Source organism: Rhinolophus sinicus, linkage group LG12 (genome assembly GCF_036562045.2).
Source record: "Rhinolophus sinicus isolate RSC01 linkage group LG12, ASM3656204v1, whole genome shotgun sequence".
NCBI lineage: Eukaryota > Metazoa > Chordata > Mammalia > Chiroptera > Rhinolophidae > Rhinolophus > Rhinolophus sinicus.
Genome location: NC_133761.1, coordinates 1857728 through 1998660, shown reverse-complemented (window position 1 = coordinate 1998660; position 140933 = coordinate 1857728). Strand labels below are relative to the sequence as shown.

Sequence of the window (140933 nt, the reverse complement as noted above, 5' to 3'; positions counted from 1 at the left end):
GTTTCCTCACTGTTGTGCTGCAGACGCCTACGTGCCCACCGGTAAATGTCTTCTCCTTGGGGCATGTGGGCTGGGGCAGGAAGGACGCCCATGTCAGGAGAGCTTCAGCTCTGCCTGGGCTGTGGACTCCGGCAAGTGTTGGCTCTCTCCTCTCTGTAAAATGGGCAATTATCCCCACCTCACAAAGCTCCTGTGGGAATGACGGAGCCCATGTGCGTGGAGCCCCCAGCCTGCAGACTCGTCCAGCACAGATGCTTTACAGTGTTTCTGTAACATGGAGGTAAGGCGTGTCCCTTCTGCAGCCATTCGGGTTAGATTAGGCAACATACGGCAGAAAACCGCCGATAACAGTGGCTGAAGCAAGGGAAACGTTTGTTTCTCTTTTAAAAATCTGGAACGACACAGTCCAGGGCTGGGACACCACACTCCTCAGAGACCTTTCTGTTCTGCCATTCTTATCACCTGTGGTACAAAATGGCTACTTGAGATCCAGCCATCACGTCCTAGTTTCGGGGAACAGGAAGGAGGAAGAAGACAGAGTCATGCATGAGAACGTTCCTAGAAGCCTCCTGCAGTGGCTCCTCACTCACTCCTATTTCAAGGAAGACTGGGAAACGTCATGTTTTTCAGCTGGGCACGTTGTCATCCTCAGTGATATAAACCTGTTAATGAGAAAAGAGGGGAACGTGGATATCAGACAGGAGACCAGCAGTGTTTTACACGCCCTCCTCAGTGCAGTTCTGAAAATCGAGAGTATCATGGTTTTGATCATTCATCAAATATTAAAAAACTGTTATCTGAATATTGGAAAAAATACAATTAAAATAGGGTTTTTAAATGACCCCCCTTTATACAAAGATGTTACAAAAAGAAAAGAAGGAAGCCTTGCCCCCAAACGAAGCAAGGTCATTGAAGATTAAGGAGGCAGGCTGAAAGGCCACAGAGCCACAAAGAAAAGAAAGACCCACATGTCACCCACCTTTTGTGACCGTAGTGTCCCCTAGAGAGCACCCACAGGAACAAGCGGGAGCAGAGGGCCTCATTGTCCCCTGCCACAGAGTCAGCCATGAGGAAGACACATGGTGTTCACAGCAGATGCCAAGGCCATCGACGCCAGGTCACAGGCCAGGAAGGCACTCTGTGCCATCCCATGGCCAAGGCCAACACGCTGACGGGACAGAAGGCACAGACCCTGACTGTGAGGTTTGACTGCTGACAACAAAATTGGGCTCATCTCCACCGAGTCCAGCTGCTAATTCTAAATACATATTTGTGCACCTTAAAACAATGACCCTAAGACAACAGTTTGCAGGTGGCCCAGTGTCTGGCTAGGCGAGGGATAGAGGGCAGTCTCAGTGCCAGCCTGTCACCTCTCACAGTCCCATCTGTTCTGTGGAGACCATGATGTTGGCAGAAACATCAGTTGGTTCTGATGGCCACCCATGTGCCCCTCTGCCAGCATATGGCTGTCCAGCTACTAGGGGACCGGGCCAGCTCCCCGTGTCTACAATGGGAGGGTAGGTCAATGCCCCAGCTGAGTGGAAAGGGGGCTCCACCAGGCCAGGCTTGGGACATAGGTGCCAGGAGGTTGTGGAAGGCAGCCTGGGGGTGGTCACTAGTAGCCGTAAACAGGAGGCAGCTGGGTGACCTGCCAGAGGCCAGTGTAACAGAGACACTCTGAGCTAAGGCAGCGGCAACTGGTGGGGACCAGGTTTAGGTGGCAGAGGATCAACGCTTCATTCCACTACACTCAGAGGGCTCACTGGGCCCCTCGGGACAAGTGGACACGTGGGCTTGACTCCTAGCTCCAGGCCTGCCACGGGACCCCTGCAGGCCTGAGCATTGTGAGGCAGGACTAATGGAGTCCAGCTCAGAGCGTGTGTGTGGGGACAAGGGGACAAGCATGGCCACAGATGCTCGAATGATGTGGGCACCCAGTAAAACTTCACGGCCACAATCAGCAGCTGTAAGACGCTGGCCAGCCCTGCGCCCAAATTTTCTCTGGTGTAAAATGGGATACTGGTTCTTACGAAGTGTGGTGAGGATTAGGTAACAGATGAAGTCTGTAGATACTTGTCACTCTGCAAATCTCTCTTCAAACACCAGTATTCTAAAAACCAGCTCTGCTAAGTTTTGCAAGTTGTGAAGAAGCCAAGTGCTTCCCAGCATATCTTGTTTACATGTTTCTGGGTTTGTTTGTTTGTTTGTTTGTTTGTTTCCAGCTAGAATCAGCAATGGAGCTTTTGTCAAATACGTCAAGTGTGGATGAGCCAGGGGTTTAGACCAGAGCGCTGGTGCAGTGACAGCAGGTGTGCAGCTGTTGTGATAATGTGGCAAAAATCAGGGTAAGCGTGACAGGCTTTTGGGAAGCCTGAACCTCGGAACACAGTACCTCTCACCAGATTGCTGTGAAGTTACAGCACAGCCTTTCCAAACAGTCTGGGGCTTAACAAGCCCTGCGGTGAGATCCGGGCATCAGATGAACTTGGTCTGTTCAAGGACAGCTCATTCTACAGAAATGAATGTAAATCGAAAGAAACAGTTCACGGCAAGGCAGAGAGCAGAAAAGCAGGTGACTTGGCACGCCTCTCATTTCTGTTTCCTGCCTGTTCTGCTGGAATCTGTCTGGTGTTCGAGTTTGGGGGGACCTCGGGCTCATCCTGGGGTGGAAGACCGATAGGCCAGCAGTGTCCGGAAGGGAACGTGCAGGGCCAAGATTGGTGACTGAGTCGGTGAGCAGGTGAGAGGTGCCAGTGGAGCCCAGGTGTCTGCTTGCTCAGTGAGTGGGGGACGTGCGGTCACTGATGTGGGACCTTGTGGGGTCTGGAGGGAGGGGCTGTGTCCAGGCTTCGGATGCTGAGTGTGCACAAGGAGATGTCCTAGGCCGCAGGGGGCATTGTGGGAGGCTGGGCTGGCCCAACCTCCTTGGTCCCCAATCTAGTGCCAGGATGGGGACAGCATGAGGCAGCGGGGGCTCTGAAGACACACAGGGACGGCCCCAGCTTGAGGGCAGGGCTCATTCATGTCTGTGCTCCCAGTTGCAAACCGAAGGCTAGGTCAGGGCCGAGGTCCAGGTCAGAACCAGGAATGGCCAGTCCAGTGCGGGCTGCGGGCAGGAGAGGAACAGAGAGGGGTGAGGGCCAGTGGGGGGTGTCCAGAGGTGAAGGCTGGGGGCAGGTTTTAGGGGGAGAGCGGCAAGGCCATCGTAGGTTCCTGTGACCCTTATCCTGGGACAAGGTTTGGCCAGTGAAAGATGTTGTTGGGGGGGGCAGACAGACTCTGCGCTGCCCACAGCACCCCTGCCTGCAGGGCAGCGGGGCCCCAGCTGGGGCCCGTGGCGGGCGAGGAGCGTGGCACACAGGTCGCAGTGGCCGCAGCACCCCTCCATTCTCCAGGTCGATCTCAGTGCATATGGCAAGGATCTCCCGAAACAGAAACCCACTGGCGGGCGAGGGCTGTGTTTCAGGTACTGAAAATGTCTGGGGCCCAAAGCCTGTGTTGTTTTTAAACAAATCCACCCTTGGCTGACTCTCCACCAGGCCCTTCCAGATCATTTGATTGCACTCCTCTGAGGCTGATGTCACCGTCCCCAGTTCTGCCGTGTGGGACTGGACTCTCCCACCCGCCCCCCTGCTCAGGGCCCGAAGCCTCCACCCTCGAGGGAGAGTTCCTAGAGACACAGGGGGGAAGTGGGAGCGGCTCTTCCTTCCATGATCTGCAAGTAGTTCTTGGAAGGACTCCAGTGCTTGAAAAGGAATCTCAGAGTGTTAAGGATGAAGGGGGGCCCAGGAGAACCCATGTCCCAGGGACCACACTCACCCAGGCCCACCCTCCACCGGATGGCTCCCAATCACCCCCGCCCCATGCTCACGCTCACTCACATGCACAGGCACGCACACGGACACGTGCACACGTACATGCACGCACCTGCAAATGGATGTTGTGGCTCCATTGGTGGCAGTTAGACAAGCAGCAATGGGGCTCGGCAGCAGCTGGGCCTCCAGACCTCTGCCGTCCGTAACCCTGGAGTCAGCCAGGCACTGGGTTTGGAGGTAAAGAGGGACAGAGATGGGACCAGAGAACCCAGCTGCCGTGCTGACCTTAGCTGGCTTGAGGGACTAAGTCGTTTGTGGTAGAGGCCAGAGCTGCCCAGGCTGGCCTCCCAGACCCTCTTCTCTGCTGGAGCCAGGCAAGCGGGCACCTCTGTGAGGCTGTGCACTTCTCCACAGGTGGGTGCAGGACCACCCTCCTGGGCTGCTCAGGACTGGCCTCCCCCGGCTCCTTTGAGGGCCCACCTTTATCCTCATGCCAGCCTCTTGGGTCTGCATGGCTACCTAACCCCCTTCGCAACTGGTGAAGTGTGGGGCTTGGGCAGATTGTGGGTCTTTCTGCCTTCAGCGCTGGTGCCCGTTCCACTGGGTGGGGTGCAGGGCAGGACCCTGTCTCCTGGGAAGTGTCTGTGTGAGATGGGGCTAGGCTGAGGCTTTGGAGCCAGGAACAAGTGAGGGGTCAGGCCAGCTATTAGGTCAGGACCCAAGGGCAGGCACAGAGAATACGAGCCTCCCCATGGAGCATTCATGAGTAAAGAGGCATGATGAGGGCCTAAGAGGAGTGATAGGGTGGGCAGGGCTGGCCACCTTAGCTTGGGTGGGGAAAAAACAGGGAGGCAGGTAAGGGAGGGCTTCCTGGAGGAGGTGGCATCTGAGCCAATGAAAGGTAAGTCAGTTATCCAGGCAGGAAAGGGGAGAGGGCACGCCAGGGCAGTGGGAACAACAGGTGCAAAGGCAAATAACCTTCAATAACCTTGGGCTTGCCTCTTGGGCCCTCCCTTCTCAAGGCGGTTTGGTACCTGACTTCCCCTTTCCCACCCATTTACTGTCAGTGATCTATTTTTGTCTTGATTCCCAACCCGGATGGGTTAAGATGGTTCTCACATCTGTCTGCTTCCTCCCCACCAGGCACACAGCAGCAGCTGAACCACAGCTTCCTGTCTTTTTTCATACAGCTGTCCCACCATGCGGGCTGACCCGGGCCCGGCGGCTGCAGCCCCACAGGCCACAGGCTCCTGCAGCTCGGGCTGCCAGGCACCAAAGGTTCCCGGGTCTCCCTCGTCCTCTCCCGTCGATCACCCTTCCCTTCCTAGAATTTTCTTTAAGCGAGACCCTTCGTAGGGGCAGTCCCGTTTCAGAGCAGGCATCTACTGAGAGTGGGACACAGCGCTGGTACCAGGCACCTCCTGGGCCGCCCGCCTGTGGGGGTCTGGGGGCAGCCCCCTGCAATCGCCTTGTTTTGAACACAATAGGATTCCAGGAATGGACCAGACGTGGATATTCTCTTTTTTTCTGACAAAGTTCTTCGCATTTACAAAGCACATGTCTAACCATTACAACATAGACACCCCCACCCCACCTGCTGAAGCACCGGAAGGCCACTGAGACCACTCCCGTCCTGCACCTGCGGACCACCCCTTTCTCTCCTTAATAGTTTCCTAGGTACGTGTGTTTTCTCCATGCTTGGACTTGGTTAAATCGCGTGACAGTGTGTGTGTTTCCTGTGACTATTCTTTTACTCAGTATTAGTTTGGTGCATGACTGTTGAATGGCATCCCACTGCACAGACGGGCCCTAATCAGTGGGCAGTGGAAATTTATTCGTTTATTCATCAAGTATTTTTTGTGAACCTAGTGCTTTGTGCCAGACGTAGGGCTGGGTGCAGGGAATTGGCATGCACAGAGCGGGTCACCTAGCCTGTTGGTGCTGGGCTGGGCCCATGTGGGGTGGATTCTAATTCACCCCACTATGTGCCACAACTGTCAGGCGCAACAGTGGCCAGCGCACAGTAGGCGCTCAGTGTTCGCTGAGCAGAATTGAATGTTTAACTTGGGGGAAGGAAGTACCATTACTTCCGTTTTACAACTGACTAAATATAGGTTGAGAACAGTGGTTTTGAAGCCTGGCTGCCCCTTCGAATGCCCTGGGGTGCCTGTAGGAGAACAGCTTTCGGGCCAGCCCAGCACGGGTCCTGCACGGCTCAGGGCAGATCCACCTCAGGGGTTTCTTGCACCGTCCCGGGGGATTCTTACTTGTGGCAGGGTTACGAGCCACGAGCCACCGTTTGCACGCTTCACGATGCTGTGGGATACTGAGCTCAGAGGCTGCAGTTTCCACGTGAGCCTGGGCAGGGAGCATTCACCAACACATGACATCCTCCTCTTTATTCATTTTTAAAAGAGAGAACAACTTTTCTCAGTGGGGTTACAGCTGGTTAGGGCAGGAGCAGGCTGTCTGGGCAAGCCAGGGGCGTTTGGCAAGGTGGCCCCTTTTCGCAGCATGGTTACTGGGTGTCCAGCGGCACCGTTTGCTGTGACACTGTCATGTCTATCCCACGCCCAGAGTTTATGGCTCATCCTATTAGGTTGGTGAAAAAGTAATTGCGGTTTTTGCAATTATTTTTTAACCTTTTAAGCCGCAATTACCTTTATGCCAACCTCATATTATGACGGTCCTCTGGCTCTCTTATGATTCTCACATCCTTTCCCACTATAGGAGAGGGAAGAAAGAAGCCGGACCTAAACGTGACAGTAGGTAAGTTGGTAAACACACACCCGTGCACACAGACACAGCCTGTCCCACTTAGGTGTCCACAGACCTGTCAAGGGCATCTGTCTTTCTGAAGCTCCTCTTTCCCCCACCGCCTGGTCCTCATGGGATCTTTCTATACGAGTGAGTGTCGGCTCTGTGCTGGGCTGTGCCAGGGCCAGGAATACAGGCCATAAGCCTCTAGAGTGTGGCATCATCCACACTGGGCAGGTGGTATGGGGGCCCGGTCTTGTCTGTGGGGCCAGGGAGGAGAAATCTGGGGTCACGCTTGCCCCTCCCCAACCAGCCTTGGTGACCCTGCCTCCTGGGTGGTTGTCACTCTGCACTGCCCACTCTGCACCTGCCGCCCCCTCACCCCTGTCCCTCTCCTGCCTGATGACTGCAGAACTCACATTTGCTCTCCTGCCTCTGCGCTACAGCCTCAGGCAGCTTTCTCAAATACCAAACTGGCCCCATTTCTTTCCTGGTCGAAGTCCTCAGCCATTTGCCATGATCCCCAGGGCAGATGCCAGCTTCTGAGTGTGGGGCCCGCACCGTCCCCATCTGGCCCTACCCCCTCTCCAGCTGTCTTCATTCCTCCCCAAGGGTGCATGGAGCCCCACCATGCACTGGGAGCTGTTCCAGGTGCCAGGGCACAGCAGTGGGCATGAGACACATCTCCCACAGCTCAGGACCCGAGCGCTTACTCCTGGGTCTCTGCACTCACCATGCTGTTCCCTCTGTCTCACCTGCTGTGCTCTCTGGGCCTTGTCTCCTGAAAAATGCCTCTTCACCCTTTGTGGCTGGTTTCAGGGGGTTCTCCTCTTTCCTGAATCTCGTGCTGGGTCACTTCTCTGATTCCACAGCGCCCTCGTCTTCCTTCTCTCCACTGAATACACATTTAGTGGGAGCTCCTGGGGGGGGGGCAGGAGAGTCCGGTATTTGTGTTTTATTTTCCTGTCCCTGTTATCACAGGACCGGGAATCCAGCAGGAGCTCAATAAATACCCAACCGCTATGAGGGAACCGAGGCTCAGGATGAGGACAGCTGGTCTGTCCAGACAGTTAAAGTACTTACGCTGGCCCATGTCCACTCTCTGCACGCGGTTGGTCCCCACCCATTGGCATATTTGACTTTTCCAGCAGCTTGTGAGGTGGGCATTGCCCTGCTTTACAGATAAGGAAACTGAGGCTCAGGGAGGTGTGGTGAGTTGCCCAGGAGTACGCCCTCTGGTTCCAAGCCTGGTACTTCCGTTCCGGCGTAGGCCCGATAGAGGCAACTAGGCAGGCTGGCCTGGGCTCTGGGCTGCCGTGTGCCACATGCTGTTAGATAAACTCATCACCAGCCCTTTCTCTAGAGCAGAACACTGAACGACCCCACATTCATCCCCTATTTTTGTTGTTGTTGTTGCTGTGGGGTTTTTTAATTGGAGAAATAAGACCTTTTCACTTTCCCATGGCACATCGAGTCCTCGATGAACTGGTTACATTTCATTTAGACATTTGTCTGTTTAGCTACATACAAAGATAGCACGTCACGTCACGTCATGTCACATCACACGGGGACCTGAAGCAGCACAGGGCAGAGGTGAGGAAGCCATACACTGATGTGGTTAGGGGAGACGTGTGAAACCGGGTTGTGGGGTGGTTTTTACTGAAAGTAAGGTAATAGCCATTCATCCATTCATTTGTTGGGTCGTTTCCATCTTTTTGATATTGTGAGTAACACGGGGAGCAGAATACGTGACCCCAAAACATGCCACTTGGGCATGTGGATCATTTTGAGCTAAAGGCAAGACTCTGTTTACCTCTCCCTGAACTTCCTAAAAGAATTTAGATCGGGGGCCTGGCTTAGAGAGAGAGAGCTATTACCAGAGAGAACTTTTATCTGAATGGCCTACCTGTGTGACAGGACAAACATCTAGTGACCAAACACCTCCTCTTCTTATCCTGTGAGTCACCGTCCTCCCCTTTGAAGCCCCAGGCCCCCCAGGATGGCATACAAGCCTCAACTGCCTGACTTGCCCTTGGGGTCTCATATTCTTTTGGGGCTCCTATACGCAATTAAATGTTTTTCCTGTTAATCTGTCTTGGCAGTTTAATTAGTAGACCTGCCAAAGGAGCTAGAAGGGAAACGTTTTCGTCTCCAACACTGGTTACCTCCATTTCTGTCTCATCTCTCACCAGCACTTTCTCAAGGATGGGGCCATGCTTTCTGTGGGCACTTTGGAAGTCCTTGCAGCATGAGGGCTGGGGACTTAGTAAACAGCATGGATAGAGGAGCTGGGAGCCCCATGGAGGTCACCTGGCCCCTGTCTGGTGTGAAGGATGAGAAAGGAAGGCCTAGAAAAACAGAATCATGCAGCCCCACACACAGCTGGAACCAGCACAGACTGGCCACTCCAACCGGAACTCCCTTCCTTAAAGCTTTCCACCCCTCAGAGAAAAAGGGACACCTGTTCCTGCTTGAGCCTGACGGGGTCCCCAGCTCAATAGCTGCCAACTGTTTACCTCCAGAATCCTGACCCCCAAAGCTGAGGCTTAAGGCTGTTGAGCAGCCTGGCTGTCACACAGCGCACCTGGGAGCCAGAGTCCAGGCTAGGTCCCTGCAAGACCCAGGCTGTGCGGCCTCCCTGGGAAAGGCTCATGCCTCCAGCTGGTAACTTCCAGCCTCTCTCCCGGGCACTGGGTATTCCCAGGTGCCAGACTCTGCCCTGTCCTCTGCTGAGGCACCACTAACGAGAACACCGTGGAGAGAGCCAGACGAGTCAGAGCAAAATCCACTCTCCTTTTGAAGTCAGTGGCTGCAGCTACGCATCAGCTGAGCCATGAGAGCCATGGATGCCTGGCTGCCTCCAGATCTGAGTAGGAACCAGCAGTGACTCATGATCGTTAGGTGACTTCATAAGTGAAACACAAATTCCGAAGCCTCACCGGAGGGAAAAGATGAAGGAATCCTTACCCTCCAGATCCAGGCCGGCTCCGCCCCCTTGTGCTTTCCAAACTTCCTTGGGGTTATTTTTTCCTTTTCTTAGGGGCTGGAGGATAGTTGACGTTATTATTAAGCACTGCTGGTTAAAAAAATCAGATTAGAACCAAAAAAATTCCTTTGGCATTTCCCTTTCGGTTATATAGATGCATATGCCAGGGTCCAGATGGGGAAGGGATCTGCCCAAGGTCAGCTGGGACCTGGGTCCCCTCCCCGTCCTGTGTTCACTGACCAGGCACCAAAGCCAGCCTCCTAGGTAGCAGACAGCCCCCCTCACGGGGCTCAGCCTGGGGCTGGGGGAGGCCACCGTCGAAAGGCGCCAGGCCAGGCCTGGGACTGGCTGGGGAAGGGCCCTGTCTGACTTCAGACACTCATCAGTCCTGCGGCGCCCATCCCGCCCCTTTTCCTGCTGAAGTTTACTCCACCTTAGTGAACTTCGCCAGCCTTCGGTTAACCGAGCAGTTATTAACCAGGAAGGGGTCTTTCCACCCGCTTCCCGCCGGCCCTTCCTGCTGGCTACGCCCGGCTAAGTCCCAGGCCCTGAGCGCCAGACGGTTTCCTGGAGGCGGCGACCGCGGGGGGCGCGCCTGGACTTAGTCCCTCCACGTCCTCCAAGGTGGGCCCGAGGACTTGTTGAAGCACGGGACGCATTCGCCCTCGACTCCGGGGACTGGGTATGGTCACCGGCCACCTGGGAACCGCGCCCATTCCTTCCTTGGTTCTCCCGGAAGGGGGCTGCGCGCATAGGCGTAACGCACACACCGAGACCCGCCAGGCGGGTTCGGAAATGACATCCTCGCGCTGGGCCCTGCGCCCGCCCCCCGCAGGCCCCGCCCCCAAGGAATGCCCCGCCCCCCGATCAGGCCCGCCCCTCAGGTCCCGCCTTTCCTCAGGCCCCGCCCCACGGGCTGCAACCTTGGCAAACTCCACCGGCTACTCATCCGGAGCGCGGGGCCGGCGGCCGGAGAAGCCCGAGCTGGGTGAGCCCAGCGGGCCGCGGCCGCCGAGCAGCCATGGCGGAGGCCGCGCCGCAGCACCTGGCGCTGCCCTCAGGGCTGTTGGAGCTCTGCGCGCTGCTGGGGGCCCCACGGGACAGCCTCCGCGGCCCCGACCAGGTAAGGACCCCACGGGGAAACTGAGGCGGGCGACGATCGGTGAGCGGGGTCAGGGTCTGGCGCACCCCAAGTCGGTTCCAGAAGGACCCCCGCAGCCTCTACCCTTACCCGGGGCGTCTCCCGGCGCGGCTGCTCCCGGTGCAGACAGTGCCCCCGACGTCCGGCCGGGCCCGGCGGCCTCGGACCTGCCCGGTACGCAGAACAGCGGGTGTTCGTCCAGCAGTGTAGTCGGGAGTGGCTGCCACTGGTGCACTCCCTGGGGTGGGGGCCCGCCGGAGCCATGCCGGCGATTACCGGGGCGAGGGCGCCGGCATCCCTCGGGTGCTTGTCCCAGGGGTCCCCTCCTTGGCTGCTCGCATGGCCTTGAGCACTCCCATCGGGACGACGTCAAGACCTGTGGGCGCGACAAACGCGGCCTCCTGCACCGAGCCCTGCTCGCTACCCGTGGAGTAATTTAATTCATTGCACAGGTTCCCGGTGCCGTGGCGGGCGGGTGAGCTTCTGGGCGCAGCGTAAGGAGAGGGGAGGGTTTCCACGCAAGGGCCGCCTTTACCCAGCCTGCGTGGGGTTGGTTTGCGGTGAAACCTCGCTGTTTCTCTCACCTGAAGCAGAGGCTGCCCCTCACCCCGCCCCCTTTTCTCTGTCTCAACTCCCAAGCAGCCAAAGTGACTAACGCACGTCCTTTTTCCTGGGAAAGCATCAGTTTGGGACATTCTCATTCGCCTTGTTTCTTTCCTGTGTTCTCACTTTTTCTTAGCTCTGGAAGCTGGCTTTCTTTTGAATGGGTCCGAGGCCCTCCTTTACTCTCGGCCACATTTCAGTGATGCTGTCATTTCCCTCTGGTTGGGGGTGATGCCCAGCGTGCAGAGACTCCTCAACTCGACTGCCCCGTTTTCTGAGCAAGTCAATGAAGGGCAGAGAAAGGCATTTGCATATGTAAGATTGCAGGTTGAATGGATGTCACCCAGAGAAGCTCAGTGTTGCTAAAATTCACCAGATAAATGTCTGCTTACGCTTTGCAGGTCTCTACTCCTTGGCCAATTTCTATTTCTGCATCTCCCTTCCCCTTTCTCACTTCCTGAACCCCTATAATGTCTGTGTCCCCTTTTTGATGTCTGCCTCCTCTCACCCGTGTCAGTTTACTTGCGTGGTCTCCCTGCCTCTAACTTTTCAAACGGCATTTCCTCCTTTGCCTTCTAATACTAGGAAACAGCCCGGTTTCAGCAGGTCATTTCGCAGGTCTTCTCTGCAGTCAGGCGTCTTTGCTTCTTGCGCGATTACAACATGCCTCTCAGTTGCCTCTATATGAGACATGTCTTTTGAGAGCAGGATGAATCAACGGAATGTTTCCAGTGGTACTTCCCTGAACCAAACAGACTGCCATGTTTTCCCAGGTCAAGTGGGCAGTTTGCTACGCTGCCTTTTAACTTTTTCCTCTTTACTCTATAATCCGATTCCCTTAGGGGTTTGGCAAAGGGCAGAGAAAAAAGTAGCTGAAGGAGTCCGGGGGGAAAGGCACGTTAAGACATGAGTTAAGCTTCCTGGAGTGGTCCTACGTGGAAGGCCTACTTTAATGGTACAATTAACCCAACATGATTTTATTGAGTTTTATTTTTATAGCAGTTCTGAATATTTTGATTGCCCAAGGCTTTTGAATAACTTTTAATTTTGCTCTTTTAAATCACCATTTCTCTGTGAGTCAGGCGTGCCTATTTGGTGAGACATAAAAATTGAGCCCAGAGATATGAGAACTATCCAGCTTCATCCTAGGACAGTGTAGTATCCTCCTTCGGTGTTTTATTATTTCTAGATGAAGTGGTGTTTGTTTTGTTGAGGATCGTGACAAAGAATTCGAGAATACAGTTCAATCCCCATGTGAGTTTTGTGGTTAGTGACGTTTCCCTCCACCCCTTGTTTGCGATAGAGACTAGGCATCAGATCCATCACACAGTCGTGCAAAAGTGCTCAGAGCACCTCTCCTACTCATTTGCAGGTCGCTCAATTCTTGTGTGCAAAGGCACGTTTACGGTTTTCACTGGAGAGTGTCCTGGCTTTCCATTTCTAGACCAGTGCCACCCAACAGCACTCTCTGGATGATAACCAGTGTTATCTGTCATCTCCAATATGGTAGCCACCAGCCACAGATGGCCACTGGGTGCTTGTGCTTAGTGCCACTGAGGAACTGGATTTTATATTTCATTTACATTTACTTAAAGTTAAACAGCTACATGTGGCTCCTGACAACTGTGCACAGTTGTAGAGCATTTTTTTAAAAATCTATTCATTTCTGTTCTCTTTCACAAAGGAGGCCAATCCTATAGAGAAGAGCAGTGCCACTGTGTTGTCAACGGAAAATCTGTGACTCCACTGATAGGGTGTTACGGTTTTTACTTTTTTTTTTATTGGGGGAGGGGAACAGGACTTTATTGGGGAACAGTGTGTACTTCCAGGCCTTTTATCCAAGTCAAGTTGTTGTCGTTTCAATCTTAGTTGTGGAGGGTGCCGTTCAGCTTCAAGTTGTTGTCCTTTCAGTCTTAGTTGTGGAGGGCGCAGCTCAGCTCCAGGTCCAGTTCCCATTTCTAGTTGCAGGGGGCAGAGCCCACCATCCCCTGCGGGACTCGAGGAATTGAACCGGCAACCTTGTGGTTGAGAGCCCACTGGCCCATGTGGGAATCGAACCGGCAGCCTTCGGAGTTAGGAGCATGGAGCGCTAACCGCCAGGGCTGGCCTGGTTTTCACTTTTTAATTAGCTTTTTTTTTTTTAAACTAAAATGATGCTTTTTGGGGAGGGGCTTCATATACCCACATCTGGAAGAGAAGAGCAGAAAACCACTTGGGCAGAGTCTGTGGAAATGGAACTGGTCTCTTCAGGGTGAGCGGGCAGCCACACATGTGTCACAAAGTAACACTGGAACAAATCTAGGATGACACGTTCAGGAATTGCTTCTAATTAAAGAGTCGCACATGGGCAAGTATGTACGGGTGAGATTCATTGTTCAGCTGGCCCTCGGGAGGGGACTGGGCCAACGCACGACTGACTCGTCCCACACTGTGACACTACGCAGTGAGAACAGGGAAGTCAGCCACAGTGTGTCCTTAAGTGGGAAAAACCCCACAGCCACTGGAACCATTTAAATGAGATGATTGTATTTACGAAAAAAAGGATGCTTTACATATACATAAAAAGTGGGAAGAATGTGTGTCACATTTGACTCATGGGACCATGGGGAGGCCTTCCTTTTCTATTGTTTTATTATTTCTGCGTCGTTATTTTGTAAAATCTATCTAGAGTGCTTATCTAATCAGAAAAGGCAACAACGGAAAAGACTCCACTATGGAAAAAAACAGATGTGTGATGACTTACTGAATGCCGTAAGGGACTGGAGATAAAAAGAGGGAACGACAGAGTTTTATTGGCTTCAGTGTGATGACGAGTGTTCACATCAAATGAGCCTGCCTCTCAGGGACCACCAAGTGCTGGAGTATGGATGGATGAATGACAGCCACTAAGCCACCTTCTGTGCTAGATGTGGGGGCACAGAAAGGAAAACAATATGGTACCTGTCTCACCTCACCCTCAGCTCCGAAGGTGCTATGGTACCACTGCACCGGGCAGCCACGCTCTGGGAGGGGGTTGAGGGGGAGTCTGGAAGGAGGTGCTCTAGGAGGAGATGGGGCGGGGGAGTCTGGGAGACGTCTGTGTCCTGTCTGTAGGGTGAGAAAGGCCCACTCCCGTGAGTGTGAAGGGGAGAGGGCTGCTGGTAATAAGGAAGTGGGTGTTGGCTGGGCCCGTGCCAGGCAGAGGTGTGAGCAGGGAGAAGCACAGCTTGTGACAGGCCCGTGTGTTTGGAGAATGACTGAGGGGTTCAGTCGTGTGGGGCTTTGAGGGCACCCGGGTCTCGGAAGCAGGCTGGCCTGCTGCTCAGTGCATAGCCACCCCAGGTGGTCAGCCTGCCCTGTGACACAGGCACACATATGATACATACATGGGATGTATACTAATGGTAGCAATGTAGAGAAACAGTTTTCGGTCTGTGGAAGGACAGACATGGCTCTGCGGGGCTATTCTGGGCCCACGGAAAGGCTGGTCTGCGGGGTGACCAGCAGGGAAGAGCCCGGCCCCAGGTGGCAGGAGCCAGGGCCAGTTGGGGCAGGTGAGTGATCCCTGTGTGCTCTTCAGACAGGGGCGTCCCCTTTGGGAGAGGGGGCACAGGTGCAGGTGGGGATCCTTGGGACAGGTACAGGAGGCCATGGCATTTCCTCGGCAGAGACCTTGAAGGATTGGTCCCTGGGGGGTGTACTGACTGGGCCATGCGCCTTGCAGTGCCCGGTGTGCTACACATGGGACAGCGGGGGCTGTGTTTAGAGACCTTTCTTAGGCCCCTGGTCCTGGGTGTGGGTTTGCAGATGGGGGTGAGAGGACAGAGCCTGCAGCCTTGGAGTCCCAGCGCTGAAGACCCTGTGGGTGCCGCCTTCATGGCTGAGGAGTGGAGAGCTGGGAACCGAGCAGGAGCTTAATTTTTGAAAATGAAAGTTTTGGGGACTCACCCGGGTATGTGGGAGGCAGTTGGGTATAGTCAGGCTGGAAAGAGGCCTGAGGAGGGACTGGGACCAAGGGCTCAGCCCTGGGGGGGTACAGCTGGAAAGAAGGGGTCTGCAGGGGGCTGCTGAGGAGCAGGAGGGCAGAGGAAGAAGAGCAAAGGGAGGCAGAGTGGGGAAGGTTCAGGAAAGGGGCCGGCGGCCTCGGACGTCTGGTGTGTTGCCTGGAGCACACTCATTTGCTTCTCTGACTATAGTCTCCAACGAGAGTGTTCACAGGCTGGTGTTCTGCCCAGTGTCTGTGGATATGGCTTCTTGTGTGAGGAAGAAATAGAATGTATAGGTGCACAGCTAATTAAGTCCGAACCGCCAGCTTTTGAAAGTAAAATATTAGAAACGGTTTCCTGTAACTGAAGACGTGGATTCCTTTCATGCGTGATACACCAAAGGTCCTTAAGTTATACAGTAATCTGGATTTCCCATGGTTGGTCTTGGGCCCTACTGGTATTAAAATTTTTTTCCAAATATAAAGAAATTATTGGCTGAATTTAAATTATGTAGCCTAAAAATAAGTGTGCTGACTTTGGAGTGTATTTAGTGACTGAAAATGCTATCATTGTATAAATCCTTTTAAATGCAAAAGTTCCCTGTTGGCACTGCCATTTCTAACTGAGATGTTGGTATTGGCTGTTCCTTTTCTGCTGGTCAAGGTCACATTTCTCCTGGGGACTGGATGTCCTTCCTGAGGCCCTTTCTAGAGTCCCTCAGAGACCCTCACTCCCTACTCCCCACCCTGTCCCAAGGGCCTCTTCCCTTCCTGTATCTCTATACCCTGAGCGTCCTGCTCTAGACTTTTCTATTTCCAGCTGACTTGGCACCTGTGTCACTTCCTTCTCTCTCACAGACTGCATTTCCTACACGTTGAAAGATCAAAAAGCTGTCTGGCAGCAAAGTGGGTTTTGTCGTAACTGTAGTAAAAACCCCACCAGACACAGTAGTCAGAAAAGAGAGAGAACAGAGAGCCCACGTGCCTTGTGTTATTTGGGGCAAGACTGCAAAGAAGAGGCTTAAAAGAAATCTTGTACCAAGTTAAAGTGAGAAGAATTCAGGTGAACGACCCCCTTTTATCGATCTCAAGGGACCATTTGGTCAGCTGAGGAAGGACATGTGTCTTCTCTGTGTCCCCACTCGTCTCGCCACCTCCCCAGGTCAGTGGTGACAGAAGTAATATATGTGACAACCCCGCTGGCGTGTAGGGCGCAGGGTCGGAAACACGTTTGCATGGGGTCTGACAATTTACAGAGCCTTTCACTGCCCTCCCCACCAGCCTGGAGGGAAAGCGGGGACTTCCTGGGGACCCAAAGGGGCTGGGCTCCCCGGTGTCCCCTTTATATTTCCTGCACTTGCCCCTTGAAAGCGAAGCTCAAGGCCTCGGAGGAAGTGATTTCCTGCCGTAGCTGGAGACAGAGCCACGATCTGAACTCATTACACTACGGGGCTTTGTTCAGAAGGGACATGTCACCCTGTCCAGGGTAACGGCGCAGAACCAGATTCCCAGTGGGCATGCGACTTGCCTGAACATTGGTTGGGCCTGAGAAGTTCCTAAAAGCAACTTCCAAGGCTGCCCTTCCTGTTGGGCCACTGGTGGGAGAAGCCATGCGCTGGACAATGCTCGTGTGGCTCGAGGGGAGACAAAGAAAACAGTGGCTGCTTCGATGGAAGGAACAGCAGGACAAGGCCCGACGCCAGGCGCTAACTCGTATTTCCGCTTGTTTTAGGTTGCTCAGAAAAGGGGAGGCATGCATCTTCCTTCTCTCGATCCGGAGGTTCTGTCTGTGTTTGTCCCTCCCTTTGTCAGTAAAGAGGACAGCCAGACGGCTGGTGCGAACTGTGTGGCTCTGAACAAAACCAAGAGGCGCTCCTTCAGGAAGAAGAGAGAGAAGCCCAGAGCAGAGCCCGGGAACGGCCTCCCGGAGGGTCCTCGCGGGCCGGACTCTGAGGACGTTTGTATCCCCAACGGTGTGGACCTGCTCGCCCTGCCCCAGCTGTGCTTCCCAGGTACCTTGTGCCCGGGACCCGGGCCTTAGGGCCACACCAGTGACCTGGTATGGAAGCCAGCACACTCAGGAAAGCAGGACTGGAGGCCCCAGCCCCCCAGGCCCCTGCATCCTGTCGCGGGACTGAGCTGTCTTGGTCTTTGGTGTTTCACAGCTAAAAGGCCGCTTAGATTGCTTAGCGCAGCCCCCATTTCTTGGAACACTGAGGCCTAGGAGATGAGCTGTAGCATTGCCGGCGTGCACAGTTTGTGTATGGTGCTTCCGGGCCTGGCAGGTGGGTTAAATGACGTCTGGTTAGCCAGTGCCACCCCCTCCTACCCCGTTTTCTGAGTCCCTAGGACCAGAAGCACAGGTTGCGTTTTTCCCCCAAACTGGCCCATTCCTGGAAGCATCAAGCTTTTCACTGGTCTTAGAGAAATGTGACAGTGGCCGGTATAGGAAGCTCAGATGGAGGACTTGACATAAGTACCTGTCTGGTCGTTTCCCCGAGAAATTGATGCCGTTCCTTGGTCTCAGGGATTATAACCCGGGACCAGCTGGGACCCCTCCGCCCCTGCTGTGCCCAGGAAGCAGCCGTCTCCCCAGGCCTCACAAACTGTTCTCTCTCCATGTACAGGAGGCTTGTGTGTGGCCTCTGAACCCAAGGAGGATGGTGTCCACTTCCTGGTGCTGACCGACGTCTGTGGGACTAGAACGTATGGCGTGGTTGCCCAGTTCTACCGGCCGCTGCACGTAGGTGACCCCCCAGGTGGGGGTTGAGGTGTATGTCTACTGTGGTGAAACACACAGAACGTAACAGTCCCTACTCGTCGTTCATTTACTTTCTGCCTCAGTGGATTTGCCCGTCCTGGACATGTAACATTCTAACCAAGGCCGTCCCCCGGGCTCTACTCTGACTTTGACAGTCATAATAACACCAGCAGCCCATGCGTGTGAGCAGCTCAGCACCAGGCATGACCCAAACGCATAGCAATTCATCTAATCCTTACCGCAATGAATGAGGTTGGGTGATGAGTGCCATCCCCATTTTCCAGATGAGAACATGGGGGCACAGAGAGGTTAAGTGACTTGCTTGAGGTCACACAGCAATCAGGATTTGAACTGAAGCAGACTGACTCCAGAGTGGTGCGTGTTCATTCAATATTGGTGGGTAGACAGATGGCATAGCTGACTGTCTCCTGGGCTTCTGCCTTTACCTGGCTATCTTACTAGTACCTCAAGTCCCAAAGTCCCAAACTGAAGAGATCATGCCCCTCCAGCCCTACCCAAATAGCCCCAACCCCCGGGCCCAGGATGTAGGCCCCAAATATTATGCCACTTGGAAGCTCTCCAGTGAGCTGTGCCTTATGGAACCGGGGGCTGTGCTGTTTCTCCGGCTGAGATCCCTTGTCATGAACAAGATCCCTCCGGCTCCCTCTTCCTGCCCGAGACACCCACCTCGTTCCCAGGCACCCACGAATACTGCTGCATGTCTTCCTTTTTAATCCGAGCCCTGTGGCCCCTTCTGTGTCCCGCTGTGTTGTAACTGCATTCCTTCTCGTTCAAACCTGCCAGCTTCTCCAGGGCAGGGGCGCACCTTGCCCCTTTGTAACCTCTGCTCCTCTATGGAGCAGGCACCCAGTGGGGCCGGCAAAATGGGTTGAAAGGCCAGTGCTCACTCCGGCTTGGCGGTGAAAGCTGAGCATGGCCCCTGTCTTGGAGAGGGTCGACTCTGTCCTGCCTCTGAAGCCCCGTTTCCGTCTGGAAATGCTGATGCTCTTGAACACAGGTAGGGTGCTCTTCCAGGTGGGTCAGGAGGTGACAGGTCTCTGTTGCTGTTTCTCTAGGGTGAGCACTGTTTCTACAACGGCCAGGCACACTGGGAGCCATCCCGGCTGAGCGGGAGCATGGCTGGCGGCTTCTTGCCCTACGCGGTGTGCGTGGTGTCCAGGTTCCCCTATTACAACGCTTTCAGGGACTGCCTTTCCTGGTGAGTGTCACGCTGGGCGCTCTGGACCACGGCCACCACTGCACATGGGCCATCAGGGGCAGGCTCAGGTTTGGCCACCTCGCTCCTTCTGGAAATGATAACACGGGGCTGGGATGACAGGAAAGACAAGACCAAAGTTAATGTGCAAGATGTGGATTTCCTTGGGTTTTTAAAAAAGAGGCACAAATCAGGAAAAACTTCTCCTGAGAAAACCAGCAGGCTGCTGTTAGTGCTGATGAGTTGTATTTGCATTTTAAAAATTACCTTTTTTGGTAGAATCTTTAACTGTCTAAACATCGACACTGACTTGAAAGCTGCCCCTCCGGAGAGCTGAGCTGTGTCTCTTTGGCTTTCATGGTCACTGACTCGGGGGCCAGCCCAGGGCTTATCACGTGGTGCATCACCCAAAGTCTCTGAGGGAAAGAGTCAAGTGAATGAACAAATGAGTGTGTCTAGTACAACATGCATTGCACTGGCCATTTTTGTAATTTTTAGAAAAGCAGTGTCCCCAGAGTTTATCCATTTTATGGGCGTGAACACTTTAACATCTATGAGTTACGATTAACAGGCACTAAAGCCCACCCATTTTGAGTGTGCAGTTGGCTGAGTTTTGCCAAATGTGTACACCTGTGTAACCACCACAGTGAAACAGGTCATTTTCATCACCCCGGAAGTTCCCTCGTGCCCCTTGCAGTCCTTTCCCAGCCCCGCTGCCCCAGGCACCCATTTTTCCATTATGTTTTTATATCATATACTTCGAACGTCAGGATGCATTTTGGAAACAAACTCTCAAGCACTTTCCTTTGCGAGGTTGTTTATTCCTTACTGAAGTATAACACATACAGAGACCTGCAAACAGTCCAGTAACTTTTCACAAAGGGAACACACTCATGTAACCAGTCCCAGATCAAGAAACAGAAGGCAGCCAGCACCTCCCAGCCCCCTGAAAAAAACCCCAAACTCCCCTGGTACCTCTCCCAGGCACGCCGCCCACTCTGGGTAGCCACCCTCCTATGGATGAAAATCCTGGAATTGCTGACAAGGCCCTTGCAGAGAGTTCTGCTTTGATTACAAATGCTAAGGGGAACAACTGGATTCTCATATGTATTTTGTGGTTTGACTTTTGTTTTTAATTTCAGTTTATTGACTCATCTGAAGTCCTGTAAAGATTTTGAAGTGGACAATCATATAAAAGATTTTGCTGCAAAACTATCTTTAATCCCTAGCCCACCGCCTGGGCCACTCCACTTGGTAATTATCTTACGTTTTTCCTTTGCAAATAGTACAAGTAACAGGATGAAGATGGTTTAAATGTTTTAAATGATTTCTTAAGCGCTAGCTGTGTTTAAATTATGCTTTTTAAGTTCCTTACAGAAGTGTTTTTTTTATTTTTACACCATTTCTAAAGGTCAAAAAACAAATAATGTAAATTAGAAATTTATTTTCTAAAAATTTAGAAATGAAATTTTGTTCTAAAGTCAAATGTGGAGGCTTGAGTTTTGCTGAGTGGCTCATGATAAATAGGTTCTGAGCTAGTAAAAGTCCCCTTTGGTTTGTTGTGAAGAAAACACAGAATTTAGTTACAAATTTCCATTTTGGCTGGAATATTGGGTATTATATTTAGTTTCTTAATGTTTTCTCCTGTCCAAAGTGATTAATGAAAAGTAACTGGTGTATATATGTATATATATTTTGTTATTCACAGTGCCATTATGTTAGTTAAGTAATAGACAAGCATTTCCCAAACTGGGTTCCATGGACCCCTAGTTCTGCGATGTTATTGGCTGTTTCATGACACGAGGGTTCCAGGGTTAAAGACGTTGGAGAAATGCAGGCCACGTTCCCCTTTTGTTGAGTAGCAGGTCACACTGTTAAGCTATGTGATAAAACCTGTTTGAGGCAGCATTTTTCAAACTAGTTTAATGATAGGATGCTTTTTTTTTTTTTAAAGACACCTATTAAATAAACATCTTGAAATGTATAGTAAATAGTGAATCAGTTTCACTCTATTAGTCCCTTGTGGAAGATGATACATATTAATCTTAGTTTACATTTTATTATCGACAGTTGAAAGCATTTATCAGGAGACATGTGACTGAAAATGTATGTTTGTAATAGGACCCTAAACTCAGCAGTCTGCCAGGGAGAAAACCCTGTCAGACTCACGCCAGACCCAGAGTCAGAGCAGCCTGCCTATCTGCCTTCTTCCTGCTTCCAGAAATGTTTGTAGGGAAATTTACTGAGAGCTTGTTCTGTGCAGAGACACTCATCTTTATTACCCGGGTAACTGGTATTTTTTTTTTATTGTGCAGTGAAATCATCAAATTTACGTTCTTGTTCTATAAACTCAGCAAGTTCACTGGGGACCTGCTACAGCAGTGAACAGGATCCCTGAGTTCACAACAGTTTTAGGGTTAACTCGCATTTTTCCTATTCTGCCTTTGAACCTATGAAGGGCATAAATAGTACTTACACCAATTTTCTGTATCTTGGACTCTTGAATTAATTAGTATTTGGTTCTTCATTTCTACCACCCTCAGTGAGAAAGTGTATGTGGGGGTGTCATTATCGACACCTCTTCTCATCACCCCACCTTTGCTCTGCCTGTCACACCTGACCAGTCTGCCTCCGCGTCTGTTTGCACTTTGCCCACATCCACTGCCACCGCCCCATTCTGGGCCCCCGGCTTCTCCCACCTGCATGACTTCGGGAACCAACCACTCATCTCTCCACTTCCATTCTTGACCCGTCATTGACTTCATCCTTTGCATAGTGGCTGGAAAGATGGTTGAAATCCATAAATTAGACTCCTTTTGTGCTTAAAACCCTGCAACGGTTTCTCGTGGTCTGCCTTCACCCAGTCCTGCATCCCTGCCCTGTGTCACTGACCAGCTCTGTCTTGTGTCACTTACCCCCTTGCTCACTGTTCTTCAGCTGCACTGGACTCCGCCAAGCCCTCACAGGTGCTGCCACAGGGCTCTTGCACGTGCTGTTCCCAGGAGTCCCGCCCTCTCCATTTTCTCGTGGCCAGCTCCTCGGAGGTCATGGCTCAGATGTCGGTTAGGCTCCTAGTCTGCAGTTAGGGATTGTAGGTGTGTGTGTGATTTTTATTTAACGTCCATTTTCTCCGTCAGACTCTGAGCATAGGACAGAGGCCACGTTCAGGACTGCGTCCCCAGGGCTGACCTTAACGCCTGGCACATTGCCGCTCCGCAGATAGCTGTTCAGCGAACGAGTGATGGACGGACCTGTGTTTCGTATTAGGTTGTGGTGCTCATTGAATGGGCTCCTCCCTGTGGGGCTCGTGCGCTTGTCTGAGTGCGGGGTTAGTCTGGATCCAGCTTGTCACTGTGATCCCCCCTTAGCAAGTGTCCTTAGCTATTGGGTCCAAGTCGATAGAAGGGCCATAGTGTTTCGGGGAATGTCGTGGAACAGTGGCTATTAACTGTCTTGAGGAAACCCGAGAGGTCAGTTGAGGTCAAGGTTCTCATCTGACACAGGAGCTGATTCAGCAGTATTTTCTGGAACCCCCTGCCAAGGAATGTCAGTTTAGAGGGTGTTGTGAATGTGGTAGCGACATGTAGTTCTTGTGTGTGTCCTGTCACCTCTGTGTCGGGGCATCTGTGGTCTGTGCGGGTGGGACGCGGCGTGAGACCCTGCAGCAGCCTGTTGGGAGGCAGCGCCCAGCCTCTGGCCCCAGGCCAGTGTCCCTTCTCTGACCACCAGCCCGAGGAGAGCAGACATGGGGAGCACCGGCGACCTGGGCCCACTCTGGTTTCTCTCTGCCGACAAGTGGGTCTGATTTCACTAGCTTTTCACATCATGGGTATTACTGGGTGTACACAGGGCACATATTTTTCTTCTTACTGCACCCGAGACACTTTCTGTGTTGCTTTGAATGTGAAGCGTATTCTTTTTCTGGTGTGCCAATCAAGCTGGAATTTGGAAAGCAGTTACTTAAAATAGCTCTCCCTCCTCAGTTTCTTCATCTGTAAAGTGGGCAGAACAACAGAACCCGCCTCAGAGGGCGTGAGTCTTAAGAACCATCAAGCCGCCAGCACAAGCCGTGGGTGTCCCAGGGGTTGAGCAGTATCCCCGCAGAGTGACTTCCGTTTGTGTTTGGTTTTCATCTTTCCATAGGTAGCTGGTTGACCTTTGTCTTTTGAAACACTGAGGAGAATCTTTTGTACACACTTTACAGTCATTAATAATTTGTCACCACTTGGAGCATTTAACTGCTTTACTTTGTTTTGTTTTAAATAAAAAGGATGTTATTGTTCAACTAGGTGAATCTGCTGAATTTTTAATGTGTCTTGTTTCTATAGACAAACGGCTACAAGAAAGCAGGGGAGGCCCCAAGTATAGCTAGGAGGCACTTGTAAATGTCCTCACTGTCAGAAATTAGTCGTTTTTTTTTTTTTTTTTTTGCATGAAAATACACTTAGACAAGTGACTAAGACCACCAGAAGTATGAATTGTGAATATTTTGTTCTGTGACCTGTTTTCTCCACCCAGTACAGTAAGTCCTCACTCAATGTCACCAGCAGGTTCTGCGACTTTAAGTAAAATGACTTTTAAGGAGCCCAGTGGTCCCCTAGGCTGACTGCCATAAACAGGAGTTAAGTTTGACGGCATCGCATCACTGTCAGAACAAAATGACACTGACTGCACGCGTTTCTGGGGGACCTGTGCTACTCTGCTTCCCTCTGCTTCCCTCTGCTTCCCTCTGCTTCCCTCTGCTTCCCTCTGCTTCTCTCAGGCTCTCGACCTCCCAGGCTTCTCCTGGAGGAAGCCTCTCCATCCGTCAGATCTGACTGCTTCTCCCCATGCTTTGCCCCAGTGCTTTGCTCACACATGGATCATTCTATTCTGCTGAATCAGGGGCGCTTCAAGGGGGCGGGGCAGGCACCCAGCGTTTCCTGAGCACCCCCTGTGTGGCTGATACCACGGGAGGTAGAAACCGACTCTTCACGGCCTGTCTCCTTGGCCTGGCTGAACTCCCTAAGCGGAGGGGACCACAGCTTCCGCCTTGGTGCCCCCAGGCCTTTAACACATAGGAGGCGTTCTGTAAATATGGAATTTGAAGTGTTTTTTCTTTTTTAAACTTTTTGTTTTTAATTTTTATTTTAAGTCTGTTTTTCTAGGACCCCTCAGCTCCAAGTCAAGTAGTTGTTTCAATCTAGTTGTGGAGGGTGCAGCTCACAGTGGCCCATGTGGGGATTGAACCGGCAACCTTGTTGTTAAGAGCACCGCGCTCTAACCAACTGAGCTTACCGGCCGCCCCCGAGGTGTTATTTTAAAATAATATTTAGAAAAATAAAGTGTCTTTCTTAAATTTTTTTGAATTATATGTCTTTAAGGAGCTTTGACTATTAAATTGAACATACTCAGAGAATACATACTATGCAGTAACTAAGGACAATGCGGACTAGCTACAATTAATGCGAGCACGCTTGGTTTAAAATTTGTGCCTGGGTGGCAGTGTATCTTTGTTTCGCCCATGAGCAGGTGGCTGATTCATTAGAGTTTAAGGAAGTTTGGCTGCGAAGGGCGTGAAGTACTCAGTTTACGTGTGGACCATTACTGGCGGTCCTGTATATCACTAGACTGTTTTATTGTTCTGTGACATGCAGAGTGACAGCATGAGTCTTCAAAAGGATTTCCTCACTCAGATGCTTTCTGAGCTCAAACAGTGAATTTTCACGCAGTTCAGCCTTCGCCGGGAGCAGCTCTCTGAACTAATTACGGAAATTGGTCTTTGCAGGTTTATAACATGAAACCCCTCCAGGTCGTGTTTCCCTCACGCGCGGACCCCGAGAGCCCAGTCATCGACCTGGACCTCCACCTGCCCTTGCTGTGCTTCAGACCTGAGAAGACGCTGCAGGTGCGTCCCTGTCACACCTGGGAGTCTCGTGCCCATTGGCTGAAATGGGCATCAGCACTGCAGTTGTATCAGAGACGATTCAAACGCAAGCGTCTCCCACAGTGCTGAGGACCCGCAGCCTCGAAGCGTTCATGTTTCCTGCTTCAAGCTGACACTCACTCCGCTGTCTGCAGATAGCACTTTTTGTGGGGGGGGGTCCGAGTGGCTTTCGTTTGCGCAGCTGGAGCAGGGGTGCCCCCACCCCCTGGGTGGAAGCTGTCCCCGTCTGGGTTTGCTGGGTGGCGGTGTGTTTATGAGCGTTGGGAGCTGACCGCGCCCGCCTTCAGCGTGCACATGGTTTGTTGGCCCCCAGATCCTGACGTGCCTCCTGACGGAGCAACGCACCGTGTTCTTTTCCTCCAACTGGGCCCTGCTGACGCTGGTGACCGAGTGCTTCCTGGTCTACCTGCACCCCCTGCAGTGGAAGCACACGTTCGTGCCCATCCTGTCGGGGCAGATGCTGGACTTTGTCATGGCTCCCACGTCCTTCCTCATGGGCTGCCACCTCGACCACTTCGAAGAAGTCAGCAAGGTTAGGTGTCGACCGTGTGAGCGAGAACGTCGAGTTCTTGGGAGCCCACGGCAGGGACTCATGGGAAGCTGCTCTGGAAGTGCCTGAACTGAGGGCTGAGGTCACAGGGTCAGTGAGATCGGGTCACTTCCATCCCTGAGCACGTGTGCGCCAGGCGCCCCCCCCACACACACACGGTGTTCGGCCTCATGTGTCCTCGCACCACCCCCTGCGGTTTCAAGTGTGGCCTCTGCCGCTTACTAGTTTCCCGACCTTGAGTGAGTTACTTTGCTAAGCCTCAGTTTCCTCATCTGTGAAGTGGGGCAAGGACGCATTGTCACGGGCAGGGCTCCGAGCTGAAGGCTGCCCGGCGCCCCCACCCAGCGCCCAGCGTGTGACTGCGGCTTGGTGGACAGTACCTGCCACTGTTGCTGCTCTCTGTTTTCTCTCTTTTCTTTTACGAAGCTTCTGTTGTCCTGTGGACCGTCTTCCTAGGAAATGCCTGTGCATGCAGCACGTTGGTCAGAGCCAGTGGGGTTCGCGGGCCTTGCTGAGTCCTTTGGCCGTTTTCTCACTGTGTGCTTGGCCCGTGACAGCGTGAACTCCTCAGTGTCCTGGTTGTAAAGACCAATAACTGCTCGCCTCATTGTTACGGTGAGGATACACGGAGTCGCTAGGACAGCGGCGGCACACAGTAGGGGCTTAGTATGTGGTAACTGTTTTTACTGTTATGCTGACTGCAGATGGCACACATTTAGATGGTGAGCTGATGTCATGGGTTTGTAACACATACTGTGACACTGCCAGCAGGCAGATCAGGTTGGGTTCTTTAAAACAGCTTCATTCAGATATAATTTATATGCCACAAAGTTTACCTGATCAAAATGTACCATCCAGTGGCTTTCAGTAACGTTGTAGAGTTGGGTCACCTAATTTTGGATGGCTTCATCACCCCACAAAGAAAGCCTCTGTGCATCAGCTGTCACCCCCTTTCTGTCCCCGCCAGACCCCGGCAACGACCATCTCCTCCGTGTCTCTCTGGATCTGCCTGTTCCACACCTGTGGATTGTCAGGGGAGGACCCACTCACTACATGGCCTCTGGGGTCCGGCCGCTTTCGCTCACTATGCTTTGTGAGGTTCACCCACGTTGTAGCAGGTAGCATGACTTGGTTTTTACTGCCGAATGGGGTTTTATTGTATGGTGTACTATTCAGTCTGTCCATTCATCAGTCGATGGACATTTGAGTTGTTTCTACCTTTTGCCTATTGTCAAGAATGCAGCTGTGTGAACTCCATGGGCAGGTTTTTGTGTGGACCTGTGTTTTCACTCACTGAGGAGTGGATTGGCTGGGTCTGATGGTTACTCTGTGTTTGAGACACAGTCAGACTGTTTCCTGAAGCAGCCGCCCTGTTTTCCATTCCCACCAGCCATGGAGGAGAGTTCTGCTGTCTGCGTCCTTGCCAACACTTGTTATTATCAGTCTTTGAGCCTAGCCATCCTGGTGGGTGGGATGTGGGACCACGCTGTGGGTTTGATGTGCGTCTCCCCAGCTACTGCTGGTGTTGAGCGCTTTACCTGTACAGGTGTTCACCGACAGGTAGGTTTTCATTTCCTACCGTGCACTCCTACCTGTCCCCAATAGTCCTCAGGCGTGGCCCCCATGCCCTGTGTTTCCTTTTAGAGCAAATCCCCAGAAAGGCAATAAGTGTGGTGCTGGCCGGCCCTTCCTAGGAAGGAGCTGCGTGTCTTCCTGTGCTTGCCAAAATGAGTGACTCACCAGGGGACAAACACACTTTAAGAAAAGGCCATTCAGACCTTCCTGGAAGGAACGGAAAAGCGTCACCCAGTCCGTCTTGCAAATGAGAATAAAATAGGCCATGCTCTGAAGTTTAGTACTGTGTTTCTTTTTTAGTCATTAGGGGGGAAAAATTGTCTTGCATCAGACCCTTCAGAAGGGAAACATTTTGTGGTGTTTACTTAACAGCTCCAGTCAGCAGTCATGAAGGGATCCCTTGTAATGGTTCACCTGTCCTGGAGGGTTTCAGTACGAGCAGCCGGTTTTAACTGAAAGCCTTTGGGGTTTGGGTGTTTCTGTCTGTGGTGCTGGGAGTCTGGAGGCCACACCGCGGCACCTCTGTGCGGTGACCTGCGAACATTTGGCACTGATGTCTGCGAAGGGCACCGCTGTTCACCCGCTGACTTAGTGCCTCTGTGTGTTCCCAGGGCGGACGTCGTCTGTGCACTTTTCCACTCCCAGCTGGGAGGGGCGATCTTCAGAGAGATTCCAGCGACACATTCCAGGGGACTGTTGAATTGCAGGACTCTAGTGCATAACTCATTATTTGTGTATTTTGCCACAGATAAGACTTTATAAGTAATCCATGTACATATTTCAAAAATGCTGAGTGTGTGAGTGCGTGTGTGTGTGTGGTCAGCGAGTACAGGGCCCTGCCCACTCTCTGGTTCTTGGAGGGCAGAGCTGGCAGGGAGGCTGAACCAACGTGTTAGGTGTTGAATGTCGGTGTTGCTCTCATTGCAGTTCTGGAATGTTCTCTCCAGGCTCCCTGAAGTAGCACCGACAGTGTTTGTACCAGGGTAGGTGAAATCCTGACAACACGTATTGGAATCTTGACTCAGACACAGGCATTTAGCTCTGTAACATAACTCATGGCAGTTGCTGCATTCTTGTGTAGAGATATTATAAAGGCTCTGTGTACATATTAGGAAGGGTAATTTAATTAACAATGACACTGTCTTGGTGAACGCAAAATGTATGTTGGAGTTTCCAAAGTTGTATGTAAATTGAAATTCTCACGTCAGTCTTTACACTTAATTCATAGGAAGCTGATGGTTTAATTCTGATCAATATTGATAACGGGAGCATCACCTACTCGAGTGACAACATGGACGTCCCCGATGTCCCTCTCCTGGCCGCGCAGATGTTCATTCAGAGGTAAAGTCGGAAACTGTGTTTGGAAACATCTCGGTTCAAGTGCTGTACTTGCCGGTTCTGACTACGTTTGCCAGTCTTCCATTGTGGATGCATGTTTTATGTAGTTAGCGTTTGGGAATTATTGGTGATTTTTTAAAAGCAAAAGTCATTTGTCTTCATTCTGATCTTGTTTAAACACGAATCGTGGCCCTGTTGCCAGTCAGGTGGTGGTCACATCCGCCCCGGGAAGCCCCCAGTGAGCCGTGAAGCTACTTCTCCTTCGTTTATTCACCCCCCCACCCCGATATGTCTCTAACACCCACCGTGTGCCTCACACAAGGCAGCGTGTGGAATAGCGAGCAGAACAGATATGGCCCCTGCCCGTGACCCTGTCAGTCCTGGGGACCCTGACAGGTGTGACCCGTCGTCCTGGAGGAAGATGCTGTCTTTCTCTGTTGGCCCCTTGGCGCCCTTTCAGTGCTGTCCTTTTTGCCTGCGTTGCTTCGCAGCTGTGAACGGTTTTCCGCATCACTTCTGCTAAAATTCGTTGGCCTAATCAGGCATCAGCAACCTTCTTCCCAAAAGGGCCAGATAATCAATATTTCAGGCTTTGTGGGCCCTGCGGCCCCTGTCGTGGGGAGAGGCTTGGTGGGGACCCTTACACGTGTTGCTTCTGGGCTGGGGGAAAGGGGTGTGGGGACCGCTGTGTGGGACCGAGGTGCGTCTGGCGCCCCGGGAGGGACATGCGTGCAGCATGGGCAGTGCCAGGGCTCCCACAGGCCGTCCCACTGAGCACGTGTTTCCTTTGGCATCTACTGACACGGTAGCGGGAGATCCTGCGTTTAGTCCTCCCAGCCCGTGGGGTGGACCGCGGTCAGGGAGACTCCAGAGGCATCTGTGGACGTGTGGGGCAGGATGCGCACAGCAAGGAGCCAGGCCGTGCTGCTTGTGGGGAAGTCGGTGGGGACCACGTCCCCCTTTCTTCTGTCTGCTGGGAGAGCAGATGAAGGCAGAGCGGAGGCCCGTGAGCCGCAGGAGAAGCGGGGGGCTACGCCCCGTCTGTGTCTGCTCCCTGGCTTGTCTGTTCTGATTTCTGACCCTTCTCTGTGTGTCAGTCAGCTCGCGCTGTAACAGGTACCACTGAAGCAACTCACATTTCTTGTCTGACTGTCCTGGAGGCCGGAAGTTGGGGACCCAGGTGTGGGCAGGGCTGGTCTCTCCTGAGGCCTCTCTGCTCGGCGTGCAGACGGCCGTGTCCTCCCCACGTCCTCACGTGGTCGTCCCTCTGTGCACGTGTTTCCTCCTCTCCTCCTGTAAGGACACCAGTCAGACTGGATCAGGGCCTGCCCTGACACCCTCATTTTACCTCTTTATAGACCTTATCTCCTGATATAGTCACCTTCTGAGGCCCTGGGAGTTAGGACTGCAACATAGGAACACAATTCAGCCATTGCTCCTTCTACCTGGATAGTTGCTGCAAAACATGTAGGAGTGCCGCCCTTATTAGTGCTCCCTCATCTGAAAACTTCCAAGGCCCACGGCGGAATGTGTGTCCTCCCTGGGCTGGGGGTGTGAGTCCACAGGCTTTTCTTTTGCGGCCCGCCAGGAGCCCGAGCCAGGAGGCCCGGGGAGAGTGCTTTTGCAAAACCTGCCTTCCTCCTCATCTGTGTACTTGCTGATAAGCAAAAGCCACTTTCCCCTGACCTGACTTCTGGAGTGTGACATTCAAGGACTGAGGTTTGCTGGTGTTGGGTGCAGATTCTCAAGTGTGGCTTTGGTCAGGCGTCCCCAGTAAGATGGGATTCTTGCCTCGGTCCATGTGTAATCGTTCGAGTTCTAGAACATACACAGAGGGTCGGATTCCTGGACCCCTCTCCCCGCCAAAGCAATGGTGGGATGTGCTCGTTTATAAATGTGAACTGGCCTGTGTGTGGTCGGTGGCACGTCTGCAAAGGCTCTGCGGCTGTGGCCTGGGCAATGGCGGCCAGTCTCCCCACAGCGTTCTGGAACGTGTGTCCACATGCAGTGTTCAGCTGGGAGGGACAACAGGCTGCCTAGCAATCCTCTGTCCCTCTGCCTAATGGGATCATCAGAAGTGTGTCCTCCCTGTCCCACCCAACCTGGGGGGCAGGGAGAGGGGGCCCCACTCCTCACGGGCAGGCTTTGGCTCAGGGCCATGCTGGCCCAGTGTCTGGGAGGGGGAAGGAGGGCTGGCGGGGGGTGGGCAGCCTCTTTTTGCAGGACTGTCCCGCACAGAGACGGGAAGAGATATTGCTGCAGGCAGCGCTGTGCATCTTCATGCAGAAAGTCAGTGCGGTTTCTGCCTCTGTGGTACCCAAGCAGCCTGGTGCCGCCTCACAGTTGCTCACACCCCTTCCTGGCTGTGGTTGGGGGCACCCGCCCCAGCAGCTTCTCCTCACGTGGGGGTCCAGAGTGCACCCCTGTCCTGCACCGGCCCTTGCTGAGCACTGGGACCTGATCTCACCACCACCCCGCCCCCATGTGGGGCCTTTGGCAGCTGGGTGCCCCCCATTTGTTCACGGCCACGTGTGTCTTACCTTTTACGTCCCAGGTCCGAGGTTCTAGATGAGCTCTTGTCCAGCACCCAGCCTGGCCGATTTCTAGCCGTCGCCGCACTCTGACTCCTGGCCTGGACTCTCCGGTCCTCAGATTTTCTGATGCATTCATCTGTTTCCCTCTCTTCTCACTCGCCTGTAAGCCCCACACAGATAGACTTTGCTGACATCTGCGCCGTCCCACACTCAGCCTGGCATATAGTCAGTGCTCAGGGGATATTGATGGGACAGACACACATCGGGTCATCTATTTTGTGTATTTAAAACCTGGGAATGCTGTTGGTTTCCCAAGATGCATTATCTAAGAGTGCAGCCGTGGCTGGCGCTGGGGAGGCTGGGACATGTCTGCTGCGGGCTCATGGGTTACAGAGACAGCTGCTAGTCCTGTCCCTGGGGACACCCAGATGAGTAAGTGACCGTCCCCTGGCAGGCCAGGATGTTTGGTGCATGCGAGTGTGCCCGGGCAGGGTGTGGGGTGTCCCACACAAGCAGCTCTGACCTGCTAGTCAAGAGGCCTGAGCTGGAAACCCTTTGGCCATGCTGGAAGGGGAGTGTGTGCCCTCGCTGGACAGAGCATGGGGGACAGAATGAAAATGTGGGCAAACTGAAGGCCTCTGTGAGGTCTGCACTACTAAACTATGTTGGGAAGTGAATCAACTCCAGGGATGTCTTTTTAATGCCCCCTAAGTTATTGATGGATATTCTCAGCCTCCTAAATGTGCTAAGGCACCTGCCAGAACTCACCCTCTCCCTGGGAGTTCTCTGCTGCGAGGCACCAGGATCACAGAACCGCTTCTGTCTGCTCCCTCCAGAGTCCAGGGCCTCCAGCTGCACCACGAGCTGGACCGCACTCGCCTCCGGGCCAGCACTGACCTAAATGACGGGCGAGCCTGCAGGCGGGCCTGGCAGCAGAGGCTGAACGCCCAGATACAGCAGCTCACCCTGCACCTGCTCGTCAGCATCTTCAGGTATTTTAAACATCTCCAGTGTCTGTCAGAGGGGCCTGAGCCCACCTGCAGGTCCTTGGTGGCAGCAGCCCCCAGAGCTCAGGAGACTGAAACCCCCCGAGCCCTGCAGGAGAGGAGGCAGCTGCAAGTACCTCCCCACGTGGGGGGCGGTCAGACCAGACTTTGCCCTCTTGCCAGCACGCGGGGTGATTATTTCAAAAGTGACATTTTAATGGCCGAACTCTTTTGATGTATATATTTACATAAAGCAAATTGTTTGCTGGGAGGAAATGGGATGGTGTCTCACAGACAGTCGTATCATCTCTTTGATCCAAGTGGCATAATTTGTGTGGTCATCGCTGTGTTTTCCTTTTGTTCTTTTAAGATGAAATCTTTCATGAACAAGGTTGGGGTGTTTTTTTTAAATACTTTATAACTTGATGAGTTCATAAAAAGCAGAAAATATGATCACAGATTATAAAACTTTACTTCCCCTCAAAATAACTTTGTCCTTCACAATGGAAAGAGACATTGGCCATGCTGCGTACTGAATATCAACTGTAAGATTACTGATTCTATTTGTAGACTTCAGATCTGGGAGATCGTGTGCTCAAGTCCCCACAGATTTATAGATGAGGAAATGGTGCGAAGAGGTGAGGTGGCTTGTGGGGGTCACACTGGCGGCCGACCTGGGTGAACACTCAGCGTCCGGCTGCCCTTCCCGGGTCAACACCCCTGAACTCAGTCTTATTTGTATGAACAATTGTTGCATCTTCATTTGTGTAAGGAATGAGGGTCTTGAAGACAACGGTGACACTGCCTTCTGGCGTGTCATTCCAGTTGGAGGGAAAAGCTGTGCTTGAAGTAACGAAACAGCTGGACCACAAAATACACCCACACTGTGTCCTTCGGGGGTCAGAATAGTCTCTCTAAAGAACGGGGCTTTTCAAAGTGTGTCTATCTGGTCGCCATTCTTTTGCTTCTAATAGCAATATTTTTGTGTGTATTTAGAAATATTTCAACACTTAGGCTCTTTCTCTTTGTCAGGGAAGTGAAGAATCACTTGAATTATGAACACAGAGTATTTAACAGTGAAGAGTTTCTCAAAACACGAGCTGCAGGGGACCAGCAGTTCTATAAACAGGTAGGGCTGTGGGGCTGGTGCACGTGTGTGTTCATTCTTTACCGTTTTACATATTTAAAACTTTCCAAAATGAGTGTTTTCAACATCTGTTCTTATTTTACTAAGTGTGGTAGCGTTTTGAAAGGTTTATTTTAGCTTGGTTCCTTTGGATCCATTGGCCATCTCTTATTTTTAATGGGCTTTTTAGAGTATAGTTTACGTAGAACAAAACGTGCCCATTTTAAGTGTCGAGTGTGATGAAGTTTGACAAATGTGCTGCCCAGCTGGGTAACCAGCTCCCCAGTCTGGATCTATCATCCCAAATCACCCTCGTGCCCTCCAGTCTCCGCCACCTGGCCCCCTCGGGGCTGCTGTCACCATAGATGTTTCGTATTAGGCTGGTGGCCTGTGCCCTCTGCCTCTTCCGTCCTCCCCTAGCAGTGTCTGGTGTTCCGATGTGGCACCCTTTGGTTTTCTGTCCCCAGGTAATGAGCACTTGGGTTGTTTCAGTTCTTGTCTATTATGAAAAGTAACATTTCGGGGCTTTCTCTGGCAGGCCTTCTGACCCTTTCGGGGCACGTTTAGGGGTGCGAGAGCAGCTCTCCTACCAAGCCACGCACACGGATTTCCCGCTGTATGTACCCCTCGGTGCTTGGTGAAGCCTTGGTGCTCCTGCCCCCTCTGGGACTCTGTCCCCACCACAAATTTGTTTCTCCCGGTGGACGGGCCCTCCCCATGAGCGGGCAAGGACCACAGGCATTGCTGACACTGGCCTGCTGGACCAGAGTCACCACAGAGGAGCCAGGAGAAATCGGGCTGGAACTGGGGTCGGAGGAAAGCCCAGACTAGTGCACCACTTATTTTATGATTGTGCCCAGGGGTCCAGCGGCGCTGTGCCAAGCCCCTGCGTGTCCCCCGCCTTTGTGGGTCGGCTCTGTGACCGGTCCTGAGTGTTCTGTCCTGGCTTTTCCTGGTGCTGCTCAGCTCCCACCTCCAATTCCGTGCGAGTGTAGGTCCCAATAAGCCACTGCTGTTCTCTTTCAGGTTTTGGAAACCTACATGTTTCATGCTTTTCTTAAAGACCGACTCAACAGGAGCATGGATGCGTTTGCTCAGATGGACCTTAACACGCAGTCGGAAGAGGACAGGTACTCTTGTCATCACATTGGGTGCACGACTCTTTGGGGGTCCAGAGGCTCACGGAGTGAAGTGTTATTTGGGCAGATACACAATCAATTCAATCGGAAGTCTCACATTTAGCGATCCATGAGTTGGGTCACACAGGCTCCTCTCCGCATATTTCTAGTTTGGGGGGCGGAGGGGCTCTGAACGTGCCTGACCGCAGCATGTCCCTGCGTTTGCTCCTCTGGGACTGTTCATGCTATTCCCTCCCCATCTTCTTTCTCTTCCGACATCGTCACCGTCTCCAAAGCCTGTTTCCCACCTCTTCTGTGATGAGTTTCCTGAAACGGTCACATGCGCCCCCACTGTGGACGACGCTAGTTCTGTGCATTGTGGTCCCTTCTGGGCAATGCAGACGCGCTGTTCCCGCCGTCTGCCTCTTACTTTGTGTGAGATCGGATCCCGGCCACGACGTTGGAGACGCTTCGTGGAGGCCTATGTGTCGACCACTATTGTGTCGATAAAGCGTTGCCTTTTTCTACCCCAGGACAAATGGACTGTTTCTTAGTCCAAAAAGACCAACAATTGAGAAGATGGCCTCACGCAAAACTTCGTCCCAGCACGCCGCCCGCAGGCGCATGGTCGTCAGCTTGCCCAACCTGCAGGACATAGCCTTTCCCGAGCTGCCGCCCAGGAACGCGTCGCTCCGGAAAACGGACCCGGCCGACCGTCAGAGTGGCAGCACAGGTGACGGCGTCACTCCCTGTCCCAGGCGCGTCCTTCTGACCCTTCAAGTCACTGAGAGAAACCAGAGCTTGTCTCAGTGGAAGGGGATGGCTCTTGTTTGGGTGTTGGTAGCAGTTTAATCATTTGAAATATTTTTAGGATGTTCATCTGGCAAACAATGTTCATTGTAGAAAATTATTTCTTGTCTGTACTGCGTTTCCCCGAAAACAAGACCTCGCCAGACCATCAGCTCTAATGCATCTTTTGGAGCAAAAATTAATATAAGACTCGGTCTTATTTTAATATAAGACCAGGTTTTAATATAACAGAATAGAATATATTACATAATATGTAATATAATAATATAATGTATTAATATAATAATTATATTAATATATAATACCGGGTCTTATATTAATTTTTGCTCCGAAAGATGCATTAGAGCTGATGGTCCGGCTGGGTCCTATTTTCGGGGAAACATGTACTTGCCATCACTTGGCTCACTGCTAAGATAACAGCTATGCACGGTGTTTGTCTTTCGCATATGTATGCACGTGTGTGTGTGCATATGACATATGTACGTTACCTGTTTCCACATATCAGTGTCTAATGGGCTACAATGACTATTGGTGAGTGCCAAACCCTTTGTAGATCCTGGGGGTACGAAGGAACGAGGGCCCCAGCCCTCACAGAGCTGACATTCGTGGGGTGAAGGCAGACGGTAAACAGATAAATACATAAGACGGGGGTATTCAGTGTCACGGCACAAAAGCAGCAGGTCAGAGATGGTGACGGGGGATCTGAGTGTGGAAGGGACACTGCAGCAGAGACGCAAGTGAATGGAGCGGCTGTGCCACGCCGCTCGCGGGGGGAGGTACAGGGCCAGCACAGGGCCAGCCGGCGCCCCTCGTAATGTTGTGACACACAGCAGCCACGTCTCTGAATGTCAACGTGGCATTTCCTTGGCACTTAAATTGCTATAAAACATGCCTGGACGTGTGCATGCCTGTCTTATGTCTGTGTAAGCTGCAGCCAAGCATGTCATGGCACGGGTGACAGGTGATTGGACTCAGTGCCGCTTTCTGTGCAGCTCTGGGATGGAATCATGCCTGTCTGCCCCCTGAGCCCTCACCTGCCCCTCCCAGGCCCCCCTCCTCCTCAGGCCATCATGGCTCACACGCATCTTTCTGGGGTGAGCTGCCCACCTGCAGGGCTGGCCTTGTCCTGTCCACTGGAGCTCCTGGGGGCAGGGGGATGCTGGCTACCTGGGAGGCCCTTAGGTGGTATCCACGGAAGGAGTTGGTGGGAGACATAGCTGGTGAAGGGTTGGCTCTGGCACTTTGTCACGATGTACCCGGGGCAAGTGGGAGCCTCAGCGTCCACACCTGCAAGATGGGAATGACAACAGCAGCCGCCTCACAGAGCTGCTGCTAAGGAAATGAAGCAGTGACTTTACAGGGCATAGCCCTGTCTTACAAGGACGACTGGGTTCAGGTTATCAGCTACATCCTCCCATGAAGACTCACTGCCAGATGTTTCCATTTAGCATTAATAGTTTTAGCGAATAAAATTATTCCGTATTCTCGGGGTGCCATGGAAGCAACGTGAGGGGCCCGTCGTTCAGCTGGGGGCTACGTGGAGCTTTCCAGAAGCGGCACACAGGCTCTTGCTTTACGTTGCACCCAAGGCATGGAAACAGTTGACCTGGACAATGGGATGGGATGGGAGCACGTGCTTATTTTTCAGGTCTTTTCTAATTATCTGCTTATTTCCCCCTTAACTCTTTAGTTCTGAATGTGACCCCTCAGCCGACGTATACGTTCAAGATCCCAGAAATCCACTTCCCCCTGGTGGCTCAGTGTGTCCAGGCGTATTACAACGACTGTGTCAACCTGCTGAGCAAAGCTATGAACTGCCTGGCCCCCGACAACTCCGTGCTGCTGGCTCGGTACCTCTACCTGCGCGGGCTTGTTCACCTGATGCAAGGGCAGCTGCTGGGCGCCCTGCTGGACTTCCAGAGTCTGTACAAGACGGACCTCAGGATCTTTCCTGCCGATCTGGTGAAGAGGATGGTGGAGTCCATGTCGGGGCCTGAGTGCGCCCAGGCCGAGCGGACGCCCGAGCTGAGAAGGCTCATCAGCGAGTTCCTGGACCAGCCCGGGGAGGCCCCCAAGGCCGATGACCATGTGAAGAACTTCGAGCTGCCGACGAAGCACATGCAGCTGGACGATTTCGTGCAGAGGGTCCAGGAGTCCGGCATCGTCAAGGACGCCAGCATCATAAGCCGCTTGTTTGAGGCCCTGACTGTAGGTACGAGGACGGATGCTGGGATGGTGGGGACACGTCAGCTGACAGCTCAGTGAGGCGACCCTGTGGTGCAAGGGCTTTGCCAGCTTCCCGGGCACTTAGAGGAACAGGAGCGGTGGCTGCGCCTTCCGTGACAGGACAGAGATAGTCCTGTCGCCGCCGTTTCGGACCAATGCCGCTTGGCTGGTCATTGACCTGAGCTCTTTGAGGGGTGGGAAGAGTCTCAGTAAGTTTGATGGGGGACCAGGAAGCCCCTGCAGGTTCGATCCTGTCCCATGGAGTCTACTCACTGTGTGATGGTCCCTTTCTCACGCCTCGGAACTGTGGCTTCAGCTGGAATACTTGAAGGTCACAGGGACAGCGCAACAGATGCCAGGCCCCCCATCTCCCCAGCGCTGCGTTTCCCACTTTTACTGCACTTGTCTGGTTTAGCACCCTTTCCACCCCTCCCTCCCAAAGGGAGCACGGTCCCCAACTCCAGGCTTTCCTTTGGACGGTCTGCGTACGCATTCACTACAAATGGATGTGTCTATCCAACAGGACACAGGTTTGTGTTTTTCAGTACACGTGGATGGTCATACCATGCGTACCCGTCTGCACTTGCTACTTACTCAACGCTGTTTTCACGATGTATCCGCGAAGATCGTAGTGTGGCTGTGGGTGAGGGTAGTGATAGTTCTCTCTTCACTGTCAGGCGGTGGCCAGCGACTTTGCCTTTTCAAACACCGACACGGGGAGAAGGCTGTACCTGATCCCAGGAGTGCGTGTGGGTTGCTTTCTCCAGCTTGGGGAGTGGGTACCTGTCCTGGGAGCGGGTACCTGTCCTGGGAGCGGGTACCTGTCCTGGGAGCGGGTACCTGTCCTGGGAGCGGGTACCTGTCCTGGGAGCGGGTACCTGTTGCCTCGCTCCCCGGCTGGTAGCAGCACCTGTGAGCTGCGTGTCTCCTGCTCCTGGGGAGCGCGTGGTGTTGCCAGCGAGTGACAAGTGTGAGATGACATCTCACTGTGGTTCTAAGGGAATACCTGCTGGGAGCTGGGAGCCAGTCTGGTTTCTTTCCTCTGAGCTGCCTTTGTGTCATCTTTGCCCATTTTTACGTGAGGATTGGAGCTCCTGTGCACCCTGGGACGGTCGTCCTTTGCTACTAGGCGGGCTGGTGACGTCCGCCCCCTGCTTACCACATGGCTTCCGTTTAGTTTCCGTCTGTGGCCTCGGGGGGACCCAGCAGGGTGTGGCATTTGTGTGTTTCTCTTCTGTTTGGATCCAGTGACTGAAATTTATACAACTAGTTAAGTCTAGTGCCTGTAAACCGCTGGGGTCAGGTGAGCGCCACCTGGTGGACACTCTCCTAAACTGCCCAGCACCTGCACCTTGTGGGACAATGAGGTCTGGCTTTCGGTTCTCAATTCCGACAGTGTCAGTCATTCTTAGTATTGAACACCTCACCTCCTCTCCTGACCTGTCTGTCACAGCACTGTCGCTGGCTGTCCCAGAGATGGCTGCCATGACAGTTGTGGCTACGGCATCCAATCCCCAGATAACTGTCACCCCAGACACTGAAATGGAACCAGAGCAGGGGTGTGACCGTGCAGCCTGGGTGGGGACGGGGAGGCCGACCCACAAACACAGAGCAGGGAGGGAGTCGGCCTGGCCTCGGGGCCCAGCTCTGCACTTACCCGCCTGCCGGCAAGGGCCTTTCTCTTCATGCCTCAGTTTCCTGATTGGGGAAGGAACCTGCTGTTGGGAGAACTACACAGACGTGTGCAGGGTGTGGAGCACAGCAGGTGGTGGTACAGGCAGGGCTGCCCTCAGGGAAGTGCCAGGCCAGGATGACTGATGGTCAGGGAAGGCTGCACATGACATGTTTTCTCTGGGTCTTGAAGGATGGGTAGGAGTTTGCTGGTCCAAGCACTCCACACCAGCACGTACAGAGGCAAGTGCTTGTGTGACCGGAACATGGGGTGTGGAGGGGGGGGGCCTGATCCTGGAGGAACCCGTGGGGCCTGGCGTAGATGAGGAGTCCTAGCGTTTGAACACGAGAACAGCCCCTCCTGCCATCTCAGAAAGGTCATTCTGGCCGCGGCTCTGAAGGCCTTTTAGAAGCTGCCTCCTGTGCAGGACGAGGGGTGCCTGCTGTGTGACAGGGCACAGAGTGGGAGAGACAGGAGGAATGCAGGCGGCAGTGAGCCAAGGCAGGAGCAGGCACGGGGTTGCAACGGCCAGACGTCTTGGTGGTTGTGTGCAGGTCTGTGGGGGGGGGGGTTGTCCCCTCTCCATTTTATAGGAAAGGAAGCAGGTCCCTGTCAAAGCTCACCTCACCTGCTGCTAAACAGTGGGAAGCTGGGCTTCAACGTGGGTCTGACTCCAGAGCTCATGAATATTGGACATTGGAAAGGTTCCTGCATCAATTAAGATCATCTTGGTTACAAATAATACAAGTAATCCATTTACTCACATAACCCAATAATGAGATAGTCTAGCTTCAGACAAGGCTTGATCCAGCAGCACGGACTGTCACCAAGGCTCTGGTCTCTTCTGTTAGTTTCACTCGAGGACTAGCTCCCCTCATGGCCCCAAGGTGGCTGCCACAAGTTCTAGTGGTGACATGGGTCTTTGCAACCATAAGAAGAGTGTCCTGTGTCAGTGTTCTCCCCCTACCCTCCAAGTTTCCTAAGAGTTACTGTGACTATCTGGCTTAGGGCACACATCGATCCCCATCCCTGGGTCACGGGCTGCAGAGGGCATTTAGGTGGGTCTCGGTCCAGTGTCCCAGCCTGGGGTCGTGGGCTGTCTGGGAAGGGCGGGCAGAACTCCCGCCCGGTGTCTTCCGTGGGGTGGACTGGAGCACTGGCGCCACCTGCTGCCTCGTTCGGGTAATGCGCTACTTCTCTAAGCAATGTATTGTAGACGCTTTGGAGGTGGCTGTAACAAATCTCTTTTTTTAAATAAAACTCAGGGCACCAGAAACTGATTGACCCAGAAACATTCAAAGATCTCTACACCTGCTGGAAGAAGATAGAAGCAGAGGCCCAAGAGGTCAGTCTGCCTGCGGCGGTGATGGAGCACCTGGATAGAAACGAGTGTGTTTACAAGCTGTCCAGGTCGGTCAAGACAAGCCGCGGTGTGGGCAAGCTGGCCATGACCCAGAAGCGCCTGTTACTCTTGACCGAAGGCACGCCAGGCTACGTGGAGATCTCCACCTTCAGGAACATAGAGGTGGGGACACAGCCGCCCCATCACAGCTGTGCTCATGCTGCTTGTGCTTCCTGTCGTCTTCCCCGAGGAGGGACTCTGAGCTGACATTGGGACTCGTCTGAGGCCTGATAGTTTCCACACTTATAAGAGGCATGTTTCCTCTTGGGAGACAGGACAGGCAGTAAAACTGTCACCCCGTGGTGACCCCAGCGCTCCCTCAGTTTCCCCCACACCGGCTTTGCCAAAGTTCCTCCTAGAATTCCAAGGAAAGAAATGTTTCAGGTGAAAGAATGAACCAGGTTCAAACACTGGACGAGCCCACGTGTGTGGGTGTTGATGAGCTGCCAACAGACCACACTGACGATCTATCAAGGCGACACTGAGCCCTCAGACGTGCCTGTGACCCGACTGGATTTTACACATTTCTGAGAACAGGGTCACAGGGAGGCTCCTCTCTTGGCACCCCCTTCCCCCCGACCAGGGTCACTGCAGGGCATTCTCTGTCCTGCTGGGGCCGCCCCTCCCACCCCCCACCAGCCCAGCTCTGGCCAGGCCCCAGGGGCTCCGCCTTCCCGTCAGGACAGCAGCCGAGCGCCCAGCAGGTCCCGAGCGCGTGGGGGACAGCAGGGGTCTCAGACGGCCGCCGCGCCTTCATTTCCCATCTGCCATCGCCGCCTTTGGTCCCAGTGCCTCTGAGGCTGTCCCTGTACTTACCTTCCTCTTCTTTCTCTGCATCCACAGGAAGTCAGAAGTACCACAGCAGCGATTCTGTTTCTCAGAGTACCTACTTTAAAAATTAAAATGGTGTCCAAGAAAGAAGTCTTCGAAGCCAACCTCAAAACGGAGTGTGACCTGTGGCACCTGATGGTGAAGGAGATGTGGGCTGGAAAGAAGCTGGCTGACGTGCACAAGGTGCGGGGGGGACGGGGACGGGGACGGGGACGGGTGGGGGTGAGGGGGGTGCCGTTCTAACTCCAGGCTGTCTCATCATGCCCACGTCCCTAGAGTAACGTGCAGCCATTAAGCCTCAGGGGACTCAGCAGACAAGTTGAATTAGACATCTCGATAGAAGGCACTACAGGTGCCATGGTCTGCGTGACCCAGTAGAAGGCATTGTGGGCTTGGGGACGTGTGGTGAGCACAGGGGCTGGCCGGGCGGTGTAGCCCATGGGGGCAGCCACTGCCTTCATTTCCCCCGCGCTGGACATCAGAGCAGAGGGAGGGGCCTGGACGCGGGCAGGTCTGAGATGGGTGCTCTGGCCACACCAGCCAGGATTAGGGTTTAGGCAGGGGGTACGCTGGACCCCTCCCCCAGGGTTAGGCTATGTGCCAGGGACCTTTGTGCCTCCCTTTACTTTGGGCCAGACCGATGGCTTTGATTACACCAAATTAAGACTTCATGGTCACAGAGGGTGCCCTGGACAGAGCTGAAAGACGGAGGACATGGACGGAAGACATGTGTACTGTCTAAATGGCAGAGGAGACGGGCAAACCCACAACGAAATGGGCAGTGTACGAACAGGGAACAGTCTGTCAGGTGCCCGCGGGTTATCAGGGATGCAGGTGAAGGCCAAGTCCGCCGTGGCAAATGAGAAAGACCATGACCAGTGACAGGAGAGCCGGCATTTGGGACGGGAAGTTCCCGTCACGGGGGCTCAGGCCACAAACACTGCGCAGGCGTGTGTTTGGAGAGGGAAGGGGACCTGGTCCTTTCCAAGATTCCAATATGCTGTGACATTTGGACTGGCCATTGCATTTCGTGCCCACAGGGTTATGTGGCAGAAACCAGCAGTCACGCTAAAGCCTGTGGCTGACAGACCACTTCTAAGCAGTGTCACAGGCGCCCATGTGTCCCTGGCTGCTTCCGCTCTACAGGGTGGGGCTGAGTGGCGGCGACGTGAGTGTGTGGCCCACTAGCCTGGACATTTACTACCTGGTCCTTTACAGAAAAGGTTTGCTGACCCCGGTATGAGCTCTCGATCGATGTTTGTCTTCACTAGAGAACAATGTCTACATGACATCACATCCAAATTGAAAGCTCTCCGTGTTGCTTTGGGAAAAGCAGCCAGCTTGCAAAGCACCGTCCATGGACTCGAGCAGTGTCCTGTCCTGTCCCCCTGCAGGACCCTCAGTACATCCAGCAGGCGCTGACACACGTCTTGCTGATGGACGCCGTCGTGAGCACCCTGCAGTCGCCCGGCGCCATTTACGCTGCCTCCAAATTATCGTATTTCGATAAGATGAAGAACGAAAGTAAGATAAGCGTGTCTGACGTCGCATGTGGTTCTTGAATGCGTCTTGATTTTTACCGGGGTGACAATTATCCAGGAGATCCACAATTTCTCCTTTTTTTTTCTTTCTTATGTCTCGACTTCGACTATCACACATTGTTCTGTACCTTTCCACGCAACGTTTGTCCTTTTGAACCTGCTCCCGAGTTCCCGTGTGTAATGAGCACTTGGCTGCTTTCACGGCTGAACGTACCCCATTGTGGGAGGGGGCAGAGCGGTTGATGAGCCTGTGGGCGGCTTGCACTGTCTCGCTGTTGGGAACATGCGTGAATGAGTCTCTGTGTGGACATGTGTTCATTTGTCTGGTGTGTAGCTGGACAGCTCTGCTTTCTAATGTCCAGATGAGGACACACACCCGGCATGCGTTTGTTCCTCTTGGTGCGTTTGTTCCTCTTGGTGCATTTCGCTCTTTGCCATGTCTTACTTCCTGGCCCCAGAATCCCCCTCTCCTGGGAGCAGGCAGGGTGCTCCAGTTGTCACGAGACCTGCTGGACTGGCGTGGGGGCCTCGTCAGCAGCGTCCTAGAACCAGAGGTGGACTGCGTGTCTCTTCTTAGGAATAAAATCAAACACTGCGCTTCAGCTGTTTAGATCCCGCCACACTCAAGCCTTCTCCGTCAAGTCTATAGAAGCGCCTTCTCTGTCCTGTAACAGCATCTGGTCTCCATGGCGGCATCCAGGAAACGACAGCTCTTACCTGTTGTCCGCCTCGTTCCACGGCAGAAGGGGAGCCATCTGAGCTGTCCCTGATCCCTTGTTACAAATCGAGAACTCTTATCCTGTGTGTGAAGTTGAACGAGGCACGGTGCCCCTGGGCTTACGTTAGTTAGTAGCTTGTGATAGAAATTCAGAAAATAAAATTTTCTGAAGTTTTGCACCCCATGCCTGGCGTTTGCAATGCCTGGAGATAGTTGTGGCCGTGTGTGTGTGTGTGTGCGCACATATGTGTGTGTGGGGGTGTTACTGGCATCTACAGGGTGAGGCAGGGATGCTGCTAAATGTCCTACAGTGCCCAGGACGGCCCCTGGCAGCCATATGAGGGCTCACAAGTTCTGCTCGGGCTTGGTCAGTGCTGGTGGTTTTGTCGTGGGCATATTAAGTCACCGAGAAACATTTCAGATCATCCCTTTACCATATACTGTGTAACAGTTGCGTGCAGACGGAGCTCAGGTTGTGGAGTTTACTAGTCAGGAGAGAGGTGGGTTCAAAGAAAAGTGAAGTCACCTGATAAGTGCTCACCTCTGGCCAGTGATTCACACGACAGATGACAGATGATGATGGCGGGAGAAAGGCCCCTTGGATGTGCATGGTTTTACTTTCATATCTGCGTTCAGAGCTTCGTCTCCCAAACGATGACGCTTTAAAGGAAGCAGAGTGTCTGAGGCTGTGGGATGACATCGGTTTTGTCGAGTCTAATAAACTAAAACGCAGTGTTTGCATTTCAGTGCCCATGGCTGTCCCCAAGACAACGGCGGAGACACTGAAGCACAAAATCAACCCTTCAGCGGGAGAGACTTTCCCTCAAGCCGTCGACGTCTTGCTGTACACGCCAGGTACACACAGCTTTTCCTTGTTTGTTGCTGCTGGCTTTTGAACAATCTGATAGGTTCAGACTTGTGTTCGAGGTCAGCCCTGAACTGAAAGGGCCGACGGCACAACGTGGAGTGAATGAGCACCAGGCGGTTTTCTACTCTGAGGGGTGAGGGTGGCCGCTCGTGCACGTGGCCGCGCGGAGGCCAGAGCCACGGGAAGCCCAGAGGGGTCAGAAAATGGGGCAGGCACCTCACGTAAGCCCCGCTCCAGAGTGACTGTCCCACACGTAGGCAGCGGCTCAGCTCACAGAGCACTCACGATCATCTTGCCCTTTGCAGTTAATCTGGTCTGTTGTCATCGTGACAAAATGATGGCATCTCAGAAATTGCAGACACGTGTCCTTTGCTGATCTGAGAGTGACAATACGGTCCTCTTACACTGGGAGTGTTCGGAGTCTTCCTTCCATGTGGAGACCCTCTAGGCTACGTTAGGATGATGACAGGAGAGAAATGGGTGCTGCCCGGTCTAAGTGCAAATAAAGATCACCATTGTGTTACAGGTTTAAAACAGTCAAAATGCTTCTCCCCCACCCCAAGCCATTGTTTCTCAATCTAGTTGTGTTGGAGGCAGTCAGTCGCCAGCTCACAGCCCCTCTCGCCCGGCACACAGCAGCTCACGGCAGCTACTCACAGCAGCCCAGCTCCAGGGAGAGCTGTTGTTCACAATCTTAGCTGTAGAGGGCGCAGCTCACTGGCCCATGTGGGAATCGAACCGGCGACCTCAGTGTTAGGAGCACCGCGCGCCAACCACCTGAGCCCCCGGGTCGGCCCCAAAACGCTTTTGTTTAATCCTGACTTGTACAGAGTTGCAGCAGAGGGGTATTCCTCTGAGAGGAATTTAGAGTGTTGGACACAAAAGAAAGAACTGGGCAGAAAAGAACCTTAAAATCCAGCTGCTGTGTTTTCAGTTCCTTCGTATCTGAATTAACAACTAGCACGTCTCCCTCATGCTTCCTGATCTGTGGCTCCTGCAGCTAATGATTCACAACCAGGGAGCTTACGTTTCAGGTGGTGTCAGACGGGTAAACTGAGGCTCTGTGGCAAAGCAGTGTCCAGAGGCAGTTTTCTCTCTTCACTCACCATCCAGAAGACCTGGTAAAGCAACAGATCACACATGGAAGAGAGTAAAGCCCAGTCAGACCTCGTCCCACCGGACACTCACCCGATTTACCAGGTCCGGGCTCTCTGCTGATCATGCATGATGGCAACGTCGCAGACCAAGACCCTTTCCATCACGGCATCTGAATCAACGAGTATTTTTAGATCTAAGTCAGTTTCCCTTACCTTGAAACTGACTAGACTCTGGGCTTCCCATTGTGATGGGCCAGGTGATTCAGAGCAGCTGTCCCTCTGGAACATCTAGAAAAACCGCACAAGGTGTAACAACAAGCGTGAAGAAGAGTGGGGCTCCTTTCCCTGTGGAGCGGCTGCCGGTCCCGGAAGCGGTAGAAGCTAAGAGCTGAGCAGAGCCTGGCTCGTCCCGTGGGGTTACAGGGACACACACTGGAGTCCAGACCCGTCTCCAAGAACTCAGGAGGTCAGGGCGCGAGCCCTCAGGCGGCTCCGTGGGCAGTGTCTCCCCCAAGGGCCGGCAGAACGAATCCCGGAAGGACTGGCATGTTGATACTCCCTGGACTGATGACAAAGGTGGTGCCACAGCGCAGGGATTGGGGAAGGACGTCCTCACCGTACATTGTGTGGGGACATCGCGCAGCCACATGAAAAAATGAAGCTCAACCGCACTGTGGATCAAAGAGTCTTCAGCTCCGAGTGGACTGAAATCTAAATGCGAAAGGCAGAAACAGACAAAGCCCACAAACTTCCAGAAGACAGGAGAACACACTCATGACCTCACGGTAAGGGAAGACTTCATAAATGGCATAAAATAGACTAGCCCTGAAGGAAGACGGTGAATTTGACTCCACTCAGATGAAGGATTTTAAAAAGACAGTTTCAAGAGCGTGAACCTGGTAGTCACACATGAGGAGAGCATGTTAGCAACACAGTAGGACAGCAAGGGGCTTACACCAAGGATACAGGAAGAACAGCTGCAAATCCAGGAGAGTAAGACACTCCAGCTCAAAACTGGGCAAGACACATAAATGCCTCACACAAAGGATATCCAAATGGCCAATCAGAGCCGTCAGCCTCGTTAGCAATTAGGGAAACGCAAATAAACCACAAGTGAAAAACCAAACTCTTCAAACACCATTAGAATGGCCAAACTGGAAAAGAATGGCACCCCCCAGTGTTGGAGACAATGTAGAGCCTCGCGACTGCTCACTCTGGGTGGCGTGTAGTATACACGGGGCAGGCATAGGGCTCGCTCCTGCCCCAGGCTCCCCACACGGCTCCTTCCACTAGGGGCCTGGTACTGGCTTTCCTCTGCTCCTCTGCCTGTTCTCTAATGAATTCTGTCCCCCTCAGATCCCGGCTCAGCCAAGTCGCCCTGGCTGTGCACCCCGACGCTGTATGTGCTGCTCTGACCGCAGCCGGCTCGCTCCCAGGAGGGAGTGGTGGTGCCGGCGGTGCTCACGTCTGTGTCCTGGGCACCCAGCATGCACCTGGCGCTTGGCAGGCACCCAGGCCGTACCTGAGCAGTGGCACAAGTCACGTGCTGATGCAGCAAAGGATTTTCCCTGAAACATTTCTGGGTTGCTTTTCTCTTTAGGGCATCTAGACCCAGCAGAAAAAGTGGGAGACGCTCACCCCAAGTTATGGTGCGCACTCAGCGAAGGCAAAGTGATTGTGTTCGACGCTTCTTCTTGGACCATCCACCAGCACTGCTTCCGCGTGGGCACGTCCAGGCTGGTGAGTGAGCCGAGCAGGTTAAGTGCGGACGGTTTCAAGCAGGTTCCGGACTGAGCTGAGGTTTTGGAAAAACGGACGTGTCAACCCGTGGACAGCAGGCAGCCAGCTCCAGCGCTCTAGCCTGCGAGCAGGGGGTTATGCCTTTTCGTCTTGTGTTTTTAAGTGAAGTGTAAGCTTGATCCACCCTTTACTTAAATGTTCTTATTTAAGGGAGCAGGTGATGGCTGTAAACACCCTACTCCGAAATCTAAACATGGATTTCAGTCACGTAAAGTGCAGTTTGTATTCTCACACTTACATTTCCAGTCATCTAAAGAGGACTTGGAATTGTTTCAGCATATTTGGGGAAGAAAACTAAGAAAAGTTTAAATCAAATTTGCATATTATAATCATCTCTGGGTTGAGAAACCACAATTCTTTGAGTTTTTAGACTGATTACTCTCAAAATAGAGTAATTCCTACAGCCCCCCCTTCGCCCCCCGATACACACATGCCCAAGAGCTGCTTTCAGACACGTAGTCCTCAGCACTTCAGGAATCAGCCCACTGCTTTCTGGAAACTTCTCAAGGCCTTTGAAGATCATTTCTTACCACACTACGTGGTAAGTTCCCCACCTGGGCCAGACCTTGAAACCAAGCCCCAGCGGGACCGTTTCAGGAGAAGCCTGGTGTTGGCAGGTGAGGAGGGCGATCGGTGGGTCTCCTGGGCCAGAGAAGGGGCGCCTTCACCAGTGGAGCTGCCCAGGTGGGGCCACCTTTTAACTCGGCGACTCCAGGGTGTCTGATCCAACACCATCCTACTTCACAGGGAAAAAACAAACAAACAAAAAAAACCAAGATAATTTTTGAGCTGAACTGACAACATCGTTGGGAAGCAAGAGCCCAACTGCTCCTTGAAGACGCTCACACCTGTTGTCTGGTCGTTGCCCCGTTCAGGGTCTGAGGGGACAAAAGCAGCCCGTCCCAAGGGCCCTGTCAGGGACACACTCGGGCCCTCTCCTTTACCACGCAACTTTCTTACAGGTTTCGTGTAAAAGGAACGCTCTGGTGACCAGAGGTGGGGACCATCCTTCAGTGACTGATGGCAAACGTCACATGTTAGCAAAACAACAGGAAGTTGCTGAATTAGTCCCCCCTGTATCAACTCCTCTGAGAAAGCACAGGAGCCAAGATTCATTCAATTGAAATACCCAAGTCTAATAATGCTTCAGACCAAACAAAAAAGCAAGGAGAAATTAAGGAAATCATTCTCATTCGAAATTTAATTTTTTTCTGTTGATTCTCAGTTACAAGCATTTCAGACTTTTTAATAGAATAACTTTTAAAATCCTAATGAAAGTAAAAATGAAAAGGCTGCATTTTGTAGCACTGTCTGCTCTCCCCTCACCCCGTTAGGTCAGGCAGCATTTAATTAAGCAGAAGGTTATCCCAACTGTGTGAAAATATCTTCCTACTCGTTTCAGAGGTGTTTTGTACCATCTACCGAGAAAGAACGCTGGATCATTATTGCAAGAAAATGCTGCCGCCTCTGAAATTTAAAGTTCAAAGTAGTTTAACTCAGATACCTTTGGGCTAGTAAAGAAAGACGTTTCACTAAAATTATACCGATTCTCAAAAGACGCCTCAAAAGAAAGGGCGTTTTTAAGTGGTTCATTCTGAAATTAGCAAGTTCACATCTTTTTCTAACTTTCATGTTTACTGGTACAATTAAAACTGTCCATTTTTATAAGATCCTCCTTCTGACGTAAAGCTAAGCCACTTAACCACCAAGCATGGGTACTGATTTGTCTGGCATGAGATCTGGCCTCAACCCTTCCAACGTGATACAACTTACTCTTTGAAATGTACTCGTATTGGAAATGTGGGACATGTAGTTTCCAGTCAAACGTTGCACGTGTCAGGGATGAAACAGGCAAGACGATCATGACAGAAATCGAAGCCGCTGGCCAGTCTGTGCAGCAGCAGCGCCGGGAGCTCACGGTCCGGACGTGGGAGGGAGAGGCTTCTGGGTGGCGTGGTGGGAGTGGTGGGCAGGGGCAGGCAGGCTGTGTTTCACATTTACGTGGCTTTTATGACCAGCCTCTGCAACGTCAGGATAACTGGCTGTCGACTGTGAAGCCGGACACCCTGCCACTCTCTCCAGCCGCAGCCTGACTGTCAGTTGGTTGTTGTGAGGGTGCGGCTGTCCTCATTTGCAAATTCCAGACTCGCTGAAATGTATCTGTAACCTCAAACACACACTCGGGCCGCCTTTCCGGTCGTCCACAACATGCTGTGCACGGAGCAGGGATGAGGCGAGTTTCCCGACGTCCTCAGCTGAGGCGACAGGGTGACACCGTCGTCTTGGGTCAACTCCTACTATAGACAAGGAGCCTTCTCACCGCCTATTTGGTGCCATGTTTGGTTTTTCCCATTTTTGTGCCTTTGATTGGTGATTTTACTGTTTAAAACGGTCCCCAGTGCAGAGCTGACGTGCTGTCTAGTGTCCGTAAATGCAGGAGGCTGTGACGTGCCTTCGAGAACACACGTGGTAGGAAAGCTTCGTGCAGGCCTGAGTTACAGCTCTGCTGGTCGTGAGGTCCGTGTTAATTCATGAATCAACAGTTTGGGTAAAACACAATGTCTTTAAACAGAAACACATAAAACGAGTCGTGTGTCGATCGGCTGATGAAAATGGGACCGGAGGCTCGTGGGCACCTGACCATGTCCACTGGGCGTGGCGACCTGAGGCGACAGCGTGAGTAAGGGGAATGACTGAGTTCTGATTTCCTGCACCTGCAGAACTGCATGGCCATGGTGGAGCAGAGCCAGGTGTGGGTCGGCTCGGAGGACTCCGTCATCTATATCATCAACATCCGCAGCATGTCCTGCAACAAGCAGCTCAGCGACCACCGCACCAGCGTCACGGGCCTGGTGCAGGGCAGCACGGCGGCTCCCAGGTACCATGGGGCCTTGGGCAGGCAGCCATGGTGCCCAGAGGGAAGGGCTCAGGATGGCTGCAGGCGATTGGCTGTGGGGCCGGCTGGGCCTGTCGAGAGAAGCGCGTCTGGGAGGAGGCCAGGTGGCCTTCTTGTCTGTTTTGGTCTTGGGCGCAGAGAAGCACAGTCAGTGGCAGCTGGTGCGTGGCCTCTCTTGGCTTCGGGTCGTCTGGCCGTGGTCCTGGCGTACAGACGCTGCACGCAGTGTTCCGTCTTCACATGGTGCGCTCCGTCAGCCCGTCTGTCCAAATGTCCCCTTCTTATCAGGATGCCGGTCTTACCAGATTGGGGTCCACCCTGTTGATACCATTTTAACTTGAACACTTCTGTGAAAGCCCACTTTCCAAACAAGGTCGCGTCCTGAGGTCCTGGGAGTCAGGGCTCCAGCACATCTCTTTCCGGGGACACAGTTCAACCCGAGGTGTATTTACGTCATTGACTCTGACTCACTGTCCTTACAGCAGTAATGTCAGCTTCCCGAAGGCAGGCACCGCGTCCGTTCTGCTCTCTGCTGTGGGTCCCCCGCTTATTAACACAGGACCTGGCACACAGCAGGTGCCCCGGGCAGGCATGAGAGCCAAGTGGGGTCCCCGCTTCCCTCTGTGGAGGAAGTGGAATCTCAGTGAGCATGGACGTGCTGGCGTCACCCACTTGGCACAGTGGCCATGACTGAAGCTTTTCCGCTCTTCTCTCTGTGCCAACCCCCCAACCCCGTCCCCTAACTGGCTTTCAGAGGAGCCACCTGTCCCTAGTCAGGCCCAGTTCAGGTGGATATAAGGGGCCCTGCACTGCGCTGGGTAGCGTCCACCCTCCCCTGTAGCTGCCAATCACCAACACCACGCTTGTTCCTGAACTTGAACTTGGGGAGTGCATATTTCGCCGCTGGCCCCTTGTTTAAGGGCTTAGATTTTAGTTCATAGGCCTGTGGCCGTTCTGCTCACCAACCCCCTGCGGAGCGCCCCGCATCCTCAGAACCCTGCCTTTTCCTGCTGAATCAGTTCCATTTTAACTAAGACTTATTCTCACATTAAAATAGTGCGTTTGCCTGTCACTTACTGTCCAGGTTGCAGGTGCTTTATCTAGTGGCAACTTTGTTCTTTCTAATTAATTAAAATGTACACAGTGTTTTCGGGGCCCAGATGAGATGTGTGTGTGTGCTCATATCTTCAGCCAGGTGTACTCGTGCAGCCTGGACGGGACTGTCCTGGCCTGGGACGTGAGCTCGCTGCAGGTGATCCGCAGGTTCCAGCTGAGCGGCGGGCTGTCGTCCATCAGACTACACGGCGGCTGCCTGTGGTGCTGTAAGTCCTCTGTCCCCCGTCCCCGTCAAAGTGGGAACTCACCCCCTGCTCTAGGAAGAGAAAACAGATGAGCACTAAAGGCCTGTTTCTTCTGCTTTAGGCACTTCCACCTTTTAGTTTAAAAGTTCAGTGTCTTTGAAAGCTCTGGCCCTGCTTTGCACTCCCTCCTGAGTTGGCTGTGTCCCCGGAGCCCACAGCTCCCTGGGCACGTCTCCCCCACAGCCAACAGGACACCTGCTGGCCTCTCTCCTGCTCACAGCGTGAATGCCCCAGACGCCTCCAGGAGTCACCGATGCCCCTTCTGGGAGCGTTCTGCGGCCCTGTCGTGTGTGCAGCCGGAGGGCGAGCCAGACAGGCCTCACTGTGCGCTCGCCCGCCTCCTCTCACAGCACAGACCCGGGCGGATGTCTGCAGGGCTGAGCCGAGCATTTTGCCGGGGGCGTGACAGGGAGGCTCAGACGTACTGGGTGTGGTTTATGGTCTGCGTTTCTGAGCACCTGAGAGAATAATCACTGTCTGCATGTTGACGTCCTCCCTAGAGTTTGCTGGGTAACATGGGTGCTGGTCACCAAGTGTGTGTTTCTAATTGAAGCACATTTTGTGTCAAATGCACAAAGTATCTGCCACATAACTGTCCGGCAATCAAGACATAGAGCACTTCCATCCCACCCAGAAGTTCCTCCCAGCCCCTTCTAGGCAGCCCCACTCAGAGGGTACAGTGTTCTGAACTGTCACTCAGGTTCTGTTTTGCCTGTTCTTGAACTTTCTATAAATGGGCTCTACAGCCTGTGCCCTTTTTATCTGGCTCTGTTCAGACGTGTTTAGGGTTCATCTGTGACGTGGTGAGTGTCCGCAGCCCGCGTTTTACTGCTGAGTAGTGTTCCTGTGTGAGTATTCCGTTCTCCTGGGTAGGACTCGGCCGAACTGCGTCTGCGCGTCAGAGAGGCTGCCAGGTGCCCCCCCAGAGCTGCGGCAGCAGGCGAGAGTTCCAGCTCGGTCGTATCCACACCCACAACTAGTGTTTTTACTGGAACCGCCCTCGAGGGTGTGAGGTGGCATCTCTGTGGGTTTGGTGGCACGTCCTTGGTGGCTAATGAGGTGCAGTGTCGCCATCCGTGGGTCTTTGGAGAGCTGTCTGTCCAGGTCCTTTGCCCATTGCTCTGCTTGCTTTTAACGGGAGTCGACTGTTGCCTTATTTCTTTTCCATTTTCCCCATCTGTGCGTTTCTTCTTTCGGACTAAGTATCTTTTGTACTCAGTATAGTTTTCTTTGTCTTTTCAGCTTCACTCGGACTTTGTGGGGCTGCTCTAAGGATTGCAATGTGCGACCTTCACTGTCATACTGTTTCACGTGTGACGTGAGCCGCTCACAACAGTAAAATTCATTCTATTTACGGCCTCCTGTCTCTGGTGCTGTATTGTTCAATGCAGTATTTTATCTCTACAATTGTGTGACAAGCCTCATAATGCACTTTTTTAAACTTTTGCTTAAGTACCTTGTGGTCAGAGGCCTGCATCGGGCCAGTGGCCAGCGGCCCTGTGCTTCTGGCTGCAGCCTTCGCGTGCATTCGGGTTCCAAGCCAGGCTTTGTCCCTGGATTGAGGGTCACTGGGCAGGTCCCTTAAAAGTCTTAGTGTCTGCGTGTCACTCAGAGTGAAATGCCACCGTGAGGGCTGAGATACTAGAGGCAAAAGCACCCTGGGCCTCAGTGCCGCCAAGTGGAGAGGTGAGAGTCACCCCAAAAGTGGCCCTGACAGGATGGGTGCTGCACCCAGTACTCAGCTGGCTTGGATAGGAGGGGTATGGACTTGGAAAGGGGGCCGCGGAGGGGGGCCATGCCCACAGCTCCTCTCCTGGATGAAGCCTCCCAGGCCCCTCAGTACCCTTCCCCGTGTGCCTGGCCCACTGGGGGCAGCCATCGGTCCTGTCCCCTCTGTCACCCCCGTGCCCGCTCCACACACAGCAGGTGCCCTTACATGCTCACAGCCAGAGCTGCTGTGTGACTGCTGCCAGCTGCCCTTGCCAGCCGGGGCCCCGCAGCAGTAGCACAGGCCGTGTGCACTTAGGGAGAGCCCGGAGCCGCCGGTCAGCACCAAGGAGGAGGCCAGAGGTCCCTGTGTGTCCAGGGAGACAGAAGCTTTCTCTATGTGGCTTCCTGCAGCTTGGCCTTACTCACGAGCAGCAGTATCCCGGGGCCTCTCCATCAGCCAGGTGGAGAACGGCCCACCTGGATAAGACGCTTCCTGTAGGAGGCTCGCTTTTGCTTATCAGGCCTCAGGAAACACCACCTTTAGCCGAGCATAGAAGCAGGACAGATGTGGTGGGCTCTCACTTCCAGTGACTGAAAACCCAGGGACAGAGGGTTACTTCTCGGCGAGGCCGCGTGCCAGGGGACCTGCAGCCGAGTCACTGTCGGCGGTCAGAGCACGCTGGCGTGGGGGCACCTTGTGCCCCCCAGGCTGGTGTTCCTGGGGCGTCTTCCTCCCGTACGCAAGGCAGGGCTGTGTCCCCGTGTCTGTGATGCTGGCACAATGGCTTCAGCACATGGGGATGGGGCACCTGCAGTAACACATACGAAAGGACAGCCGTCCAGCACGTCCCGCTCCATCTCCCTAAAACATGATTTACCTCCACTGACGGCCTGGTTTTGACGGCCTGCAGCTCTCATGACGTGGAAACTTGATTTGCAGAAGACACTTTGCTTGCGTGGTTCAGAGAAACAGACAGAGGAACCCTTAGAGACAAGCTGCACGGAGGCAGGCACTGTCCTCTTTCATTCTAACAATCGCCAGCTGGGGTAGGACTGGCTGTGGCTTCCGGTGGCAGGGAATCCACAACAACCGTGGCAGGGAGACTCCAAAAGCTGCTGCGTCCCCGCCATGTTTCCCAAAGCCTCAGAAGGGGCGCTGGGTTCCAGCAGCTTCCTCAGCAGTGAAAAGGGCTGCCGGTCGCAAGGGGCCGGTGGGGAGTAAGGTGGGTGAGAACATGAAAGCGCCTTGCCTGGGCTGGAGCCAGAACCAGTGCCACGTGGCAGTTACGGTCACAGACGCTGGCTGCTGTCGGCCTGAGAAAGGGACCAGGATCCCCCAGTCCCACTTGCTTCCCAGTGGCTGCATCCTGAGGCTTCGCACACGCTTTGCCTGCCCCTCACCCTGGCTCTGTCCTCCTGCAGGTACAGGCAACAGTATTACAGTTGTGACAACGAATGGCTCTCTCTGTCAAGAACTGCAGATCAAAGAGAACTTCCAGGAGCACAGCACCTCCTTCCTCGGCTTCCAGCTCGTCCCTGAGGTACCCGGCAGCCCCTGTCCCTGCCGCCCACACAGCCCTGGGTGCTGCCACCCGCATCGTGACTTCTGTTTCAGCAGGAGCAGCTCTGGGCGGCATGCGCAGGATACGACGACGTCTACATCTGGGGCCTTAGGGACCTGGCCCGGCCCCCTCACAGGATTCACCTGCCGGACTGCTCCAAGGTCAACTGCATGCTCAGGGTGAAGAGGCAGGTAAGGCAAGGGCCGTGCCCCCCAGGGCTGTCCTACGGGGCTCTGGGGATTGCCTGGCCTCATCCACTCGAGGCTCAGTCCTCTGGGCATGTCCGGGAAGGATGTGGATTGGGGCACACCATCCCACCCAGCACACCCACGAGGCCGGGCTGTGTGTGGCTGATGCCCCTTGGTTTCTCCTGGCAGATCTGGGTGGGCGGCACGGGGCTGTCGCAGGGGAAGTCCAAAGGGAAAATCTACGTGATCAACGCCGAGAGGAAGGAGGTGGAAAAGGAGCTGGTGGCCCACACGGACACTGTGAAGACCTTGTGCTCGGCCGAGGACAGATACGTGCTGAGTGGGTCAGGCAGGGAGGAAGGGAAGATCGCCATCTGGAACGTCGAGTAAACAGGTAAACGAGCTGGTCAGAGCCGGGCTCTGTGAGCGAGGCCCTGCGCCGTTCGCCTGCTTTCCAGAGCTTTCCCAGAGAAGGCGGGTCCAGAGCCAGGCTTCTGGGTGGGGGTGTCCATGGCAGGAGGCTGTGGGCTCTCCGGCCTGTCCTGAGACCCATGCGGACGCTCTCTCGGACTTTCTTGCTTAAACTGCACCAACATTTCAGGCTGGGGTGCTTCTCAAGACAGGCAACTGGATTGACTGTGTGACAACCTCTGCTGCGAAGTTATCCTGTAAGTTAGCTAGAAAGTTCCAGAATCCACAACCAAGAGCCAGCACTGGAGCCAACGGGAAGCAATTTAAGTCAAATCACACCTGACCTACAGACCTCCCAGCTCTGGTTCTGTCTTTCCTCTACTTCATTCATTGATTCATTCAACAAACACTGACTCAGCATCAGCGTATGGGGGCCTCCAGCCTTACACGGATTCCGTTTCCAGCACAGCTTATGAGAAGGGGTGATTTTAAATGACCACTTTGTGCCCACCTTGTTGTCCCCCATCAGAGGTGACTGAAGCTACCCAGAGAGGGGACAACACTGGTAAGGCTGCCCGGGTGGGGGTGGCCGGATGAGGCAAGCTCTCTAATTTTTTTTTCTTTTTAACTAAAGCAAAATTTTTATAATGAAACCCAGAGAGTCTTTTGCACCAAGGAGCACAGATGAAAAACTCCTTCTAAAATGGGACGTATAAAAATTTTTTTAAAATAATAATAAAAAATAAAACAGGACGTGTAATCTGGCTCCCAGTCAAGTTGCTGCCATGTAAACTCCCTCACTGGCTACTGCTGTACATTTCACTCCGTCGAGGTCTGGTGCGAACACCGTATATGTATATGGAGATGGTGCTGTGTTATTTAACTAAAGATGATCTTATTAGCTATAACTAAATGTTTGCAAAAAAAGCCCCGCGCACACTTTTACTATAGCATTAGGATGGTTTCGGCATGGTTACTGGACATGGAGGGGGCAGCGTGTGCAGGTGCCCGCGGCCTGTCCCCCAGGCTCCCCATGAGCTCTGTCTCAGGCTGCTGGACCCTCAGTCTCCACACTAGACCTCTCTCCCCAAGATGTCTCTGAGGGTGCACATCAGGCCCCTGGAATGGCCATGTGTCAGAAGCGTCTGCCGTTTCTCCACAATGAGCTCAGCCTAGGCCTCTGGCTTGGTCTACAGGACCCAGGCATCGACCAAGGTCCAGACCACTGACCGACATTTTGGGGTGTTCTGGGAATGTGGTGCTGAAAACAGCCAGGCGGCCCACTCCCAGAGTCTGCTTACCGAGAGGGTGTGCTCCCCACTTCCAGAAGGACCGCTCGGCCAGCGGCAGAGGGCAGAGGGCAGAATTCCGCTTTTGGAAACACATGAGAAATTCCAGTAAAAGCCTGTCAGAAATAAATGATCTAATGCCACACGTAAACCAGGTATTTTCACCTTGTCAGTAATAAACTTTCATTTACTAAACACTGAATGTCCGGTTTCCTTACTTTATCCCACATTAACTGGCAGGAGAGGGCTTTAAAATACTGCAGGGCCATTTTAGATTTGCTCTTAATTCATCGTAAGCATCCGAGTGATTTTAATGCAGACCCTTCATTTCCTCCCTCTTGTTGATAACTTCCAACATCTTATTTGCCAGTCACTTCATTCGACACAGCTGGTAGATAGAAAGGCTTTTAGGAAGCGGTCGTTTATGTCAAAGAGAAAACAAGGTGACCAGTGGAGTAATGGGACTGTGGGCTGCAGCAGGCGTAGGGTCTGTGTTATGCAGACCCACAGGCTCCTGGGGGTGGGCCTTGTTGAAATGCAAAGGGCACTGTTTTGTGCCTTTGGAGAGATTCCCTCCTGATTTGTCACGGAGGGCCCTACATGAGCCACTCAGCAAACAGAGGCGGTGCCTTCCCTGCCTTGGCTTCAGAAACCTGAATTAAACTGGTACCAAAAAGTGCTTGTCTTGACCTAGAAGCCAGTCTGCTTTAATGTAAGTCCAGCTCTGCAGCCGTTATTTCAGACAACAAAAAAGAAAGCTCGTTTTGGGCGTGAGCGTGGCACCACCACCCCAGTGAAAAGCCTGCTCACCCCTCCACCCGCCGGGACAGCTGCGCACGTTGTAAAGCTGATCACACGGTGAGGCTTTAGGGTTGTTCTCAGAAGACATGAACGCATCATGCGGCTGATCTCAAATGACAACCTGGGGACTGGATTAAAAGTGTAAGACTTTTGTCCATTTCTAGATGCCTTAGCAAGATGGAGAGCCAGGCAGAGACGCTGCATGACCTCTGCTGCCTACGCATGTTTGCATTTCTTGCAGTGATGCCACGGGACCCCCCAGGCGGCAAGGCAGAGGCTCTGGGAAGCTCTGGGTTCCTGTGCCTTGGAACAGACAGGCAGCCTGGGGCTCTGGCCGTGTGACCCGACCCCTGTAGAAGGGGGAAGGTTCCTTCTTACAGGGCGGGTTTGGAGACCGAGAAGGGTACGCCACTGCTGGGCCTGGGGACAGCTCAGAGAGCATGCCATCCCAGGCTGCTGGCTGGGCTCTGTGAAAATCTTAAGAGCAAATGAAAATGTGATAGCTACTGGAGTGGCCCTCAGACAGATGTGTCCATGTCCTAACCCCTGAAATCTGTGAATGAATTTATTCAGAAAAAGCATCCTTGGTATATAATTAAGTTAGAGATCTCGAGATGAAGTCTTTCTGGATTAGGGTGGGCCCTAAACCCAATGACAAGTGTCTTAGAAGAGGGAACACAGAGAGACACACAATGGGGGGAGAGGCCCACCTACGTGTCAGTAACTCAGCTGTATGCACGTTAAAACTTTAGAAATTGCACACTTATACCTGTGCATGTCACTGTATGTAAATTCACCTCAATTAAACACCAAAACAACCCAAAACACACAAAGCCATGCACTATATAGACCCTACAACTGTTGAAAAAGGTTATAATGGAATATTTTTATTTGATGCCAATAAATGTGACAACTTCGATGGAATGCAAAAGTTATTTGAAAGACACAAACAACTAAAGCTCAATTCAAAACGAGACAAACCAAACAGCCTTATTTATAATAATGAAGTTTAACCCATAGTTTAAACCTTCACATGAAGAAAATGATATACAGAATTCACAATGAAGTTTTTCAAACATATAATAAGAGTGACTATGTCCTGTCCTATTTTGGGACCAACACGACCTTGCTACCAAAACCAGACAAGATATTACAAAGAAAAGAAAAAAATCCAGACCAAATCAGATCCGGCAATACATAAAAAGGTGAATCCCTTGTGACAAGTGGAATTCGTCCCAGGAACACAAGGTTGGTATAATAATTCAAGACCAACTGATGGAATTCACCGTCTTCACAAGCTCAAAATGAAATCTCAAGTTCATCTCAATAGATTCAGAAAAGCATTTGACGTAATTCAACATCCATTCATGATAAAAGTGCCCAGCAAACTCGGAACAGAAAGAAATTTCCTCAACTGGATAAAGGGTTGCCATGAAAACCCCACAGCAAACATTATACTCAATGGTGAAAGACTAAATGCTTTTACTCTAAAACCAGGAACAAGGCACACATCTCTCTCCCAGCCTGGGAGAAAACATTCACAAAATATGTATCAGATAAAGGACTTGTATTCTTAAAACTCAACAATAATGAGAAAAACACACCAATTAAGAAACAAGACAAAAACTAGGTTAGACATTTCCCTACAGAAGATACACAGATGGCATATAATCACTGGGAAATATGTTCACCATCTAAGAAAATGCACCTTAAAACCACAATGAGGTCCCATTACAGCCCCAGAGAAGGGCTGAAATGTTTACAACGTGGGAGACGAGGCTGGGGACCATCTAGGACCCTCACTCACTGCTGTGGGAAGGCAAAATGGTACAGCCCCACTGGGAGGTAGTTTGGAGCTTTTTATAAAGTTAAAAATAGACACACTCTATGGCTCAGCAATCCCTTTCCGGTATTTATTGAAGAGAAATGAAAATACACGTTTATATAGTTTCATATTCAAATGTTCATAGCAATTTTCTTGATAACAACTGAAAACCAGGAACAGTCAAAATGTCTATCAACTGTTGAGTGGACAAACAGCTTGCAGAATATTCACTTAACGGGCTACTAATCACCAAAAAAAGGAACTTGTGATACCTGCAATAATAGGGATAGATCAAAAAAATTTATGCTTAATGAAAAACTAGTCACAAAAGACTATACTGTGTGATTCTGTTGATATGAAACTCAAGAAAAGGCAAAAACAATAGTGACAAAAAGCAAATCAGTGGCTGTCACGGATAAGAGGTGGCACAAGGGAACTTTTTTGGGTGACAAATGTGCTGCTGTGAACATGTGCTTTCTATCCTCTCGGGTCTGACCCTCGGAGTAGGGACATATGTGCACTTTTGGAGTAATTCTGTATGGTGGTTGCGGTGGTGGTTACACACTGAGCTCATTGGTCAGAACTTACTGCTTCAAATTTGTCAGTTCTAGTGCATGTAAATTATACCTCTGTAAAGTTCATTTTTAAAGCAAAGCAAAGTTGAAATCTGAAAAAGACCCAAATCGTGATTAATCCTGAATTCTACACTTGAATGATGCACAGTGCTGAAATTCACAAGACGCCATCTCTACTCACTGTGCTGTGTGGACGCAGCCCGGTCCGATGTCTCCCAGGCCTGTCCAGGCGCTGGGCACGTTTCACTCCGCAGCCAGGTGGCACGTGGCGTCAGCTGCCTCCTCGGCCTGCACTTGGCGCCTCTCCAGTCCTCTGCGCATTTCAGACCCGTCTCCCCCCTCGGTCTGCCTGCGCCTGCCCTCCAGCCTGCCAGGGTTCTTGTGCGTGCTCCCCGGGAGACAGCTACTCTCACCTTTGAGTATGTGTTTTCTACCATTTCTTAGGGCCTGGAATAGAACACCATGTGTCCGTCCACCTTCTGGGACCTCTCAGAGCTCTGTTTCCTGATCTAAAAATCACAGTCTTCTCCCCATATTATTGGAAGCACCTAAAGACTTAACGACAGAAGACAGGCAGCAAATAAGAGGCTTAGAATTAAAGCCAGGGAGTCCTGTAGACTGAGTTAAAAGCCAAACGTGAAATTTCTGATTAAGCATTTGACTCTTTTCACTAATAAGTTTGTCTGTCTCCATACGTCCTTCTTGAGGCCTCCCATTCTTCCTAAAAGATCCTACAGGGTTTTTACCTAGAAAGATAAATTAATGAATTTTTAGAATGGCAGAAAGGTACTGAGACAGATGATAAATGTTTACTTTCTAATAAAAACAAAAAATTTTTGATCATACTTTTACAAGAATAGATCTTCATGTGCAAATAAGGAAAGGTGATCAAATACTTTGCTGAACAAAAAAATGTAGATTGTAAACTCTACGTAGCATCGTCAATTTTTGTTTAAAAAGATTGTTTCTGCCTTAGCCTATGTGGGGACAGATGTGAGGGCGTGTGGCTTGGGGCACTGATTTTGTTATCTACTGTCCAAGCCCCGAGAGGGCCACCCCAGCAACAGGCATGGACCAGCTCCTTGGACCAGCCTCTGGAGGGGGGGGCCCCCTGGGCAGGAGGGGCCCCTGTGCCAGGTGGGGCTCCGGCTGGGCAGACAGCAGGGGGCGCTGCATGCTAGTGTTAGCCAGGTGGGGATGTGGCTGGGGTCCTTGCTTCCCTTCCCACGCCTGGAGCCCAAGCTGGAGGTTGTGTATGTGGTGGGGTGTTCTGGCCTCCACCCTGAGGCTCAGGCTGGACCCTGGGACCATGGAGTGACCTCGACACCTCCCCATCCCCCCTTCTTCCCACCTCCATGCCCCCCAGCACCCTGATTCGGCACCTCCACTCCCATCCCACGTGAGCAGAGCCTTTGAACAAATCAGCTGTGTGACCTCGGGCAAGGCCCAACCTCATTCATTTCCTCAGCAGTTAGCTGTCAACTGCGGGGGGGGGGGGGGGGGGGCGGGGCGTGTGTGAGGGTGTGTGTGTGTGTGTGAGTGTGTGTGTGAGTGTGAGTGTGTGTGTACACTCCCTGTCAGCCTGGTTGCTGTGGCGCACACACCCACACACCCACACCTGGTGGCAGCTTGGCCAGTACGTTGGCTGGCAGTAACCAGGGCCTGGTTTCTGAACCCACCTTTCCTCCAATGCTCTCTAACGGCACTCAGGACCACAGCGCCCGCCCCAGGGCTGCCAGGCCTGTGGCCACACCTGGCCTGGGACCTGAAAGGGCCTGTGATGGTAACCAGCACAACCAGTGTGCTGGGCGGGTGGGTGTCATTCCCAGCTGGCTCAGCCTGAGCCACGTGTGGTGGGCAGAGTTGAGATGCCCCCTCACCTCTGGCAGATGTGCTGCCCTGGAGGGGCTGGGGCTGATGCTGGCCTGTGCTGGGGGTTCAGGCATGGGCCCCCTGGGCTGTGAGCTGGGGGGCTTCTGGGGAAACACCAAGCCCATACTTAGTCCTCTCCCACCCGGAGACCCTGGCCACACAGCGTGCTCTGTCCACCCCCAAGGGACCCACCCAGGCTCCAGAGGGCAGAGGGAGGGGCTGTGGAGAAGTGACACAGACACACCCACATGGTCACCTGGCAGGGAAAGGTTTATTAAGATTCAACCGCAGAGTAACAACAGAGGGAAACAGACGCAGGAGGCCTGGTCCACGTCCAGGCTGGCCCATGCACGGAGGGGGCGATGACAGTGTCACACAGACAGCCGTGTGCACAACAGTGTTGCAGCAGCAGCGTGTCACAAGACCGACGTCTCCCTGAGAGGGAACAACACCCAGGGCTCTGCGTCGACACACACACACACACACACACCAGGCCACCTGACCCACCTAATAAAAAATCAAGTAACGTGTGAGATTCCTCTTCTTTATAACCCCTTTTCCTCGTAAAATGTCATGTGTTTAACACACACTGGTATCGTTGCTAAAATCAGCAAGAGCTAGGAGACTGCTCCAACTTAATAAGTTGATAAAAAAGTTGTCCTGCGGCCAGTTCACAATGGAACTAAATAGTTTTGTTCCGAGACGCCCGGGGAGTTTCTCTGGTAACAAGAGGCATTTCCAACAAACAGTCCCTCTGCCACCAAGTGTCTCGGTCTGCAGCACGTGGAGGTGTGGCCCTGGGTCCCGGAGATCCTGAGGTGGGGTCCGGCCGGGGCAGCGGTGGCTGGCTTCCCACAGGAGGTAATGACAACAGCTAGCTTTCAGCTGGGTCCCAGACATGCCACCTGTCCCAGGGCCCTGCTGATCTGACCCACAGCCAGAGGCCCCCAAGGGGCGCTCAGGACGAGGTCCTCACAGCCGCCCCAGGCCCAGGAGCAGCAGGAAGATGGAGGGCATGTCTGTAAAGCAGACGCATGCAGAGGGAACACGAGAAAGACAGGCAGTGACCTTCCCAGGACCCACAGCAGCTGCACTTGCACTCCCGGTTCTGGTGGCCATGGGGGGGACAGGAGCCAAACAGCATGGGAAAAGCCACGTTCCGGTGTATCTTCCGAAGTTGGGTCGTGGCTCGTGTGAATTTGGTGTTTTACCAACCTGGTCTGGGGCAGGTGTCCCCGTCACACTGCTGCATGAACCGTCAGCCACAGAGGAACAGCTGGCACTTTCTCTATTCCCCACACGCCACAAACATCCCAGGCTGCAGAGGCCTGTGGCCCGCCCCCCTCACCCCCCAGCTGGAGAGAAATACGCTGCCCTTTACCACGCCCTACTCTACTGACGACTCCCGCCTCCTGCAGCCCCTCAGAGGCTCCACCTTGGGGGCCTGAGAGGCCAGACCTCCTCCTTCACACACGGGTGCCTTTAAGAAACACCCGAGGACTGTGGACCCTTGACCTTTGCAGGGGCCCCGAGAGGCAGTGGACAGTAAAAGGGTGGGTGCAGAGGCTGGCTGGCTTAACCCCACCGGCCTCTGGTGCCCCTTCCCACCGTGCAGGCTCCCACGTGGCCCAGACTTCTGCCTCAGGTTTGGGGCGTCTCTTTAAGAGAGTTTTTACTTAGTTGACTTTTAGATGGAAAAGGATGTAGATCAGACCACCGTCCCCAGTGTCGGTAACAAGCCTGTTTATACTCCACAGCCACCAACCAAACCCCTGCCAGACACGCTCCAGAGTCCTGCTCTGGCACCAGCCCACTGACCTGGGGCCTCCAGGCTGTCCCAGCACCAGCCGCCCAGCCAGCCGACTCAACGCTCGCTCACAGGGCCTGACCCGACCAGTCCCTTCAGCCAGGGCACCAGATGGAGAGCCTTTCAAGTGACCAGGCCACAGAGGAGCTGCGTCCCCCCACATCCATCTGAGGTACAGCGTTAGAAACACACACACCCACGCCAGCCTGCAATCACACCGCACATACAGCCAGCCCTTCCTCTCTGCTTTCCTTAAGACACAAGGTGACAACACTCTGAGTTTCAAGTTAGTGCAATCTTGAAATGATCTGCCTTGCGGACAAAGGATTCTGCTCCTGTCCTCCCCTGCTCACAGCTGGAGCGAGGGGCCGGGGGGCAGCGCCACCTACCCCTCAACGCCCCCCAGGCATCTCTGTCCCCTGGGTCTGCACGCTGGGCAGACCCACACAGTAAGACAGACTTTGGTCACAAACACCCATAGGCTCCCAACTCTTTACCGATCTACCCAAATGCACCCACTCACGCGTGAGCCAGCCGAGGAGTGTGCGCTGCCCGTGAGTGGCACATGAGCACATTGCTTTTCAGTGTTGTTATTCCTCGAACAGTGATTTCAACAAATTGTCCTTTGATGTCGTTAGTTCAGGTCATGGTCAAGGTTAAGGCTGGGATCTCAAGGCTTGACACCCTTTTTGGGTGGTCGTCCCGCCACAAGCACCTCTTGCTCCTGAGCCCCTGCACGGTGGCTGTGGGCGCGTCATCCAGCCTGTGCGGGCTGTGGAGCCCACGGGGGCAGGGGGAGCGCATGCATCTGATTCATTTCGGATCTTGATTTGGGTCCCTTTCACCCGACCCGTGTCCTCCACGCTCTGCCTCCGTTTTCTCTGTCAGGAGAAACCAGCTACCAGGCTGTGCAGCCTGGACGATGGGAGTGGTCCTGAGAACCAATGCAGAGCAGCCCTGCGATCTTAAAGCTGCTGAGGGGCTCCAAGTGCACCTAAGTGACCCGCCTGGAGCCTGCTGCGGTGAGAGGAGAGGCGGTCGCCCGGGGCCAGCTCAGTGGGGTCGCGGGAATGCCGCAAGCGCTCTCAGTAGTCGGAGGGCCACTTCCTGTCCACGCACAAGTCACAGGGCCGTTCGCAAGGTTAACACACGGAAAACGCTCGTGTCTTGCAGTCGGTTCTCTGCGATCCTGGCCTTCCGAGGGAGGACGCCTGGCCTCCGAGTGCGTCCGATGGGGACAGGCACCCAAAACACAAGCCACCGAGTGCCACTGGCGGCCGAGACGCAGCAAAACAGAGGCCGGTTGAGTACATTAAACACAGTCATTCCTTTAAGTACACAGAAAATTCAAGTAATTTATTTCAAAACTGCTTAGTTTCATCTTGAAATATATATATTTGCTCTAGAATGACCATATTGCAGCATGACTCTCATGCATTTTAAAGTCCTTTATTTTAAAAATAAAGAGAATGTCACCTTGAGGCAGCAAAGTATTGCGACTGTCACTTTATCCAGTGACATGGAGAGGCCTCCCTCTCTCCTGAGATGGACCGTTCCAAAAAAGCACGCCGAAACTGCTCGTTGCAGGGAGAGTGGTCTGAAAACCACGTGCGAATTGCTGCAGCCTGTGACCCTGTTCTTCCCCACGTCCAAGACCGCGCCTCTGAGAGAAGCAAAAACTGCGCCGAGGGGTCCAGCACAGGGCCCTTCCTCCTGCCCCAGACACTTCCTTCCTTCATTGTGCAGCGTTCCCATCCCAGCGCCCAGCGGGGAGCAGGCCATGAGGTCCCCAGAGGTCAGCAGTGTCCAGTATGTCACATGTGCCGGGGCCGCTGTCCCACACATGCGGTGGCCCCGCCTGCAGCTCAGCCCTTGTGATTTCCCCAGCAGATGTTGAAAGACACATCAAAGTGCAATGAAAGACTCCACGACCTCGCCCAGGAGCCTCGGACAAAGGTGCTGGGGCCAGGCAGACACGCACACGCCACGCTGGCAGGGAGGGAATCTACTAGTTCAAACTGTGCCCTGGCGGGGGCCCGGGCAGCCCCTGCAAATCACCCTTTTCTGCCCCAAGAAGCTCCCCTGGACCCCTCCCATCTTTGGTGTGCAGTCGCCACCACTGCCCACAGCCCAGGAATGGGCACCACTGGTGAAACTCGGAGAAGAGGAAATGCTGTTCTAAAAAAAAAAAGAAGAAAAATCCAGTTTGGAAAATAAAATGTTTTCTTCTAAAAGAATCATAAAGAAAAATACTCTCCAGCAGCTGCAGCACCAACAGAACATGGCAAGATCTGTCAGAATGTCGAAATAAATACCTGTTGGCGTCCACAGAGAAACAATTTGGTAAAAATGTTTTAGTCATTGACTACACGACTGTCATCTGAAGTATTCAGATAAGATGCAGCAAAGAACATCGGATAGTTTTTGATTTCAATTATAACTTCAGAAATGCAAACTCTTATTTTTTTCTAAATTACTTATGGTCTATATTGTAAATCTGGTTTACAATTTAAAAACATGCAGAATAATATACCTGCAGACTAAAAGATAAAGTTGAAATTAAAAGATCCTTTTCAATTAAAAAAAAAGATTTCAAATGATTCTTTTAATTGTGGAAAATAATTAGTGTGGTATTTTTGCCTAGTGGCTCAAACCTACCCTACAACTATTGAGTCCCCCGTCCGTGCGGCGAAGGACCTCGGGTTTGCGTTGCCGCCGGAGCAGCAGCAGCCAGCGGTCGGTCCGTCCGTCCGTCCAGCCCGCGCCGCCCCGCCAGCGACCCCGCCCCGCCGGAATGTGCGCACAGCAGCGGCTCACACCATGGACTCGGTCTCCACGGCGCCCTTCGGGCCGCCCTTCCGGGAGAGCCTCAGGACCGTGGGCTTCTCAGGGCCGCCTTCGCCCAAGGGCTGGGAAGACAGGCCTTTCTGCTCTTCCTTGGGCTCTTCTGACACCTCCGGGTAGATCACCAGGAATGTGGCCGTCAGGAAGCCCAGGAAGGAGCCCACGGAGGCCACCATGGGGATGACGCGGACACTCCCCACGGCGTCGACCACGCCCCCGAGGGCGGACGCCACCAGGATCTGGGAGATGTAGACCTGGCAGGACAGGATGGCACAGTCTATGCCGAAGCCACGCTTGGAGCTCCCGGGGCTGTGATGTATGTACTGCAAGAGAAAGGGGCGCGGATGAGGGCCATGGGGGCTCAGCCAGCGGCGCCCATGCCCATGGCTTGCGCGTCAGCTCAGATGTCTGCAAAGGAAACTCGCCTTCCTCTCACCTGAGGGGCGACCGCTCAGCCCGTCTTCCCACCCCTCCCACTTGTAGTCGACATTGTACTGGACATTCTGGCCATGGAAGTAAGACGAGGAGATAAATAACATGCATTAGGGGTTAGAAAGGATGAAATAAAACTCGTTACACACAGACGACGTGCGGATTCTGTAAAGTTCAAAAGAACCTTGACAGACCCTATGAATCTGTAATATAGCACAGCTATGGACAGAGGGGCTCAATACTGTAAGTTTTAACTTTCCCCAAATCCATCTATATAATAACATGTTTCCAACAAAAGCCCAGGACCTGATTCTAACATTTAGGTGAAAAGTAAGTGGCCAAGCCCAGCCTAGATAATCTCAAAGCATCGAGTGGAAGAACTTACACGACCAGGGTTCAGGTCTTATTACAAAGACGCTCAGGACAGTGTGACATCTGCCTAAGGGCAGACAGCCCAATGCAGAGAAGACACCGGCAACACCCCCACGGGACCGCCGGGCTGTGACCAAGATGGCACTCCCGCTGAGTAGCGCCCGGTCAGGTGGCCGTCAAGGGGTGGGAAAGCCACAGTCTCGTCCCTTTGCCTCACACACGCATGGGACACGCATCCCAGGCCAGTGTACGTGTACAGGACGGGGAGGGGCATGGAAGAGCCCCCAGGCCACCAACACAGGATGGGTGGGTAAGCCGGCCGCACGCTGGACTACAGCCAGGAACGAGGAGCTGGGGAAAGCCCGGCAGGAATCACAGACATGCGGGAAGAAGGAGAGACCGCTGCGTTCAAACACCAGCACGACTGGCCCACGGCGTCGGGCTGGGACAATGACCGTCTGCACTGGGTCACACGTCTGTCTCCCCTCCTGGACATACACTAAGCTGCTCACCTACCATTTGTGCACTTTTCTGCAGTCACATTGTACTTCACCTAAAAGGTTTATTTAAAAATAGTGCTATTTAGATTTTCATTAGTTTGATATTTGGTAGGCACCCAATCAGTGAATTTATTTTGCTTTAGTAACTGTAAGAGACTAGAAGATTAAGCATAGCTTAGGTTTAGGAAGAGCAAGATATGAGCTTCCTGTGTCTTCTCCTTTCCCTGTGAAGGGGCGGTGTGTTCAGTCTGAACCACCGTCTGTCTATACCATCTGCACGTCTGCACCTGCACTGGGGCTGCTGGGCACCGGAAAGGCGTCCCCTGAACTGAGAGGACTTGAATTTCACGGGCGTGGTGCGGATGCAAAATTCCTCAATGCTTCGCACCGAGTGTATATTGAAATAATGCCTGGCACGTACTGGGTTAAATAAAATTACAATTGATTTTACCTGTCTTTTCACTTGCTAATGTGGCTACGGGAGGTGTAACCTACCTACCTACCGTGTTTCCCCGAGAATAAGGCCTCGCCGGACCATCAACTCTAATGTGTCTTTTGGAGCAAAAATTAATATAAGATCTAGTTTTATTTTACTATAAGACTGTACTATAACAGACCATAATACCAGATCTTATATTAATTTTGCTCCAAAAGACACAGTAGAACTGATTGTCTGGCGAGGCCTCACTTTCGGGGACGCGCGGTAGGCGGCTTCCACTCTAGTCAATGGAGCAGTGCTGCGCCACAGCTTCCCCTCCATCCTCAGTGGCCTGTGCGCGAGGGGACCTGCGGACACGCAGCCCCCCGTTCCCCCAATAGCAACCCCGGGGAACACACCTGAAGCTTCCAGGCAGGTGCCAGGTGGGCCAGGGGTGCCAGCAGCCAGGTGGCTGAAGGAACAGACCCTGTGCTTTAGACACTGACCCCGGCGAAAGCAGCTCTGCTGGCCCCTTCAGCGGCCGTTTCAGAACCAAAGACCTGGGGGGACCACTTGTGCCCCGAACGTCCCCCTCGAGCAAGGCACAGAGCTCTGCCTAGAAACGAGGGGAGAAGCAGCCCAGCCTCGCAGCCAGACCAGCTGACACGCGCCTTACCTCCTTGATGTCGTGGTACTGCCCGAGCAGCGCGTAGGGACAGTAGGAGATGCTCATGGACACCACGCCCATGGTGCTGATCATCACCATGGCGATGTACACGTTGGCAAACATGGCCATCACGGCCGTGCCAATGGAGAAGCCCAGCGTCCCCAGCACGTAGATGACCCTGATGCTCAGGTCGTAGTTGTCCAAGTACTTCTGCAACAGGGCTGCGGAGAGAGCGCGCCACAGCACGGTGAGCGGCGGGCGTGCTGGCTGCCCGCCAGGGGCTCCCCCGCCCGCTCCGTCACGCAGCCTGGCGCAGGAACGGCCAGCATCCCTCCTGGGTGCCCGCCCTCTCACCACCCCGCTGCCCAGGCTGCACACTCGCCTCTGAACGTGACTGGAGCTCCCTGTGCCCACTTGAGGCCCAGCAGCTCCAGCCCCTCAGAAAGAAGCCGGCCCTCTGGGTCCCAGACCCAGCAATTTGCTGCCGCTCCCCGGGGCCTCCAGCCTGGCCAGCTCCTCCCCAGCTCGCCAGCCCCACACCCAGTCCGGCTGTGGGAACTCGAGTTGCTGCTGGTTTCCTCATGGGTACCCCTCTGGGTCTGGAGAGACAGACCCCTGCTCACCCTTCCTGACCTAGCAGCTTAAATGTCACCTCCTCCAGGAAGGGTCACTGACGCTGTCCTGAGAACTCCTGTCAAAGCACTGACAGCCTTGTGATGGTCACCCTGGCTTTCAGCTGCTTTGTGCCACTTTATCTCAGCCATCCTCAAATCCAGGTCAGGCTGCCAGGCAGCCAGCCACTTCCCCCAGGTTCCGGCAGAGAATGGGCAGGGTGGCCCCTGACTACGATTGTGTACCATTTCCAGAAAGGGTGCCTGGGTGGATTGACGCCTGTCATCCGACGCCCCCGTCTCCGGGGAAAGGCCCCTTCTCCACAGCAGCCTGCCCCTGCAGCCACCCTGACTGCTGGCAGGCCCCAAGCACACCGTGGGCCCTCTTGCAGGATGGGGATAGGATACCCCGGGTCCTGGCCCCACACTAGCTCTCCCTGTCCTCCTGGCTAAGGCGCCCAGGTCCCCGCCCAGATGGGCACAGGGGTACCGCGCCTGCAGTCTTGCCATCACCTGAGCCCATGCCTGGCCAGGACTCCTGTCTGAGGCCTCCCCGGGGGCCAGCGCACAGAGGACTCAGGGCACCCAGGTCCTGGTGTCCGGCTGCAGTGGCTTTTCCCCAAGATCAAGACACACGAGTTTCCGTGTCTCTTTTCCCGAGGGACAGTGGGACTGTTCAGTCAGAGGCAGGACTCCCTCCTGTGGGGAGGCTGCCTCGGCCACAGCTGCAGTCTGCCAGCACTTTCGGGGTGACTCGGGGATCGCGTACCTGAGCAAATGGCACCGGTAGCCGCGTAAATGACCAGGCCCCAGCAGCCCATCTTCACACCGTCGTTGTACGCCTGCCAGGTGGATGAGTTGGAGGGAGCCTGTTGCAGAAATGAGACGGGTTCAGGAGACAGGGATCAGGGGACAGGGACCTCTTGCCATGTCCTCCAGGCACAGGAAGTTATTTTGCGTCTCAATTGCTGTTTGTTTTCAAAAAGGTGGTGAAACATTGCACTGAGAGGAGAATCAGCCACCAGCCAGGCCAGCATCTGAGATGTTTGCACCCCAGCCTCCCTCCTCCCTGGATCCGGCCTGAGCTGCCTGGCAGCTCCCAGCTCTGCCCTCTGAGAGCCCAGCAGCTACGTGGCACGGAGGGGAAGGCGAGAGCCTGTGCTGAGGCCACCCCGGCCCCAGCCAAGGTGACCCAGTCGCAGTTGTGAGCCAGCTTACGCCGTGGGGATAGAAGCAGCTCCCGGCTGAGCCTGGCTACAAGTAATAACAGATCACTACTTAAGCACTGAGTTTGGGGCCGTCTGGTACACGGCGGCGGAGCCAAAGCTATAGGTCAGTTCAGGCTTCTGAAGCGCTCCTGCCCTGTGACAGCCCTGGCATCTGACTGCTGGCCGTGGACCTGGGTGTGACTCACCTCCCAGGCTCGCACGATGCCCTGACCATGTAACGGGCGCACACAGGCCAGCCGCCTGCCGGGGGCCGCCCACGTGCATCACGTGATGCTGGGGCTCCATGAGGCGGCCTTGGGAACGGCCTGGGCGTCGAGGCCGCGTCGAGCTCGTGTGTGGGCCGTCACCACTGCCCAGCTCTCCCCGGCGCCTCTCGTTCCACCCCCATGACCGGCTGTGAGTGCCACCCCTGCCGGTGCCACAAGTGGGGGCCGCAGCGCTCACCTTGGGGTCCCCTTCAAAGATGACCTGGCCCATGAAGTCGGTGTAGAAGACGGCCTCGGCGATGACGGAGAACCAGGTGAGCAGGTGGCACACGCACAGCCGCATCAGCTCCCGGGGCATCTTGAGCATGGACAGCCACAGCAGCCGCACGGTGGTCTCGCCCTCGCCCTCCTCGCTCTCCGTGTCTCCGCTGGAGTTGGTGGCCCCGCTCTGGTTGCGGTGCCGGGCGCGCTGCCGCTGCCGCGCCTGCAGGTCGTACAGGTCGCTCATGCTGCGCGACGGCTTGATGAGCACCACGGCGTTGGCGCGCCGGCAGCGGTAGCGGTGCGAGCCGACCTTGCCGTAGTAGGAGAAGGTGCTGGACGCCTGCCGGCGGAACACGTGCCGGCGCCGACGCAGGGCCCCGGGTGCAGCCAGGGGCCTGCCGTCCACCCTGGGGCAGCCGCTGGGGCTGGCTCTCGGCGGGGAGCCACTGCCGTTGGGGACTTTGGCTTCGTTCAAGTGATTATCGAGCAGCGTGGCGTCCTCTTTGGTGGTTTCCCTGAGCAGTGAGGACAGGCTGGGCCGTGGGGCCTGGGCGAGGTCCTGGCTGGTGCTGTGGGGGGTGCCGGGGTGGGAGGCGTCGTGGAAGATGGAGGGCTCGATGTCGTGCAGGAAGAGCAGCTCGGGCTCCAGGCCCAGCGCGGAGTCCGGCACGTGCAGCACCGAGTCGCTCTTGCTGCGCACCAGCCCCACCCCCAGGAAGTCCAGGGCCAGCTCGTGCTCCGACTGCACCTCGTCGGGAAACAGGGAGCTGCCGCCGGCCAGGGCGGCGGGGGGCGGGGGGGCCTCGGCGCTGCGCTCCTGCTGCGGGCTGTACTGCTCCTCGTCGATGCTCAGCAGGTGCAGGGTCACCGACACCGTGAACACGATGGCCGCGAAGAAGAAGAGCACCTGGTTCTGGGTCCGGAACCAGGTGCCCAAGAAGGTCTGCGTCCAGTCCAGGCCGCCCAGCACGTAGCCGATGGCCCCGCCGAGGCCTGTGGGCGGCGGGGGGGGAGGGGACAGACGCGGCCAGTGAGCGACTCCAGAGGCAGGGGGACAGGACAGGCCTGGAAGGGCTTTCGGCCTCCGTCGGGGGCCAGGCCCTCCACCCCGTTACATGAGTCAGGACACTCATTTTTGGAAGGGAGACCAAGAAAACAGTAGGAAAGGCCCAATGAGAAACTCCAGCTGACCCTGGGTTTGGAATTCTGACCTAACAGATTCCTGCTTTGTAAGAAATGTTGGAGCAGACGACTGCCAGACTAGGAGACAGGGGGCCCCACGTGACGCCCCCAGCACTAACCGACCAAGGCTCGGGAAGGGGGCACTCCCCTTAGATGCGAGAGCTGCCCGCCTACAGGGAGTGGGCAGCACAGAGGCCAGCTGGCCAGCCCGGCACCCACAGCCCTGCCCACAGTCACTGGGCCCCAGCTGCGGGCACCTGAGGTGGAGTGGCAGGCAGGGCGTGGAGGCCCAGCCTGACCTGGGGCGCTGGCCCTGAGCGCAGCCTCGCCAGCCCTGTCGGGGGTGGGGGGCACTCTCACCGGCAGAGAAGGCGTGGATATTAAGGGCCATGTCCTGCTCCTCACTGTCCACGACGTCCAGCAGGTAGGCTCGGATGGGCCCCTCCGTGGCGTCAGCACTGAAATCCAGGACCACCACCCCCAGCACGGTGAGGACGATGCCAATGGGCTGCCGGTTGGGGACATCGCCCAGGGATAGACCTGGTGGGGCACACGGACCGTCAGACCTCCGCTCCCACGTGCACACGGGCGCCCGCAGCCAGGAGGGGTGTTGCCCGCAGGAGTGTTTTCCTCCCCATTCATATTAGCTGTTCAGTGAACCTCAAAGAGCTAACTTACGTTTTCACTTTGTAACTGAAAAGGGGGAAAAGGGTCCTTCCTACACAACCTTCACTGGGGAGCCTGTGTTGGGAGCCCTAAGGGAGCATCAGTGAGAAAGGAGGACGTGTGACACACCCATGTCAGCTCCCCGGGCAGGTCCTCGCAAGGAAGTGAGTGTGTGCACCTGCTCGGCTCAGGGCCTCCAGGGACGTCTGTTGGTCAGTGTTCACTGAATGCACAGGGACAGGAGAGCGGCACCCTGGCCTTCTCATCAGGGGACATCAGGCCGGGGCATGGGGGCCTCCCCGCAGGAGGGGCGAAGTTCAGGGAGGTCGTGGTGTGGTGACAGCACCTTCCTGCCCCCAGCACGTCCCCACAAAGCCTCTGTTCCCACGCCCTGCGAAGTTGCCGGAAGGTTTTCTGGGGCCTCTCCCTGAGCCTGCTGGCAGTGCCGGCATTGGAATGGAGGCAGACCTGGGGCAAGCTCACGTGTGTCAGAACACAGACTGAGCCTCCTCTTAAAAGTGCTGCCAGAAAACAAGGTTTTGTTCTCAGCATTTTTAATGAGTGCCCTCAGGGCAAAAACTATTTTCCCATAGTTGCTCTAATTAAAAACAAAACAAAACAAAAAGGACCAACCGTGAATACATGAAACAAAAAAACAAGTATCGAACTAGGTCTGGACATTTTCAATACCAAGTCTAAGGAGAGAGAAAAAAAAAAGGAAAAGATAATTTCTGAAATAATGCTGGAAACAGGACGTGGTGTCAGATACGCATGAAAAACAAATGGGTCACAACAGGAAGCGCTTCCCTGTGAGCAGGTTCCTAAGGCTTTCCCACGTGGGGCCCGGCTCCAGCGCTGCCAAGTGTGCCCACTGCCAGGCCGCCTCCCGGGCGGCCAAGGGCTCGGCTCGGCTGCCCTGCTCCGGGACCAAGGGGCTGGGCTGGCCCGGGAGGCTCCCTGTCCCACGGCCAGCCACTCTCAATTATTTAACACCGAACATATTTTATTGAGTGAAAGGCTATCCCCAGTCAGGACTCGGCCACTGCTGCAGGGTACCCAGCGTGGCAGAGGAACACTCACCAATGGCAGAGCCGTTCAGGAAAAGGGCCACACCGCAGAGCACGCCCACGCAGAGGGCCAGGATGAAAGGCCGCCGCCGGCCCCAGCTCAGGGTGCAGCGGTCGCTGGCCGAGCCGATGAGGGGCGTGAAGATGAGGCCGAGGACAGGGCTCAGGAACCAGGTGAGGCTGTAGTACTGCTCGGGAAGGCCTGCAACAGACACGCGGCCGTCAGACACGTGGGCGTGCAGAGCCAAGGCCGACTCTGCTGCCGTCTGCTCCAGAAGCATGGGGACAGGGAGCCGCTGGGCGCACCCCCCTCCCCCCACCCTCCCTACACCCCGCCGCCAGAGGCTCGTCAGGGTAGCAGCTCTCCTCTGCGAGACCGGGATATGTGAAGTCAACCAAAGCCCCTGTGCCCATTTTACAGATGGGGAATCTGAGGCTCAGAGTGGTTAGGCAATCTGCCCTGCATCACACAGCGACAAACTGGGAGCCCTGGGACTTAAACCCAGGCTGCCTGATTCCAAAGTCTACGCACCACCAAGCCCCCATGCTGGCGCCTATCACAAACCCAGTGCCGAAACCGGGGACCAGAGAAACGAGTCTCACACATTTGCCTGAAGGAACAAGCCTCACACAACAGTACAGCTGAATCTCACACACGCTGGGCGCAGAAGAACACACACCGCAGGTTCCGTTTCTATGACGAGCAAAGCGGCGAAAGGGGTCTCTGTTGGCAGAAGCCAGGGGCCTTTGGGCTGCTCTGCTCTGTTCCTGACCTGGGTGGGGGTCACTGGTGACAACCCAGCCTGCTGAACACGTCGATCCTGAACCTCCCCGCATGTTCTACTTCAGTGAAAAGTTGACTTGAAAAATAGAAGGTGCGTTGGCATGCTGGCGATTCATTTGGCTGACATTTTATACCGCCAAAGGCACTGAGAAACAGAAGATTATGCTGAACTACTAAGAAAAATAAACTTGTGTCGGCGGAGGAACTCAGTGCAGAGGAGGAGGGAAGCACCTTTCAAAGGCACTAACGTGCCCACTAGGGTATCTGTGTGCTCAGGCCAGATGCACCGGGGCACAGAGCTTTAGGACGTGGGTTCTGTTCTATTTCAAGCCAGTAGAATGGACGACGGCTGCTGCAGGAAATGAGAAGCTTGCTGAGTACTGACGAGCTATGGTTTATCCGCCAGCCAGGTTCCTCACCTCCCATCATCAGTTAGACACAGGGGACAGCGACATCTGCACTGGTTACACCAACACTGCCCACACTCCAAGACACGCTGCCAAGCACCACATTTTCAGAAATGACTCCTTAACAAAACGATTTCATGTGTGCGGCGCAGTCAGAATTTCAGGAGGGATGGAAAGCGTTCTTACCCCAATATCCGTGGACTCTTACCTTTGTTGGGCTTTTTAAACATGTCACAACTTCACTAATAAACAATAAGCAGGCAGGTGACGGGGGCTCCTTGCAGAGTTGCAATGTGTGCAAACAGACACACACACACACACACACACACACACACACACACGCAGTGCCTCCCTGCCACACCTGTCTTCTCTTCTGGGATCCCGGCTTTTCCACTTCAGGCACACAGAATGCTCTGCGTTTCCCCACACAGCCCCTGATGATACCCCAAAGGAGTCACCCACCCAACCTGGGCACACTGCTGCTGCATTTCTGCACCTTCTGAACCACCTGGAAACTCTGCATCCCTGAGGGAGGGACGGGTTTATTCATCGCCTGGTATGGGACCCACAGATTGCCAAACCTCAGCTATCCCATCTCAGCTGGAGAGGCCAGGACTTGACCTAACTGGCCTCAGTCCCGTTCTTGGCTGTGACGGGCCCACCTCGTCTCGGAAGCTCCCTTGTCCCCTAGGCCTGCAGTCTGTCCCGTGTTACCAAAGCTTCCAAGACACCAGGACCCCAACAAACCTACCCTCTCCAGTGAGATGAAAAGTCCCCATCGAACCGAGGGAGCAGACACCTCCACACACACGCACACACCTCCTGGCAGCATGTCACTTTGGCTCCTGCTTCCAGCTACGCTCTCACCACGCAGCCAAGTGCAGGGGGCTTAGCACACACCACACCTCTGACCTGTGGCACTTGCCCTGGGGCTGTGGTAGCCAGACCCAGACCTGGTCCCCGACTTTGTGGGGCTTCCAGTCCTGGGGAGAATTGGCACGAGCAAACCCACAGAGGCAACACGTGTCACGTGGCTAACGATGCAGGAAGACACATGACCCATCTCATGTGGTAAGTGATGGACAGCGGGCGAGTCCAGGTGGGGAGGCTGGTGGACGGGACGGCTCCCGATGTCCTGAGCTCACCAGGCCACCCCACTTTCCAGCTCAATGGCCCATTGCCAGTGACCATCCTGTGACAGCACTGCATTGACCCTCAGCGGTGCGCACCACCGTTACATTACTGAGGAAACGGAGGCTGAGACAGGCCTGCTCATTCAGATGGTGAGTGACACCCCACGGGCTTGAACCTGGCATCTGTTCCCAGAGCCCACCCTCCTGCCCTGGGCCACGTGCTGACTCTGCTCCCGGGCCCATGGCCAACCCAAGGGCTAGCAGCCGCCGCAGCTGGGGCTGAAGACGGGCAACCAGCTGCCCCCTGCAGGGTAGGAGGCACTCAGATAAGAAGGCAGGGTGGGGGGGCAGACGAAGGGCCGGCTGGAGTCAGGATGGTGCAGAGTGCTGGCACACAAGGGCCACGACAGGCACAGCCCACCCTGCCCACTGAAGGCTCCTTACGGACAGATTTACTGCACTCACTGGCGTCAGCTCCAGCCCCACTTCCGCCTTGCTAATAGGCAGAGAGGAAACTGCACGGCCAAAATTGTTCCTTGAAGATGTGGCCTCACCGGGAACGGCATCAATAGTGGCAACGCACTTCCTCCCGGCCACAAGCAGCCATTTACTGCAGTTACGACCAAGCTCTGAGAGGCCGCGGCGTCTGGTCACAAGGGACTGTTTGTCCAAAATCACTGCCTACCTCACCAACATCCCGTACGCATGGAGGAGGCCTGAGGTTCTGCGTCAGAGGGAACAAATGAAGACTGACCACACACGGCCAAGTGCCACCCGCTGTCCCTGGCTGCCTGCCCTATGCCAGCTAATGCCCACTGCCCACCCCCTCCTGACCAAACATGGGACACACCAGGGTCTGGCCAACGCCAAGCCCATGCTCTTCCCCAGGACACAATACAACACGGATGCACATGGACCAGCTGGCTGGCCGTGCAAGGTGACGAGAAGAAAGCCGTCTCCACGGAAGGCACCCCTGGGACACATGGCCTCCCACCCCGTACACTGGGACCACAGTCTGAGCAGAAGCCAGGCCCTGCCCTGGAACAGCCCCCTGTGCAGCACACACCCAGGACACAGTGGTGGCAGCGACTGGGCCCACAGGGGCCTTCACATCGCAGCCCACATTTTGGCCAGCTCGGCCCTCACAGCACCTGACAGGCTGATGTGACAATTCCGCTTCGGGAAGTGGCATTTCTATTCCTGGGATCATACACTTCACCCAAAGAGCTGCTGCTGTTTTACAAGGTTGCGACGCCAGGAAACACAGGTAAAAGCCTGGCTCAGCGCACACGCCCCCAACACGCCGGGTTCTGAGGTTCCAGGGCGGCATCAGAGCCATGTCCTGCTTTACGTCCACCCATCACCTCGCCACAGACTGGAAACGCCTGCCGCCCAACAGTGAGCTGTTCCCTCTCCTAAGTCTGCTGAAGGTGGCCTCTCTGAGCAGAAATGTGGGGGTGGGGGGTACGCATGGGGGCCGCAGGGGAGCCTGTGCTCTGTGGACGGTCCCCTGAGCCGCAGAGAAGTCATCTGGCCGGCACTGACAGTGTGAGGGTGTGGCTTCCAGGCACAGGGTTCACAAACATGAATTGCGAAGCTGTCACTTCTTTCTGAACACCGGTATGTAACCAAAATAACAATGGTCACACTATCTAAACCCAAACCTTAGAAACTCATTAGGAAATTGGTCAAGCTGGGTGCTGGTCAGCGGTTCACCCCAAACCCATGTCCCACTCGCCTGGAAAACCCGTTAGCAGACTGGCCTCAGGAGGAAGTAGAGGGGCTGGATGCAGGGGCCCTCAGGTAGCCTGCTTCGGAGGTTCCCCGGGAACCTGGGCAGCCGTCACCAGCTCAGCAATGCTCTAACCCCGAGGGACAGAGGGAGACGGTGCCACCCGCCCAGGGCTCAGTGCCCTCGGCCCACCTGCCTGCTGGGACGCCCTCGCTCCAGCCTGTACTAACTGACGGCAGCCATGCTTGTGCCTTTCCCGCATTCTTGGTGCCCCCTCCGCTCCCCGCACAAACCTCTCTGGTCCTCATCTGCCGTTCACTCCTCCACCTACAGCAGTCTGGCTGCCCCGCAGCAGCCCTGACCTGCCCTCTTGGGCAGAGGTCACCAGTGCTGCCACAAGCACAGCTCATGTGGCATAGCGCCTGGTCTGCAGTGAGACATTGGGCTGCATGAAGACATCGGGGGCCAGTGGTGCCCAAGCCCCCCCACTCTCCTAGGACCACCCAGCCTGGCCCTCCTCCCGCTCAGCATGCACTGTTACCCCCCACCACCACCAGATGCAGGGAAGGACTCCTGCAGAGGGGGCCACAGAGACCAGAAGACCAGAACAGGTCAGGCCGAGAAAGGTGAGCGAGCCAGGAGGAGTGAACAGGACCAACGGTAGGTAGCTTCTAGACTCCTTTTTTTCTCCCCAGTTATTCTGAAAGCAAATTCTAGGCTGCACAGAAACTGCAAGCCCACCAGGAAGGTGTCTGCACTTGAGCTCCGTGGTCACAGCTACGGGACCAGCGGGGGCAACAGCCCCGGCCCCACAAGGGCACCCGGAGCTGGGAACGGCACAGGGACACTGGGTGATGGCTTCCTTTGTTTAAGCACGTTGGCAAGAAAAATAACCATTTCCCATCACGTCCCCAAAGCCGCCCAGGAGGCGTGAGCGAGGCCCATCCTGGCGCCCCTGTGACAGTGAGAACAGTCCCCACTCCCGGCATTGCTGCCGCTGGGACACCGAGAACGTGGCATTTCCCAGCCAGGCTCGAAACAAACACAGCACGGTCCGTAGTAAATAATTTTTGTTTTCTTCCAGGCAAAGTCTGAACAACAATGGTGGGACCAGGAAGGCTCCCTGCTCACAGGAAATGCTTAGAGTGTCACCGCTTGTGCAAAGACTGTGAGGTCACGGGTGACGGCGGCCACGCTTGGGCACTCGCGATGGCTTCCATTCACTTCGTCTTTTCTCATAAACTGTACTTCTGGCGGGGGTGGGGTGGGGTGGGGCAGGGGACGGCAAAGGTTGCTGCAAATGTTTAACAAAAGACCTGCAATGGACATAGGCACTCACGCTCCTTTTCTCAGCAGACAAAGCCTCCACAGCAACACGTGCTTATGTGCTTAGCTGCGAATTTCATGGTGACATTCAACTCTGAGAGCTGGCTCTTCGTGGGAAATGCTTCAGAGCCTTGAGTAACCCCTGGTGCATTTTCGCCAATGAACCTCGTGGGGAACCCATCAAGAGGGGGTCCCGTTGAGGAGCAGCCGCCCCTGCCCTCCAGGCAGGCACAGGCCCCAGGTCCAGGACCAGGACAGGCAGCCCCCAGCTCAAGTGTGAGGGCCCCCAGGGGACCCTCCAGCAGGGAGGGTCTGTACAAGGCCAGGCGGGGGCAGACACCTCCTCCAGCTGCAGGGAGGGCCACAGCGCTGCAAGGAACATTCCAGAATCCCAGAGCCACAGGAAATAGGGAGGAGGGATGAAAAGAAAGGGCGGTGAGCTCAGGTGCTTTCTTGGGGCTCCACTTGGAACGGCAATACTTGGCCATTTTAAGTGCGAAGGACCCAGGTGTGTGGGTCAGAACTCTCCAGGGGCCTGGGCGGGCCTAGGAGCAGAGGAATGACACACAGGTGTCCCCACACCCGGCTGTGCTCCCCGGAAACTGGCGTTCATCAGGGATGCAGAGCAGGACACATTCCTGGTCCCCAGAACCTCAGCCTGGTGGAGGCAGGTCCTCTTGATGGCAGGGACACGGCGACGACAGTGCTGAGTGGAAAACCATGTGACACAGATGTCACCCAACAGCTGAGTTCACTCATACGTGTTCTCTGTGAGTGGACCACAGCGAAGGGAGCCCAAAAGGTCCCTTATGGATTACTGTGCTGCTGTAGAATGGCTCATGGCCGGTGGACGCAACGTTTAGAAACGGCGCCGTCAAACCGACTGAAGGCTCATGCAGCAAATCCCAGCCGACTCGGGTGGTCTGTCTTCTGGTAAAACGAGTGCTCTTCAGCCACTGCCAGCCCTGCACCCCACGCGGGCTCCCCAACAACTTGGTCATGGGGTCCTGGTCCTTTACACAAGGGGGAGCCTCAAAAGGCCAGTGGGGTGCACTTCCCGCTGGCCAGCTGGAAAGCAGCCTCCTGCTCCTGGGGTGCCCAGCTGGGGGTGCCTTTCCTTCCTGGGGTGCCTGCAGCCCCCTCCGGAGCACGGCTGCTCCCCACCCCAACCACTGAGACAGCCACCCATCTCACAGCTCTTTGAAATGAAGGCTGCAGGAAGCAAACATCTTAATGATGACGCAGCAGGGTTACTATCTAACATGTATAAGCAATTGCATGGCTCTTGGCTTGAGATTCCAGAAGCTTCCTAAGGAGCAGAAAACATGGGGCCTGTGCAGCTGCTCCTGCCTAAACCCAGTTCAAGGTCGATTTCAAGTCCCTGCTGCCTCTCACAGCTACACAGCTCAGTTACTTCCAGAAGCCAATAGCCACCCACAAGGTGGACGGTTTTCCTGACACCCAGGCCTTGGAGGACAACAGTTCTTCAAATTCACCACATCCAGCACCGACTTCCCGATCTGTCACTCCAGATCTAGATCTGTTTTGGGGTCCCCTAACCCAACACCCAATCATGCTGGCAGGAGCTCAGGAGTCACTTCCCAACCCCCTGCCCACCAAAGCCAAACACTGTCACCTTCTACACACCCCACTGTAGACACAAGTGAGGAACCCCTGCTTCCTCGCCTGCAGCCACTCCCCGCGGCCCGGGGTACAGCAAGGGGCCGACTCGGAGACAGACTCCTGTGGACGTCCACCTGCAATGCTGTGTGGGACCCACACCAAGCACAAGGGACTTCCCGCCTGGATGTCTCTCAGTGGCCAGCAGCTCCCCTGTGGGGGAGGGGAGGGCGGGTAGCGTGTGCCACACTCCGAGTGACCTGCATGACCCATGACCTCAGGAGGCAAAGGGGCAATTCCTACCTCTACTTAAAGTCTGAGCTAGTGTTCTCAGCCTCCACCTTCACTCTGCAGACACACCTTCCTGCTTTCCTGAAGAACACCCCTCACTTCCTCATTTCTAGGCTGAAGGCTGCCTGGAAGAGGCCCCCCTAGGCTCACGTGGAACAGTAAGAGGACAGATGGAAGCCATGTTCTAGCACGGAGCCTTGCTGGGGGTCGGGGACAAACCGTGCGAGGTGGCCAAAGAAGTGCCACGGACACGACCAAACAGGAGCAGTGGACACAGGGCAGGCGTGGCCTCGGCTGGGAAAGGCCCAGAGGTCTCTGCCGGGAGTGGGGTGGGGGTGGGGGCAAGTCCAAGAGCAGAGCGGATTGTGCTGACACCTGGACCGAGCACCAGAGACTCCCCCCAAGGTCACACAATAATGGAGCGTGGTCAGGACAGGCTGCCCCACCCACCTGCACAGCCGGCAGGCAGGGTCCCCGATGCCCCAGGCCCGATGACACAGGAAGGCCACATCCCAGCCCGTGGCACTGGACCAGGTCCAGCTCTGGCCCCCCTCCTGGCAGCCGAGAGCGGTTATCCTGCCTGGTGACCATGGAGCTGGCTCAGTGTGTCTCTCCTCTCAGTGCTGGCCAGCCCTCCCTGAGGACAGAAGCTGTCATTGTCTGTGGTGTCCCGATGCAGGATGCCCACCTCCCACGGAAGGTGAAACTCTCGGGCCTGGAGATGCACCAGAGCCACCGAGGAGGCAAGGGCTGGGTGTGTCCCCGGCCTCACACCCAGGAACCTGCTGAACCCCAACTGACAGGAACAGGAAACCAGCAGTGAGAGCCGCCTCCTGTGCTCACATGCCTCCCCCTTCTCCACTTAGCTGAACCGATTAAGAGGCAGAGGCCTGTGGGCCCGGTTCTAAATCCTGAGTGTCAGTTACAGGGGGCCTGACAAGCACCTCAAACCCTGTGTGCTGTGTCTACATGGCCTGCTTCCGATTTGGCTGTGGCTGTCGTGCTCCGACATCACCATCTAACAGGATAACCACGAAGAAGAGGAGGATGGATTCACGGTCGCGACTGTGGGGAGGGAGCCAAGGCCCTGCCCTCGTTCCCCTGCAAGGACGGAAGGGCTGCAGCCCTGCCTCTGCCTCGGGTGGCAGAGGACAGGAAGTGCTGCTCGTCAGGCCCCGGGGGGCCCCGGGCCAGAACACTCATCCCACAGGCAGCCAGGCTCACCGTCAGGATTTACAGTGACAGAGAAATGGACACGGGCGGGGCAGGAGTCTACAAGGAATCCAAAGAAAAACAGGCCTTGCTTGGAACTGACGAAACAATGTAACCCCTCCCCAGACTCCATGCTGCCTCCCCCACACTGCCCGCCTGAGCAGAGGCGCCTGAGCAGAGCCGGCCACCCTGGGTGGCTCTGGGACTTTTCGCCTCCATCTCTCCGACCATGGTCCACCCAACAGACAAGCGTCCGGCGAGTAGCCCTGGGCCTTTCCTCCCGTCCAGCCCTGACCACCTCAAAGGGAAACGCCAAGTTGGAGTTTCCCCCAGTTCCCATTTTGTGATTCGGCTCCATCCAGACTTGTAGATAAAGTATTTCTAACAAAGTCACTTCCATTAGGTTGGGGTTTCTTCAACTTCCTTTCTGTGATGGTCTCAAACCAGTTTACAAGCTGTAAGATACGCCCAGAGCCACGCTTCCTTTAAAAGGCGGGCAAACGGCCTGTCCTGACCCTGAGATGAATCCTATTTACACTTAGATGCACTTGTGTCTGTATAAGACTTAAACAGAGAATGTTTTCACGTCCTGGGGCATGTTCTGTTGTGGACACAATCTACGCTGTTTCCACAGACACAAAGTCTTCTGTCTTCTCTAATCCATGTGTGTACACGGTTCATACTCTGTCACTATAATTCTGAAAATTGTAATGATCTAGTAAGTTTGGAAACTGTAATGATGTGATATAGTGCTTGCTTACTATTAACACACTGTTGATGCTCTACCAGTGGTCTATGTGCAATGTTGAAAAAGGGAAGACCATCTCCCGTTTCTCTGTGAGTCACCTCCTTGGAGTAGCACATAGACCTCCCATGATCGGACCCCCGCCTGCCAGGGCCAGATCTCTCACTGCCCTGCTGCACCAGTCACGGCTTCCCTAACACACCACCCCTTCCTCTACGCCACACGCTTCATGCACTGACTCCCACTTACTCTTTGTACCTACTCGGCCCAGCACCACCTGCTCAATGCAGCCTCCCCACTTCCTGCCCCCTTTTCAGTTGAGTAGCCTCTGTCCTTAGCCGCTGACCCCCATGCTTGCCTTCACTAGAGGAGACAACGCCTGGTACTCTACCTGTCCTTCTCCAGACCACAAACCACGACCTTCACCGCAGGCCAGAAGGAGACCCCGCACAGGCACGCCCCGACAGACAGCCGCCCCCCAGGCCTCCGACCTAGAGCCCTTGCTCCCTGGGCCCAGGGCTCCAGCAGTCGCACGCTCGCCCTCATCACACCCACCCTTTGGCCCCGAGTCTGCGTCCCCTTCTGGGCCCTGGCTGCTCCAGCTCAGCTCCAGCGCCTGGCACGGCACCTGGCGCCATGCAGGTAGGGCTCAGGGTTCAATGAAAGAATACAGTCACATAACTCCTTGGGAAAAATGACTACAGTTGACATTTCATTGTTTCTAAAATACAATGATCTGAAACGCAAGGAAATTCAGACTTCCCAAGCCAAACAAAACAGCCCTGCACAGAAGTTTTCCAGTTACTCTGATCGAAACTCAGGAGGCCGTGACCACGTCCTCCCTGAGTCGTGGCTGCCCCTCTGGTGGCCGCTCGCTTCCCACAGTTGGTTTTGACTGTGTTTGGGAGGCACTGCAGGCCCCCAGGCAGGACGACATGTGTCCTGAATTCTCTCCCACTGGACAAGGGCGGGCAGCCTGCCATCTCCCTGCCCGGGCCATGTGTCACTCTTCAGGTTTCCTTAGTCTCTAAGCAGCAGGAAACGCAGTGTTTAGTTGGATATTATGTAGGGCCCAAATATTGTTTTTACATTTTAAAAATTGTGGTAAAATGTACCTAATGGGCCACTGACCGTTGTGAGCACGTTTAAGTGCACAGTTCTGTGAACTAAGCACATTCCCGTCGGGGTGCAGCTGTCACCCTCATCCACCCACAGAACTCAGTCACCTTCCCAAACGGACACTGCCCCATGGAACACTCAGTCCCCCGCCCCAGCCCCTGGCCCCCACCGTCTACTTTCTGTCCATGGATCTGACTGCTCTGGGGACCTCACACAAGTGGAGCCATGCAGTATTTGTCCTTTGTACCTGCACCGTTTCACTAAGACTGACGCCTTAAGGGCCCCTCCAATTCTGCCCATTTACCATCCCCTCCTTCTCGGCACCTCCAGCCCCGTGGCCCCACCGAGCAGATGGCACTGGGTGCAGCCTCCCCCTCGCTCCAGGTGGCAGCGACGCTGAGCCCAGCGCTCTCTCTACACAGGGAAGGACTGACCGCTGGACAATCGGCCCCTGCATCCCACCTGGGGACAGCCTGTGCACCCCAGCCCTACACCAGGCAGGGGCTCGCTGTGGGGCGTCCACAGCAGGCACAGTACCCAGGGCGCTGTGGGGAGCAGAGGAGACCTGCGCCTGCCCTCAGGGGCTGAGACCCACTGCCAAAGAGAAGCCACGGGCTGAGCCCAGTGCTAGGAAGGGAAAACCATCCCCAGAGAGCCTTCTGCTACAATCCTCCAGGCTAGTACAGCGCCAGTTTCCAGCCATCTGAGAAGAAGCCGCTTAGCGCCTAGTGACACGTTCAATTACGAAAAGAATTATTCTAACCCAGTAGGAAATACAGATGAAGAAAGGGTCACTACTCTTCAGTATGCCACAGAATTACCATGTCAGCCCTCAGAGCCCGGGTCCGGGGTGCTGGCGACAGTGTGAGCTGCGTTGGGTGCGCCCATGGCTGGGGAAAGCCCTAGGGGGTGGCGGCCACCTCCCACGGTGAAGGTGAGGCTCAGCAGACGTGAGACAGCGGCCGGTGGGGAGCTCTGCTGTCCCTTTGCTGGGAACTCCATGGCTCACTCCTCACCTTCCCCGATCCCAGACCACGTGTCCTTCCCTCCTGACTCTGGCCAGTGTTTCACCTACCGCGGAGGTTGCAGAGCTCCCCCCATGTTCACCGACACTGCGCTCACCAGACACTGTGGGTGGAGAACCAGCAGGGGAGGCGACAAGCTCTCCCACCTAACTGGGTTGTTGGGACCACAATAAAAGCTGCTATAGGAATCGAGATGATCACCCCCGGGGCCCCACACACTTAGCCACCTCCTAGTGACCTTTTCTCCTTCCATCCTCCCTGATGGGCGGCTGTGGGCCGGCAGGTACGTCTCCCTGCTCTGTGTCCCCAAACGCCAGCCCTGTATCACTAGGTCCCCCAACGCAGCTGAGCTAGAATGCCAGCTGGAGGGAGGGGCCGAACTCAGTTAGAGACCCCTGTGGAAGGCTCTGCATAGCACACAGCCCACCAGCCACAGCCAACAGAGGACTGTGGCCAACAGAGGACGGAAGGCCTCTACGCAAATAAACGGACGGCTTTAGGACTACAAAGCCAGAAGTACGGTAACAGCAAAACCTACTGCTTGCTTCCACTGTCAGGAAACAGAATAGCTTACCACCAAGTACGCGGAGACCCACACACTGTCAGACACTTCCCGAGAGCGACACACGCATCCCCTTCCCCAGCAGCTCCACTCGGGGGGCTCCAGGAGGTGGGGGCCCCACGCATCCGCAGCCACGAGGGCGTCCACCCTTGGACAAGGAGCTGATGAGCAGCACAGGCTTCTGAAGGCATCTTCCCTGACCAACTGCAGTGCCACTGCGCCTCCTACAAGCGGGCCGAGCCGAGGACGTGCCACACCCGGGGCCGATGCGGAACCCAAGAAGAAATCAGATCTCTGGGCTGTGACAAGAGCATGTGGACGTATCGGGCGTCTAAGAAGTGTCAACCTCCCCTTCACCAACAAGTCATCCATTGATTCATCCCTTCTGCAGACACAAAGTGAGCCTCTCCCAGGAGCCCAGCCGCGAGCGATGGACTTGGCCACAAGGGCACTGCACCGCGTCTGGGGACACTGGGGGCTGGGGGCCAGTCAGGGGCCAGTCGCCGCACGGTAACAACAGAAGCCGACAGACTGACTCACAGCAGTCAGCACTCGCACCATCAGTGGTGCCAGTTTAACACGTCAGTGAACTGGCCAAGACCAACTGTCACGTGCCAACGCTCTGACTTGGCTGATTCTGGCTTAAAAACTTTTCTCCTAATGTCTGTGATGGCAGAGTTCGAACTTACTTCCCCCAGTTTTCAGTTGATTTTCAGCTGATTTTCTAATAACATCCGTTTTCAGCTGATTTTCAGTGGGAAATGTTTCTTTGGGGCATCAACCTTCCCGAAGAGAAACGGCAGACTTCTTATTGTTTGAGGACACAAATTGCAATGTCAGGTGGTTAGAGCAGTTTCTTCTAAAGCATTTCCCCACCGTCTAACATGATGACTACGTAGGTGATGGGGAAAGAGAGGCACTTCAACTACAAAGCGGGAAACAACTACCGACTGCCGTGTGACAAGTCACGTGCCCCATGGTGGTGGCGCAGGCGGGCCCAGCTGTGTGAGGTGGTCTGGCTCGGGTCTCTCCCAGGGCTCAGCCAGGGAAGGCTGCTGCCACGCTCGCCCACCTGAGGGACGAAGGACTCGGTCTCTCGCAGACTCCCAGACGGAGAGCCTCAGGTCCCCACTGCTGCTGGCTGAGGCCCCCCTCAATTTCTAGCCCCATGGGTCTCTCCAAGGTGGCAGCTTGACTATTCAAAGTGTATCAGCCAAGAGGGCAAAAGACAGCCTTCGGCCCAGATGAAGCTGTGCTTTTGTCACCTAGTGATGAAGTGACATCCTCTCACTGGGGACAGTCTGTTGGTTCAAAGAAAATTCTCAAGGAGAGGGGATCCCACAGGCCATGAAAACCAGGTGGTGGGAACACTGGGGACCGTCTCAGAGGCTGCGGCCACAGCAGGTCCCCATGGTCTCCGGGATGCCACTAATCCTCCGCCCTGACCCCTCTGTGTAACAGCCATTTTATTTATTAGAAATGAGAAATCTAAAAAACAGTGTTCTAAGCTGGACTATAAGAAACTAGAAAGAGAGTAAATTAAAATCCAAGTAGGCAGAAGAAAAACATGAACAGCATAAATTAATGAAACAGGAAATGGACAAACAATAGAGAAATCAATGAAATAAAAAATGAGTCTTGGAAAAGATGGATAAAATTGATAAACGTTTACCCAGACTGATAAAGGAATAAAGAGACGATGCAAATGCCCGGTATCACCAAGATCCTACAGACAAAAAAAGCTACTAGAAATAACAAGCAAGTTTAGCAAGACTACTAGCTCAATAGATACAAATATTTTTATATTTCCGTATATAGTGATTTACAATCAGAAATTAAAGTTAAAACAGTATAATAGCATAACACAATTAAACACTTAGAGATAACTTAAAATCTGTGTGAGACCTGTATACTGAAAACCATAAAATATTCCTAGGAGAAATTAAAGACCTAAATGTACAGAGAAAACATACCATGCTTATCGACTGGAGGATTCAATACTGAAATGTCAATTCTCTCAAAATTAATCCATAGATGCAATGCAATCGCAGTAAAAATCTAGCAGGCTTTTTTGGTAGAAATTGATACACTAATTATAAGCTTTCTATGAAAATGCGAAGGACCTAAAATAGCCAAAACAAGTTTTAAAAAGTACAATGAAGTCAGAGACCCTACATTTCCTAATTTTAAGATGAAAAATAAAACTACAGTAATTTGGTGGCTGGTCAGCTCGGTTGGTTAGACTTTGGTGCTGATAATACCAAGGTTGCCGGTTCGATTCCCACATGGGCCACTGTGAGCTGCGCCCTCCTTAAAAAAAAAAATACTACGGTAATTAAGCCATCGCGGTATTGAGGACAGGATGACTAACTAGAACAGTCTAGAAACAGACTCACATATAGGTGGTCAGTTAATCATCAACAAAGGTGCCATGGTTTTCAGTGGGAAAGGATGGTCTTTTTACAAGTGGCATTGGAACAACTGGATTTCTCTATGCCACAGGGAGGGGGGACCTTCAACTCTTACTGTTCACAAAAATTCAAAATGTGTACAGACCGAAATGTGAGAGCTACAACTATAAAACACGTAGAAGAAAACATTAAGAGAAAATTATTATGACCCTGGGTCAGGCAAAGCTTTCTTAGTTAAAACAAAAAAAGAATAAAAGAAAAAAAATGACATGCTAGGTTTCACCTACATTTAAAACTTTTGATTTTAACATACCACTAAGATAATGAAAGAGAAATCACAGACTGGGGTAAAACACTTGCAAACATGTATCTGATAAAGGACTTTTCTCAAGAATATACAAAGAAATCTTGCAACAGTAAGAAAAACAACCTAATCAAAATATCAGCAAAAAATCTGAAACACACCTTCCCTGAGAAGATATCTGATGCCCAGAAAGCACATGACGAGATGCTAACACCAGCACAGGTGTCCCTTGGTACCCATGGGGAATGGTTCCAGGACCCTCACCCCCACCCACCCCCCGCCAGGTACCAAAATCCCAGGATGCTTTTCAAGTCCCTTAGTGGGCCCTCAGTGACATGGAGGGCCCACTGTATTCATTAGGGAAACGCAAGTGTGCTGAGGACGTGAAGACACGGGCTCACAAACTATTGGAGGAAATGAACAGCCTCTTGTTATAAAAGGAAACCTCACTCAGCACATGAGCCAGCAGCCCCACTGCCAGGCCTCTAGCTCAGGAGAAACAGAACTGTCCACACAAAGACCTGTGGGTGACCTGCTCCCAGCTTTATTTACAGCAGCTCCCAAGGCCCATCAGCGGAGCGACGGGTAAACAAAGGGGCGTGTCCGTTCAGAGGACGACGAGGCAGCATTAAACCCGATGAAGGACTGGCTCCTGCAGTGCGCAGGCGGCTCCATCACCAAAGCGCTAGGCCAGCTCAGGGACCAGACCACATACGGGGATTCCACGGATGCAAACTCCCAGAAAGGCCACGGTGACGGGCAGATTAGTGATGGCTGCTGGGGGGGTGGGGGGGGCTGCGTAGACTGATGTGAGAGGCCACTAGGGAGGCTTCTGGGGCGATGAAAATGCACCTGGTCTCGACTGTGGACACACCTGTGGACATGTACCAAGCGGCTCAAACTGTCCATTGAGAGTGGGAAATGTGACTGTTTCAGCTTCAATAATTACTAATATACCAAATCCAACAGCGGACACTGCACCTCTGGGTTCGGCAGACAGCTTCTTAAAGAAACTCCAACTCAATCCGACAAAATTTTGATCACTATGTTGCCCTTTTGAGTGCAAAGACCAACCCTGAAAAATAAATTGGGCTATTGTCTGGACTCCACCAAAGCACAGCTAAGAACAATTTTCATTAAGTGCCATTCCATGAACCTACAAAAAACACCCTCCATTCAGGAGTCCTGCTCTCAGCCTGAACATGACCTGTGTAATGTTTAGGGTCAACAATAATTCCCTTCATCCCCGTCAGGTGAGGCGACCACAGCCACACCTATTTATTACAATGCTCCCATTTTGAGTCATTTCTGGAAGTTTACATGGAACAGACATCCCATAACTTTCAAAAGCTACCTTTAATCTGTAGCATATGTATTACACAGTAAAATACATAATATATGTTATCCCAGATTATGGAAAACCTATGCAAGTCGCAAGTAATACATTAAATACTCAAGACCAAACAATGAAATGTACTGTGCTGTATAGAAACTGAGACGCATAACCCCTGAAGTGTAAACCGCCATGGAGCTGTGGGAGTGCTGGGGTTTTAAGCCGTAATGCACGGAACCCATCACCAAATTTGGGAGTAACAGTGGCCCCGGAGCGCTGGCATACAGTGGGCACTCATGAACGTGAGAATAAACCCGCAGGATAAAGGCAGAGCTGAAAGGACGGGAGGGAGACCTGTACCTCCCCGACTCTCAGAAAAGGTCCTGATCGTCCTCAGGACAACTTTTAAAGGTGAAAAATAAAACACGTGGGATGGATTACAGAGGGAAAAGCATGTTTACACACAGCAACCTCAACACTGAGCGCGCTATGCGTGCTGCTTGACTAAAGTGTTACCTGACGAGATGCACAGCGGGTACAGTAAATATGCAATTAAAATAATCGCGGTACAAGCGGTATTTCTACACACGGGCTACCACGGCAACGGGCGGTCAGTCTGTGCGCTGACAGCCCGGGGCCACTGCCCACTCACAACACTCCAGGTTGCAGACCCTTACACTTACCTAACTGAGCCGCACGGGGGGCTGAGTTAGGGCTCACGGAATAGTTGACTAAGATTGGAGAAAAACATGTTGACCACCAACAAAATAAGCAGGTTTTTAAAATATTTTACCAAGCACCCTGTGAAACTCTAGAATGAAACTAAGCTTTTAAATAGCTTGGCCCCTTCCCCAAGTCTCCGAGAAGTTGGCAAATTACAGGTTTTGAAACTCCTTTAGACAACAAACGAGACACTGACAAAATGCTCCAGGCCGGAGGCACCCGCAGTCTGGAAGGAACGGCAGCAGCTCTTTCGCACGACACCTGTGCTGCTGCCCTCGGTGTGACTGAATCCAGCATCTCTGGAAATGCCCATCAGTCGGCCACCTAAGGGCCACCGTAAACTCAGACATGGGTCAGCAGTGACCATGACAGGAAGAAGGTAACAGACCAGCAGGATTCGTGGCTTCCTACCGCCAGGCACTGCTCCAAGGGCTGGCCTCTGCCTGACAGGCTGGTCTGTGTTGACCCTCACCTTCCAGAGCAGGGACTGGAGCCACAGGCAAGGAGGGTCCCTGGCTCGCGCAGGATGTCACCACTGGTGGCCGCATCCAGGAGGGCTGGGGCAGGGCGATGGGTACCTCAGGAGATGGCACCGCCCAGTGGGAACTGACCCATGTCCACTGCACTCACCCAAACCCCTGATTCTGCATCAATACCCAAGGACCACCCCCGCCACTGCCCCAGTTTAAGACAGGAGGAGAAGCAGTCGGAGCAGGATGAAGGGAGAAAAGCCCAGGACGCACGTCCCCAGGGCGCCCGAGGACACTTGAGCCCATGTGACGGACACACCCTGCGTGCCGGGCTTGCTCAGAGCCGGGGCGGCCGCACTCACCGATCTGCAGCAGGATTGGGGTGACCAGGGCCGTCTCCATGGCGTAACAGAACTCACGGCCAAACATCACGGCCCCATGCATGACCCACAGGCGCACGGGGATCCGGTCGATGGAGCCCTCGCTGACAGTCTCGTCGCGCGGCTCCGGCTCCGAGCTCCCGGGCTTCTGCGGGTCCGGCAGGGGTACAGGCAGCTCCTGAACTTGCATAGATTCCGAGTCGGCATTCTGCGGAGCCATTCTCATCACCACCAAAAATATATGTGTGTGTATATATTTACTCTAACTATATAAATAATACTATCATATATCTTTAAGGATAAATTAAGACGTCTTCTCTCTCTGCTTCCGCTGCTTTCCGCGGCAAGTAATACTTATATTCCTCTTTGTACAAACAGGTGGCTCGCGACTTTTCACAGTCGCATGCGACTCGCAGCAAAACAGAACGATTTTTGGTTGGATTTTAAACATATGGCTTGCTGGTTTACTGTGAATTAGAGTTAAAAATCCATAATTGCCATTCAGTTAATACCAGTTTCATCATTATGACTGAAGAGGTGCTGAAGTTGTTTGTCTTGCTACAGAGAGGCGGGAGGCTGACACAAAAAGGAGGTCCACCGTTGCTCCCCATCGAGCGACTGGCTGGTCTGCAAAAGAGGAAAACCACCCTGCAGTCAGCGGGGCCTGAGGCTGCCACCCGCAGGCCCTGACCACGCAGTCCTCTGGGCACTCTGTGGGGAAACAAACAAAACTGCCCTGACCTCTGGAGAAAACCACCTTTCCTTACACGGAATTTCATCCTTGGGGGAGGACTGAGATGGGGACCACGGGGAAGCCGGATCAGAGGAAGCAGCTGGGCAGAGGAAGAGCTCGGAGCTGCATCTTCACAGGAACAGTCCCCACCCAGCTCAGGGGACCGGGGACCTGGGGTGTGGGAGCCCGGAGCAGGGAAGGCGTGAGGCCGTGGATGACACGTTGTGGACCAAGGTGGAGGGGCTGGGGGACGTGGAGACACTGAAAAACCAAAGGAGATGCTGCCTGGGGGCGGGGGGGCGGAGCCAGCGTGGGGGCGCTCGTCACCCGACTGGGGAGGTGGCGTGGGCTGGCTCGAGGGTGGTCCTTGGCCCTCTGGGTTACACAGCCTTCCGATACTCACGAAAGTTATAGCCCCACCCTGGAAAGACACGTGCACTTGTGCCAAGCTCCGATATCGGGTCTAGGGGCTCAGACGCCCAGACTGCACACAACATGCCCGGGCTTGGGGGGGGAATCTGTCCCCAGTCCTACGTATCCACCGTCCTGCACGAATACACCACAATAAAGCGTCAGCTGCCTGGGCTCTAACTACAATTGTCCCCTTGGACAGGTTTGAGGAAAATGAGGTCCATCTGTCCCGTGCCAAGGGACCTTCTGGCAAGACAGGGACCTTCCGGATGGGCTGCCAGACACGGGGCCCCGTTCAGTCTAAAGTGCATTAAAACAGGTGACCGCAAATGGTGTTTGCGTCCTAAGACCACTAAGGTGGGTCTTTACCAAAAATGTTCAACTGGTTTAAAAAGCAACTACTTCTAGGTAATAGTCACTGAACCCAAGCTGACCTTCTTCAGCCCCTTCTCCCCAGAAGGAACCAGACGGCCTTCGCTCAGCCCACGTGGGCAGCCCTGCAGGTGATGGCAGGACCCCAGCTTGGCTGCTGGGGGCAAAGCTAGAGCTGCTCTGCGCTCGGGGCCCCTGCTCCCCACCTGGGGTTCCTCTCTTGCACTGACACTTCCTTGGGAATCACAGGTCCAAGCAGCCCTACCTGTCTTTGGAAAATCCCCCCAATGTTCCCACCGGTCCCCACTACGGCCCTTACTTGGGGTTCCTCTCAAATGTCCCGTGTCCTTTACCATATAATTACTATCTCAGTTTAAACCAGTGTTTCCAAACAGTCACCCTCCTACAATCTTTTTAAAAAATGTTACTGTGAAACTATTTCTAACATATACTAAGTAATCAGCCCGAGTTAACGTCTCTGCTCCATCCCCACCCTTCAAGGTGATTCCTATCCTGGGACACAGTAACACCACCCCCCTTTCTGTCAAGCTCACACCAAAACTGGGTCAATGATTTGAAATACCTTTTGCCACCAGACAAGATGGATCATTTTTATGGGAAGAAAGTATATCCAGACAGGTTTTTAAAAGCCTAAGTTGGCTTTTGGCAGGAATGCTAGTAATTAGTTTTCTAAGGAATTCTAATGACTTAATTATAACCATGAGCCGCTGCAGTTCTGTCCCACTGCCCGACCCGCGGCTGTATCCATCTGAGGCTCAGGTCTGAAATAAAGCTGTCGTTTCGGCAGCAGCGAAGCACTAGGCAATAACATCCTGTAGCAAGTATGCTCGCGTTGTGCCAGGCAATGGTTCTCCTCCAGGGGCAGTTCTGTACCCCCGGGACACAGGGCAATGTCTGGAGACCTCTGTGGTTGTCACTCTCGGGTGGGGGTGTTACTGCACCCCGTGGGTGGAGGCCAGGGACAGTGCTCAGCGTCCTAAGTGCACGGGACGCCACCCAGCAGAGGAAGACCCAGCCCAAAGGTCACTGTGCCGAAATTGGGAAGCTGTTCTAGGTTACTATTAACGAGAAAGAAGCTTTCTTTAAAAATGCTGAAACCCTCAACTATTACACTTTGAATCAACTAGACCAGACGTTGCAAACTCAACTTCACTAGCACTTGGTTCTACTAACTCAGTCTTTGCTCAAAGCAGAATAGGAAAGCGCAGGGGAGCTCAAGCCACTTGCTGCCCGAGAACGAGGAGGTGGTCTCCAAGGCCTGGTTTATAAGAGGACAAGGGGTCCACATGGTGGCATTTTGGGTGGCTTATTTCCAAAGAGTGAGAAGCGCTGAGAAGGCCCCCAAAGCAGCATGGCCGCCCGCGTCACTCAGACTCGGGCTCGGTTCCACCCAGTGGCAGGTCTGAGTCGTCAGCCCGAGCCGTGAGCAGGACATCACTCTCTTTCCTGGAAAAGCCAAGGAGAGTACAGAATTGGACACGTAGGGAGGGAAGCCACATGTTGACAAAACCATCAGACCCCCTGCAAAACAGACAGCGATGCCTCCGTGTTTGGGGTTCCCTATCAAATGTCTGAAAATGCTCCAAGATTGGCTGTCAAACACAAGGTGGAGAGGAAGAAGACGAGCAGTGGACTTCTCGAGGACCAGAAGTCTCCGATCATGTTGCCTCCCGCACGGTTGGGGGGGAGGAGCAGCTACCGAGCAGGTGGTCAAAGCCACCTAACCGGTGAGCAGGGTCTGCTTCATACGGAGAGTCCTCCCAGGTCAGCTGATGGCCCAGGAAGCTGCGTCCAGACACACACAGCTCCCACACACACGGTCCTCTCAGAGAGGCGTCTGCCAGGGGCTGCGACAGGGCTGCGGTGTGCTGGAGACTCAGTGTGAGGGCTCATTCATGTGCTGACGCTGTTTCTGGGTGGCAGAGAGCAGGACTCACCCTTGAGGGCAGGAGGCCTGCTATCCATCACTAAGTTCTTCAATCTCTCCTCCCTGTCCGTTACCTCTCCCACCTTCACGGCAACCACACTTAGTCCCAGAAGACGCTTCTCAAGGCCGAACCCTCCCTGTTGGACCGACTCCCCCTTGTCAAAGGCTCTCACAGCCCCTGTCCTCGGATGACACAGCCCTGCCCAGCCAGGGGGAAGCTCCGTGGGAGACCCCATCCCCCAGCCACCTTCTGTTCTCACACCCCCACTGAGCCTGGCCACACGGCAGGAGCCCAGGAAGGTGAATGAATGAATGAACGAATGAATGCTGACACCAGGGTCGGGCCTGCCCCAGTTGTCATGAAATGGCGTGAGTGGAGTGTGGGGTTTACCTGTTAGTCAAGAAGTCTAGGCATTAACACAGCTGGCTCCCTCCGTCAAGCAGTGCAAAGGCAGTGGCACAGTGGGCAGGTTTTACACGGGGACTCCACTGTCATCTATATTGATGGAAACGACAGGTGACGTTAGCATCTCCGCTCACGCTGGCTTTACGCGGCAGTGAGTGGGTTCAAAGTTTACCACTTATTCCTATAGTACTCGCAAGCTAGGGTGGGGACACTACACAAGGTAGCAGATTTCCAAGAGCAAGCTGAGCTGTTTGAAAGCGCTGAGGCAACTTTCCGAACAGTACTTTTAAATAAGGCAACTGATTAGCAAACATGGGGTTTCCTGACAGATAGGCGGGCACCTAGCACATCACACACCCCTGCTCGCCAGCAGGCACCGTCTGGCAAAGCCACTGTGACGACACGCTCCTTTCCTGCAAAGCCCTGGGGATTTCATACACATTTTAGGGGTGCCACAAAACCATTAAAAAACCTAGTTTAAGCATCAGACACTTAGAAATAAGGTCACAGCAGCGTAGAGGAGGATGGGCGCTGGGAAGAAGAGAGGAGAGGGCCACCGTCACCTGGCCCAGGCACTGGCCATCCTGAAAGGAGGGCTGGAGCACTAAGGGTCAGTGCCAGGAGAGCCAGCGCAGACATTGCTGTTAGAAAGCCACAGCCGGACGCTAGGTCCTGGGTCCATATCCCAGGGGAAACGGACCAGCAGTTCTGACGTTTGAGAACAGAAGTGCGGTCCATACAGATGCTGGTTGGGCCATGCACACGGGCTGCAGGATGTCCACGCTGGCCCTTCAGTCCCAGCAAAACTCTAGGGGATACGTTTCAGACCCTCGTGTGCGGTGTGAGGCCAGGAGCCACTGGCCTCTTTTCCCCTTGGCCAGCCGCTCTCAGTGTGATTTCTTTATAAGTCCATCCCCAGCACTTTGAGATTCTCCACCATCATAGATCAAACTTCCATCTGTCCTTGGGTCTGTTTCCCAATTTCCTGTTGTTCCGCTAGTGCTGTCAGCCCAGGTCCCACACCTACCGCCGGGAGTAAAAAGGCGGTCAGTGTGCTGGCGTCTCCGTCCAGCAGCAACTCCCACTGCTCCCTTTCCCAGCCCTTCCGACTTCTTGCGTGTTCATTTGTAAGAACTTTATGAGCATATAAACGTTAAGAGCTTGACTAGCTCCGGGTTGGGGGGTGAAAAGCTTTGTTGGTCTTTTTGCTGAGATTCCACTGACTTTATAAATCAGCTGAGCGGGAACTGCCATGGGCTGTGGGCTGTGGGGTCACCCTGTCCTGGGGGGCCGTCTCTCCATGTGTCGGACCCCACCCTGCGCCCTCCCGGTGGCCGTCAAAGTCCTTGTACAGGTTTTGCTCATTTCTTAAGCTTCTCCCGAATTATTTTATCTTTTCGGGCGCCACTGTGGATGAGACGATCTCTTCTTCCCTTGTATCTTCCATCATTAAGGTTAGTAAGTGTTTACTTACTCAGACATCATTTACATGCAGTGAGAACATGGCATTCAATCAGTTTTCACAAATGTATATTAAGACAGCATTTCTAATACCCTGTTAAGTCCTCACGTGTCCCTTCCCACCCAGTTAAGGCTACTGATCTTTCTAATTTAATTTGATGACCTAACTCCTAATTGTCTGAGAAGGGACACAGGACTATAATCCATGTAACACCAAGTCTACTGCCCATCACCAAGTACGACCAGTCCCTCATCTAGCTTCATGGAGGACTATGTTCCATGCCCACAGGTACACAGTTTGGAACTTGACCCTTCACCTCGTCAGAGACTGATCTTGGGGTCCCTCTCAGTCTGAATTTAAACTAAACCACAGTATTTGTTCAGAGATGCACGACAACCCATGGCTGCACCTTTCCTGGGCACAAAGACTCTGAAAAAGAGTTTGAAATCCTTCCCTTTATAGCCCACCCCCCACTTTCTCTAGTTCTAGGTCCCCTTCCCATTTGGGAAGAGAAGGGAGAAGGAGGGGCAGAGGCCGCGGGGCTGCTCTCCCATTAGCCAAGGGCCTGGGTGCAGGCGGCCATGTCATCACATTTAGAGGAACAATCAGACACCATAAAACCAAGTTTACTGCCCATAAAACGATATCCAGGAAGTAATCGTCTTATAGCAAATTGTTTTCTGTAAGGAAATCATGTTATATAAAAGCTAGAGCATTAACCGTAATATCTGAAAACATTAAAATGTTTTCTTCTAAAGTGCCAGATTTAAAATACCCGAGCTCAAGTACAACCACACACTGAAGCAACTTAAGAAAGATCAGACGGCTTCTCCCGGAAGCTCAGGCCATGTTGTATTCCCAAGAGTCTTCTCTGGAGCTGGTGTTGAAAAGAGTGCAGAGGTTGGAGTTGCGACCTATTCCAGTATCTTCTGGTCAAAAGACCAGGGAAACTTTTAGGACAGGCTTCCGCAGGGCAGGGTCTTCCCTCTGCAGCCTGCCCCAGCGACTGACAAGTGACAACTCAGTGACAACAATTTGCTTACGATTTGCAGATGCTCTTAGACAAGTGAAACGACAATTGTTCCAATCAACAACTTCCTCTATTGTCCTGTTTCTAATTTCAGGGTAACGGATGCCAAAACACGTGACTTCCTACAATTCGCTATGTGGAAAAGCAGGCTGTAAGTGGAATGTCATCAAAAAGGTGACTGCAGAGTCCTGTGCGCCATGCGCCCCAAGCTTCAGGGCAAATCTGAGATTCTACCCGAGTCACAATATTCGATGATAATCCGATGACAACACTTAGCGATCAGTGCCTCCTGGAAGGTGGTTAGCGGCATTCTGACATACACGAGGTCTGCGCCTTTCACCCCCCGCCGCGTGTATGCCCACGTGCACGCCAGCGGGGTCCAGGCACCGCCAATGTGTGGGAAATGCTTACCGGTGACTGGTCTGTGGCAATGGAGGCTTATTTTATTTTGCACCCCGACCATTTCAAGCAGGCACCCCCACCCTTGAAAAATCCACTACAACTAGTACCATTTTTCTAAAACATCATCACTGTTAGCTGCTAATACTCACTGCTAAACCTCTAACATTTACTAGCACAGACCTCTCCATTACCAGCGACCTGCTGCTCTCACGTGACCGTGGCAGATGACACAGAAGCCAGGACGCCAGGTAATACACAAGGTCAGCCTCTGGACCAAGACTGTAAAAAGGCGGAACAGAGAATCAAGCAAGTTCAAAGTACCTTTGATAAGAATGAAAACAGCATTCAGGCAAATCTGTTTACAAGGTTATTTCCTGAAAGCAAGTCAGACATCCCTCTGCTGACCCACCTAAAATCATGTGTCAAGACAATGACAGGACGAGCCACACACGGGGAGAAATATGTGAAAAAGACACACCTGATAAAGGACTGTTATCCAAAACAGAATGTAAACAAACAGTAAGAAAATAAACAGCTCAATTTAAAAATGGGCAAAAACTTGGACACCTCACCGAAGATAAACAGATGGTACATAGCATATGAAATGATGTGAAGGGAAATACAAATTACAACAAGAGCCACGACACACCTGTTAGAACGGCTAAAATCTGAACACCGACACCACCAAGTGCTGGCGAGGACGTGGAGCCACAGGGACCCCCATTCACTGCTGGTGGGAATGCAAATGGTGCAGCCACCTTGCAAAGCAGCTTGGCAGTTCCTTACAAAACTAAACGTGGTCTCACCATACGATCAGCAGTCGTGCTCCTTGGTATTTACCCAAAGGAATGAAAACGTATGGTCACACAAAACCTGCACATGGACGCTTAAGCAGCTTTACTCATAACTGAGAAAACTTGAAGCCGTCAAGATGTCCTTCAGGAGGTGAGTGGATAAACTGTGGTGCATCCATCCACACACTGGAATAGTATTCAGCACTAAGATGCGCTGTCAGGCCATGAAACGACAGACGTGGAGGAACCTGAAATGCACCTGACTGAGTGCAAGAAGCCCACGTGAAAAGGCCACACAGTATATAATTCCAACGGGACCCATTCCGGAAGAGGCAACACTACGGACACAGTAACGAGATCGGTCATTGCCAGGAGGGTCTGGGGGGAGAGAGATAAACAGCTGGAGCCCAGAGGGTTTCCAGGGCAGTGAAAATCCTCTGGCATGAAATTATAATGGTGGGTACACGTCATCATACATGTGTCCAAACCCACAGAATGTCCACCACCAAGAGTGAACCCTAATGTAGACCATGGACTTGGGGTGGTTACGCTGTGTCGGTGCAGATCATCGATTGTAGCTCATGTATCACTCCGGTGGGGCATGTTGACAATGGGGTAGGCACTTTGGGGGTGGGGGCGCATATGGGAACTCTCTGTAGCTTCTCAATTTTGCTGGGAACCTAAAGTTATTCTAAAACTTAAAGTTTATTAATTTAAAACAAGTTGTGTTCTTATTAAAAAAAAATAAAACATGATTAAAAACATCCGACAAAAGCAATTAAGAGGCTGTCACACTTGAATGTTACGTACGTCTTACACCTGAAATTACCGAGGCGTGAATCCACCTGCCTGCAGGTGTTGTGTGTGTCACCTGCAGAAACCCAGGCTGGTTTCCTCCAATCACTCAATGTGCTTCTAGCCTAGGACATGTGAGCTAAGGAAATACAAAGTTAACAACATAAATGTAATTAGGTCCGTGGCTTTGTGATATCTCCAAAAGGCACAGCTCCTCAACATCCGTGTGGGTTAGTGTGTGCTGTGGTGTGAGGGTCCCCAAGTTCATGTTGAATCTTACCCCCCAATGTGATGGTATCAGGAGCTGGGGCCCTTGGGGTGATTAGGCCATGTGGGGGGGGGGGGGCCTCGTGAATGGGATCAGTGCCCTTATGAAAGAGACCCCAGAGCTTTCTGGCTCCTTCTGCCATGTGAGGACACAGCAAGGAGACATCTAGGAACTAGGAAGCGGGCCTCCCAAGATTGAAAACTGGTGAATCTGCCGGCCCCTTGATCTCGGACTTGCTAATCTCCAGAAGTGTGAGAAGTAATGCCTCCTGTTTGTAAGTCGGTGGCTTTCTGCTACGGCAGCCAAATGGACTGGGTGTGAACCAGTCTGAAGCAGGACAGCCACGGGAACGTTTAAAAGCGCATGTTCCTGGGCTCCAAGCTGGCCCACGAGCCAGAGCCGTGGGAGGGGCCGGCAGGCTGCCCTACCACTCACTCCCACTCACTGCAGACGCACGTGCTGGTTCCACGTCTGAGTCCCGACTGCAAGGGTTCCCCTGGGTGCCTGTTAACCTGTGGCCCTTTTTCCTCAAGTGTCCCCGTCTGGCCAGGATGCCGCTGCTCTAGACAAAAGGACCCAGAGCTCAACGCTAACTCAGGTCTTTAATAACCCAGCCTTTGTGTGTTTGCGTCACAAGACACGGTCAAGGACACTTCAGAAAGCAAACAGCATCTGTCAGATCGCTGTCCTCCTGATTTGCACTCCTTCTGATCAGTTTGCTGAGAACTTGGTGTCGGGGGGGGTGGGGGAGGGACGTGCCTGTGATTGTGTGTACGCGTGTAAGAGAGCACGTGTGTATCAACTACTCCGAGCATTAACATACTGGGTCAGGAGACGTGGAAAGGGGCCCAGGGGTGAGGGGATGAAACATTGCTCTGCTGTGACGAGTCAGCCTAATTAAAGCATTTCCCCCTGGACTCCTAGCAGGGTAAAAAGCAGGAGCGGCTCCTTCTCCTGACTTCTCTCCTGTTCACGACACAGCCCAGGCCTGCGCCCTGGCCCTCCCCCATGGAAAGACCTCTGGTGGGGTGGGGAGTCTCCTCCTTGGCCCTCCTACACTGGGCCTCATCCAGAGCCAGGCTGCGGCTCCCGTAGGAGGCCCTGGTCACAGCACTCACAGCAGGGCACCCCACACCCACCGTGCGACTCAGCCCCTCACGTACATGCGTCTGCTCCCGTCCTCGTTGCTCCCCCATCCACCAGAGAAACTCAGAGCCAGCTTCTCAAGACCTGGGAGCCTGGAGTTCTCCAAGGTGACCCGGGCTCTGTACTTTCTTTCAGGCCCCATCACCCAACACCAGTGCGTCTGCCTTTTTCTCACCCTGGCAAAGGGAGAAGGTGCTTCCCACAGGAGGCACACAGCAGCTGCCCGTCCTGTCCACTCCACTCGCTGACCACGCGCCGAGGGCGGGAGGTGTTTGGACCACCAGGCATGTCCAGCACGTAGCCAGTGCAGGCGCCCAGATGGCTTTAAACAAACGACTGAATGACGGTGAAACAGGACCGCGCTAACCCATAATCACTGCATTCAAAACGGAAAGCCAGCTTTTAGAGCTCCCTCCCGTTGCGAGAGGAGCAAGGTGATCACAGAGCTCAAAGAAGATCCCTTTTCCTTCTTCTGAGGAGGCAGAAACCAGAGTGTCAATACTAGTGAACAGTGGAGATGATGTTACTCTACTTAAGAACTACTTTTAAAGTCACCACACCCTCCAGCAGCTCACAATTTCATACCCATGTGGGATTTTTCAGGAATTACTACATTTTAATAGAAACTGAGCCTGAAGTCCAGTGGCTCTCAGGGTATGACCTGGGCTCCTGCGGCACGAAACACCGCCCAGCCAGGCTTCCAGGTGCTTTGCTCCAAACCATCACCTGCCTGCCTGCCTGTGGGGTCTCGCTGCCTGGGCCCTGACACCAGCACAGTCCAGTGAACTTGTCCTGGCAGCTGGGAGACCTTGGAGGGGCCGGTTTTCTCTGTGGTGAATCGGGGATCCCAAAGGCCTCCCGCCAGCCCGGGGCTTCCTGTCCCCTCACCCCACAGCAGGGGAGGACCACCTCCGGTTCCCACTGCCCCTCCAGAGGCCACCGTGGCTGTACTTGTCCTCCCCGGCCCTGCAAGACCATGACCCCCAGGGCAGGCAGAGAGCATGATGGGATGCACCTAGAAGGTCGGGTGAAGTCATCTCCGGTGCTGCACTCACTCAGCTGGAGGCCCCGCAAAGGGTCCACCTGGCAGGACAAACCCAGGCGCCCACTCGGGCTGTGCCCAGCACACTGCACTAGCCATGCACCCTGGGCAGGAGACGCATCGGGGAGCACAGCCCCCAGAGCAGTACCGAGAGGCGTCCAGGACACCGCCCTTCCAGTTGCTGAGGCAACCGGCCAAGTACAAGATGCAGGCTGCCCACGCACAGGGCCTAGTCTGCCTTGGCCAGCGCACCCAGTTCCAGAAGCCACCTTTCTATCTGCAAAGGAAAACACCCGAATTGCCAACACAGGCACGGGACCGACCCAGGAATCCCTTGGGCCATCAGGACAGGGCTCGGCTGCAGGTTCCCACGCTGGCAGACCTGCGCAGCCGCTGAGAACATCTCGTAGAACGGTAACATACAGCGAGACAGTGGGGTGAATTACATGGGAGCAGACAGCCAGACCACTCCCGAAGGAGCCGGGGAAGGCCCGGCGCCCCTGCACCAGACAGCACCACCTGGGCTGTGTGTGAGCCCCAGCACTCTTCCTACCCCTCCTGCACAGACACCAACACCAACGGACAGTTTCGCATGCCACACCAACACCTGCCCTCCTCCCCGGGGCCGCGGCCACTCTGCACCGTCCAAAAAGCACGATGCCAGACCAAAATAAGTAGAGTGGTGTATTGAGGCCAAATCGGCAAACTGGTGACAGCTGGTACAACAGTAAATATTTTTAACACTGGATCGTACAAAGTACTTCCTAAAATGTGGGGGGCAAGGCATTTGGACTGAAGTCACGCTCCTTTTTAAACAGAGTCCTTCATCTTCTCCTAAAAGTTACCAAAATAGGAAGGAGAACAGCAGAGAACCAACACTCAGAAAGCACCTAACAGGAGCTCATTTAGGAGGAAATGACGCTGAAACAGGACAAACTGCCCCCGAAGGAAATATCCTCTGCTACCTGCATTCTGTTCAAACACAGAAAAACTTGCTCACTTCACTTTTTACCTCTGACCTTTGTGTGGTTTTCCTTGATTCGCATAATCAGCTGAGCAGGAAGGCGGTTTTGTTTTTTAATTAAAAAGCAATGAGGCTTATTTTTTTCCTCCCCTCCTTCTAAATGTTCCAGCGCTGATTGCTAGCTGAAGCCACTCGAGGCCGAACGAAGCTGGGGCTGCCATGGAAACCAGAAGAACGCAAGTACACTGCGCAGCTCCTGAACGCCGGCCGCCAGGGAAACTAGGCTTCAGGATAGACCTGGAAAGCCAAACGAGCGACCACTGCCAACGTTCCAGGCTAAACTAGCGCTTCTCGGAACGTCTAATTACTCCATCTAGGCGCAAGGCCAGGTACCAATACACGCAGTCTGTCACCCATGATGTGGGGGAGAAAGAGGGAGGTCAGGTCGTAAGCTGCCTAAAGATACTCGTCACAACCAAATCGCACTAAAAAATAAAAATTCCTCATGCTGCGCTACTTAAATACAATCAAGAAAGACAGGGGAAGGCTTAAGGAATGCCACTCAAGACTGCCAAGACGTAATGACACCTTTCGATGTATTTACGTGTAAAATCAAAGCGAAACACATTCCAGATTCTGAATTTATCCTAAGGCAAAAAGGATCCAGTGCAAAAGGAAAACGGGAAACTACTGCCTAACGATATGGAATTGTCCAAATTATGGTCACGTGTCAGGTAAACAAAACACCGATGTTTTTAAAGAGGGGAAACATGAAATATATTTGAGAAATGACAAAATAAAAACTGTTTTTAAAAAAATTTTGGTGAGGGGCAGCCTGTTAGCCCAGTTGGTTAGAGGGCGGTGCTCTTAACAACAAGGTTGCTGGTTTGATCCCCACATGGGCCACTGTGAGCTGCGCCCTCCACAACTAGATTGAAACAACTACTTGACTTGGAGATGATGGGTCCTGGACAAACACACTTAAAATAAAGTTTAAAAAAAAAATGTGTTTTTTTTTGGTGAACGAAGAGAACTTACATGTGGCTTTGGCCTGGGGTTAAATTTATTCTTACTTTCTAAGACCACAAAAACAACAACAAAAGCCAGTGTCCATTCACCTCCTCACACACCTGAAGCTCAGGTGGCAGGTCAGCCATGCAGAGGTGGGATGTGTCACACGTGCAGCGTGGCCTCGCTGAGCACAAAAACGGGGTCTCAGGCCCCAGGGCAGCGGCCGGTGAAGTCTGTGCGTGCTTCCGAGGCCCCTCCTGTCCCATGGACCCCTTCCGTCACTCACAGGAAGCTTCACCACAAGGAAACAGCGGTCCCAGGACAGTCCCCATGGAGGAGCCGTGGTCCTCCTCAGGCCCCCATTCCTGTCAACTCAGGCAAGTGGCTGGGAGCAGGAGAGGACAACTCTTCCAGAAGCGTGTGGGGAGCTGTGAGACTATAAACCCACAGAATCTCTCCTCCACCTCTACAGAGAGGAGTAAGCCCTTAACCGGGAGGTCCCTGATTTTCTGTGAACACACGGAGTTTGGCACTGAAGTAACTTCCATGTTCAATACAAGGATTATTATCATTCCATGGACTGAACTGTAACAGTCCTTGCGCTGCCAAAAATTACTTCTTAAAAACGGGGATCCTTTCAACATGTATCAAAGGCCTGAAAATGTGCATTCCCTGTTAAAAAAGGGTTCCCAGGCCCAACTCCATCGTGTGTGGAGGCTTCCTCTCTCGGACATCAGCAGGGCAGCCAAGAATTCAACTCAATTCTGACACATCCATCCCGGAGACAGAATCAGGTTCCAGAGGTAAAAGGCCCAGCCACAAGGCCACTCTCCACTTCAGAGGCCACCTGCAAGCCCAGGTTCCTACATGTGCCTCTGACCCACTGGCTGTGGATCAGAGAGGTTCTTAGGACCCCCTCCTCGGGCTCAAGTCATTTGCTAGAACAGCTCACAGAATTCAGGAAAACCCATTTACTCAGTAGATTACTGATTCATTACGAAGGATATTAAAGGATACAAATCAGCAGCCAGATGGAGAGATACACAGGGCAGGTCCCTAACAAAGGAGCCTCTGTCCTCCACGAGCTTGGGGACCCACACGGTGGCACAGGGACATGGAAGCGGTCTGGTTCCAAGGACCAAGGAGCTGCCCTCCTGGGTTGTCATGGAGGCTGGTCAGGACCAAGTCGTTGGCCATTAGCAAATGAACTTCTCCAGCCCCTCTCCCCTCGCTGGAGCTTGGGGGAGAGGAGGACTAAACTTCCAACCCTCCAACCACATGGGTGGTTCCCCTGGCAACCAGCCCCCACCCTTGGGTGCTTTCCAAACATCACCTCATTAGCGTAACAAAAGACACCTTCATCATTCGCTACACTTAGGACATTCCAAGGGTTGGGGGGGGGGGCAGGAACTGCGGATGAGACCAAACATAACGCACGTGGCACCTTTCATCCTGCAGTTCCACTCTCTGGAACCTTCTGGAAGAAAACAGACGCAGGGATGCTCTGTATCAGTGAGGTGACGTCTGGAAAGTACCACTAGGGACCTGGAGCATCCTAAGGACATCTGTTAAATAAAGTGCGGCAGCTCCACACGTGAAGCCATGCAGTGTGGACGTGGAAATATATCTGGTATTAAGTGCAAAAGGCAGGTTATAAATCAGGCACACGTTATGATATTAAGTTTTGCGTTGATTTTTAAATATGCATAAAGAGAAAATGGTGTTATCACTGAGTGATCTGTAATTATATTTTCTGCTTCTATATGATCTAACATTTGTTTTTAGTTAAACAGTAAATTACCTTTAAAAATAGATTTTCAGGTGACCCAAACATCACATAAGTCTTGGTATGTGGTATGACACTCAGGAGTGTTTTTCAATAAGGAGGTTGAATCTCATTAGCCTAGACAGTGCCAACAGAGGCTTTCCAAGCCAGGCAGCCCCTGAGAGGGGTGAATGCGGGGTGGGGGTGGAGATGGCAGGTCTGAAAGCCACCTGTGCATTCACTGGGCTACTGGCAGATCCACTTAGTTGGGACAGACACGAAGCTGGTAACCGAGAACCATCAAAGCCTTCCCCAATCCGACCTCAGCATTCAAGGGTCAGTGACGGCTCTACACCCCTCCCGACCCCTTTTCGCCCTGCACCCCACGCACCCCCACTGTGTGGGGCTTCACTGGGCGTCTCCTCCAGCTCCATGGCAGTGAAGGAGTTTCCATTCACCGGTGCCTCCCGCCCCTCCTGTAGCTCAGATTTCGCTCTGCTTTATTTAGCCTTCTCCCCACTGAACTGAAGCCAAACGGCCGCCCTCGGCTGCCCCGCCACTCGCTCTGTCCACCCCGCACTCTTCCACAGTGCTGGGCACACAGGGGTAACTCACGCTCGGCCTCAACTGCCAGGCACAGAGCCCATCCAGGAGGAAGAGGAGCAACCACACTCTTCCTCCGGGCCCAGGGACAAGACAGACAGACGGCCTGCACCAAGGTCAGCACCGTGTGGCGTTAAGTTGCCCCACTCGGCCGGGGGCCTGGACTCCCAACGCCAAAAGCCTCACTTGGGTTTCTCAGCTGAAAACACCAACAGGCGCCTTTCCAACTCATTAATCCATGGGTGCTGATGCCCCAGGCGTAAGCACTGGCCTCCAGGATCAGATTCCCGGCTGTGAGCCAGCAGAAGCATGCTGCTTCCAGCCAGCGCTGAGAACACAGCACCAACCAGGGAAAATGAGCCCGAGCCAGGGAAGGAGCCAGAATTCCCCGGCACCTGTAATCCACGTGAGCTCCAGAAGGGTCAGACAGTTCCAACATGTCAGAAGAGCACACGCCGCTCTCTACCAAACGACCCCCCACACCAGCCCGTGCGATCCACACACAGCCAGCCCCGTGGCCACATCTCTCTCCTCGCACCATTCCAGGAGCCAGCAAGCTGCCTCCAGCAGCTCACCTGGGGCCAACCACCGGTGCAAGTCAATGGCTGGATGTGGACGTGAGCAGGAAGCCGCAGGTAAGACCACAAACACTCAGAATGACCACTGACTTCCCCCCAAGAGTGACACCTTGCCATTAAGCTGGACAAAAGTTCACGAGGCGAAGCACAAGTGTTTAAAACCTAGGAAAGTAATTAAAGCCACGCTACCCTGGCCCAAACACACACAGACACAGTGACCTGCAAACACGTGACATGCCAGTGTGACCCGAACGTGCTATTACAGACAACCCAGGTGCTAAAACGAATGGCATTAAAATGGGTTAGATTTTACTTCCACTGGAAACAAATGGCAATTGACTTGGAAGTCACTGCACTTTCTATCCAAGCATCAGCCATACTCCGTCCCTGCACACACCTTGGCATCTCAGGTGGGCACGCACGGGGCCTCACGTTCCCACAGTCCTGATACCAGACAGCACGTGCTTTCAATGTCTGGGCAACTGTCACAAAACATATGAACACACAGTGCCAACCAGTTATGAGGAGTTTTCAGATGCTTGAAAACAAAGGGAAGGGGTGGCCGGTTAGCTCAGTTGGTTAAGAGCGTGGTGCTGGTAGCACCAAGGTTGCCGGTTTGATCCCCGCATGGGCCACTGTGAGCTGTGCCCTCCTTAAAAAAACAAACAAACAAACAAAAACCAACAAAACACCAAAGGCAAAGGGAACAGAGTTTCCATTTGGGGAGCTAAAAAGGTTCTAGAGATAATGGTGATAATTACACAATAGTGTGAACGTGTTTAATGCCACTGCATTGTGCCCTCAGAAATGGTTAAAATGGGAAATTTTATGTTAGGTTTATTTCACCATGATAAAAAGTAAATAAATGTAACATGAGGGACATATCTAGAAAATGACCTGGAAAGTCATGTTAGCAAACAAGTGGGGTTTTTCGCCTCAGGAACCCAGTACATCTCCAAAACGATTCAGCCAATCACCAAGGGACAGCAGGAAGACACGGCACACACTGCCTCCTGGCCCCACCGTGACCACCGGCGGCTCAGAGCACTGACCACACGCCCAGCTCAGAGCATTCGTCAGGAGGGAGACAGGCAGGCAGGCAGAGAGAGCAGAGCAACAGCGAAGTCAGCAGAACAGAGTCAGGTGACCCAGGAGGAAGTGCGGGGCCCCTGACTAAGGTCTCAACAGAACACAAACACGACTCCACAGGCACCCAGAACTGGGTGCGGGCGCTGCTGGCTGCTGGGTGCCGGTGCTCAGGCAGGGGCCACTCTGACCTGTTTGATCAGGGTCCGAGAACACTGACCACCCCCAGGGCAGCCCTCCTCGTCCCCTCGGCCGCCCTCCCCACCCCAGGACATGCCCAGGACTCCCTCCGCCTTGGTCAAGTTGAACGTGCTTCCAGACCTCCCTCTCTGGGCCTCCCCGCGCCTGTCCCTGGAGACGTCGTGCAGGGCTCTGACTTTGCTGGCACCGGTGCCCACACCTGCCGGCCTCACCACTTGCTAAGTACTAATGAACATGGGAGCACTTCCGGCCAGGCCACTAGCTCTGCCCGCAGCCCACCCCACCCGATACGATCTGCAAGGGGGCTGCCAGCTAGAGGGAACGGGTTCTGGAGAAGATCCAGGAAGTAGCTCCTCTTTCTGAAAAGTAACGCTCTCAGGAACGGTTTTTACTTTTTTTTTTAAAGGAGTAAGTTCACTGTCAGTGTTGCTCTCCTTTAGACCCGAAATCTCCTAACCACACACAGACGACATCCCCGACCTACCCCACTTTCTTGTTGTTAGTCACACTCCGTTTCCTTCCATAGTGAGGCCAGTTTTCCCTCAGGAAAGAGGCAGCTCCAGTTTTAAAGGGAGATTCATAAAAAGGTAGGGCTCCCAGGACAGAAGTCCACGTTCCTGAAAAGGCTGCCAATCATAAAATGAGTAATACCCGAAAGTCTCGTACAGACCAGCTCAGTGGCCAGCTCTCCCCTCCCCCAGCTCACGCCCAACAATAGCCAGTAACAAACAAATACCACGGGGATAAAGGCCTCTTTACCAGAACAGCAGAAACAAGTCCACCTGTTAACAAAAACTAACTGCTGAGCTAAAGGCTGCAAGTTCACACACAATCTGCCTGTTGTAAGCAGCGCCTCAGTTTATCAAGGCAACAATAACTCTTTTTCAAAGATTGACAAAGTTCTCCACAAATACTTGCCCTCCAGCATTTTTAAGATACTTTGCAGGATAAATATTAGCTCGGGACTTGCCTACGGGAGAAGTGAAAGCTGCCAAAGAAGCAGTTTCCAGAAAAAGAGAGAACAGCGCCACCGGAGGGCAGGCACAGGGCTGGCTGGGCTGCAGCTGCTCCCGCTGACCCCGTCCTGGTCCTGGAGCCACTGCCCTGGGCCGGGCCCCACCAGCCCTCTACCTACCCGGGCCTCCCGGCCTAGAGGGCAGGGCTGCAGCTCTGCCTCCTGATGGGGGCACAGTGCCAGGCAATCAACAAACAACTCAGCGCGGCAGACAAAAACAACTGGAAAACGGAGTTAATTAAAAGGAGAGATCGTAAGATAATTGTTGGGACGAACAAGAACAAGAAACACTGCAGCTTAAATCTGATTTAAACTTAACTTCTTGACAGACGGTGAGGGAGCCTGGGTGGCCACTGCAGCACAGGGAGCAGAGCCGGCCAACTGCCCACGTCCAGGGACCTGCCATCGGCAGCCACCCCCAAAGGGCCAGGCTGAGTGGGCGAGCAGCAGGTCTGCGTTGCCAATTCTCACGACCACTCCAGATGTCACTTGCCCTTAACATCACCTGGGGGATCTTTTTACACTGAATACAATGGCTTGCAACTCCACAGGAACTGGAAGCAAACTGAGAACAAAGCCAGCCACAGCACAGGTGACATGGAAGGCTTCCCCAGCAAGTGACCAGCTCAGGCTTTTCTGAGCCAACAGATGAAGGGACCCAAGGGACTGCCAGTGCAGCCTCCCGAGTCACAAGTGGGGAAGTCAGGCTCAGGCAGGGTCCCTCAAGACGAGGCTCAGGGACCTCAACTCCTCGGGCCCTCCTCCTCCCGTTCTTCCCGTACCATGTGCCCTTCTGTTCTCCTTCACACGGCCTTTTGACACAAAGTAGCCTGGCTCAACATTCTCTTAGTTACTTTGTAATACACTTGAAACAAGGTCCCTAAGCTGCCTACAGAAAACCTTGCAGAGAAATGGATCAGATCGCCAAGTCTTCTCTGGGCGCCTAGAAGTGGAACGAGCTGGATGAGACTAGAATTAGAGGTGGCAGAGCAGGGTCTGCACAGTCCAGCAGGGTGGGGCCTGGCACAGGGAGACCAAGCAGATCTGCCAGCCGGCCTCCGCCGTAGGCCCAGTGCCAGGTGGCCAGCAGGTGTTCTGGCCAAGGCCGCAGGTAGAGAGGCTTCATAAAACCACCCCAACCACCCCTGGAATGTCTGCTGTCTTACAGTTTGCTGCATCCACAACTTGTCATAAGGCACACTACTGGACCCCCCACCCTCACCATCAAACGACACCCCCCTTCTGAGCTGGTGCAAAGCCTTTCAAGGGGAGCGAGGCTAAGGCGCCCCCGAGGCACCGAGGGGCCCTGTGCGGGGAAAGCTGAGGGCACTCCGTGCTCCTCTGGGCGGGGAAGCCAGCGGCAGCGGCCCCTAAGCCAGCCCGTGTCCAGAGAAGACTCCCTCTCAGCCGGTCTACAGCTTCCAGTCCAGCGCCCTGGACACGCGGAAACGGGAGGCAGAAGGAAGACAAATGAAATGAGAGAGCCCCTGACACTGCACCCTCGAATGTCCCATCCTCTCCAGAAACTCCAGTGTCAGCGCCAGCTCCAACTCTGCCTCCACTTTTAGGGCTGTCCCAGGGCGCCCACCAGGCCAAGGGCACCTAACGGACTGAGTTCAGTCGGCTTTCAGCTCCCCAAGGGCAAAGCTTCCGGGGTTTTCCTGCAGCCACTGCCCTGCAGCGTGAAGGTGGCAGCGCAGGCACAGCCAGGCCCTGCTGGCGCTCCAGTCTGGAGGGCCCTGAGCCGGTGGGTGCCGGAGAAGTCAGCTCCCCGCACCAGGGTTGCACAAGCACTTCAGTAAACCAGAGCCCAGGAATGGGGTTCTAAGCAGTGGTTTTGGCTGCAAAATCACAAATATGCTCTTTGAAGGCACAGGTCACTTAACAGGACTGAAAGGTCAGACACGGGCCATCTTTATGTTGATCTGTGTACACGGACTTGCTTTAAAAAGGGTTGAGGAACACTTTTCACCTCTGCTTTGAACGGCACCTGGGAGCACTTTGCCCTGAAATTCAACAACGCTGGTGCCCTTCTGCAATTCATCGAGAAACGTGAGGTTTGGGAGCGCTGCCCCCACACATCCGCAAGCCCCGAGGACACCTCCGGCTCAGGACCCGGGGGGCAGGTGTGCTGCACGAGCGGGCAGAGGCCTGACCCCAGGCAGTGAGCGGAGGGGCCGGGCAGGCACACCCTGCCACTCGGGACGGAAAGTTGGCTGGAGCTGGGAAGACGGCTGGTGTCTGTAAAAACGTTCCTCCCGGGGGAGCCTCTGGAGACAGGCTCCAAGATGCTTCATTCTTTTCCTTATTTGCGCCTCTGAAAAATAAGCTGTTTCTCCTCTTCTGAAATGGAATACGGGTCAAAACCTTCTACTGTGAATGGTGACCCAAAGAAAAAGGTCACCAGATCCAAAATATTTCTCGTTTGGCCAGTGGCCCAAAGTAACTCGAGTCTGTTTATTTGATTATAGCAGAGCTCTCCTGGGGGATAAAAAGCCTAATCCAATAGCACACTGGTCACGATTGTCTAAGCCCAGTGAAGAGGCCGGGGTGCAGGAAGCTTCTCGCTCCCTTGGTGGGTCCTCCTGGGTGCCAGCCCCTCCTCACCCCAGAGACAACAGCTGCCCACTGAGCTGTGGGGTCTCAAGCGTCTGTCCACCAGCGCCCCAAGCCCCCAGCGAGGCCTACTCCCAGAGAACAGACATCCTGCGAAGGCCTGCGAGCACCAGAAATGGGCTGAGAGTGCGGCTCAGGGTCCGCCCAAGTGGGGCTCCCAGCACCCCGGGACAGCTCCCCCTGCAGCACCCCACAGTGGCCCCGTGAGTGCAAAGGTAGCACCTGTTCTTGCCTCCACTACGTGGTCCTCCAGCAGCCACGAAACAATGACCACACTCGACGTCCCCACAGCCTTCCCTGGGTCATGGCATCTCCCAAGCTTTCACTCAATACCTGAACCGAGCCCACAAGCTCGCACCGCACTGACCCTTGCTTGCGCGTGAATACTAGCAGCTCCCCACTTTTCCTCCAGCTACACGCATCTGCTTAACCTTCACCAAACCTTCCCTAAATCCCAGTGCAGGGTGACGAGCTCGGCCCAGGCCACAGCGGGTCCCCTTCTTCTGCAGAAGGACCCACACTGAACACGTGACACACACTCCCGGGGCCACGTCCCATCGAGGCACCCTGCCTCACACAGACCCCCCTGAGAATTCCTGGGAGACCTGCACTCTGGTCAGCGCACTGGGGTCCACTTTAAGACATATCCCAACGTGCAGACCCCAGGTGGGAAAACTGCCCAACAAGACAGATGGAGAGGCAGACACAAGCCGGTGGCAGGAAGCCCGTGGCAGCGGGTGGTGCAAAATGGTGAAAAGGCAGAGGGAGGAGCAGCCAGCAGCAGGATCTACACACACTTCCCACGGCCGACCCCTCAGGGAGCAGCAGCTCCCCGGCCCAGCATGTCTATAAACAGGAGACTTCACTCTTTCCCAGAGAATCTCTGAAGACGCTAAACCATCTGAAGAAGCACTGACCACCCTCAGTGCTTCTAGAACTAGTGAGGGGGCCTTGGGTCAGCCCCTACCCATGGGGGAGCCGCCCCCCATCTCCTGGGTGAGCTCTGCCTCAAAAAAGCCCAAGGGAGACAGGCCCGAGAGCTCCTGCATCTGTGCCCCCTCCCAGCCCCCGGGGAGGAGGGGGTCTGAGCACATGATTCCTCTTCCCCCCCACCCCCCATCTCCCTGCTAGAAACAGAGGACTTGGGAACAGAAGAGGAACTATGGTGGTTTGGGCACAGGCTGTGGGCCAGCCTTTAGGGGGCCCCTCCCTCTGTGCCCCCAGGAGCTCCCAGCCTGAAGGGGGCCTCACCAGAGCGAGGTCAGCATGCAGACCTGCAAATGTCCTACTTGTACCTCTTGGCATGTTCCCTACGTCACCTGCAGTCCTTACCAGGACAAGGGAGTGTACGCAGAACCACGGTGACAGTTCCCAGGCAAGTTTGCCATCGAGGCACATGCAGCAGCAGAGTGGGCTGCCTGCATCTGACCGCCCGCCCGCCCGCTCACATGCAGCCTGAGCCACAGCAGCTCGGCCCCTGCAGGGGCCAGAAACTCCCCTGGGAAGGCCTAGCAGCCCCCTCAATCCCACTTCTTCTCTCGTCCACACTTCCCTCTGTTAAGTCCAACTATCGGGGAAGCAGAAGTAGCCGCCCTTGACAAACCACCACGCCAACCGTAAAACCAGCCAAGCTAAAGTGACAGTTGGTGCTGACTCCATGTTGTGACTCTGGCAGGGCTCTGCGTCAGTTAGTATTTCTCTCAGCCCTGGACAGAGCATCAGGCAGGCGCAGAGCGCGATCCCACGGACGTGAGCACCATGGCAGGGTATGAACAGAACTCCTGCCGCTGCAAATCACACACAAAGAGCATGACGATCATGGGACCAAGGCCCGCGGGCCGGCAGGAAGCCTGTCACAGACACACAGAAAATCCACTCACCTCGCTTTTTCTTCACGACTAATTTTAACAGGGAGGAGACATAAGCACAGCTAACAAACGCTTCCTTGCAGATATAATTTACAGCATCGTGACTCAGCTGCCCTGACGGCCTGACAGGTGATGTCACCTGGATGCATAACGGGGTTTTCATGAGGGAACAACCTGCACGCAGGGCAAGGACAGCGGGCTTCGTACCCCCCCAGCCGCCCGCCCCCACGGTCCCCCGACCAGGACCACCTCCCCTGGCCGCCTTCCTCCAAGGCCCTCCAAGCCCCAAGGGCCGGCCCCATTGATGCTTCCTTCGTACTGTGTCTGGATTTCCAAATCCCTTCCAGGGAACCGTCCCACGGCCAGGATGCCGGCCTGCTGGCCTAGCTGGTTGAACAACCAGTTAAAGGCAGTTAAGCACAAGTATGAAAATTATTTATGCATTTGGCTACAGAGGTTATTCTTTTGGGCATCTGGTAAGTCTAGCAAGAAAAACATTAGGCCATACATAAATGTTCACTGTGCCACCGGTCACCACGCCACCCTCTTCAAATGCAGCAGGCTTGCAGCTGGGCCGAGGCCACTCAGCTGGGACAGCTGGCGCCCTGGCGCTCAGACTGGCAGCCAGGCAGGACTCTAGCGGCCCCAGCAGCTATGGCCCCAGCAGACCGGCACTCAGGCCCCCAGGCGGTCCACGAGGGAGACCGCACAAGGGCCCTGGCAGGTGTGGGCTCCTCCACTCACATTTCTCTCCTCCTTCTCGCCCACAGGTGGTCACGCCCAGGCTGCTTCAAGCCCAAGCTACTTCAACAGCTTTCTGACCGCCACCCCTCCATCCGGCTGCTCCCAGAATTCCAACTCTGCCAGCTGGATCTCGACTTCCTCCTCCAGTCCAGCCAGTCGCTCACCGGCCCCCTACCCCAAGCACCCAGCTTGCGCACGAGGAACCAACGTGCGGGGACGCAGAGGCCCACCGGAACCACCCGCTCGCTCACGACCACTGACTCCACAGCGTCGGCCGGGACAAGCAGCCCCCCCGCAGCCAGGCTGTGGCAACGCCTGTGCTCCGAGCGGCCCCAGCGCGCCTGCTGCTTCCTTCCTCCACCAAGCCCTCTGCCCCTCCCATTCCTCAAGGCAAGCGTGCCAACGTCCACACACCAAGTCCTCGTTTCCCCACGGGGACCGCAGTCTCCCTGGAGACCCCGAATCTTCCGCGGCTCTGAGGGTACACAGCTGCAGCTGACACTCTGCAAGGGCATCCTAGGAGCCAGCTACTATTCTAGACCTTTCTACGCAGAAACTCAAGCCTCGACAGTCCAGTGCAGGGAATGCTATCACGTACGGGCTCCAAGTGACAGATGAGGAAACGGAGGCACAAAAGGCCAAGTCACTGGCCTGCAAGACGCAGGATGCGAACCACAGGGCACAGAGCAGGACCCGGACAGCAGCCCTGAGAGCAGGGCTTCCAATCCGCACCGCTCGGTGCACTCACCATCGCAAGGTCACTGGGCTGGGAAAGGGGCAGGAATGGGAGGAGAGGGCCAGAGCCCCACCTGAGTCTCACGGTTGTGTTTTCTGTTATGTGGGGGGTTGTCCAGAACATGCCAGCCTGACATGCAGGTCATTTTGAGCAGAAATCAATTAAAGCCCAACAAACTCAGGAAGAGGTTTTTTGTTTTTTTACCTCCCCCTTTCCTTCTGAGAGATTCAGATAGAAACATCTGCCTCAGATAGGGAACCTTAGCACAATCACCTGAAGCATTTTCAAACTAGCAGAGACAAGAAGCGTCCAGGCAGGGGCCTGTCAGCCGGACGCCCCACCACTGCCCTGGGTTGCCTGGCGGGAACTTGGCACCTCTCGGCTATCTGTAAAATTGCCCATACTCACTTCTGAAATCTAAGACCCCGTTCCCCACCCCCTTCTCCTCTGTCCAAAATGACACATACGCCCATGTTTGCCTGTCTTTGGAATTTTCATGCTTATGTGCATTCCCCATACGCACCTATTAAAATTTGATTTTTCTCCTGCTAATTTGCTGTATGTTGTTTGAATGACTCAACCAGCCAGGAGAACTGTTCGAGGTTAGGGGAAGTACCCCACCCTGACAGGGGCCTCCCCCTGATCCAGACAAAGATGCCAGGCAGGCAGCTGGTCACAGGCTCCGTTAGGGACCGGAGTCAGAAACTTGGAGCAGCTCAGGGTGGAGGGCAGAGCAGGGTGACAGACAGGCGGCGAATGCACATGTGGTCTGAAGGGAGCAGGTGAGGGCCGCGCCTGCTCTTTTTTCTTTCTTTTTTTTTTTTTTTTAAAGATTTTATTGGGGAAGGGGAACAGTGTGTATTTCCAGGCCTTTTTTTTTTTTTTTCCAAGTCAAGTTGTTGTCCTTTCAATCTTAGTTGTGGAGGGTGCTGTTCAGCTTACAGTTGTTGTCCTTTCAGTCTTAGTTGTGGAGGGCACAGCTCAGCTCCAGGTCCAGTTGCCGTTGCTAGTTGCAGGGGGTGCAGCCCACCATCCCTTGCGGGAGTCAAACCGGCAACTTTGTCGTTGAGAGGACACGCTCCAACCAACTGAGCCATCCGGGAGCTCAGCGGCAGCTCAGCTCAAGGTGCAGTGTTCAATCTTAGTTGCAGGGGGCGCTGCCCACCATCCCTTGTGGGACTCGAGGAATTGAACCGCCAGCCTTGTAGTTGAGAGCCCACTGGTCCATGTGGGAATCGGACCGGCAGCCTTCAGAGTTAGGAGCATGGAGCTCCAACCGCCTGAGCCACCGGGCTGGCCCCGCACCTGCTCTTTTTAATGGAAGAAATTCACACTGAGCCTGAAGAAAAATCTTAGTTTGAAACAGTACTTATTTCACCTTCCATGCATAACAGACAACCATGCGAGTGAAGCGCAGAGTCAGAGAGACAGCACTGGACTCACTCCTTCCCTTCGAGACAAGCATTGTCATCATGGGCCACAGCGGGGAACAGGCTCCCGAGAACCACCAGGACCAAGCGGACTAAAGCTGCGTCCTCCTTATTAGAAGAGAGTGAAGAGCTGATTTTACAAACGGGTGGGACCCTGGGTTTTCCCCAGCCTGGGAGCTTGGCTGGCCTGCCAAGAAGCTGGCTGCTGACGCCCACAGAAGCAGAGCTGGAAAGAATTGCACGTCCTGTCTTGAGAGGAACTAAGTGGCCACGTGCCAGAGACCTGTGGGGTCCCCAGTGGCGGTGGCCGCTGCAGCGGGAACCTCCAGAGAGGCCGGTAGTGAATGCTGGGGAAAGCTGACAGCCCCAGGTCCTCCAGCCCCGCCAGGGAAACAAACTCAGGGCAAAGCAGGCCCTTCACAGACCCTCCAGCCCCTCTGAATCAGGACCCAGCCAAGTGCCATCTCCGCCTGGCGGGCTCGGAACAAGGTGGGGTTCAGGGGGCTCCTGGCTGCAGCTGCAGACCCTCGATCACAGGCCTACAAACACGCCATCCTTCATCAGTGAGCGTGAGCTGGCGGAGAACTCAACGCTGACAGCTAGGCAGCCCCCCCCCAGAAAACCGTAAATAAACAAAACGTATATTATGATCCTGCATTATACTATATGTTACACACAATATACCATATACGTATAATTATGTATTATTTACCATACTATGTCATTAAAATACATTATGTTACGTTATATAATTTCTTATAATACACACACACTATGACATAGTGGTATAATATTACACCATCTATAACTGGATATACTTTAAGACTGGGCACTGTCCGTGCGCTGGCACACACGACTACGGGATTAACTACAGGGGCACATGAAGGGGTCTAACTCGGCAGCCCTCTTCCGGGAGGGACTTCGCAGGCGGACACCAAGTTCCCACAGACTGGACCTCCGAGCCTGACTTTTCCTCCTCCGCCAGCTCAGGCCAAGACATTCCATCCGCCACTCCCCAGTCTTATCTCAATGTGACATTGCTCAATTCTTTTGGAAGCCTTGGCTGTCTGTGGCTCTCACTGCTAATTTTAACTATCCTACATTTCCCCACACCGTGAACTGGGGCATCCCAATGTCACTGTCACAACAGTGTTGCAACAGTCACTCTGGGCGGCCTCCCGCCGGGCTGGTGCCCGCCAGACGCCCAGTCCCACTGGTAGTTGCTGCCCATCGTGGTCAGAACCAGGAGCCGCAACCACCACCCTTGAGGTTTCTCTCCAACCGCTCATCAGGGGGAGAGTCCTACCCAGGGCCAGCGCCAGCCCCAGTCCGCCGGCTGCCGGTGACCGCCAGGCCCAGCTCCCTGCCGTCATCCAGAGCCCAGGCACAGCCCCGGCAGCCCACCCTCCCGAACAGCGTTCCTCAGCTAAGGAGGGCCGACCCTGGATGGGGGTTAGGACACCCATCAACACTCCCTCAAGTATACAGAAAATGGGGTCCATGGCCCAAAAAAGGTTAAGAACTACCCAGTTAGGGAAATGGGTCAGGGAGACGTATACTCAGCCAGCTCAACTGGTTAATGGGATTTTTGCCTTGAGAGAATTATTACATCATGTTTTCATAATTTTTAAAAGTTGGTCCTTCCTTTGTAGTTTCCTTTAGAATTGAGTTGAGCAATTTAGGTTCATACAAAAAAAAAAAGGCATGTTGGAAAAAATAAAAAGATGGATTCTAAATTTAGGAAAAACTATAAGGGCCAGCCCTGGTTATTACAAGAGCTGAGAATTTTCTGGAGCTCATCAAATAGTCAGTGACGTCAGAAACTAAAGATCAAGCCACAATTTCTAGAACTGATCCTAAGAAACGTACAAAAGTATGAACAACTACAAGTAAAACGACGGGTGTTCTGTCAAAGAAAATACAGGCAGGCCAGCAAACAGTGGTGTCCAGGGCCAGGTCCCGTGAATGTTACTGGTTGTCTGGCCGGGTAATAATGAGCGTGTTTTGAACCTTCTGTGCAGTATTAACTCATTCGTTTTAAAAGTAACCCAGGACACACTGAGCTGTAGAAAGACTGAGCAAGAAAAACCAGGTCAGCAGCACACCATCTCCCGTTTCATAACGAAAGCACAAGCCACACTCCAGATAAAACCTTAATCCGACTCACACACTGCATTTACACGCGGGGTCCGGCAGGGCCTCTCACGCTGGAGCCCAGGGAAGTGGGCGCCTCCCGGCTGTCCGCCCACAGAGCTGCCCGATGCTCTGCCTGGTGCTGGGCAGACAGGGATCTAACAAAGGCTGCCCTCCCCATCCAGCCCCCTCCCGGTGCTCGTACCACACACACCACGGCCAGAGGGCACAGACTGCCCTCAAGTTAATTCAAGGCTGCCCAGGAGACCAGGAGCCCACCTGCAATCCCATGAAAGAGGAACGTGGCCATGTACGTGGGACCTGAACACACGGGAGCACAGATGGGCCTGGAGGCACCGGCATGCCCCAAGCCCACTCAGCCTGCGTTTATCAGCTCCACTGGCCACTGCGGGGCCTTCCTCCTGCCGTCTCAAGACCAAGTTCCCAGAAACCCATAGCCATCAGCTCCCACCAGATGGAACCACGCCAGGCAGCGGGAGGCCCGGAGGCTGGTCCCACACGCAGGCCACCCCTTCTAGGTGGTTCCGGTCCCTGCTCCTCCCCAGGCCCGGGAGGAGTGCCACCCCCCCTTGCTGGTGTCCCGTAACCCTGCCCACTCCTCTGTGTGACCCTTTCTGACTCTCCTCACTCTACTCTTAGATGCCACCGGCTTCCTGGCCACAGAAGGCCGCCGCAGACACAGGGAGAGTATCCCCGCGTGACACTGACAGGCAGGGAGGCAGGCAGACACACGGGGGCTGAAGCTGTCAGTGATAAAAACCGTGACTCTAACAATTAGGAGGAATGACTCGTCGCTCTTGATCAGCTTTTTCTCCAATCAAGACCATCAGCCTTGAAACGGACCCTCAGCTGCAAATCGGGGTGAGTGTAAGCAGATTCTGGACTCCACGACACGCAGAAATAGGCAGCCATGCCCTAAGGGCCCAAACTCCACAGGAATCATCAAACACGGGGAGCAGACACCCATGATGTGCAGTCATCTGGGGACAGTGCAGAGAAAAGGGAACTCAAAGGCAGCTCCACAAAAACCAGACATTCAGGGCTATTTGATGCAAATTAGCAATTCACTGTGACGACATGACCTGCTTCTATCACATCCACAGTCCAAGAGGGACACGCACGGGGCCACAACAGCTCCACTGCACAGTCCAGCGTGTCACCTCGGGCTGAGGGGGTGCCCACAGGAGCCCTGGGTCCTCAGTGGCCTCAGCACAAACCCGTGGCCATTGTGCCTGTTTCTGGTGGGACCTAGGGTTCAGAGGTAAGCAACAGTGTGACACCATGGAGTCCCAAAGGCAGGTGTGGGGGCCAGTCCTGTAGGCCCTGGTCACCTGGCGGTTCGTGGCCTCAGCTGCCTCACCTGCCAGCCGCTGATGGGTTCAGCCCAAGGTCACGTGGCCGAGATTCCCGGTCACCACTCTCCAGTCCCCTGTCCCACCAATAAGGACATCTCATTTCAAATACGGGGCGAATGTGTCACAGGTGCTGTTTAAAGTTTCAATGTTTTCAGAAGCTTTGTGCGTACAGCACACGGCACGTGGCAGGTCCCACGGAACGCTCCCGAGGCCCCTACTGTCATGCAATGGCATCCGAGACAAAGAATCTGGTCTGGAGCACCCATCTGCCCTTGGTGCCACCGGGTGGGTGTTCAGACAGGTGGGGGCTGAACAGGCTCCAAGCAAGCAGCTCCAGCCTCACAGGCCGAAGCTCCTGGGCCGCCCCAGGCTCCCCCGCCACAATGAGACAGGCCAGAGACCCTGGGGAACGGAGCCAGGGAAGGCAGGCCAGGAGAGCAGCTGGGCGGGTCAGGGAGGGACAGCGTCTGGCAGGGGCATGGTCAGTCCACCTGTAAACGTGCCTAGGTCACACCTACCCAGAAGGCAGCTCCTTTGCCATCGACCAGCCTGTGGTCCGCACGGCGTCACGTGCATGTCCCCCACACACAGCCCAGAGCCCAGAGCCCAGAGCCCAGAGCCCTGCTCTGAAGCTGACAGGCTCTGGGAACAGCTCAAGGCTGCACACCAGACAGAGGTGCATTGGGGGATCCAGCCCCATCTCACCCGTCTCCCAAGCTATGGCACGGAGCCCTGCCCCTCCTGAGAGTCCAGGTGGCCAGCCTCTGACACGGCCACCGCCAAGCTCGGCAGTGCTTTTCCCTGGTCACATCACTGCTGGCAATCCAGGTGGAGTCGTCACTTATTCAAATAAATGCAGTTGAAGGTGCACCTCTACCATCCAAAGCAGCAACCACGTCCTCAGGCCCTGACGATCAGGCTTTGTTTCTCCCAAAGGCAGTTATAAGAGCCTCCACTTCCAAGAAGTCCTCCCTGAATAGCTGCACGTGAAGGTGGTAATAATTACGGTGCATGTTCGGCAAGCACTGCATTATCACCCTCGGTTATGTATTATTGTATTATTCTTCTGCTGTCGCCTCTCTGCTTAGGCCAAAACGGCTCGTTTCTCCCACTGTCCCTATACATTTTCTAGCATAGACATCCAATCAGGAGAAAGAATTCCAGATGAATTTCTTAAGGTCTCCAGGCCTCAGTTTTCTCATCTATAAAATGGGGATACCTCTGCTACCGTGCAGAGCGGTCAGCAAATTCAGTTAACTATGAATCTACCATGTTTCCCCGAAAGTAAGACCCAGCTGGACAATTAGCTCTAATGCATCTTTTGGAGCAAAAATTAATATAAGACCCGGTGTTACATTACACTACATTACATTATATTATATTACATTACATTATACTATACCTGGTCTTATAGCAAAATAAGACCGGGTCTTATATTAATTTTTGCTCCAAAAGATGCATTCGAGCTGATTCCAGCTAGGTCTTATTTTCGGGGAAACACAGTAGGCGGCAGTTCACGCAAAGCCTGGCCCCTGGTACATACTCACGAGGGTCAAAGACGCAGGTGCCCATGGGACTCCTGTGGGGCTGCGAGGACCCCAGAAACGCTCAGAGAGGACAGACGATGCTTGGGCACACCGACACTCGGCGCGATGCCAGCAGGTTCTAAGGGTGACTCAGTTCATCAGAGCTCACCATCTGAGTCCTCCCAAGTTCACCACACTCTGCTGACAACGTGCCCAGCTCACAGTCACGGCCTCGGTAAGTTCAGCAACTGTTCCCTTTGGGTTCTTCCCGTCCAGTCCACCTGGTGTTGAGAAAGGGCAAACATCGCAGCTGCCCCTGTCCCTCTACCTGTGTTACTGAACCCAGGACATCACAGAGCGGTAGGCACTTCCTTCCCACCAGCCCTCGCCGTGAGCCATGTGGCCGGGAGAAGGCGGTGCTGGGAAGGTGGGCCTGGGAGCCCAGGCCAAGTGTGAAGGGTTCCAAGCTGAGGCAGGGCTGTGAGGGCAGAACAAACCCCCAGATGGACAAGGTTCTGAGAGCTCATGAGGAAATCCACAGGAAAATTGTTAGAAACTATTTTCCAAAACCGTGTGACAACCAGGCAGAAACCACGCCTGCACTGACTTGGCTGGCAGACTCCCCCACAGCCCCAAAGGACTGAATCAAAAACCCATCTGAACTTCACAACCACAAACTGACACCGTCCGCAGGCGTCTTATCGGGCACACAGCCTTACCCCCGAAGCTGAAGCCGCTCAAACTGTCCAAATGGACCAAGGGCGGGGCGATAACCAGCTGGTGACAATGCTGCTGACAGCGGCCCCTGGGGACGCTTCCCTTCACCTGGATCCCCCGACACTGCAGAATGCTCTGTCTCTCTTCACAGTTTTAAATGATTCATATAAACGCCACAGGCTGGTTTGTGACTTGGTGAAAACACGGTCCCAATTTTATTTTGCATTTGATTAGTGTTAAACATCACTTCTTCGATAAAAAGTTACCAATATTTTTCACACACACCATCCCAGTACTGAAGAAAAAAGACGTAATATCCCATATTGCAAAAATACGTATTTTCAACGCCCCTAAAAACTCAGCTTTTCCTATGGGTAGAGGCATCCCGCACCCTCGGGCTCGCAGGAGACCTGACACTCCACAGGTGGGCTCCAGAGTTCACACCGCAGCTCGGCCACTCAGTGTGGCTTTGGGCAAGTTACTTAACCTCTCTGTGCCTCCTTTTTCATCTCTGCAAAACGCAGACACTACAGCAGAGCCCTCACTGGGTCGTGCACAGAAGAATGAGGCTGAGTGTTCTGCCCAGGACACGGCCCTCGGGATGCTATTTCCCAGGGCCTGCAAAGTACCAGGAACAAGTACTCATTATGCTCGCCAGGTTCCAACACAGAAGGTGAAGCTCCGAGCAGTGGGCGGCTTCTGGGCCAAGGTCACAAAGCCAGGGCTGGCCCAGCCAGGATGGAGATGCTCTCTGCACAACACCAGCTCCGGCTGAATAAAAGGCACTGGGCCGTCCCCTAGCCTCTTAAGAATTAGAAACACTTTAGACATCTAAATAATTCAAGGGTAAGCTGGACATGTTTTGAACACCCGGGGCCTCCCTTCCGCCTGCCAGTCCCACTAGGCTCTCGAGCCCATGCTGGCAAATCGAAGAGCAGACAGCCTCGACTCTACTATCCACCCAGCACCTAATCACAGCTGCCTCCGAATGGGGTGCAGAAGGACAGCCAGCAGCCCTGGCAGTGCCCAGGAGGCCTGGCTCCATCCAGCAGAGGGTAGTGGTGTGCAGGGTCTGACTCCCAGCTTGTACTACAAACGGTTTGCATACGTGACATGAAAAACCGCTCCCGGTTATCCTAGTGTCCCCTTCCAGGCAGCACGACCGGCTGCAGGAGATGTGCATACTGGGGTCACGCCCCAGGTGAGGTGGGGTGCCTACAACAAGGGAACCCCGGTTTCTGCTTCAGCAGCCTTCGCCGTCCTCTAAGGCTTTCAGAGCCTGAATCCCTGAGTTCAGAGTCAAGGCCCATGATGCCCAGAGAGTATGAGTAAGAACTTGTGCTTCACAGACCAACAGAGGCCCATTTCCTCCCATTCTCCCCCAGGCTGGGGAGAGGAGCTGCCTGCCCAGGGCTCCTCTGCACCGCTTAGGGAATCCACACATTCCTAGAGTGGAATCTTGGAACCAGCTCCTAGCTTCGCTCATCCCTGGGAACAAAGGCTCTGCCTCAGTCTTGGGACTCGCCTTGTCCCCAAACATTTACAAGTCCAGATTCATGGTGAAGCATTCTTAAGTGAATTCTTAATGGGCAGCCTGAGAACAGAAGGCAGGTAAAACTTCCAGCTGAACCACATGACCAAAATCCAAAGAGTTGGGCAAGCAGCTTCCACAAAGCTGGACTGAGAGAGAGATCTCAGGGAGAGAGACCCCCCATGTGCAAGACCCGACCTGCCTCTCGCCACGCCAACGGCCTGCTCCCCAGAGACCAGCAGACAACACCCTCCCCCCCAGACCACATTTGCTGTTGCTCCAAGAGAGACCAGCAGAGCAGGCTTCCTGGGCTCCTGCGGGCAAACACCTCTTCCGAGTTCAAAACCAGCCGTACGATCTTTTCCGCTTCTAACACATCTTTCTGGCAAATTCAAATTTAACTCGACATTATTCCACAGGCTTACATTTCAACCCAACCGAATAAATATGCATTGCCGCTAACCGAAACATGCACGCTTATGAAATGTATCATCTTCTGCCATTTAATGCAGAAATCGGGAAAACGTGCAATTAAATATTCAAGTACAAATGGAGCAGAACTGAGGTCATAATTTCATGAAGTGGTGAATGCTTTACCCCCGCCCACCCAACACCACGTAACAGAAAGGGCTGTGCAAACGCAGGGACCTCCTCAGGGGGCTTTAGGCCTGGGCACTGAGACTACCTGCTAAAACGGAACTGCCTGAGAGTCCAGCCCCCCCCCACCCCCACCCCCACCCAAGGCTGCTTTCACACATTCCCTTCCTCCCTGACAAGAAGGCACTCCTTTCCTGGAATGTGCCAGCAGCAAGGGCGTACCTGGCACCAAGGGCAGTGCCATGATTCCTTTAACACGTTGCGTACGGATCACGAGAATCTTCGTTTTTTTCTGAGCCATGCGTTAAGGACAGATAACGAGAATTCTCGTTTTTACTGTTGACTCTTTTTACTTTGCATATTTTATTGAATTATTTGTGTTTCGTTAATAACAAAGGAAGCTGCTTTCTGCAGTATCACACCAGGAGGGATTACTAACATCATAGGTGAGTAAATCCTAAAAAATTCCATAGAAAAATAATAAATGACATAGAAGCATTTACGCTTTAAAGAGAAGAGTGCATTTTAAAGTAGTTTTCTTTTAAAAACCTGCTGGAACAAAGGGTATGAGGGATTTAAACCCCGCCGTACGCAATGTGTTAACTGAGGCACCTTAAATCGACCCCCCCCCCTCGCTCTTTAGGATACACTCTCTTCCAACATATTTTTATTTTGTGCATTTAGTAATTACAGGCCTATCTCGGAGAGACTGTGGGTTCGGCTCCAAACCACTGCAATAAAGTGAGGTGTCATCTTTTTGCCGGTGGAGGGTCTTGCCAACAATTTGTAAAAATAACACAACTGTTGTGAAGAGCAATAAAGCAAAGCCCAATAAAATGAGGTCTGCCTGTATCAATGCTACATTTATGCCTCTGTGATCAAGCTCGCACTGATATAATTACTATGACAAAATTCTTCTGTATTGCGTTAACACAGGCTTGTAATCACAGGAATGTTTTGAACGGCACTTTATGTACACTTTTGTCACAGAAAGTGTGAGAAGGATCAAGAAAAGACTTTCAGGGCCGGCCCGGTGGCTCAGGCGGTTGGAGCTCCATGCTCCTAACTCCGAAGGCTGCCGGTTCGATTCCCGCATGGGCCAGTGGGATTTCAACCACAAGGTTGCCAGTTCGATTCCCACATGGGCCAGTGGGCTCTCAACCACAAGGTTGCCGGTTCAACTCATCAACTCCTCGAGTCCCGCAAGGGATGGTGGGCTCCGCCCCCTGCAATTAAGATTGAACACGGTACCTTGAGCTGAGCTGCCTCCCGGATAGCTCAGTTGGTTGGAGCGTGTCCTCTCAACCACAAGGTTGTCAGTTCGACTCCCGTGAGGGATGGTGGGCTGTGTCCCCTGCAACTAGCAACTGCAACTGGACCTGGAGCTGAGCTGCGCCCTCCACAACTAAGACTGAAAGGAAACTTGACTTGGAAAAAAATTAAAAGTCCTGGAAGTACACACTATTCCCCAATAAAGTCCTGTTACCCTTCCCCAATAAAAATCTTTAAAAAAAAAAAAAAGAAAGAAAAGAAAAAGAAAAGACTTTCAAGTGTAAAAGCACTTGACATTAGAATAAAATTCCATGAGGGAAAATATAGAGCAAACACGGGAGAGTTCACAAAAAGGGAAACACATCCATGTTACAACATGGTTTCGGAAGGGTGATGGGGGCCCCAAATCATTAGAGTACTTCACACTGGAGACTTCTGAGAGCAAGTTACTTTAAATGTCCATATTTACAATATTCTAGAAATTACATCTTTTACAGCAATTTAAAATTAGCACAAAAATGTTTAGATGTCAACTTAAAACTGTGCCCAGTTTTTCAGTTATTGCACCGAGGATGAGCAAAAATGTCTGAAGGTCGCTGCTTTCGGGTACTGTGCCTCTGAAACAGCATAATTTAATGGTCGCGATGGTGAGAGTGCTGCTTCCACCCACGCAGCAGGCGCTCCCCAAGTCGGTCTCCTCCACGAAGATGTCAAACCCCTGCCCTGAAAATAAGTCAGGGAAAATATTCCTTTCTCATTCCAAACCCAAAATCATACTTTTGGATAAATATGTTTCCCTAAAACGATGACTAAAACGTTGGCAACGAGGGGCTTATGTATTGTTTTCTGGCCTTGCTATGTCCATGCGGCTGCTTAACATTGTGCAATTTGTATGCAGAAGTGCAGCGACCACTGCCTCTGGACCAGCCCAGCCCTGCTCCAGCTCCTCCTCGTCATCTGCTTTAAGGGTTTGCTATGTATTCTGCACTCAGGACTTTCCTCTTTGAAATGGGAAGAATCTGATCACCAACCAAACCAACGGCCCCGTGATTCAAAGGTAAACCTCAGGAGAGACCCTCCAGCCAACTCCACAAGGTCGAATCAGCTACACACAGGACCCCAGGTGGAAGGCTTTTTCTGAATGCAGCAAAATAAAGGGCCTCTCGGGCATGGGTTCAGGAATGCAGTTCCCCTCACTGCCAGCAAAATCCTTCAACAGGTTTGGGAGGATGAAAACACCACTGACCCAGGGCTGCTCAAAACTTCCCTCACCTGGGACTGGGGCCAAGCAGAGGTGGGAGGGCAAGGCAGCTACACTCAGGAACGTTCAGGAACGTGGAAGGCTCTGCAAACCACTTCAGCTGTGAGAGGACCCCACGAGGGACCTCATTCCTGCACGTGGAGCTTAGTGCCCGGCATGTTGTGCGTCCTCGCCTGGGGGTCCCCACAGACTCTGTCTCAGGTTCCAAACTAGCCAAATAGAATTCAGAACCGTTCTCTCCAACTTGTTTCACTTCCCATAAGGTCTATCAAAAAACGAGAGCAGGCAGACCTTGTTTTATCACGCTTTGCAGATGCTGAGGGCAACGGCCCTCCCCCAGCACAAGGTTCCGACTCCCCTCACTGCGGGGGTCATTCAGGAACGTACCAGCGGTATCTCCAGTGGTATCTCAGAGGTCTGCCTGTAGTGCACTTAACTCTCAGGGGACCCTGCCAATGGGCCAGCTTCGGGCACCTACAACACTGTGGCTAAGGTCCACCACTGCACTGGAAGGGTCCCTGCAGGGCTGCAAGTTTAAAAGGAAAACCCTATTAGTGATATGAAAACAGTAAGTGGATTACACCATCGCCCTCGAAGTCTGCGGATGTTTTAATCTTCTTAAAATGCCTCCTCTAAAAGTCACTTGCCAGGGAAGCAAGTTCATAATACTGTTTGTTAGGCTCCCACTATATGTCTCCAGTGCCACCACTACCCAAATGGCAGTGGGCTGAAAATGACTATTGTGTAGACTGGCAAAGGCTGACTTTTAGAGCTTCCTTCCTGCACGTTAAAAAGGTCCATCATCCCTCAGTTCCCCAAAAGTACCTGATTTCACAAGGGCTTAACATTTGATAACTTAAAAAAAAAAATGAAATGAAACGAAATGAAAAAGGCCACTGGAAGCACATTTAGAAGTTCCACGTCTAAAAAGATCCTTGTTCATTGATTTTGGTGGGGTAATTAAGCTAATCCAAACAAGGGGACCTTGTCTGGGCACTGTGGGGGAGGGGCAGCGGGCTGGCCTGGGCCTGGAGCCCCCTGTACAGCAGGGGTAGGGCTGCAGGAGTCCTCTCCCACCCCCTTCCTTTCTATGTGGCTGCTCTTCTCCTGGGCGGCCTTTTCCTTCCCTCTGGTCAGATTTCCACTCAGCAAAGCTGAAATGCTCTCACGTTTCCTGGCCTGGAGTCAAGCCATCCACCTAACGGTGTTTCGCTGAGCACACCTTCATCAGCGCAATCATGTAGTGAGCACAAAACCTGGGGAACCCGTCCCGTCCTCAGCAGGAACACGGCTTCCAGCACATTCCAGCCCCACAAATTACAGGCACGGCTCTGCCAGGGGTGTTCCCGAGGAGGGCACTGGCAATTTGGAGTTGTCTGCCACCTACAGCGCTCGCCAGTCACCCTCACTCCGTGCCAGCCCGCGAGGCGGTGAGTCACGAACCACCCCTGCTGGCTGCACAGGGCTGGGCTTCGGGGCCTCAGGACGAGCAGGAGAGGGCGGAGGGCACAGACGGGTGACAGGGACATCGGGCACCACAGTCAGAGAATGGCACCACGAACCAGACCCCAGCAGTGCCCTCCACTGTCCTCCCCAGCGTCCCTGACAACATAGATAAAACCAACCCAACACCAAGCAACCTAAACGCTGGCTTCTTTCCTCCACTGGGGACGCGGGCGCCACCGCTGCCGCAGCCCCCCCCACCTCGCCTGCAGACTTGCAGGGTGGGACCTCCGGCTCAGAGAGGGAGGGAAGGGTCTCGGTCCCAGGCTCCTCCCGCCCCTCTCCACGTCCCCCCCTCCTCCAGTGAGCAAAGTTAGATGGCAGAGAGAGCCCGGGATGTTAAAAGCCGCAGGCCACCTTGGAGCTCACCCAGTCCAATCTCTGCTCAGCTTTCACGCTGCGACAGGGACCACGGCTGCAGCAAGGGGAGCAGGCAACTCGCACTGGCCCTGGGAGCAGGCCCTGCGCAGCCTCCCCAGGGGGACACCCGCCCACACCTACCACCACTAAATACCTAATATGCATTTCAAATGCATCACAAATGATCCACTTCTTTCCTGTACAGCTGCTGCCTACAAAAACAATTAGCCAGAATGGGACTGAAATACTTGATTTTTAAGACAACCTATTTCCCCACCTTCTCACCAGAAAACACTTGAGTTCTTTATCAAGCCTGGGTCATTCCACCTGGGGCCTGCATAGCTCCAGGCCACAATCGCTGCCTCTCCCCATCTTCCAGTGGATTCTACAAAATCTCTCCCAAGCATTAAATAAACTCTTACTCTTTAATACACAGTTCAGATCTAGCAGGAAATTATTCACATTTTTAAAGGAGGCTAGGGGCTACTGTTTCTGATGCCCAACCGTTTGTTATACTTCTTAATCAGTAAACCAACCCTCCAGCTTTTTTCCTTCCTTTTTTCCTACAAGCACAAAACAAAAAGATGCAAGATTCCCTCACACCCTACCTGTCGGCCCATGACAGGAGGGTGGGGGGCACCCGTCACAGAGAAGGAACGTGCAGGTCACACTCATGAAGCTGGGAAGAGAGACCTGGGTTTTCCCAGTAGAAACAGGCTTTGATTCTGACAATCATTTGACCCCACAATTGCTTCCATCACTCATCTTCTAAAACCTCCTCCCTTTCCAGGCCCCAGGCGAGGAAATGCCCCAATAACCAGAAGCTACAAGTCCCCTTTTGCTGGAGTCTGCTGAAGTATCAAACAAACAAACAAAAAATCTCACATTCCCTAGGGGATCAAATGCCCCTTCCAACTCCTCCCTAACCACTCCCCACCCCCCACCTTCTAGAAACATTATGAAGAGTTACCAAGAGGCTCTGCTTTTTTCAATCCCCTCCACCACCACCACCCCCTCCCCTCCCAGCATTTTGATATGCCTCCCCTGGAAACGCCCTCAACTGGAAGGTGCTCCCTGAGAACTCAATCAAAAGCAATGCACCGTGGGGAAGAACGGGTTAAGCCCAAGAGCTCTAGGTCCAGGCAGCTCGGGAAAAGGAAAGTGGTGCTGAGATGCAGAGAAATGTGAGGGACTTCTGCGGGAATGCACTGGCCCTCTCCCTCTGGGACAAGCTCGGCCACAGGAAATAAAGGTGTCTTCAACATCGCAGATAAGCCAGCAACACAGGGGCACAGCCCAGGGGGCAGCCAGGACTCAGGTGCGGGACACTGGCTCGGCGTGCAGAGCGCGCGGGTGCGGGGGCAGGAGGGAGGGAGGAAGACGTCCGTCGGGAGGAGACCCAGGCGGAGGGGCAGAGGCTCAACTCCCCGAAGTTGGCGATGTCAGGCCGAGAAGGCAGGGCAAGGTCGGGGCCACAGGAGGGAGGCGCCGGGCTTCTCTGGGGGCAGAGTAACTAGAGGAAACAGGGGGTGGGGACGCCGAGGGGTGCGACGGGAGGCAGGGTCCACGGGAAGGGTACACCCCGCGGTAGGGGCCCGGGATGCTTCAGGAGGCCACTAGAACGGGGACAAGGTGGGGCAGGTGCAGCCCGGAGAAGAAGGAGGGGGGCTAAGGAGGGGGGCGGGTGTCCCGGCGGGAGGCGGCGTCCGGCCGGGGCTTGTGGGTCCCCTCCCCTGGGAAGAGATGCCGTGAGCGGGATCCGGAGCTCGAGGCCGCGGCCGCGCGGGGGTGGGGGTGGGGATGCGGCAGGTGCCGGGCGCCCAGGTGCCGGGCCTGAACCAGGGGGCAGCCGCTCACCTGTCTCCTCCCGCCGGGGCGGCGGGGCGGCCGGGCCGGGCGGGGGGCGGCGGGGGCGCGGAGCCCCGGGCGCTCGGGAGCGGCGACCGGGTGTGCGGTGGGGCCCGGCGGCGGCTGCTCCTCGGCCTGCCGGCCGGGTGGTCAGGCAACGAGCGACGCGGGCGCGAAGGGAGCGCTGCGAGGCTGCGGCCGGCGCGCTGGGACAACGCCGCTTTATCGGGTCGGAAACAGCCGCCGCGCGCCGCTTCCGCTGACGCAGCGCGGGCCTGAGCTCATGACTATGCAGCAGCCACCACGGGAGGCCGAGGCGGGGCCTGGGCTGCCAGTGCCCATTGGTCACCTAGGTCTCCGCCCACCGCGACGCCCCGCCCGTCGGCCGCGGCCCCGCCCGAGGTTAGCCCCGCCCCCGCGGCCCACCTCCTCCTCCCCGGAGCGGCGTCCGCGCGCCCCCAGCCCAGGCTCCTCCCGGCCTGAGCACCCGCCCCTCCCCTCGAGCCCTGACCCCGGAATCCCGCCCAGTCCCTCTTCGTAGCCGCGGAAGGGAGAACCCTGAAGCCCTCGCCCCTCCCTTGCTCACCTCGCTTCCTCCTTCTCCCCAAATGCCCTCCTTGCTGAGGGGCCCGGACAGCCTCGACCACCCCACCAGACTAGACCCTCTACAAACACCCTCTTCTCATCACCATCACCACCACTCCCGGTCCCCAGGTGCCGCCGCAGACACCCCTGGTCTCCCTCCTCAAACCCCCTACCTCCCTCCGGGCCATCTCCCTCTCCCTACACCCCTCCCACCCCCCACCCCACCCCACCCCACCCCCGCGCATTGCGGGCGGAACCCCCTCCCCGCGCTAACAGCGGAGAGCGCGCTGGAGAGCTGAGCGGGGACCCGGACCCAGAGCCTCCCACTCGCTGCCTGACCCATGCCAGGGGCACCGATCCAGTGTCACCTCACAAGTAGATTGGCTATGACTCCTAGGATGGGGCTGCTGGGAACTCAGGAGGAGAAGGTGCGGAGAGGCAGCTTGACATAGAAATAGATGATATAATGCGCTGAGATCAGACAACCCTTTACTCTGCCAGGGTTTAAGTGGCTTCGGACAAATTGCTTCACCTCTCAAAACCTGAGTGTCCTCATTTGTAACATTATCTCATCAGGTTGTTGAAGGGATTTAGAAATAAAGGGTGCATGGCACAGCCTCCAGAGCAGTTAAAATGGGAAAATCTGACAATATCAAGTGTTGGCGGAGAAGTGGAGCAACTGGAACTCTCACACATTGCTGGTGGGGACGGGAAGTGATGCAGCCACCCTAGAAAGCTGTTTAAACCCCGTGACTTAGCAATTTCCTTCCCTCATGCTCATCTTATATGGTCACATTTCTGTTCATACCAGCACTGTCTGTAATAACCCCAAATTGGAAACGTCCCAAAATGCCCATCAACCGTAGAACGGATACATAAATTGTGACATTCATGCAATAGAATGACAGCAAGGATGACGCATAATATACAACTATACACAACAATACGGATGACGCTCATAAATGATTATGAGAGGGAATAAAAAAGCCAGACCCTAAACCATGTAGGATTCCATGCATATAAAGCGGTAAAAATGTACTCGTACATACGAGTATATGAGTACATTAAAAACCAAAGCAGCACGTGACACGTCGTGGGTGCTCATGATTGTCTACCCTGTTGGGTGTTTTGCTCCTGTGGCCAGAGGATGGAAGCAGAGGCAGTCCCTTCCAGCTGTGCTGTGTGCCAACTGCATGACCTTGGGCACCTGACGACCCTTCTGAGTTCTCATCTGAAAATGAGCCTTCTAATAACAGCTAACTCACAAGTGGTTCTGAAGGTTAAATAATGCTTTCCTAAAAGACTGATACAGTAAGGATCACAGAGACGGGACTTAATAACTTTATTCAATAAACACTAAACATTGGGATTTATTGAATCTTCTTCATTTTCATTCATTCAGCAACCAACTACTGAGTGCCTACTGTATGCCACATACTGTGCCCGGTGCTAGGGCTGGAGCTGGCAAAAGATCCGCTCCCTGTCCTGAAGGATACATAGTGGAATGGGAAATGCACATAGCTAAGGGAAGGCTCACTAGCCATCCTGGCCACGGTGCCCAGCATAGGATCTGACGCACAGTAGGTGCTCCATAAGCGCTTCTGGAACAGTAAATGAATGCATATATGAAAGTGTGTGCATATGCTTTCATGTGAATGAAATTTGAAGGCAGTTTCTAAGCCTGAGATGTGGAAACATCAGATTAATTTACTTCTATAACCTGAAGTTTGACACAGAGATTGGACAGAGAGCAAAGTTAGGAAAAGCATGGCCCAATGTGCCTGCGCCCAAAACTGCACGTGTGGAGTGACTTTCCCCTGGGCTAGAAAGGGAAGTGCGCGGAACTGGATCAACTCGATGACTCAGGTTTCACTGTGATTAAAAACAATAAAGCTGCTCATTAACTGAGGGCCTACTTAGCGCCAGGCCCTTTCCGTTCTTTGCCAGATCTCTTTAGGGGCCGGAGGAGTGGGGTGGGGGGGAAGAGAGCCCAGAAGCTGAGACAATGTTCCAGCTGGACACTTCCATAGTGGACTCCTTCTCTGCTCGTTTGCAAATCTCTCCGTGTTTTTTTTTAAAGCAACAAGCACTTTTTAAAACAAACTGTTGCCAAACCCCAATCTGTCCATTAGTATGTTCATTTATCACTAGAAGGGTCAGAGCACCTGCTCTGAGCCACGTACACACACACACACACACACACACACACACACACTCATGTTTTCAGGGCGCTGAGTTCCAGCTGTGTCTACCTGACAGCTGCCCTCCCTCCTCTCTCCCTGTGTCCCTGTGAGCCCATCTCAGGTGTGGTGGAGAAAGCAGAGGACACAGGGGCAGAATTCCAGCTGTGCCACTTCCCACTGGGTGACCTTAGGAGCAATACCTAATTTCTGTGAGCTCCAGGTGGGCTCATAGCCCACAGGTTCCAGATCTGAAGCAAGTCCAAATCCCCCAATTGCCCATGGTGTCACCCAAGACCCTGGAGAACAAGGCTTGCTCAGGTGTCCTGGGCAGTGAGGGGCTGTCAGCAGCCTCCGCCCCAAGGGGGGGCAAATCCACAGTGTGACCTCCAGGTGCTTGAATTGCCAAGAGAGTAGCAGGCTACCTGAGGTCACGTAACATTCCAGGGTCACGAAGCTACTTGGGGTCATACTGCTTCTTGGGGTCACAAGTCCTATGGCCACTTGAAGGGGTCATATGACTATCTGGGGTCACATGGCTTTCTAAGGTCATTCGTCTTCTTGGGGTCACATGGCTACCTGGAGTCACCCAATTGCCTAGGGTCATACAATTGCCAGGAGTCCTATGGCTACCCGGTCATAGGGTGACCCAGGGTCACATGACCATTGGAGTTGGCACAGTTACCTAGGTCATATAGACACCTGGGGTCCAGGTGTGTCTCCTTCGCAGTGGGGGCTCCTTCCAGGCCATTCCACTACCTCTGTGTCCTGGTGTGCCCCACGCCCTCCCAAGCCGTAGTTCCTCATCTGCGAGGTGGACAGAACACGTGTGTTTAGAGCACGGGGCTGTGGTGAGGAGCACGAGAGGAAAGGCTTGTACGGGGCCCACCCAGCACAGAGCTGGTGCTCAGTAAACAGCTGCGATGCCAGGAAGCCCAGCTGTGGCCGAGGGGGCAGCACTCACCCTCCCAGCCTAGGCAGACCCAGTAGATTCCCCAGGAGGGAGCTGAGCAGGTTTTCACCGGGAAGGGGTTGCTTTTTGGCTTGGGTGCCACGTGAGGCAGCAGCTGTCCCATGCTGGTGCTGGGGAGGGAAGTGGGCTGAGGCCAGAAGCACAGGTGGCAGCTACTGCCATCCTGTAATCCCTAAGACCTCATGGTCCTTCTCTCCTCCCCTCCCCTGTCTCTCCAAGACCTTTGGGTGCCTTTGAACAAATGTCTGCCTTTCCCTCTGCCCTTATCCCTCACAGTGTTTGCTTCATAAAGAGTGGGCAGTGCCCAGCCCCAAAGGAGTCCATTGCTGCTGAGGCTTCGTGTGGTCTAGTGTCACAGGGAGGAGATTTACTTGGGGATGGTGGGGTCCTATGAGAGTTCTCAGAGCCCTACAGCAGGCATGACTCATGCATGCCATGGCTGCAACACCAGCCTCTCAGCCCCTTTCTGACCTGCACCTGAAGAATGACTGGTGGCAGGGCTTCCTCCTAACAGAATCCCATGTCCGGGACCTGTTGCTGCAGGAGCCCCCAAATGTGGGGCAGCCAGCTCACTGGCAGAAAGGAGCACTGGTGCCCAGGGACTCAGGAGTCCTGGCATGGGGACGGCATAGGCACCAGACTGCCTGTGTTCCAGTCCCAGCTCTACCCCTTCTGCACCAGCTGTGCACTGGCCCCCACACTCAGGAGGACCCCACGCTTGGTTTCCTGCTCTGCTATTGCCATTTTGCAATCCCTAATAACTTGTGAACAAGGGACCCGATTCTTCATTTTACACTGGGCCTAAAAATGATGCAGCCAGTCCTGGCTGTGAACCAGTCTCTTTGCTTCTCTGTACCTTAGTGTTCTCATCTGTAAAATGGGTGCACAGGTTCAGAGCTTATGCTTGTCACTTGGACTCACAAGCCCAGGAAAGATAAAGGACAATTGCCATGGAACTGAACACCAACATGGGTTCCGCCTGATCCAGTCGCCTCACGTCCATAGCAGCCTTGTGCTTGGCGGACGGGTGTCCACATGTGCCAGAAGAAATGGAGGCGTAAAGAGCTTTGGTGGGAGGCCCCACGTCATGCAGTGGGTACATGGCTGAGCTAGGATTTGAACCCAGGCCTCCTGGCTCTGAGTCCTTGTACCCTCTGCCCAAGGTCACGGGGCTCGTAAGGAGCTCCCAGACTGTTTGAGTCGGGAGCTGCCGCATCCACTTGGCATCTCAAGTCCAGTTGTCAGGATGGTGAGGGAAGGAGGGTCAGGGCCCCTTCAGCTCAGCCAGCCGGTAAACCAAATGACCAGGGTGACCTGGAGAAGAGGTGGGGAGCCAGCCGCCCACGGCAGATGGCAGGATAAGGCATCAGGCAGCAATTCTCAGAATGAAGGATGAAGGCAGGTGATGTGCGGGGCCACCCCACCCAGGGCCCCTGGCACAGACCACACCTGCTGAAGTCAACAAAGGCAGGGCGGGCCTCAGGGGTGCTCTGGCCAGATCATGGTCCCAACCAGGTACCCATATCCATCTCCCAGGCCCACCCCTGCTTGTCCGGCAGCCCTCTTAGCCCTCTGGGTCGACTATCTCCTTCTGCCTTTGCTCACACTGTTCCTCCTGTGAGCAGTCCCCTCCCTCCACCTTGGGTCTGCCTGTCCCTTGTGTGCCTTCTCCAAGAAGCCCTTCCAGACCACCCAGCACATGGTAATTCCTGTCTCCCCCAGCATGTGGCAAAAATAAATCTGGGCTTTGATGATGCCCTCAGTCACCATTTACAGAGCAAGCTCTATTTTACAAGGCACTTTTCTTGTCCACAGTCTCATTGGAACCTCACAGGAACCCTATTGGGTCAAATAGTTCTTGTGCTCCTTTTGCAGATGGGGACCCAAGAGGTGAGGAAAGGGCCTGAGCTCATGTGGGGGTATAATCGCACCAAAGGTTAACATTTCCTGAGACCTCCCTAGATACCAAAGGCTGGCCTACATGATTTTCATTCATTCGTTCATTCATTCATTCATTCATTCAACCTACTCTGTGCCAGGCACTGTCATAGATGCTGTGGAACTAGCGGTGAAACTAGACCAACATCTCCTCCTTCCGGAATCTGCATCCTCGTGGGGAGACAGACAATGAACAAGTAACACGGTAAGTTAGGTGCTGTGCCGATGCAGGGATGGGAGCAAGTCCCTTGTATGCCTTCCTCCAGTGCAGGGGGTCAGGCAAGGTCCCTTGTAAAGGGGACTTTGAGGAAAGTCCTGAAGGAGGGACAAGCAGCCCAAAGCCGTCCACCTCAGGAGCTAGCCAGGTCTCCCACTGGGGTGTAGTCCTGGCCCCTCATAGCAGCTCTCCCAGCCTGTCTGCCTGGTCCTTGCCTCAGCAACGGCCACCTCTCCTGCGACCCTCTCAGATAAGCAGAGTGGGCCCCTCCCGTCTCCTTGGTCTCTGGGTCCCTGGCTCTGGGGCTGCGCCTGGCACACGTCCACAGCCAGAGAACCACAAAGGACCAGCGAGAGAAAGAATGTGTGAGCAGGTGGCAGGTCCTGGCCCTGCTCACAGACGCCCCTTGTCTGGGGTGCCAGGGTTAGAGGTGTCTTTGGGGAAGTCTCCCCCTCCCTAGGTCACACAAGAAACGGTGCCCCCTTAGCTACTAGCCAAAATGGGGTTGCGTCCTGGTTCTGCAGCTCTCTGTGCATTCACACGTTCATTCAGCAAATAGTACAAATCATCTAGGTGGTGCCAGGGGCTCACTGAGCCTGTGCGACGCAAACAGACTAAGTCCTTGGTCTCAAGGCGCGTACACTCTAGTGCGGAGAAATAGCAACAAATACATAATAGGAGCCCAGGGTTATAAACAGCACTGAGAAAAAGGAAATTGAGGATGGGGGGGGCAGGAGGGGTGCTGCCGTCCATAAGAGGTGGCCAGGAAGGCCTCCCACGCGGGTGTTGCGGGCATCCAGAGGGTCTGGGCAATGGAGGGACACATTGAACTTACTGTGTTAAAGGGTCTGGAGAATGACTGCAGAGCAGAGGCAGAGCAGAGGCAGAGCAGAGACCACGGGTGCTTCTGTGACAGTGCGAGGGAGTGGGGGGGAGCTGATGTGACGATGGCCAGGAGCAGTGGCGGGATTCTGGATAAACTGAAGGCACAGGATTGATTGCTGGATGGGCTGTGGGACGCAAGCGCAGAGTCATTACTAGCCATGAAAGCTTGTCTAAGCCTCCTTTAGGCTCAGTTTTCTCACCTATAAAATGGGATGCTGGGAACTCACAGCCCAGGCTCCGGAAAGTGTGGGAGTGGAGGCAGCCCTCATTCATTCAATGAAGTCTGACTGAGGCCCAATTGATGCTGGGGACACGATAGGCGCTTCACAAATAGTGGTTTCTTTAAAAAAAAAAAAAAAAAAAAAAAGAGGTGGGAGTGGGCTGAACCCAAAAGCAATGAAGTGCTGATAATGGGATTGCGGTCCCATTGTGATGGGTGGAGGTGGGTCATTCTGGACCAAGGGTGGTCACCCTGTTAGGTGGCTGCCTGCAGCAGGGTCCATATTGTCTGACCTGGAGGTGGGACAGCCCAAGAGAAGTTGCTGGGGGCAACTGGAGTCCAGAGCCAAGAACAGGCCGGCTGCAGAAAGCTGACCCCATTTCCCCAGGCGGTGGTGCTGGTGGTGCCAGGAGGCCTGCGTTCCGTGGTGTTGACTGAGCTCCTCTGGCTCCAAGGAGCTCGGAGTGTCGGAGCCAGGGTCATCCCCTTGACAGCACACTGGGAGGCAGGGTGGCTGGGCTGACGCCACTCTGGGCCAGCTGGGAAGGGCGGAGGGACTGCAGGCGGCCTGGCATGAGAAGACTGGGCGGGTCATTTCCTCCTTAATGTGCAGTCCTGGGAACCAGCCCCAGGCCCACCTCCGATGGTGCCCAGAACTGGGAGCTGAGGTGGACCTGGGCTGAGACCCCTCTCTCCAGCTGCCCGGTGAGGGAGGGGCACAGCAGACACAAAGGTGTCATGACTCAGTCAACAGAGTCAGGCTCAGTCAGGGAGCAAACAGGGTCAGGGTTCAGTCACTAAAACTGGGGCCGGTAATAAGTTGAGGGTAGGATCAGGGCTTAATGTGTAACCAGGGTTGAGGTTCAATGTCTGACCAAGGTTAGGTCTCAGAATGTAAACAAGGCTCAGGGCTCAGTGTGTCACCAGGGCTAAGCCTCACTCCATGAGCAAGGTCAGAGTTCAGCATGTGACTGGGGTCAGGGTTTAGTGTGTCACTAGGATTCAGAGTTCCCTGTGGCTCAGGGCTCAGGCTGTTTCCAGGATCAGGACTAATGCACGCGTGGGCTCAGGGCACTGGCTGACAGTGGGACTCAGCAGAGAGCTCACGAGGGTGACATGGCAGTTACAGCCCTGCGGTGGCTCAGGGCTGACTGCTCTCTTTTCTCTGCACAGTTCAGCCTCATTCATCTCTCCCTCTCTTTCATCTACCCTGAGCCAGGCACTGTTCTAGGTGCTTCGGACTCCAGGGTCACTTAGCTGCAGTCCCGGCCCCAAAGGACTGCCCATCTCTGGGTGGCTCAGTCAAGTCTCCGTTGTACAAGATCATCGGAGGCCCAGAAAGGACCGGGGATGAATTTCCACCTGGGGACTCAAGGCTTCCTGGAGAAGGCTCTGAAGGCTGGTTCATCCGAGGGAGTGGGCAGGAGGGTGTTCCAGGCAGAGGGTCCTGCTTGAGCAAAGACTCAGAGGCTGGTCAGCAGAGCCAGGGACTCTGGTTGCCAAGGCGAGCATTTGGCCAGTGTCAGGAGCTGGGATCTGGCTGGGGACGAGTAGGTTCCGTCACCAGAGAGCACATTGCAGGCTAGCCTCTTTGGACAGAAAGCCATGCTTGTCACGGGCTCATCTGCAGCCCCAGCCAGTTCCCACCAGGTGACAGTGGGATGGTTTTGGTGGGCACTCCCTGTCCCAGAGGCCACCCACCTTGGGCGGACCAGAATGCAGCAGGCAGTGGGAAGGAATGAGCATGTGTGAGGCAAATAAGTACAGCTGGTGGGAAGGGGGCAGACGGGTGGAGGGTGTGGACCGCTCTGGGAGGACCACGACCAGCAAGGGATACACGGTGGGCACCTGGGACCCACGTGGAGCTCAGCAGGGGCCTCCCAGCTAAGCCCCATCTCTGGGTGCCTGACCGGCTGAGCCCCTGTGGCATTGAGGCCTCCTCCTCCCCACCTCGAGCATACAAGCCTTGGCCTCTGGGCTTCCTGGCCATCTGTGTACAGGACTGGGCAGGGGGCCCTGGCCTGCTGGGCCCAGGCCTCACACTTGCCCCAGACCTCGGCTTTGGCCTTGGGCCTGGCCCAGTTCACACCCACCTGCACAGAGCTGAAGCACAATGGGACCAGGGCCTGACCCTGCTAACTCCCTCGCCGCTCTCCTGCCTTGGCCTCTGGACCAGGCCACCAGCTAGTCCAGGACTCGGCCATCGTCTCATGTGCCCTGCACCCCACCTGACAGCAGCTGCTGGTCCAAGGCAGCGCTAGTGAGACTGTCAGAAGGGCAGGGGTAGCCTCCCAGACAGGCAGAGAGGGGGGTAACACCAAAGCCCAACCACAGGGGTGGCTGGTGGTACAGGCGGGGTTGGGGCATCTTGGGCCAGGGCAGCACAACCACAGCTCATTCCGTCCTCAAAGATTTCCTTGGTCCAAGTGCTGCCATTATTCCTTTTGCTCAGGGGAGGAAACTCAAGCCCAGAGCAGTTAAGTGACAGATCCAAAGTCACCCAGCCATCGGGCAGAACCAGGGCTGGACTCCAGACGGGCTGACCCAGAGCAAGAGCTCTGAACCCCAAGAGCTGTCAGGACCATCAAGAATGGAAGATGGTGCTGTGCAAAGGGCCATATCAGAATGCAGAGGCAACTGGGCACTGGGGCACTGGTGGGTCTTGCTCCAGCTCTCTCCCAGGCCCCCGAGG

The 140933-nt window shown here is 54.0% G+C and overlaps 2 protein-coding genes and 1 long non-coding RNA gene across 11 annotated transcripts in view; 1 reads left to right on the top strand and 2 right to left on the bottom strand.

Annotated features, from left to right (window-relative positions):
* The window catches only part of LOC109443811 (uncharacterized), a 17266-nt gene extending 6819 nt beyond the window's left edge, over positions 1 to 10447 (bottom strand). Inside the window, exons 1-5 of the long non-coding RNA XR_012490877.1 lie at positions 9992 to 10447; positions 9540 to 9645; positions 3928 to 4040; positions 980 to 3106; positions 1 to 662 (exon numbers count right to left, since the gene is read on the bottom strand). The exon at positions 1 to 662 is cut by the window's left edge and continues 2553 nt beyond it. This is a non-coding gene — a long non-coding RNA (uncharacterized LOC109443811). The remainder of the gene's footprint in view (positions 663 to 979; positions 3107 to 3927; positions 4041 to 9539; positions 9646 to 9991) is intronic.
* Positions 10448 to 10459: 12 nt separating this feature from the next.
* Positions 10460 to 56980, top strand: DENND3 (DENN domain containing 3). 3 transcript variants are annotated; one of them, XM_019724651.2, is made up of 24 exons: positions 10460 to 10681; positions 16999 to 17278; positions 17894 to 18009; positions 19104 to 19246; positions 20386 to 20497; positions 25011 to 25130; positions 25483 to 25701; positions 28523 to 28635; positions 32003 to 32158; positions 33185 to 33281; positions 34305 to 34408; positions 34930 to 35129; positions 36897 to 37418; positions 40370 to 40629; positions 41350 to 41520; positions 42732 to 42861; positions 44344 to 44451; positions 47162 to 47301; positions 50082 to 50239; positions 51449 to 51579; positions 54751 to 54869; positions 54944 to 55081; positions 55268 to 55472; positions 55680 to 56980. In XM_019724651.2, the coding sequence occupies exons 1-23, from the start codon at positions 10580 to 10582 to the stop codon at positions 55466 to 55468; spliced, it is 3840 nt and encodes a 1279-aa protein (XP_019580210.2). In that variant the 5' UTR covers positions 10460 to 10579; the 3' UTR covers positions 55469 to 55472; positions 55680 to 56980. The 3 variants fall into 3 exon arrangements, with proteins under 3 accessions (XP_019580210.2, XP_019580218.2, XP_019580204.2); XM_019724659.2 differs by having other exon boundaries at positions 54947 to 55081; positions 55268 to 56980; XM_019724645.2 differs by having other exon boundaries at positions 10466 to 10681; positions 55268 to 56980.
* A 5123-nt stretch (positions 56981 to 62103) lies between these two features.
* SLC45A4 (solute carrier family 45 member 4) lies at positions 62104 to 131502 on the bottom strand. Of its 7 annotated transcripts, none has more exons than XM_074317023.1 (9): positions 131253 to 131386; positions 95549 to 95653; positions 91676 to 92320; positions 74130 to 74318; positions 72744 to 72923; positions 71176 to 72194; positions 70272 to 70371; positions 68901 to 69112; positions 62104 to 66825 (listed from the first exon to the last, which is right to left on the bottom strand). In XM_074317023.1, exons 3-9 carry the CDS (start codon positions 91917 to 91919, stop codon positions 66472 to 66474), a joined length of 2298 nt encoding a protein of 765 aa, XP_074173124.1. In that variant the 5' UTR covers positions 91920 to 92320; positions 95549 to 95653; positions 131253 to 131386; the 3' UTR covers positions 62104 to 66471. The 7 variants fall into 7 exon arrangements, with proteins under 7 accessions (XP_074173124.1, XP_074173126.1, XP_074173125.1 ...); XM_074317025.1 differs by lacking the exon at positions 131253 to 131386 and adding an exon at positions 114954 to 116080; XM_074317024.1 differs by lacking the exon at positions 131253 to 131386 and adding an exon at positions 109195 to 109389.
* Positions 131503 to 140933: the final 9431 nt, after the last annotated feature.

Coding starts and splice junctions, on each gene's coding strand:
- DENND3 (XM_019724651.2), top strand. CDS start 10,580: ATGGCGGAGGCCGCGCCGCAGCACCTGGCGCTGCCCTCAGGGCTGTTG. Junction 44,452..47,161: donor CGTCTTGCTGTACACGCCAG/GTACACACAGCT, acceptor TTTTCTCTTTAG/GGCATCTAGACCCAGCAGAA. Junction 51,580..54,750: donor CGGCGGCTGCCTGTGGTGCT/GTAAGTCCTCTG, acceptor GTCCTCCTGCAG/GTACAGGCAACAGTATTACA.
- SLC45A4 (XM_074317026.1), bottom strand. CDS start 91,919: ATGAGAATGGCTCCGCAGAATGCCGACTCGGAATCTATGCAAGTTCAG. Junction 72,924..74,129: donor CCTGAACGGCTCTGCCATTG/GTGAGTGTTCCT, acceptor GTGCCCCACCAG/GTCTATCCCTGGGCGATGTC. Junction 72,195..72,743: donor TATCCACGCCTTCTCTGCCG/GTGAGAGTGCCC, acceptor CGCCGCCCACAG/GCCTCGGCGGGGCCATCGGC.